The sequence below is a fragment of the Ranitomeya imitator genome, chromosome 3, assembly GCF_032444005.1.
Source record: "Ranitomeya imitator isolate aRanImi1 chromosome 3, aRanImi1.pri, whole genome shotgun sequence".
Classification (NCBI taxonomy): Eukaryota; Metazoa; Chordata; class Amphibia; order Anura; family Dendrobatidae; genus Ranitomeya; species Ranitomeya imitator.
Genome location: NC_091284.1, coordinates 424,566,351 through 424,710,529, shown reverse-complemented (window position 1 = coordinate 424,710,529; position 144,179 = coordinate 424,566,351). Strand labels below are relative to the sequence as shown.

Sequence of the window (144,179 nt, the reverse complement as noted above, 5' to 3'; positions counted from 1 at the left end):
TTGAGGGTGTCAATGATGGCCTTCTTGACATCTGTCAGGTCGCTAGTCTTACCCATGATGGGGGTTTTGAGTAATGAACCAGGCAGGGAGTTTATAAAAGCCTCAGGTATCTTTTGCATGTGTTTAGAGTTAATTAGTTGATTCAGAAGATTAGGGTAATAGGTCGTTTAGAGAACCTTTTCTTGATATGCTAATTTATTGAGACAGGTTTTTTGGGTTATCAGGAGTTGTATGCCAAAATCATCAGTATTAAAACAATAAAAGACCTGACAAATTTCAGTTGGTGGATAATGAATCTATAATATATGAAAGTTTAATTGTAATCATTACATTATGGTAAATAATGAAATTTAACACTATATGCTAATTTTTTGAGAAGGACCTGTAGACGTATATCAAAATATGGTCAGCTGGGGGGCACAGTATACACTGCTCAAAAAAATAAAGGGAATATGAAAATCCCAAATCCTAGATATCCCTGAATTAAATATTCCAGTTGTAAATCTTTATTCATTGCATAATGGAATGTGTTGAGAACAATAAAACCTAAAAATGATCAACGTAAATCACAACTAATATCCCACACAGGTCTGGAGTTGGAATGATGCTCAAAATCAAAGTGGAAAATGAAGTTACAGGCTGACCCACTTCAGTGGAAATGCCTCAAGACAAGGAAATGATGCTCAGTAGTGTGTGTGACCTCCACGTGCCTGTATGACCTCCCTACAATGCCTGGGCATGCTCCTGATGAGGCAGTGGATGATCTCCTGAGGGATCTCCTCCCAGACCTGGACTAAAGCATCCGCCAACTGATGGACAGTCTGGGGTGCAATGTGACATTAGTGGATGGTGTGAGACATGATGTCCCAGATGTGTTCAATCAAATTCAGGTCTGGGGAACGGGTGGGCTAGTCCATAGCTTCAATGCCTTAGGCTGGCGTCACACTAGGCGTGAGACCATACGGTTCGTTTTTTTACGGCCGTAATACGCAGAAATGTTCCCAAAGTAGTGATCCGTATGTCATCCGTAGACAGGGTGTGGCAGCGTATTTTGCGCATGGCATCCTGGGAACTTTTCTGAATATTTTCCCAGGCTCGAGGTCATATGAGGACAACCAGCAGAGGGCGCATCACCGCGAATGAAGGTAACTACAGGTCATTGACCTACTTTCCATTCATTTTGCTTGGGTTTTACAGGCAGGAGCACAGATGCATTATAGCAGAGCTCCTGTCTGTAAAATAATTTAACCCCTTCAGATGGATTTACATCGTGGGACATATCGACGGAAGGTATGAGATATTGTTGGTTTATTATTTTTAATTTGTTACAGGTCGAGGGTCTTCAGGTGGATTGAGAGTCTAATAAAATATTACAACAACCTGTGTGTTTATTTCATTAAAATACTTTGCAATATTGTGTGTGTTTTTTTAACCATTTCATGCTATTGGATTAATAATGGATAGGTGTCATAATTGACGTCTCTCCATTATTAATCTGGCTTAATATCACCTTACAATAGCAAAGTGACATTAACCCTTCATTACCCCATATCCCACCGCTACACGGGAGTGGGAAGAGAGTGGCCAAGTGCCAGAATAGGCGCATCTTCCAGATGTGCCTTTTCTGGGGTGGCTGGGGGCAAATGTTTTTAGCCAGGGGGGGCCAATAACCATGGACCCTCTCCAGGCTATTAATATCTGCCCTCAGTCACTGGCTTTACTACTCTGACAGAGAAAATTGCGCGGGAGCCCACGCCAATTTTTTCCGCCATTTAACCCTTTAATTTAATAGCTGGAGCGCCCAAATTTTGCACATACACACTACTAACATTAGTAGTGTGGAATATGCAAAAAAAATGGGGATATGAGATGGTTTACTGTATGTAAACCATGTCTCATATCATGTCGGGTTTAGGAAAGAGATAGCAAAAGCTGGCAATTGAATTACCGGCTTTTAAGCTATCTAGCACTGTATGAAATATTAATATATATACATATATGTGTCTCAATGACATATATATATACCTATTCTATGTGTACACATTTATTCTACCTATTCTATTGTAAGCTGTCAGTGTGATTTTACTGTACACTGCACTGAATTGCCGGCTTTTCTCTCTAACACCGCTGCGTATTTCTCGCAAGTCACACTGCTGATCCGTGTGTAATCCGTATTTTTCTCGCCCCCATAGACTTTCATTGGCGTATTTTTTGCGCAATACGGTGACAAACGCAGCATGCTGCGATTTTCTATGGCCGTAGAAAGCCGTATAATACGGATGCGTAATATACGGCTGATAGGACATGACCCATTGAGAATCATTGGGCCGTGTGTAATGCGTGTTTTACGGATGTATTTTATGCGCTCATACGTCCGTAAAACTCGCTAGCGTGACGCCGGCCTTAATCTTGCAGTAGCTGCTGACACACTTCAGCCACATGAAGTCTGGCATTGTCCTGCATTAGGAGGAACCCAGGGCCAGCTGCATCAGCATATGGTCTCACAAGGGGTTTGAGGATCTCATCTCTGTACCAAATGGCAGTCTGGTTACCTCTGGTGAGCACATGGAAGGCTGTGCGGCCCTCCAAAGAAATGCCACCCCACAACACCATTACTGAGCCCAGGTACGGACTGGGACTGAAATTCAGCCATGGCATTTGAAATCACACAGGCCCATCTTATCCCTGTAAGTGACGGATTCTACGACTTTAACAACTTAGCAGATAAGATAGCCCATGACCAGAGAGGCCCTTCTGGCATTTGCCAGAATTGCAAGATGGCCAGTCCGGCTCTGCCCACTGCCAAACCAATCCTGCTGAAGGATGTTGCCGGCAGCAGATCGCTCTCCACGGCGTCTCCAGACTCTGTCACATCTGTCACATGTGCTCAGTGTGAACCTGCTTTCATCTGTGAAGAGCACAGGGCACCAGTGGCAAATTTGCCAATCCTGGTGTTCTGTGGCAAATGCCAAGCATCCTGCACGGTGTTGGGCTGTGAGCACAACCCCATCTGTGGACGTTGGGCAGTCAGACCATCCTCATGGAGTCGGTTTCTAACCGTTTGTGCAGACACATGCACATTTGTGGCCTGCTGGAGGTCATTTTGCAGAGCTCTGGCAGTGCTCCTCTGTTTCTCTTTGCACAAAGGCTGAAGTAGCGGTCCTGCTGCTGGGTTGTTGCCCACCTACGGCCCCCTCCACGTCTCCTGGTGTACTGGCCTGTCTCCTGGTAGCGCCTCCAGCCTCTGAACACTACGGTGAGAGACAGAAAATTATATTGCCGATCTTTTTTTACCACACAATGTATACTGTAAAAACAATTCCCAAAAAACATTGTCAGGATTGTTTTTTTTTTCACTATCACTGCATTTGGATTTTTTTTTCCAACTATGTATACAGTCATTAAAAAGTATAACTTGTCCAAAAAAACAAGCCTTCATATTTCTATCTGGACAGAAAAAGAAATAAGTTTTGGCTTTTGGAAAAAAAGGGGAGGAAAAAAAAACCAAAAACACAAAAATAGAAATTGGACAAGCCACGAAGGAGCTAAATATTGTATCAAGTCTATTATCTGCTCTGTACTACATGCTGTATTCTATATCACTGCACACCATACATTGTGCACTTATCTTCTTGCTACTTGAGCATGCTATTATTGCAATATTGGTTTCCCTTTTGCACATTGTTGTATAGACCAGATGCGTTCATTGTATTTTATTCCTGCCTTCCGGCTATATTTATACACCATCCATAATCTGACAGACCCTTATGTTTCCCTCTTTTAAATAATTGAATTTCATTATGATTCAATAAAATATATTATTAATGTGTGTTGATCGTTCATCTGTGGATAGGTATATTATAATACTCTGATATAATGGCTGTTTAGTGTCCATTTATTATCTTCTTATTATGGATGATGGTCGAGTAATTTGCTAGTTATTGCTCGGCTGAACACTAAGGCTATGTGCACAAATTCAGGAATGTCTGCAGTATTTTCCTGTGCAAAACCGGACTCCCTGCGCAGGAAATCCGCTCGCTTTTTTTGTGGATTTTTTGCGTTTTTTCCGGAGCTTCCCAATGCAATAATATAGCGGCAAAACCGCGAAAAATCCACAAAATGAATTAACATGCTGCGTTTTTTTCCGCGATGCATTTTTTTTTTTTCAAGGGAAAAAACGCAGCATGTGCACAAAAATTGTGGAATGCATTAACCCCTTCATGACCCAGCCTATTTTGACTTTAGTGACCTGACCATTTTTTGCAATTCTGACGAGTGTCCCTTTTTGGCGTTAGAACTCAGGAACGCTTCAACGGATCCTAATGATTCCGAGACTGTTTTTTCATTACATATTGGGCTTCATGTTAGTGGTAAATTTAGGTCGATAATTTTTGCGTTTATTTGTGAAAAAATTGGAAATTTGGCGAAAATTTAGAAAATTTCACAATTTTTAATTATTCTGTTAAGCCAGAGTTATGTGACACAAAATAGTTAACAAATAACATTACCCACATGTCTACTTTACATCAGCACAATTTTGGAAACAAAATGTTTTTTTGCTAGGAAGTTATAAGGGTTAAAATTTGACCAGGGATTTCTCATTTCTACTACAAAATATAAAAAACCATTTTTTTTAGGGACCACCTCACATTTGATGTCCATTTGAGGGGTCTATTTTGCTGAAAATACCCAAAAGTGACACCATTCTAAAAATTGCACCCCTTAAGGTGCTCAAAACCACATTCAAGAAGTTTATTAACCCTTCAGGTGCTTCACGAGAAAGCAATGTGGAAGGAAAAAAATGAACGTTTAACTTTTTAGTCACAAAATTTATCTTTTAGCAACACTTTTTTTTCCAACAGTAAAAGGAGAAAGTGGACCCCAAAAGTTGTTTCCAATGTGTCATAAGTATGCTGAAACCTCATATGTTGGGGTAAACCACTGTTTGGGCGCATGGCAGGGCTCAGAAAGGAAGGAGCGCCATTTGACTTTTTGAATGGAAAATTAGCTCCAATAGTTAGCAGACACCATGTCGTGTTTGGAGAGCCCCTGTGTGCCTAAACATTGGAGCTCCAAACTAAAAATAGAGGGCACCATCAACAACAATACTTTGTGTGCGCAACCTGCAGCATGTCAAAAATAGGCAATACAGAAAGAAGCAGAAGAGACATGCACAAACGCAGGGATCAACAAGAAAAGATTTTATTTATTCAATGTCTTTTGACCACACAACTCAAGTTTAAAAACACTTAAAACCACAAATGACAGAATATACCCAAGAAAACAATAGAGGGAATAGAACGCATGGGACCGGTCCCTTATCATAATTCCTCATAAGCAATATGATACCCAATATCACATTGGTTAAATCCAACTTAAACTGTAAAAAGAATATAACAATCCTATTATTATAGATTGGTACCCAATATAGACACAGAAAGTGCAAAGTGCAATCTCTGTAGCAGCCTAAGAAGAAGAAATAAATATCCTAAATACACAGATAATAGTTTAATGCCATAACAATAAAGGCATCTTAGCAAAAATAATCGCAATTGAGCCAAAGATTTTACAAGAAAAAATTCCAAAATAAGCTCCTAATGGACATGCTCACACTGTGTATTTAGCTGGAGAAAATGAGATGCAAAATTAGGAACCGGCTCCCATGTAGCCCACCCATGGGCTACACTTCACTTCACTACACTACACTTCACAGAAGTTTATAACGCATAGCTCTGAAAATAAAAAATCATTTTTTTTCCTCAAAAATTATTTTTTAGCCCGCAATTTTTTATTTTCACAAGAGTAACTGGAGAATTTGGATCCCAAAAGTTGTTTCCCAGTTTGTCCTGAGTACGATGGTACCCCATATGTGGGGCGGAACCACAGTTTGGGCACACGTCGGGGCTCGGAAGGGAAGTAGTGACATTTTGAAATGCAGACTTTCATGAAATGGTCTGCAAGTGTCATGTTACGTTTGCAGAGCCCCTGATGTGCCTAAACAGTTGAAACCCCCACATGTGAACTCATTTTGGAAACTAGACCCCCAAGGAACTTATCTAGATGTGTGGTGAGCACTTTGTACCCCCAAGTGCTCAACAGAAATTTATAACGCAGAGCAGTGAAAATAAAAAATATTTTTTTCCCCAAAAATTATTTTTTAGCCCGCTATTTTTTATTTTCACAAGGGTAACAGAAGAAATTAGACCACAAAAGATGTCCAGTTTGTCCTGAGTACGCCGATACCCCATATGTGGGGGTAAACCACTGTTTTGGCACACATTTTGGAATGCAGAATTTGAAGGAACGGTCTGCGGGTGTCACGTCATGTTTGGAGAGCCCCTGATGTGCCTAAACAGTGGAAACCCCACAATTCTGACTCCAACCCTAACCCCAACACACCCCTAACCCTAATCCCACCCCTAATCCTAACCCTACCCCTAATCCTAATCCCAACCCTAACCCTACTCCTAACTCCAGGGGCTGACTGGCCCAGGTGGCAAAGAGGCAAATGCCCCCCGGGCCACTCCCCCCCAGCAGCTGTTCAGGGCCGGCTGCATGGTGGTGGCTACAGCCACACAGCAAATTGTGCGCAACCATGTCCGCTGTACTGTAACGTGGCCGGCAGCAGACACAGCCGCATCACAGTTAGCGCACACGTCTGCGCTGGGGCGGGAGCTATGCTTGGCTGTCACCTTGACAGCTGCACAGCTTCTGCTCCCTTCATGTTCTCTATACTTCCAGGTTAGGTGTCGGGCATGCGCGATGGCATCCTCACGCACGCGCCGACATGTCCCGAATGCTAGAAGCAAAGAGGTGCTGCAGAGAAGTGACTGGTGAGGTAAGCATGAAAAACTTTTTTGTTTTCTTTATAAAATAAATTTAATGGTGGGTAACTGCAAATGATTAAGTGGGGAGGTCTAAGGAGACTGCACATGATGGAATTTGGGGGTTAAAGGAGACTGCACATGATGGAGTGAGGGGGTAAGTGGGGCTGCACATGATGAAGGGGGAGTGGGGCTGAACATTGTGGAATGGGGCCGCACATGATGATGTGGGGGTAAGGGGGATTGCGCATGATGAAGGGAGAGTGGGGCTGCACATGAAGTGGGGAGTAAGGGGGACTGCATATGATGAATTGGGGGTTAAAGGGGACTACACATGATGAAATGGGGGAGTGGTGCTGCACATGATGAAGTGGGGGGTAAAGGGGACTGCATATGATGAATTGGGGGTTAAGGGGGACTGCACATGATGAAGTGGGTTGAGTGGGGCTGTACATTGTGGAATTGGGCTGCACATGATGTGGGGGTAAGGAAAATTGCGCATGATGAAGGGAGAGTGGGGCTGCACATGAAGTGGGGGGTAAGGGGGACTGCACATGATGAAGTGGGGGGTAAGGTGAACTACACATGAAGTGGGGGGTAATGGGGACATGTAACTATAATGAATCGGGGTTAGGGTTAGAGTGGTAGGTACATAGTGGGGGGCGTTGAGGATGAAGTGACTGGTAATGAATTGGGGGAAAGAGTACAGGTGCTAATTAATTTATATATTAAACTAGCTATTGAACTCGTTCTATGCCCGGCATTTATATTGGTATATGGTCTCCATCCTGTCATGTGCTGCACCCATCCTGCGCCTCCATTCTGTCATTTGCTGCTTCCATCCTGCACCCCCATCCTGTCATGTGCTGCTCCCATCCTGCGCCCCCGTTCTGTCATGTGCTGCTTCCATTCTGCACCCCCGTTCTGTCATGTGCTGCTGCCATCCTGCAACCCCGTTCTGTCATGTGCTGCCCTATTCTGTCATGTGCTGCTCCCATCCTGCGCCACCTTTCTGTAATTTGCTGCTCCCATCCATATGCCCCATACGCTGCTCCATAAAGGTTGATGGCCCCCATAAGATGCTCCATAGTATATGCCCCGTATGCTGCTGCATTATGGTTGATGGCCCCCATAAGATGCTCCATAGTATATGCCTCATATGCTGCTCCATTATGGTTGATGGCCCCCATAAGATGCTCCATAGTATATGCCTCATAAGCTGCTCCATTATGGTTGATGGCCCCCATAAGATGCTCCATAGTATGTGCCCCGTACACTGCTCCATTATGGTTGATGGCCCCCATAAGATGCTCCATAGTATATGCCTCATACGCTTCTCCATTATTGTTGATGGCCCCCATAAGATGCTCCATAGTATATGCCTCATATGCTGCTCCATTATTGTTGATGGCCCCCATAAGATGCCCCATAGTTTATGCCTCATATGCTGCTCCATTATTGTTGATGGCCCCCATAAGATGCTCCATAGTATATGCCTCATATGCTGCTCCATAAAGGTTTATGGCCCCATAAGATGCTCCATAGTATATGCCCCGTACACTGCTCCATAAAGGTGTATGGCCCCCACCAGATGCTCCATAGTATATGCCTCATATGCTGCTCCATAAAGGTTTATGACCCCCATAAGATGCTCCATAGTATATGCCCCGTACACAGCTCCATAAAGGTTTATGGCCCCCATAAGATGCTCCATAGTATTATATGCCCCGTATGCTGCTGCGATATATATAAAAAAAAAAAAATAACATACTCGCCTATCGTCGCTAGGCGCCGAGTGCTGGGGGGCCTGAGCAGGCAGGGACAATGGCGCGCTGTGGGGGTCAGGTGCCGGAGTCGCCGCTAACTCAGGCCCCCGACACTTAGTCAATAGGCAATAGTCACCTGGCCCTGATCCAGCGCTGCGTGCCGCTCCGTGTTCTGGGTCCTCTGGCTGTGACTGTTCAGACTGTTCAGACTGTTCAGTCAGAGGGCGGCGCACATTAAGCGCATCATCGCGCCCTCTGAACTGTGAACGTCACAGGCAGAGGACCCGGAAGATGGAGCGGTGCACAGTGCTGGAACGGGACAGGTGAATATAGCTTATACTCACCCTCCTGGCACGTCCCTGCTTCTCCGTTGGAGATCGCGGTGTGCTTTCAGTGCTTACGCATACCGCGATCTCCTGGGCTGCATCGCTCTGTGGGGTCCAGACTGCGCCGGCGCTTGCGCAGTCTATAAAGGCTTCGGACAGAGTAATGCTCCCAGCCTTATGTTATAGATGGGGAAAGTGGCTATTTATGGTTAGTGGGTGCACAGTGGTGGATTATAATTTATATTTGGAATGGTGGGTTAACAATAATAATAATAATTAATTTCTACAGTGCCAACATTTTCTGCAACACTTTACATTTTAGAGGGGACTTGTACAGACAATGGACATTAAGCATAACAATAAAGACATAGATCAACAGATACCAAAAGGAATGAGGGCCCTTCTCGCAAGCTTACAATCTATGAGGTTGCATAATAACCAATTATATATTGATTGTGGGTGCACCTCTGTATTCAGATGTGTAGTGTAGAAGAAAGGGAAAAAGTGGGGAATGTGCTCTGGAAGCCGTGCTCTAGGTAACTGTGTTATTTTGTGCAGAGACGAGTCCTGGCTGGAAGAAGTGACGGCGGTCTGTGCTGGATGAAAATGAAAAGTAAAGATGAAGGACTTCAGCTAGAGACATCACTAGTGAGTCAGTGTATTACCTATACACTGACACTATGCACTGTATATTATATACAAAGCTCCTGTGTATAATGTCACTGGCAGTGGTGATCACTGTATTACCTGTACACCGACACCTTATACAGATCTCCTGTGTATAATGTCACCAGTGATCACTGTATTAACCCTGCTGTTCTGTTGGTCAAAAATGACCGACTTTGAACTTCAATATTCTTTAAACTATTCAAGATGCGGCTCTGAAACCCGTGGCCGACCGACCCATCCTCATTTAAGTCAATCAACCACAAGTTTCAGAACCGCATCTTGAACACCCCAAAAAATACCAAAGTTCAAAATAGGTCTCCCCAGACCGAACAGAACAGCAGGGTTAACTTTACACTGACAGTAAATACAGAGTTCCTGTATACAATGGCATTCTGTGTCCATTAACTGATCAATATTTCTGCATTGATGACAATTTATTTTCTTAACCTACACCACATTTTGGACAGTTTCAGCTTTCAAAAGAATAATTTATGCAACCAATGGATGAACTTAACGTCAGGTTATAAGCTTTTATTTACATAGCATGGATAAGCCCCTAACCCTACCTTTAACTCTAATCCCAACCCTAATCCTAACCCTACCCCCAACCCTACTCCTAACCCTAACTTTAGCCCCAACCCTTATCCTAATTTTAGACCCAACCCTAACTTTAGCCCAACTCACCTTGGCCCAACTCTTACCCTAATGGGATAAGTGGGGCAGGGGGTGATCACCAGGGCAGGGGGGAGATCCATGGGGCAGGGGGGAGATCAGCGGGGCAGGGGGGAGATCAGCAGGGCAGAGGGGAGATCAGCAGGGCAGAGGGGAGATCAGTGGGGCGGGGGTAAAATCAGCACAGCAGGGGGGATATTAGCAGGGCAGGGGGCAATCAGGGGGGCAGGGGGCATTCAGGGGGTGATCACTGGGGGGCAGGAGGGGGCTGACAGGCGCAGGGGGGCTGAGATGCAGCAGCAGATGGAGGAGATGAGCCGGCAGCAGCGGAGGTGATCACTGGAGCAGTGGGACGGAGCGGAGGTCGGGGGCATGGAATCGGACTGGGGGGAGCGGAGGCCAGCAGAGGGGAGTAACTGGCGGCAGTATGTGGGCAAGCAGGCACCTCGCTGTTCAGCTTCCACGCACGGCATGAAGCTGGACAGCGAGGCAGACATGGTTTTCTCTGCCCGTCCACATCTGAACGGAGAGATAGCGTCACATGGATGCTAACTCCAATCAGATCTGGGGGGTGGTGACAAAGTGGTCACCAGAGCGATCGTAGCCAAGGGGGGGCAAAGTCACCCCCCTGGGCTAAAGTACAAGTCCGCCTGTTCCTGCAGGTCAGGTGAAATTTCAGTTAACCCTTTCACCCGACCTGCAGGAACTCAATCCTGCCATGATGCATATGCTGTGTAACAGGTTGGATTGGCACAGACTTTCATGACATGGCGTTGCATCATAGGTCGGGAAGGGGTTAAAAATGATGTGATGCTAAATGTAAGTGTTTTTTAAGCGTTTTTGCAGTGGAAAACCGCCCCAAAAATGGGAAAAACGCAAAAAATCCTGAACGTGTGCACATAGCCTAATCCTTATCTGTCTATTTTTCTCTTTATGTGCTTCATCAGTATGGTACCGAGTGCTACTCTACACTCCATTGCGGTCCATTTTGGGATGAAGTTTCATTCTACACTGTGTGCAGAATTATTAGGCAAGTTGTATTTTGATCACATGATAATTTTTATACATGTCCTACTCCAAGCTGTTCAGGCTTGAGAGCCAACTACCAATTAAGTAAATCAGGTGATGTGCTTCTCTGTAATGAGGAGGGGTGTTGTCTAATTACATCAAAACCCTATATAAGGTGTGCTTAATTATTAGGCAACTTATTTTCCTTTGGCAAAATGGGTCAGAAGAGAGATTTGATGGGCTCTGAAAAGTCCAAAATTGTGAGAGGTCTTGCAGAGGGATGCAGCAGTCTTGAAATTGCCAAACTTTTGAAGCGTGATCACCGAACAATCAAGCGTTTCATGGCAAATAGCCAACAGGGTCGCAAGAAGCGTGTTGGGCAAAAAGGTGCAAAATAACTGCCCATGAATTGAGGAAAATCAAGTGTGAAGCTGCCAAGATGCCATTTGCCACCAGTTTTGCCATATTTCAGAGCTGCAACGTTACTGGAGTAACAAAAAGCACAAGGTGTACAATACTCAGGGACATGGCCAAGGCAAGGAAGGCTGAAAAATGACCACCTTTGAACAAGAAATATAAGATAAAACGTCAAGACTGGGCCAAGAAATATCTTATGACTGACTTTTCAAAGGTTTTATGGACTGATGAAATGAGAGTGACTCTTGATGGGCTAGATGGATGGGCCAGAGGCTGGATCAGTAAAGGGCAGAGAGCTCCACTCCAACTCAGTCACCAGCAAGGTGGAGGTGGGGTACTGGTATGGGCTGGTATCATCAAATATGAACTTGTGGGACCTTTTCGGGTTGAGGATGGAGTGAAGCTCAACTCCCAGACCTACTGCCAGTTTCTGGCTGGCCAGTAAAGGTCTCAAAGAAGAAAAAGTAATGACATGGCCCCGTTGTTCACCTGATCTGAACCCCATAGAGAACCTGTGGTCCCTCATAAAATGTGAGATCTACAGGGAGGGAAAACAGTCCACCTCTCGGAACAGTGTCTGGGAGGCTGTGGTGGCTGCTGCACGCAATGTTGATCGTAAACAGATCAAGCAACTGACAGAATCTATGGATGGAAGGCTGTTGAGTGTCATCATAAGAAAGGTGGCTATATTGGTCACTAATTTTGGGGGGTTTTGTTTTTGCATGTCAGAAATGTTTATTTCTAAATTTTGTGCAGTTATATTGGTTTACCTGGTGAAAATAAACAAGTGAGATGGGAATATATTTGGCTTTTCTTAAGTTGGCTAATAATTCTGCACAGTAATAGTTACCTGCACAAACAGATATCCTCCTAAGGTAGCCAAATCTAGAAAAAAAACACTCCAACTTCCAAAAATATTAAGCTTTGATATTTATGAGTCTTTTGGGTTGATTGAGAACATAGTTGTTGATCAATAATACAAATAATCCTCTAAAATTCCAGTTCAAATTGCTAATACTGACCTACAAAGCCATCCACAACCTGTCTCCTCCATATATCTCTGAACTAATCTCTCGATATCTTCCCTCACGCGATCTCCGGTCCTCCCAAGACCTCCTTCTCTCCTCCACACTTATTCGCTCCTCATCCAATCGCCTCCAAGACTTCTCCCAAATATCCCCCATCCTCTGGAACTCTCTGCCCCAACACGTCCGACTATCAACCACAGTCGGATCCTTCAGACGGAACCTGAAAACTCATCTCTTCAGGAAAGCCTACAGCCTGCACTGACACCGGAGCTACCGCCTCACCAACACCGGAGCTACCGCCTCACCAACACCGGAGCTACCGCCTCACCAACACCGGAGCTACCGCCTCACCAACACCGGAGCTCCTGCAACCCTCAACCTACTGTCTCCTTCCCCATAATCCTGTAGAATGTAAGCCCGCAAGGGCAGGGTCCTCGCCCCTCTGTATCAGTCCGTCACTGTTAGTTTGTTTACTGTATGTGATATTTGTAACTTGTATGTAACACCTTCTCATGTACAGCACCATGGAATCAATGGTGCTATATAAATAAATAATAATAATAATAATAAAAAAATACAACTTGCCTAATAATTCTGCACACAGTGTACAGGCTGGTGGTGGTGGAACACAAGGTAGTGGTGATGTATTGCCCATTTGTGGCCATTTGCATCACATAAACCAGACACAAGTTGGTATGACACGTCCTAAACATACAGTATATTTAACCCCTTAGCGACCGCCGATACGCCTTTTAACGGCGGCCGCTAAGGGTACTTAAACCACAGCGCCGTTAATTAACGGCGCTGTGGAAAAAGTGAATAGCGCCCCCCAGAGGCCGATTTTCTCTGGGGTCTCGGTTGCCGGGGTAGCCGAGACCCCAGAGAACATGATTCGGGGGGTTTTTAACCCACCCCGCATTTGCGATCGCCGGTAATTAACCGTTTACCGGCGATCGCAAAAAAAAAAAGCGATCTCTTTTTAATTTCTCTGTCCTCCGATGTGATCGCACATCGGAGGACAGAGAAAAGGGGTCCCAGGTAGCCCCCCAATACTCACCTATCTCCCCCGATGCTCCACGTGTCTCCCGGTGGGCGCCGCCATCTTCAAAATGGCGGGCGCATGCGCTGTGCGCCCGCCGGCCGGCCCCGCGAGAATCTTTGGGGTCTCGGCTGCCGGGGGTAGCCGAGACCCCAAAGTGCATGATCGGGGTCGGTTTTACCGACCCCTGTTTTGCGATCGCCGGTAATTAACTGTTTACCGGCGACCGCAAAAAAAAAAAAAAAAAGTAAAGTGTAATTCTCTGTCCTCTGATGTGATCGCACATCAGAGGACAGAGAAATAGGGAGATTCGGGGACCCTACAATACTCACCTGTGTCCCTGGATCCTCTTGCTGCTCCTCCTGGCTGCCGGCAGAAGAAAATGGCGGGCGCATGCGCAGTGCGCCCGCCATCTGTCTCCATCTGCCGGCTGGCAGGAGAACAGCAGTTGGGGCTAAAATTAGGGGTAGGGTTAGGGGTAGGGTTAGGGGTAGGGGTAGGGTTAGGGGTAGGGGTAGGGTTAGGGGTAGGGTTAGGGGTAGGGTTAGGGCTAGGGTTAGGGCTAGGGTTGGGGCTAAATTTAGGATTAGGGTTGGGGCTAAATTTAGGGTTAGGGTTGGGGCTAAATTTAGGGTTAGGCTTCTTTCACACTTTCGACGGCCCCGTACCGACGTAATGCGTCGGCCCGACATACCGACGCACGTTGTGAAAATTGTGCACAACGTGGGCAGCAGCTGTAGTTTTTCAACGCATCCGCTGCCCAATCTATGTCCTGGGGAGGAGGGGGCGGAGTTACGGCCACGCATGCGCGGTCAGAAATGGCGGATGCGACGTACAAAAAAACGTTTCATTGAACGTTTTTTTGTGCCGACGGTCCGCCAAAACACAACTGATCCAGTGCCCGACAGACGCGACGTGTGGCCATCCGTCACGATCCGTCGGCAATACAAGTCTATGGGCAAAAAACGCATCCTGCGGGCACATTTGCAGGATCCGTTTCTTGTCCAAAACGACGGATTGCGACGGAATGCCAAACGACGCAAGTGTGAAAGTAGCCTTAGGGCTAGGGTTAGGGTTGGGGCTAAAGTTAGGGCTAGGGTTGGGGCTAAAGTTAGGGTTAGAGATGGGATTAGGGTTAGGGTTTGGATTAGGGTTGGTATTAGGGTTAGGGTTGGCATTAGGGTTACGCTAGGGATTAGGATTAGGTTTGGGATTAGGGTTAAGGTTAGGGTTGTGATTAGGGGTCTATTGGGATTAGGGTTAGGTTTAAGGTTAGGGTTGAGATTAGGATTAGGGGTGTGTTGGATTTAGGGTTTTGATTAGGGTTATGGTTAGGGTTGACATTAGGGTTGTTTTGGGGTAAGGGTTGTGATTATGGTTAGGGTTAGTGATTAGGATTATGGATCAGGTTGGGATTAGGGTTAGGGGTGTGTTGGGGTTAGGGTTGGAGCTAGAATTGGGGGGTTTCCACTGTTTAGGTACATCAGGGGGTCTCCAAACACGACAGCCAATTTTGCGCTCAAAAAGTCAAATGGTGCTCCCTCCCTTCTGAGCTCTGCCGTGCGCCCAAACAGTGGGTTACCCCCACATATGGGGCATCAGCGTACTCGGGATAAATTGGACAACAACTTCTGGGGTCCAATTTCTCTGGTTACCCTTGTGAAAATAAAAACTTGGGGGCTACAATATCTTTTTTGTGGAAAAAAAAAATATTTTTTATTTTCACGACTCTGCATTCTAAACTTCTGTGAAGCACTTGGGCATTCAAAGTTCTCACCACACATCTAGATAAGTTCCTTGGGGGGTCTAGTTTCCAAAATGGGGTCACTTGTGGGGGATTTCTACTGTTAAGGCACATCAGGGGCTCTCCAAACGCGACATGGCGTCCGATCTCAATTCCAGCCAATTCTACATTGAAAAAGTAAAACGGCACTCTTTCTCTTCCAAGCTCTGCGATGCGCCCAAACAGTGGTTTATCCCCACATATTGGGTATCGACGTACTCAGGAGAAATTGCACAACAACTTTCGTGGTCTAATTTCTCCTGTTACCCTTGTGAAAATAAAAATTTGTGGGCAAAAAGATAATTTTTGTAGAAAAACTGCAATTTTTTTTTTCACGGCTCTATGTTATAAACTTCTGTGAAGCACATGGGGGTTCAAAGTGCTCACCACACCTCTAGATAAGTTCCTTAATGGGTCTAGTTTCCAAAATGGTGTCACTTGTGGGGAGTTTCCACTGTTTAGGCACATCAGGGGCTCTCTAAACGTGACATGGCGTCCGATCTCAATTCCAGCCAATTCTGCATTGAAAAAGTCAAACGGCGCTCCTTCACTTCTAAGTTCTGCGGTGCGCCCAAAAAGTGGTTTACCCCCACATATGGGCATTGGCGTATTCAGGAGAAATTGCATAACAAAATTTATGGTTACATTTCTGTTTTTACACTTGTGAAAATAAAAAAATGGTTCTGAATTAAGATGTTTGCAAAAAAAAGTTAAATGTTCATTTTTTCCTTCCACATTTTTTCAGTTCCTGTGAAGCACGTAAAGGGTTAATAAACTTCTTGAATGTGGTTTTGAGAACCTTGAGGGGTGTAGTTTTTAGAATGGTGTCACACTTCATTATTTTCTATCATATAGACCCCTCAAAATGACTTCAAATGTGATGTGGTCCCTAAAAAAAAATGGTGTTGTAAAAATGAGAAATTGCTGGTCAACTTTTAACCCTTATAACTCCCTAACAAAAAAAAAATGTTGTTTCCAAAATTGTGCTGATGTAAAGTAGACATGTGGGAAATGTTATTTATTAACTATTTTTCGTGACATATCTCTCTGATTTAAGGGCATAAAAACACAAAGTTTGAAAATTGCAAAATTTTAAAAATTTTCGCCATATTTCCGTTTTTTTCATAAATAATCGCAAGTAATATCGAAGAAATGTTACCACTAACATGAAGTACAATATGTCACGGAAAAACAATCTCAGAATCAGCGGGATCCGTTGAAGCGTTCCAGAGTTATAACCTCATAAAGTGACAGTGGTCAGAATTGCAAAAATTGGCCTGGTCATTAAGTACCAAATTGGCTCTGTCACTAAGGGGTTAAAAGCATCCATTCTAGGGGATGCACATGCATTTGACAAAGCATTCCTCCATATTTTACTACGTTAGGTCATTCACAACATCAGAGCTTCCTAATTATCCTTATATTACATGGGAAAAATGATTTGAAGCTGTAACATGGACCCAAAGCAGATATTATTATTATTATTTAGCACCATTAATTCCATGGTGCTGTACATGAGAAAGGGGTTACATACAGAGTTACAGATATCGTTAACAGTAAACAAGTTTACAGTGACAGACTGGCACAGAGGGGAGAGGACCCTGTCCTTGCGGACTTACTTTCTTTATGTATTTCTTTTTATGAGGATGTACTATGCATTAGTAACTATCAACTATATTTTGGTTGCTTTGTTTTTCCTTATGATATTATGGCTTGTTACTCATTCTTTACTATCAGTCTGTAGCAAATGTGGTGCCAATATTCAAAAAGGGGACAAAAACTGAACTCGGAAATTATAGGCCAGTAAGCTTAACCTCTACTGTGGGTAAAATCCTGGAGGGCATTCTAAGGGATGCTATGCTGGAGTATCTGAAGAGGAATAACCTCATGACCCAGTATCAGCACGGGTTTACTAGGGACCGTTCGTGTCAGACTACTACGAAGAGGTAAGTTCCGGACTGGACAAAGGGAACCCAGTGGATGTAGTGTATATGGACTTTTCAAAAGCTTTTGATCCGGTGCCACACAAAAGGTTGATACATAAAATGAGAATAATGGGGATAGGGGAAAATATGTGTAAGTGGGTTGAGAGCTGGCTCAGGGATAGGAAACAAAGGGTGGTTATTAACACTCGGACTGGGTAGCAGTTAGCAGTGGGGTACCACAGGGGTCAGTATTGGGCCCTCTTCTTTATAACATATTTATTAATGACCTTGTAGGGGGGCATTGAGTAGAATTTCAATATTTGCAGATGACACTAAACTCTGCAGGGTAATCAATACAGAGGAGGACAATTTTATATTACAGGATGATTTATGTAAACTAGAAGCTTGGGCTGATAAATGGCAAATGAGCTTTAATGGGGATAAATGTAAGGTCATGCACTTGGGTAGAAGTAATAAGATGTATAATTATGTGCTTAATTCTAAAACTCTGGGCAAAACCATCAATGAAAAAGACCTGGGTGTATGGGTGGATGACAAACACATATTCAGTGGCCAGTGTCAGGCAGCTGCTACAAAGGCAAATAAAATAATGGGATGCTTACTCTTTGCCACATGGGTTTTTTTGCCTTCCTCTGGATCAACATGTTAGGGCATGTTAGGTTAGGCTATGGGTTGAACTAGATGGACTTAAAGTCTTCCTTCAACCTTAATAACTATGTAACTATGTAACTATCTAGTAGTCTTTATAAAGTGATAGGATTGGTTACAGATTATTAGTAGGGACACTTTATACAAATTTAAAGGTGCCAATCTCTGCTGCTTAGGCACGGTCTTTTTTTTTAAGATTTAAGGCCCAATAGGGATTTTATGAGTGTCCAGGCCCTTACTACTTTTCTGTGTGGAGTGGATAGTATTTTTGTCCCCAACCTTAATATGTTTAGTATGTTGCTATTCCTTTTAGCGTGTATTTTTATAATATAATAAGTTTCTTGTCTTTTATCTGTATAATTTAATAAGCGGGGATCACTTCCATTTAACTTTAGTTAATTTTTTGTGGTACCCTTGTATCATGCATCCATTTGTTGCTGTGATATATTGCATTTTACAGAAAAAGCCATGGTCGATAAACAACTTAAAATTCAGCAAGTGGATCTCATTTTGTAAGCTGACAGTAAAAAGGAGAAAATTATTTTTCCAAGGCATTAGATCAGGGGTGGAGAATCTTTTTTCTGCCAAGAGCCATTTGAATATTTATACAATCTTTCAGGGGCCGTCCAAACTCTGCCCCCAAGTACATCCTGACTCTGGCACTGGTGTCAGGATGTAATCTTTCATTGCATGCCCTTCAGGGTTCAGTAATGGAATTAATGAGCTGGTTGTAATCAAAATACACCTCCCTGCCCAAGAATGAGGTCCCTGAGAATCTGCTTGGTGGCCTTATAAAAGGTCATCGAGGGCCATAATTAGCCATGGAGCCTGAGGTTCCCCACCCCTGCATCAGATATACCATGGAACACAGTGAAGATGGTTAGCAAGAAGTGGACTAAATTTGCTACAACAGAGACATTACCTAGAACTGGACATATCCTAAAAATTATTGAAAAGACAAGAAGAAAATTAGTCAGGGACACTTCCTAGAGGCTGACAGCAACATTTATAGAGCTGCAGATATTTCTGGCATGTACTGGTTGTGTACTGCAATCTCCTGTATTCTTTATAAGTCTGGCTTGTGGTGTAGGGTGACAAGATGGAAGAATTTTCATACAAAAAAAATCCAAATCCAACTATATTTTGGCAGAAACCTGAATCAAGTCTACCAAAAGCATGTGGGAAAACGTTATATGACAGAAAAATTAAGCCTCACGCATCCCAAAATGTTTTTACAGCTCTTTACCGCATGCTGCATGTACAAGAAAAAAATGAAAATGTGCCTGGTCAAGAACAGGGTAAATTTCCCGGCCTTTAACTGGTTAAACTATGTACAATGGGTACCGAAAGTAATCATAACCCTTAAAATTTTTCACTCTTTGTTTCATTGCAGCCATTTGGTAAATTCAAAAAAGTTCATTTTTTTCTCATTAATGTTCATTCTGCACCCCATCTTGACTGAAAAAAAACAGAACTGTAGTAATTTTTTCAGATTTATTAAAAAAGAAAAACTGATCACATGGTCATAAGTATTCAGACCCTTTGCTCAGTATTGAGTAGAAGCACCCTTTTGAGCTAGTACAGCCATGACTCTTCTTGGGAATGATTCATCAAGTTTTTCACACCTGGATTTGGGGATCCTCTGCCATTCTTCCTTGCAGATCATCTCCAGTTCCATCAGGTTGGATGGTGAACTTTTGTGGACAGCCATTTTCAGGTCTCTCCAGAGATGCTCAATTGGGTTTAGGCCAGGGCTCTGGCTTGGCCAGTCAAGAATGGTCACAGAGTTGTTCTGAAGCCACTCCTTTTTTTTTAGCTGTGCCTGTGTGCTTAGGGTCTTTGTCTTGTTGGAAGGTGAACCTTTGGCCAAGTCTGAGGTCCAGAGCACTCTGGAGGAGGTTTCCACCCAGGATATCTCTGTATTTTGCCGCATTCATGTTTTCTTCAATGGCATTGCTCAGTTTGACTGGACGGCCAGATCCTCTCCAGCAGGGGTGTCAAACTGTATTCCTCAAGGGCTGCAAACAGGTCATGTTTTCAGGATTTCCTTGTACTGCACAGGTGATAATTTAATCACCTACACACATCATGATTACAGCACCTTGTGCAATGCTAAGGAAATCTGGAAAACACGCATGGTTTGCGGCCCTTGCGGAATGCAGTTTGACACCCCTGCTCTCCAGTTCCGTCAGGTTGGATGCTGAACGTTGGTGGACAGCCATTTTCAGGTCTCTCCCGAGATGCTCAATTGGGCTCTGGCTGGGCCAGTCAAGAATGGTCACAGAGTTCTTCTGAAGCCAATCCTTTGCTATTTTAGCTGTGTGCTTAGGGTCATTGTCTTGTTGGAAGGTGAACCTTCGGTCAAGTCTGAGGTCCAGAACACTCTGGAAAAGATTTTCATCCAACCTCTGTACTTGGCCGCATTCATGTTTCCTTCAATGACAACTAGTTGTCCTGTCCCTGCAGCTGAAAAACACCCCCATAGCATGATGCTGCCACCACCATGTTTCACTGTTGGGATGGTATTGGGCAGGTGATGAGCAGTGCCTAGTTTTCTCCACACATAGCACTTAGAATTATCACCCAAAAGGTCTATCTTTATCGCATCAGACCAGAGAAACTTATTTCTCATATTCTGGGAGTCCTTCATATGTTTTTTTAGCAAACTCTATGCGGGCTTTCATATGTCTTGCACTGAGGAGAGGCTTCCGTATGGCTACTCTGCCATAAAAGCCCGACTGGTGGAGAGCTGCAGTGATAATTGACTTTGTGGAACTTTCTCCCATCTACCTACTGCATCTCTGGAGCTCAGCCACAGTGATCTTGGGGTTCTTCTTTACCTCTCTCACCAAGGCTCTTCTCCCACGATTGCTCAGTTTGGCTGGGCAGTCAGGTCTAGGAAGACTTCTGGTGGTCCCAAACTTCTTCCATTTAAGGATTATGGAGGCCACTGTACTCTTGAGTACAGCAGAAATTCTGTTGTAACCTTGGACAGATCTGTGTCTTGCTGCAATTTTGTCTCTGAGCTCCCTGACCAGTTCCTTTGACCTCATGATTCTCATTTGATCTGACATGCACTGTGAACTGTGAGGTCTTATATAGACAGGTGCGTCCCTTTCCAAATCAAGTCCTATTGGTTTAATTACCGTATTTTTCGGACTATAAGATGCACCGGACTATAAGGCGCACCCAGGTTTTAGAGGTGGAAAATAGGGAAAAAAATATTTGAAGCAAAAAAAGTGGTAAAATATTTAATAACCTACTATTATATGTGGTGTTATTATATATAATAGTATGTTATTATGTTGGAAGCTGCGGGACCAGTGTGGTGTCTGTGAAGTACTATATGAAGACGCTGGAGGGTGAGTATAAGAATGGGGGCGCAGGGCTGATATTGAAAGCACCACTCCAGCACTGCAAAATAACACTGGAGTGCTGCTTTAAAATCCAATGGGAGAACTATAACTCCCAGCATGTCCTGCAGATCCTATGACATGCTGGGAGTTATAGTTCACTAAAGGAGTGGCAGAGTGCTTTATTGTGTTTTGGAAAGACTAACCTCTTAATTGTGGCAGCCAGCCACACTGTGGTGAGGTAAAAGCATCCCATGACTACACACAGAGCCCTCCCTCTTGTTGCCTTTCCACAGCACAGGTAATGGAAGCCAGCAGATTCTAGTGTTGGAGTCTGAAGGACCTGTGATGATGTCAAGAAGGAGGGCTCTGTGCTGCCATGTGATGCTCCAACCCGCCCACTTCTGACATCATCACAGGTCCTCCTTGTGCACACTGCACAGCACTCAGCTCCAGCTCAGGAAGGTACAGCGATCTCCTCTCCCCCGGATCCTGCTGATGCTGCCTCCTCTCCCCCGGACACACGGATCTCCCCAGCTGCTGCAGGAATCAGCGCTGAGGAATCCATGTGTGTCCCTGCTTAAGTGTAGTATTCATTTGCCTCTCCAGGCTCACTGCTCAGCTGATAGGTGGGCGGGGAGTAGCTAATGAATATTCACTGTACTTAACCCCTTCAAGACCCAGCCTATTTTGACCTTAAAGACCTTGCCGTTTTTTGCAATTCTGACCAGTGTCCCTTTATGAGGTAATAACTCAGGAACGCTTCAACGGATCCTAGCGGTTCTGAGATTGTTTTTTCGTGACATATTGGGCTTCATGTTAGTGGTAAATTTAGGTCAATAAATTCTGCATTTATTTGTGATAAACACGGAAATTTGGCGAAAATTTTGAAAATTTCGCAATTTTCACATTTTGAATTTTTATTCTGTTAAACCAGAGAGATATGTGACACAAAATAGTTAATAAATAACATTTCCCACGTTTACTTTACATCAGCACAATTTTGGAAACAAAATTTTTTTTTGTTAGGAAGTTATAAGGGTTAAAATTCGACCAGCGATTTGTCATTTTTACAACGAAATTTACAAAACCATTTTTTTTAGGGACCACCTCACATTTGAAGTCAGTTTGAGGGGTCTATATGGCTGAAAATACCCAAAAGTGACACCATTCTAAAAACTGCACCCCTCAAGGTACTTAAAACCACATTCAAGAAGTTTATTAACCCTTCAGGTGCTTCACAGCAGCAGAAGCAACATGGAAGGAAAAAATGAACATTTAACTTTTTAGTCACAAAAATTATCTTTTAGCAACAATTTTTTTATGTTCCCAATGGTAAAAGGAGAAACTGAACCACGAAAGTTGTTGTCCAATTTGTCCTGAGTACGCTGATACCTCATATGTGGGGGTAAACCACTGTTTTGGCGCCCGGCAGGGCTTGGAAGGGAAGGAGCGCCATTTGACTTTTTGAATCAAAAATTGGCTCCACTCTTTAGCGGACACCATGTCACGTTTGGAGAGCCCCCGTGTGCCTAAAAATTGGAGCTCCCCCACAAATGACCCCATTTTGGAAACTAGACGCCCCAAGGAACTTATCTAGATGCATAGTGAGCACTTTGAACCCCCAGGTGCTTCACAAATTGATCCGTAAAAATGAAAAAGTACTTTTTTTTCACAAAAAAATTCTTTTAGCCTCAATTTTTTCATTTTCACATGGGCAACAGGATAAAATGGATCCTAAAATGTGTTGGGCAATTTCTCCTGAGTACACCAATACCTCACATGTGGAGGTAAACCACTGTTTGGGCACATGGTAAGGCTCGGAAGGGAAGGAGCGCCATTTGACTTTTTGAATGAAAAATTATTTCCATCGTTAGCGGACACCATGTCGCGTTTGGATAGCTCCTGTGTGCCTAAACATTGGCGCTCCCCCACAAGTGACCCCATTTTGGAAACTAGACCCCCAAAGGAACTAATTTAGATGCCTAGTGAGCACTTTAAACCCTCAGGTGCTTCACAAATTGATCTGTAAAAATGAAAAAGTAATTTTTTTTCACAAAAAAATTCTTTTCGCCTCAATTTTTTCATTTTCACATGGGCAGTAGGATAAAATGGATCATAAAATTTGTTGGGAAATTTCTCCCGAGTACGCCGATACCTCATATGTGGGGGTAAACCACTGTTTGGGCACTCGGCAGGGCTCGGAAGAGAAGGCGCGCCATTTGACTTTTTGAATGGAAAATTAGCTCCAATTGTTAGCGGACACCATGTCGCGTTTGGAGAGCCCCTGTGTGCCTAAACATTGGAGCTCCCCCACAAGTGACCCCATTTTGGAAACTAGACCCCCCAAGGAACTTATCTAGATGCATATTGAGCACTTTAAACCCCCAGGTGCTTCACAGAAGTTTATAACGCAGAGCCATGAAAATAAAAAATAATTTTTCTTTCCTCAAAAATGATTTTTTAGCCTGGAATTTCCTATTTTGCCAAGGATAATAGGAGAAATTGGACCCCAAATATTGTTGTCCAGTTTGTCCTGAGTACGCCGATACCCCATATGTGGGGGTAAACCACTGTTTGGGCGCACGGCAGGGCTCGGAAGGGATGGCACGCCATTTGGCTTTTTAAATGGAAAATTAGCTCCAATCATTAGCGGACACCATGTCACGTTTGGAGAGCCCCTGTGTGCCTAAACATTGGAGATCCCCCAGAAATGACACCATTTTAGAAACTAGACCCCCAAAGGAACTAATCTAGATGTGTGGTGAGGACTTTGAACCCCCAAGTGCTTCACAGAAGTTTATAACGCAGAGCCATGAAAATAAAAAAAAAAATTATTTTCTCAAAAATGATCTTTTAGCCTGCAATTTTTTATTTTCCCAAGGGTAACAGGAGAAATTTGACCCCAAAAGTTGTTGTCCAGTTTCTCCTGAGTACGCTGATACCCCATATGTGGGGGTAAATCACTGTTTGGGCACATGCCGGGGCTCGGAAGTGAAGTAGTGACGTTTTGAAATGCAGACTTTGATGGAATGCTCTGTGGGCGTCACGTTGCGTTTGCAGAGCCCCTGATGTGGCTTAACAGTAGAAACCCCCCACAAGTGACCCCATTTTGGAAACTAGACCCCCAAAGGAACTTATCTAGATGTGTGGTGAGCACTTTGAACCCCCAAGTGCTTCATAGAAGTTTATAATGCAGAGCCGTGAAAATAATAAATACGTTTTCTTTCCTGAAAAATAATTATTTAGCCCAGAATTTTTTATTTTCCCAAGGGTTACAGGAGAAATTGGACCCCAAAATTTGTTGTCCAGTTTCTCCTGAGTACGCTGATACCCCATATGTGGGGGTAAACCACTGTTTGGGCACACGTCGGGGCTCAGAAGGGAAGTAGTGACTTTTGAAATGCAGACTTTGATGGAATGGTCTGCGGGTGTCACGTTGCGTTTGCAGAGCCCCTGGTGTGCCTAAACAGTAGAAACCCCCCACAAGTGACCCCATTTTAGAAACTAGACCCCCCAAGGAACTTATCTAGATATGTGGTGAGCACTTTGAACCCCCAAGTGCTTCACAGACGTTTACAACGCAGAGCCGTGAAAATAAAAAATCATTTTTCTTTCCTCAAAAATTATGTTTTAGCAAGCATTTTTTTAGATTCACAAGGGTAACAGGAGAAATTGGACCCCAGTAATTGTTGCGCAGTTTGTCCTGAGTATGCTGGTACCCTATATGTGGGGGTAAACCACTGTTTGGGCACACGTCAGGGCTCGGAAGTGAGGGAGCACCATTTGACTTTTTGAATACGAGATTGGCTGGAATCAATGGTGGCGCCATGTTGCGTTTGGAGACCCCTGATGTGCCTAAACAGTGGTAACCCCTCAATTCTAACTCCAACACTAACCCCAACACACCCCTAACCCTAATCCCAACTGTAGCCATAATCCTAATCACAACCCTAACCCCAACACACCCCTAACCACAACACTAACCCCAACACACCCCTAACCCTAACCACAACCCTAATTCCAACCCTAACCCTAAGGCTATGTGCCCACGTTGCGGATTCGTGTGAGATATTTCCGCACCATTTTTGAAAAATCTGCGGGTAAAAGGCACTGTGTTTTACCTGCGGATTTTCCGCGGATTTCCAGTGTTTTTTGTGCGGATTTCACCTGCGGATTCCTATTGAGGAACAGGTGTAAAACGCTGCGGAATCCGCACAAAGAATTGACATGCTGCGGAAAATACAACGCAGCGTTCCCGCGCGGTATTTTCCGCACCATGGGCACAGCGGATTTGGTTTTTCATATGTTTACATGGTACTGTAAACCTGATGGAACACTGCTGCGAATCCGCAGCCAAATCCGCACCGTGTGCACATAGCCTAATTCTAAAGGTATGTGCACACGCTGCGGAAAACGCTGCGGATCCGCAGCAGTTTCCCATGAGTGTACAGTTCAATGTAAACCTATGGGAAACAAAAATCGCTGTACACATGCTGCGGAAAAACTGCACGGAAACGCAGCGGTTTACATTCCGCAGCATGTCACTTCTTTGTGCGGATTCCGCAGCGGTTTTACAACTGCTCCAATAGAAAATCGCAATTGTAAAACCGCAGTGAAATGCGCAGAAAAAAACGCGGTAAATCCGCCATAAATCCGCAGCGGTTTAGCACTGCGGATTTATCAAATCCGCAGCGGAAAAATCCGCAGAGGACCAGAATACGTGTGCACATTCCTAACCCTAACCCTAGCCCTAACCCTAGCCCTAACCCTACCCCTACCCCTAACCCTACCCCTAGCCCTAGCCCTAACCCTATTCTAACATTAGTGGAAAAAAAAAAATTTCTTTATTTTTTTATTGTCCCTACCTATGGGGGTGACAAAGGGGGGGGGGTCATTTATTATTTTTTTTATTTTGATCACTGAGATAGATTATATCTCAGTGATCAAAATGCACTTTGGAACGAATCTGCGCATGCGCCCGCCATTTTGGAAGATGGTGGCGCCCGGGAGAAGACGGACGGGACCACGGCTGGATCGGTAAGTATGATAGGGTGGGGGGGAACCACGGGGGGGGGGATCGGAGCACGGGGGGGGAATCGGAGCGCGGGAGGGGTGGAACGGAGCGCGGGGGGCGTGGAACGGAGCACGGGGGGGCTGGAATGGAGCACGGGGGGTGGAACGGAGCACGGGGGGGTGGATCGGAGTGCAGGGGGGGTGATTGGAGCACGGGGGGGTGATTGGAGCACGGGGGGAGCGGACACGAGCACGGGGGGGAGCGGAGCACAGGGCGGAGGGGAGCCGGAGGAGTGTACCGGCCAGATCGGGGGGGGTGGGGGGGCGATCGGAGGGGTGGGGTGGGGGCACACTAGTATTTCCAGCCATGGCCGATGATATTTCAGCATCGGCCATGGCTGGATTGTAATATTTCACCCGTTATAATGGGTGAAATATTACAAATCACTCTGATTGGCAGTTTCACTTTCAACAGCCAATCAGAGCGATCGTAGCCACGAGGGGGTGAAGCCACCCCCCCTGGGCTAAACTACCACTCCCCCTGTCCCTGCAGATCGGGTGAAATGGGAGTTAACCCTTTCACCCGATCTGCAGGGACGCGATCTTTCCATGACGCCGCATAGGTGTCATGGGTCGGAATGGCACCGACTTTCATGACGCCTACGTGGCGTCATGGGTCGGGAAGGGGTTAATCATCAGGACCATATGGTTTCCCCAGCAGCTGATTCCCAGCAGTGGGGACATTTTTCTGCCTCCTGAAGTGGGATAACAGTGCGATGCCACTCGCTGCTGCCCCCCTCCCCACATGCTACATCCCTACCATAAGACGCACCCACACTTTCCTCCCAAATTTGGAGGAAAAAAAGTGTGTCTTATGGTCAGAAAAATACGGTAAACACAGCTGGACTCCAATGAAGTAGTAGAACCATCTCAAGGAGGATCACAAGGAAATAGACAGCATGTGACTTAAATATGAGTGTCTGAGCAAAGGATCTGAATACTCATGACCATGTGATATTTCAGTTTTTCCTTTTTAATACATTTTCAAAACATTTTACATTTTTGTTCAGCCAAGATGGGGTGCAGAGTGTACATTAATGTGGAAAAAAATAACTTTTTTTTAATTTACCTAATGGCTGCAATGAAACAAAGAGTGAAACATTTTAAGGGGTCTGAATACTTTCCGTACCCACTGTATATACACAGAAAAGTTGGTAACAGAAGCATTGATGAATGTGTCCACTCAGTGGCATAACGAGAGTATGATGAGCCCCACCTGCATGTTTGTCAGATGCATGGGCCCTAGCAGAGTTCTAGAACCTGTAGAACATGCGTATTTGCCACCCATGTAATAATTTACCTGTCCTAATGAATTCCCCCATCATGTCACCTTCCTGTAATAATGTCCCCCTCCTGGCTCCTTTCTGAATTAATGTCCCCCATCCTAGGTCCCTTAATGTAATAATGCCCTCCCCATCCTACAACAATGTAGCCCATCCTGGGCCCCTTTTCTGGCATAATGTCTCCCATCCGAGGCCCCTTCCTGCTGTAATTTCCTCCATCCTGTGCCCCTTCCTGGTATAATGTCCCCTATCCTGCGACATTTACTGGTCTAATGTCCCCCATCCTGAGCCACTGAGTAATAATGTCCATCCACTGGCCCTTCCTGTAATAATACCCCCTCCATCCTGAGCACCATCCTATAACAATGTCCCCAATCCTAAGCCTCTTCCTAGTATAATATTCCTTTTTCAGCAACAATGTCCCTCATTCTTCTCCAGCACATTTTAAAAAGAAATAATATTTTACCTCCCTCTCCCACGATGCGCGGCATCCTCTTCTATAGCTGGTGCAGAAGTTGGCAACTGAGTTCAGCCTGCCAGCACAAGCAGGTCGTGATGTTACTGCCATACACCGGCCATGACATACAAGCCGACATTAGCTGCCGACCTCTGCTTGGCCCATGGCGTGTATTGCGGTGCAGAGGACTCGCGTGTCTCTGCAACGCAATATGTTTCAGCTGAATGCATGACCAATGATGCACATCTAAATGAAGTAGGTGCTAGCATCGGCGGGCCCCCTTCCAGTATCCATGATCGTTACCCTCCCTGTGTCCACAGTGCAATACCAGCTATATCCATTGTACAGGTGTTGACACTGAAAAGATAATGAGTCTAACAAAACATAAAATAGAAATTCATGATTTCAGCCCATGTGGGTCAGTGATTGAGGGTCATGCATCTAATAGAATTCATTTTTCTTGAGAATGGTGACAATTTACAGCTCTATGGGGAATTTCAACTGGTTCTCAAACCTGGAAACTCAACTGACTAATATAGTGCTGATTATTGATGAAACGATGGAGTATAGGAAGTTCCATCACTTTGCATTATATTGTCTATTTATATTTGGATATGTAGTCCTGTATATGCTGGGTGGTCTGAGCCAAATATTCAAGACCGCGCAGACATTTTATTGCATAGATAACACAGGAAGAATTGCTTGTATGAAGACCTTTCACATGGTAGACCTCACCTGTATACAGGGGTGCACAATACGTTTACTTTTAAACACGAGAGCATTGGTCACAACTTACACTTAGCTATATGCCAGCTTTGGGTGGGGTAAGATATCTGGGAGTTCTTGTAAATGGGTCTATATCAGCTCTGACTAGGATATTCCTCAGGTTTCTGGGACAATTGTGTCATGTGAGAATAAGCGTTTTGAATTCCCTAATTTGTGGATATGTTCCATTCAACAAGGGCCAATGTTTCTGTTAATCAGATTGAATTTTAGTCCAAAGTGAATGACATGCGTTAAAAAATGGAACATGTCTTGAATTATTAGTCTGGTAGACAAGGATATGTGTTATGATCTGGTGGTTTAGGAACAACATGAGACAAGCTCTGAAGGAGGTGGTATCTGTACTGACCGCAAACCCTGAACCTAGCAGCGCAACTAAAAATAGCCGTGGGGGGTACCTGACGCTCCCTAGACCCCTCGGCACAGCCTAAGATCTAACTTCCCCTAAAGATGGAAACAGGAAACCTATCTTGCCTCAGAGAAAATCCCCAAAGGAAAGATAGCCCCCCACAAATATTGACGGTGAGAGGAGGGGAAAATAACATACGCAGAAATGAAATCAGATTTTAGCATAGGAGGCCAGTCTAGCTTGATAGATAGGACAGGAAAGGATACTGCGCGGTCAGTATAAAAACTAAAAAACAATCCACACAGAGTTTACAAAATCTCCACACCTGACTAAAGGTGTGGAGGGTAAATCTGTTTCCCAGAGCTTCCAGCTAACAGAAATAATCCATACTGACAAGCTGGACAAATATAGAATGCACAGAACAATAAGTCCACAACATGTGGACTGAAATGAGCAAAGCCAGAACTTATCTTTGCAGAACTGGTCAGGAAACCAGGAGAATCCAAGCAGAGATGTGAATCCAGCCAGGAAACATTGACAAGTGGCACAGGCTGAAGAAATAGCCAGACTTAAATAGCTGAGCAGAAGAGACGATAAGTGGAGGCAGCTGATGACAGCTAACTCCAAGGAGCAGCCATACCACTAGAAACCACAAGAGGGAGCCCAAGAGCAGAACTCACAAAAGTGCCACTTACAACCACCGGAGGGAGCCCAAGAGCGGAATTCACAACAGTACCCCCCCCTTGAGGAGGGGTCACCGAACCCTCACCAGAGCCCCCAGGCCGATCAGGACGAGCCAAGTGAAAAGCACGAACCAAATCGGTAGCATGGACATCGGAGGCAACAACCCAAGAATTATCCTCCTGGCCATAACCCTTCCACTTGACAAGATACTGAAGCCTCCGCCTCGAAAAATGAGAATCCAAAATCTTCTCAACCTCATATTCCAACTCTCCCTCAACCAACACCGGGGCAGGAGGGTCAACCGAGGGAACAACGGGCACCACATATCTCCGCAACAAAGATCTATGGAAAACATCATGAATGGCAAAAGAGGCAGGAAGAGCCAAACGAAAAGAAACCGGATTAATAATTTCAGAAATTTTATAAGGACCAATAAACCGAGGCTTAAACTTAGGAGAAGAAACCTTCATAGGAACATGACGAGAAGACAACCAAACCAAATCCCCCACACGAAGCCGGGGACCAACACGCCGACGGTGGTTAGCAAAACGTTGAGCCCTTTCCTGAGACAACGTCAAATTGTCCACCACATGAGTCCAAATCTGCTGCAGCCTGTCCACCACAGAATTAACACCAGGACAATCAGAAGGCTCAACCTGCCCAGAAGAAAAACGAGGATGAAAACCAAAATTACAAAAGAAAGGTGAAACCAAAGTAGCCGAACTAGCCCGATTATTAAGGGCAAACTCGGCCAACGGCAAGAAAGACACCCAATCATCCTGATCAGCAGACACAAAGTATCTCAAATAGGTCTCCAAGGTCTGATTAGTTCACTCAGTTTGGCCATTAGTCTGAGGATGAAACGCCGAAGAAAAAGATAAATCAATGCCCATCCTAGCACAAAAGGCCCGCCAAAATCTAGAGACAAACTGAGAACCTCTGTCAGACACAATATTCTCCGGAATGCAATGCAAATGAACCACATGCTGAAAAAACAATGGAAGCAGATCTGAGGAGGAAGGCAACTTAGGCAAAGGTACCAGATGGACCATTTTAGAGAACCGGTCACAAACAACCCAAATAACAGACATCTTCTGGGAAACAGGAAGATCCAAAATAAAATCCATGGAAATATGCGTCCAGGGCCTCTCAGGGACCGGCAAAGGCAAAAGCAACCCAGTAGCGCGGGAACAGCAAGGTTTGGCCCGGGCGCAAGTCCCACAGGACTGCACAAAAGCACGCACATCGCGAGACAAGGAAGGCCACCAAAAGGACCTTGCAACCAAATCTCTGGTACCAAAAATCCCAGGATGACCAGCCAACACTGAACAATGAACCTCAGAAATTACCTTACTTGTCCATCTATCAGGAACAAACAGCGGTCAGGCCTATCAGCCTGAAATTCCTGAAGCACCCGCCGCAAATCAGGGGAGATAGCAGAAAGAATCACCCCCTCCTTAAGAATGCCAACCGACTCCAGGAGAATCAGGCGAAAAACTCCTAGAGAGGGCATCAGCCTTAACATTCTTAGATTCCGGAAGATACGAGACCACAAAATCAAAACGGGAGAAAAACAGGGACCATCGAGCCTGTCTAGGATTCAGCCGCTTGGCCGACTCGAGGTAAATCAGATTCTTATGATCGGTCAGGACCACAACACGGTGTTTAGCTCCCTCAAGCCAATGTCGCCACTCCTCAAACGCCCACTTCATAGCCAATAACTCCCGATTGCCGACATCATAATTGCATTCCGCAGGCGAAAACTTTCTGGAAAAAACACACGGTTTCATCAAAGAACCATCAGACTCCCTCTGAGACAAAACGGCCCCTGCCCCAATCTCAGAAGCGTCGACCTCAACCTGAAAAGGAAGAGAAACATCCGGTTGACGCAACACAGGGGCAGAAGTAAATCGGCGTTTAAGCTCCTGAAAGGCCTCAACAGCCTCAGAGGACCAATTCGTCACATCAGCGCCTTTCTTCGTCAAATCAGTAAGGGGCTTAACCACACTGGAAAAGTTGGCAATGAAACGGCGATAGAAATTAGCAAAGCCCAAAAATTTTTGAAGACCCTTCACAGATGTGGGTTGGATCCAGTCATGAATAGCTTGGACCTTAACAGGATCCATTTCTATAGACGAGGGAGAAAAAATAAAACCCATAAAAGAGACCTTCTGAACTCCGAATAGGCACTTAGACCCCTTCACAAATATAGCATTATCACGAAGGATCTGGAACACCATCCTGACCTGCTTCACATGAGACTCTCAATCATTGGAAAAAATCAAAATATCATCCAAATATACGACCATGAATTTATCAAGATAATTGCGGAAAATATCATGCATGAAAGACTGGAATACAGATGGAGCATTAGAGAGCCCAAATGGCATCACAAGGTATTCAAAATGGCCCTCGGGCGTATTAAATGCAGTTTTCCATTCGTCACCCTGTTTAATACGAACAAGATTATATGCCCCTCGGAGGTCAATCTTAGTAAGCCAACTAGCCCCCTTAATCTGAGCAAACAAATCAGTAAGCAAAGGCAAGGGGTATTGGAATCTGACCGTGATCTTATTAAGAAGACGATAATCAATACAGGGTCTCAAGGAGCCATCCTTCTTAGCAACAAAAAAGAAACCCACTCCCAATGGTGACGAAGAGGGCCGAAAATGCCCTTTCTCCAAAGATTCCTTAACATAGCTCTGCATGGCGGCATGCTCTGGCACAGACAGATTGAAAAGTCGGCCCTTAGGGAACTTACAACCAGGAATCAAGTTAATAGCACAATCACAGTCCCTATGTGGAGGAAGGGAACTGGACTTGGGCTCATCAAATACATCCTGGAAATCCGACAAAAACTCAGGGACCTCAGAAGAGGGGGAAGAGGAAATTGACATCAAAGGAACATCACTATGTACTCCTCAACAACCCCAACTAGTCACCGACATAGTTTTCCAATCCAGCACCGGATTATGTTCCTGTAACCATGGAAAACCCAGTACAACAACATCATGCAGGTTATGCAACACCAGAAAACGGCAATCTTCCTGATGTGCAGGAGCCATGTACATAGTCATCTGTGTCCAGTACTGAGGTTTATCCTTGGCCAAGGGTGTAGCATCAATGCCCCTCAAAGGAATAGGGCTCTGCAAAGGCTGCAAGGAAAAACCACAGCGCCTGGCGAATTCTAAGTCCATTAAGTTCAGGGCAGCGCCTGAATCCACAAATGCCATGACAGAAAAGGATGACAATGAGCAAATCAGGGTCACAGATAAGAGAAATTTAGGCTGTATAGTACTAATGGTAACAGACCTAGCGACTCTCTTAGTACGCTTAGGGCAATCAGAGATAACATGAGCCGAATCACCACAGTAAAAACACAGCCTATTCTGACGTCTGAAATCCTGCCGTTCTATTCTAGTCAAAATCCTATCACATTGCATAGGTTCAGGACTATGCTCAGAGGATACTGCCATATGGTGCACAGCTTTTCGCTCGCGCAGACGCCGATCAATCTGAGTGGCTAGAGACATAGATTCGCTCAAACTGGCAGGCGTAGGAAAGCCCACCATAACATCTTTAAGGGTTTCAGAAAGACCTTTTCTGAAAATAGCAGCCAGAGCCTCTTCATTCCATTTAGTGAGCACAGACCATTTTCTAAATTTCTGGCAGTATAACTCTGCCGCTTCCTGACCTTGACACAAGGCCAACAGGGTTTTTTCTGCATGATCCACAGAATTAGGTTCGTCATACAATAATCCGAGCGCTTGAAAAAATGCATCTACATTCAATAATGCCGGATCCCCTGTTTCAAGAGAAAAAGCCCAGTCTTGAGGGTCACCATGCAGCAAGGATATGATGATTTTCACCTGCTGAATTGGATCACCAGAAGAACAGGGTTTCAAAGCAAAAAACAATTTGCATTTATTTTTAAAGTTCAAAAACTTGGATCTGTCCCCAAAAAACTAATCAGGAGTAGGAATTCTGGGGTCCAAAGCCGGAGACTGGACAACATAGTCCTGGATACTCTGTACTCTTGCAGCAAGTTGATCCACACGAGAAAACAAACCCTGAACATCCATCCCAAAACATATATCCTGAACCACCCAGATATCAAGAGGAAAAAAAAAAAGACAAACCAAAGCACAGAAAAAAAATGGTTCAGAACTTTCTTTTCCTTCTTTTGAGATACATTGAATTCATTTTGGGCCACTTGTACTGTTATGATCTCGTGGTTTAGGAACAACATGAGACAAGCTCTGAATGAGGTGGTATCTGTACTGACCGCAAACCCTGAACCTAGCAGCGCAACTAAAAATAGCCGTGGGGGGTACCTGACGCTCCCTAGACCCCTCGGCACAGCCTAAGATCTAACTTCCCCTAAAGATGGAAACCTATCTTGCCTCAGAGAAAATCCCCAAAGGAAAGATAGTCCCCCACAAATATTGACGGTGAGAGGAGGGGAAAATAACATACGCAGAAATGAAATCAGATTTTAGCATAGGTGGCCAGTCTAGCTTGATAGATAGGACAGGAAAGGATACTGTGCGGTCAGTATAAAAACTACAAAACAATCCACACAGAGTTTACAAAATCTCCACACCTGACTAAAGGTGTGGAGGGTAAATCTGTTTCCCAGAGCTTCCAGCTAACAGAAATAATCCATACTGACATGCTGGACAAATATAGAATGCACAGAACAATAAGTCCACAACATGTGGACTGAAATGAGCAAAGCCAGAACTTATCTTTGCAGAACTGGTCAGGAAACCAGGAGAATCCAAGCAGAGATGTGAATCCAGCCAGGAAACATTGACAAGTGGCACAGGCTGAAGAAATAGCCAGACTTAAATAGCTGAGCAGAAGAGACGATAAGTGGAGGCAGCTGATGACAGCTAACTCCAAGGAGCAGCCATACCACTAGAAACCACAAGAGGGAGCCCAAGAGCAGAACTCACAAAAATGCCACTTACAACCACCGGAGGGAGCCCAAGAGCGGAATTCACAACAGATATGGGTTCCAAAGACTGTTCTTTTCCTAGAAGTTGTAATGACTAGCCCCCAGCCAGGAAACTATTTGACCTGTCATCCAGTCTGTGCTAGCTCATGTCAGCATTGACACTGTCTTGCAGTGGACCTGAGTAGTGTGATGCAGTGACGCCATCTTGCCGCCCTTCAACAGGCCACCGGACGGAAGTAATCTACAGCCTGCCAGAGTAAGTGGCAGAGCTGAAATCTGATGGATTTCTGCTATTAACAGTATTGGCATAATAAAGGGTTACAGGCTGATGCAGCCCATGGCCAGATTGGCCCTGCTCTTAGGGGGCCTCAAAATACTGCTGCCCCCCTCCTTCCTAGAGTCATCCTATACTGCCAATTGTGGCAAGAAGCTCATCTCATAGCAGAAGCACTCCACCCTAATTGAGCCATTCACTTAAAGCCAACTGAGTCATTAAGGCTATGGTCAGACGGCTGTAGATTATCTCAATTGAGATAATCAGGCTGATTATGCAAATGACACTGATCAGAGTTTGATCCGAGTGTCGGCATAGTGGCATCCAATTGTCTCAGATGAGAGAATAAGAACAAACTAAAGGTACCGTCACACTAAGCGACGCTGCAGCGATACCGACAACGATCCGGATCGCTGCAGCGTCTCTGTTTGGTCGCTGGAGAGCTGTCACACAGACAGCTCTCCAGCGACCAACTATGCCGGTAACCAGGGTAAACATCGGGTTACTAAGCGCAGGGCCACGCTTAGTAACCCGATGTTTACCCTGGTTACCAGCGTAAAAGTAAAAAAAAAAAAAAACACTACATACTTACCTTCCGCTGTCTGTCCCTCGGCGCTCTGCTTCTCTGCCCTGTGTAAGCACAGCGGCCGGAAAGCACAGCGGTGACGTCACCGATTTTATTTATGGCGCTCCAACTGCTGTACAAAGCCATTTTTAAGGGGCATGAACTCTTCAGCTGTAGCTCAGTAGTGCATCTAAAAGTGTAACCAAAGACTGACACTTCTTAATAGCATGCTTTCCTATCCAGTCTGACACTGACAGGAATGTTTGAGCACTATAGATTGGTAATAGGAGAAAATAGAGCCCACACATTATGCAAATTCTCCTTAACGCAGCAACTTCCCCTTAGGCCGGTTTCACACGTCAGTGGCTCCGGTACGTGAGGTGACAGTTTCTTCACGTACCGGAGACACTGACTCACGTAGACACATTTTCTCCAGCAGCGTTCACTGGAGAGAAGATATGAAAAACCTTTTTTTTTTTTGGTGTTTACAAAAAAGATCCCTGTCCCAAACCCCCTCCCACCCCCTGTGCGCCCCACCCCCCCCGGCTCCCTCGCTGCTTCCTCTCCTCGCCGCAGCTTCTCCTGGAGGAAGCAGCGAGGGAGCCGGGTAAGTATTTTACTAACAGTGGGGGGGGGGGGGGGGGGCGCACAGGGGGTGGGAGAGAGTTGGGAACAGGGATCTTTTTTTTTTAAACACCAAAAAAAAAAAAAAGATTTTTCATATCTTCTCTCCAGCGAACGCTGCTGGAGAGAAGAGATGAATGGCAGCTTCAGCACCAGATGCAGGGGACAGCGCTTAACTGTAGCGCTGTCTCCTGTACGGTGCGTGTGGTACCCAGTCGGCACACGGGCGCCACCCGGATGCCGCACGTGTGCCACACTGATGTGCCACGTGAGCACACGGACACGGATAATTCCGGTACCGATTTTTCCGGTACCGGAATTATCTGGACATGTGGGACAGGCCTTACGTGGTGAGATACTACTGTCTAGGCACACGCTAAGGCTCGGAATGGAAAGATCACAGTTTAACTTTTGAAGAGCAATTTTGGTTGGAATTAGTCATGAATGTGCTAAGTTATCAGAACACGCTTGGGTGCTAATGAAGTGACTTCGCCATGGTCAAATAAGAAGATTGAATCCCTGAGGCTGCTTGTTAGCCAATCCCTGCATGTGTTGTGGCAGTTGAACAGCAGTGGCGACCCGAACATAGTACTCAAGCACACTGAAGTCACTTGGTTCGCATCGGAGCATGCTCGGATAACACATTTTCACACCTTATGTTCGCTCATAACCAGTTGGAACAGATTTTGACTGTGTCAAATTTGCAGAGCCCCTGAGATGCCTACACCAAAACACCAACAAGAAGGAAGCCCCATTTTGGAAACTAAATCCCTAATTTCATTTAGGGGTGTGGTAAATATGTTTTTTTTTCATAAAAGTGGAGGGAAAAAAAAAACAAAACACATTTCTCCACCATCTACTAGTTCTCCTAGATCACAGTATGTGAAATTCAGACGGCACTCAGATGTCATCCGGGTGCTTTGTGTTTTTTAACGGACCCATAGACTTGCATTGCCAATTTTGATCTGACCTTTGGACCAAAATTTCACGTCTCTGCAATTTTCCGAGACCATTCTGCCTGCAAAAAACAAAAAACAAAACAGACATGAATATCCCCATAGACCATCACATGTACAAGTGCTATATGCGAAAGTCGGAAGTTTGAATGAGGCCTTAGGCTATGTGCACACGTATTCTGGTCCACTGCGGATTTTTCCACAGCGGATTTGATATCTGCAGGGCAAAAACGCTGCGTTTTTGCTGCAGATTTATCGCGGATTTACCGCGGTTTTTCAACTGCAGTTTTCCATAGGAGCAGCTGTAAAACCGCTGTGGAATCAGCAGAAAGAAGTGACATGCTGCAGAATGTAAACCGCTGCGTTTCCGCGCGTTTTTTATATGCAGCATGTGCACAGCGTTTTTTGTTTCCCATAGGTTTACATTGTACTGTAAACTCACGGGAAACTGCTGCAGATCCGCAGTGTTTTCCGCATCGTGTGCACATACCCTTAAGACGTTTTACTCCAGAATTCCACCATAAGCACCTTAAGGAATTGGCCCCATAGTATTCGCTCTAGGACTATGATCGGCCCTGCACCCTCTCTCTTGCATATTACTTTGCAGACTACCAATATATGGTCACTGTGGTGCAGCTCACATATTTAAAGGGAACCTGTCACCAGTTTTGTGGCATAGCAACTAAAAATACCAACTTATTCAGCGTCTAAGCTGCATTCCCTAATAGATTTTTTGGAAGTATACAAGGGCAGTCAGGGTGGTTATATAACAATATACCCCCCCTGACTCCCCTGGTATACCCCCCAAAAACCCTTTTAATTTCTCCAGCACTGTATGGTAATCTTCTCAGTCCGGTCCAGTGGGTGTGGTTTCAGGCCTCTTAATCCCGCCCATCCGCTGTTGCTCACTGTTCTACTTCGTGGATGACGCTGTACGACATCTCACGCCTGCTCAGAAATATTGCATTTTGCACATGCACAGTATTCTTTGCCCAACTGCAGGCAAAGCCGAAAAACAGAAGTGTCATGCGCCAACACACGTACACCCAGCTCATGCACCAGAACTACATTTGTATGCGCATACACACTTCTGTTTTACAAAAGGGATTCATAGTTAGAATGACTCCGCGCTGCAGCAAGGATAAATTTCTTGCGGCAGCGCGGAGTCTTTCTAACTACGAATCCCCTTTGATTACACTATTCCTTTTGGTCATTGAAGCCCTGTGGATCTGCAGCAGCCGCCAGCATATATGCTCTTAACACACCTTAACAAGGTGAGCGAAGCCCTGTGGATCTGCAGCAGCCGCTAGCATATATGCTCTTAACACACCTTAACCAGGTTAACAATTTTCAAGGTATATTCTCTCCTTTGTAACGTGGATAAGACCCTATTGTGCTTTTTTATCTCCCTACTCTTTTTGCAACGTTTCTGTTTTTCGGCTTTGCCCGCAGTTGGGCAAACAATACTGCGTAGGCGCAAAACGTGATATTTATGAGCAGGCACGATATGTCGCATGGAGATGTGAATCGTAATACATGTCAGGAGGACGGCGAGCAGAAGCCAGGAGGAGGGATGCAGAAGCTCGAAACCACACCCATCGGATCGTACTGAGATTACCATACAGCGCGGGAAAAATTAAAAAAAGGTTTTAGGGAGTATAGCAGGGGAGTCAGGAGGTTCTATAAGGATTTAGGGAATGCAGCGCAGATGCTGAATAAGGTGATGTGTTTAGCTGCTATTTCACAAAACTGGTGACAGGTTCCCTTCAAAGTGATCGCATGCCTCTTGCAAGTGATATCAATGGAGCCATTGTTTTTCTACAATTCAAGAGGGTTGTAGGGCGTGGGGTTCGTGTGCCAAGGCTGGTTTTTAGCCACAGACTACAAAAGCATTGCTGTGCAAACCGATAGGAAGCTCATGCACCCTAAGCATGTTAACCATTTATATTCCCCATGACTAGTGATGAGCGAGCGTACTCGTTGCTCGGGTTTTCCGGAGCATGCTTGGGTGATCTCCGAGTATTTGTGACTGCTCAGAGATTTAGTTTTCCTTGCCGCAGCTGCATGATTTACGGCTACTAGACAGCTTGATTACATGTGGGGTTTCCCTAGCAACCAGGCAACCCTCATATGTACTCAGGCTGGCTAATAGCTGTAAGTCATGCAGCTGTGTCAACAAAAACTAAATCTCCGAGCAGTGACAAATACTCGGAGATCACCCAAGCGTGCTCGGGAAAACCCAAGCAACGAGTATACTCGCTCATCACTACCCATGACATGACTATCCTAGGGACCTGTTTCCATGCAAAAGTGCCAGGTGTAAATTGTATATTTTTTGTATTTTGGGAGCAGTATTATGAAGATTTGTAGGGATATTACGTACAGCTGCATCTCCGTTGGTGTCTCCAATGATGATGTAGCTTTTAATAAAATTCTTTGTAAACTGCTGGCAGAAAGGACGTTATAGTCACACATCCAGTAGACTCCTCACATCAAGTCTGCACTGTGATGTACATACAGCTGTGCTCAAAAGTTTACATACCCCAGGCAGAATTTTTGCTTTCTTGGCATTTTTTCAGAGAATACAAATGATAACACCAAAACTTTTTCTCTACTCATGGTTAGTGATTGGGTGAAGCTATTTATTGTCAAACTACTGTGTTTTCTCTTTTTAAATCATAATGACAACCCAAAACATCCAAATGACCCTGATAAAAAGTTCACATACCCTGGTGATTTTGGCCTGATAACATGCAGAGAAGTTGACACAAATGGGGTTGAATGGCTACTAAAGGTAACATCCTCACCTGTGACCAGTTTGCTTGTAATCAGTGTGTGTGCATAAAAGCTCAGTGAGTTTCTAGGATCCAGACAGAGTCTTGCATCTTTCATCCAGCCACTGACGTTTCTGGTTTGCGAGTCATGGGGAAAGCAAAAGAATTGTCAATGGATCTACGGGAAAAGGTAAATGAACTATATAAAACAAACAGGAAAGGATACAAAAAGATATCCAAGGAATTGATAATGCCAGTCAGCAGCATTCAAACTGTGATCAACAAATGAAAAATCAGGGCCTCTAAAAACAAAACTACGGTCAGGTAGACCATCAAAAATGTCGTCCACAACTGCCAGGAAAATTGTTCGGGATGCAAAGAAAAACCCACAAATAACATCAGCTGAAATACAGGACTCTGAAAACTAGCGGTGTGGCTGTTTCAAGATGCAAAATAAGGAGGCAGTTGAATAAAAATGGGCTGCATGATCGAGTCACCAGAAGAAAGCCATTACTGCGTAAATGTCACAAAGTATCTGGTCTGGTATAGAAAAATAGGAGACAAAAAAAGCGCAAATAGGGTCTTATCCCCAGGATTGTTTCTAATCAATAGTGAGAGAACTGCTCACCTGGTGGTACACAGTACAAGCGTGTAGTTTGTCAGCTGCTGCGGATCCACAGGTCGGCGCTGCGACCTCTCAGAACCGTTATAATAGATGAAATGTGGATTACATCCGCGCTGCTGCGACAAATAATAGATCCAGATATACTTGTAAGATGTTCGGGTGGTTTATTCCTGCCCAGATCTTAGAACAAATGCCTGGGCATTTGTTCTAAGATCTGGGCAGGAATAAACCACCCGAACATCTTACAAGTATATCTGGATCTATTATTTGTCGCAGCAGCGTGGATGTAATCCACATTTCATCTACAGGTCCTTCTCAAAAAATTAGCATATAGTGTTAAATTTCATTATTTACCATAATGTAATGATTACAATTAAACTTTCATATATTATAGATTCATTATCCACCAACTGAAATTTGTCAGGTCTTTTATTGTTTTAATACTGATGATTTTGGCATACAACTCCTGATAACCCAAAAAACCTGTCTCAATAAATTAGCATATCAAGAAAAGGTTCTCTAAACGACCTATTACCCTAATCTTCTGAATCAACTAATTAACTCTAAACACATGCAAAAGATACCTGAGGCTTTTATAAACTCCCTGCCTGGTTCATTACTCAAAACCCCCATCATGGGTAAGACTAGCGACCTGACAGATGTCAAGAAGGCCATCATTGACACCCTCAAGCAAGAGGGTAAGACCCAGAAAGAAATTTCTCAACAAATAGGCTGTTCCCAGAGTGCTGTATCAAGGCACCTCAATGGTAAGTCTGTTGGAAGGAAACAATGTGGCAGAAAACGCTGTACAACGAGAAGAGGAGACCGGACCCTGAGGAAGATTGTGGAGAAGGACCGATTCCAGACCTTGGGGAACCTGAGGAAGCAGTGGACTGAGTCTGGTGTGGAAACATCCAGAGCCACCGTGCACAGGCGTGTGCAGGAAATGGGCTACAGGTGCCGCATTCCCCAGGTAAAGCCACTTTTGAACAATAAACAGCGGCAGAGGCGCCTGACCTGGGCTACAGAGAAGCAGCACTGGACTGTTGCTAAGTGGTCCCAAGTACTTTTTTCTGATGAAAGCAAATTTTGCATGTCATTCGGAAATCAAGGTGCCAGAGTCTGGAGGAAGACTGGGGAGAAGGAAATGCCAAAATGCCTGAAGTCCAGTGTCAAGTACCCACAGTCAGTGATGGTGTGGGGTGCCATGTCAGCTGCTGGTGTTGGTCCACTGTGTTTCATCAAGGGCAGGGTCAATGCAGCTAGCTATCAGGAGATTTTGGAGCACTTCATGCTTCCATCGGCTGAAATGATTTATGGAGATGAAGATTTCATTTTTCAGCACGACCTGGCACCTGCTCACAGTGCCAAAACCACTGGTAAATGGTTTACTGACCATGGTATTACTGTGCTCAATTGGCCTGCCAACTCTCCTGACCTGAACCCCATAGAGAATCTGTGGGATATTGTGAAGAGAAAGTTGAGAGACGCAAGATCCAATACTCTGGATGAGCTTAAGGCCGCTATTGAAGCATCCTGGGCCTCCATAACATCTCAGCAGTGTCACAGGCTGATTGCCTCCATGCCACGCCGCATTGAAGCAGTCATTTCTGCCAAAGGATTCCCGACCAAGTATTGAGTGCATAACTGAACATTTTTATTTGTTGGTTTTTTTGTTTGTTATTAAAAAACACTTTTATTTGATTGGATGGGTGAAATATGCTAATTTATTGAGACAGGTTTTTTGGGTTATCAGGAGTTGTATGCCAAAATCATCAGTATTAAAACAATAAAAGACCTGACAAATTTCAGTTGGTGGATAATGAATCTATAATATATGAAAGTTTAATTGTAATCATTACATTATGGTAAATAATGAAATTTAACACTATATGCTAATTTTTTGAGAAGGACCTGTATTATAAAAGTATCTGGTCTACAATACGCAAAACAGCACAAAGATAAGCCTCAAAACTTCTGGAACAAGTTAATTTGGAGTGATGAGACCAAAATTGAACTTTTTGGCCACAACTATAAACGTTACATTTCAAGAGAGGTCAACAAGGCCTACGATGAAAGGGACACCATTCCTACTGTAAAGCACAGAGGTGGGTCGCTGATATTTTGGGGATGTGTGAGCTACAAGGGCACAGGAAACTTGGTCAAAGTTGAAGGAAAGATGAATGCAGCACGTTATCAGCAAATACAGGAAGCAAACTTGCACTCCTCAGCCCGGAATATGCGCATGGGAAGTACTTGGACGTTCCAACATGACAACTATCCAAAACACAAGGCCAAGTCAACCAGTCATTGGCTACAGCAGAACAAAGTGAAGGTTCTAGAGTGGCCATCTCAGCCTCCTGACCTCAATATTATTAAGCCACTCTGGGGAGATCTCAAGCGCGCAGTTCATGCTAGACAGCCCAGGAATTTACAGGAACTGGAGGCTTTTTGCCAAGAAGAGTGGGCAGCTTTATGATCTGAGGAAATAAAGAACCTCATCCACAACTACCACAAAATACTTCAAACTGTCATTGATGTTAGAGAGGGGGCAATACACGGTATTAAGAAATGGGGCATGTGAACTTTGGATCAGGGTCATTTGGATGTTTTGGGTTGTCATGATTTAAAAAGAAAAAACAGTAGTTTGACAATAAATGGCTTCACCCAACCACTAACCATGAGTGGAGAAAAAGTTTTAGTGTTATCATTCATATTCTCTGAAAAAAAAAAAAAGGCCAAGAAATAGGGATTTTTGTGTACTCACCGTAAAATCCTTTTCTCCGAGCCACTCATTGGGGGACACAGAACCATGGGTGTTATGCTGCTGTCGCTAGGAGGCTGACACCAAGTTGAGACAAAAAAGTTAGCTCCTCCCCTGCAGTATACACCCTCATGCTGGCTTCCAGAGACCCAGTTCAGTGTAAAAGCAGGAGAACATTAACAACATATTACAAAATATTAGAGTATAACATGTCAGAGTAAGTCAAGAACCAAAAAAGGAACGAAACATAAGGCTAACAGGGTGAGTGCTGTGTCCCCCAATGAGTGGTTCGGAGAAAAGTATTTCACAGTGAGTACCCACAAATCCCTATTTCTCCTTCGCCACATTGGGGGACACAGAACCATGGGACGTCTCAAAGCAGTCCCTGGGTGGGGAACAATACCACTAAATAACTCTGTGTACCAACTGACTAAACGCGCAACGGCCGTCTGCAGAATAGGTCTTTTCAATTAGAAATGGACCTTCTCAGACTGAAGGCACACTTCTCTACGACACCACATCCTTTCCCCTGCATAGACGTATCCCCTAACCCATTGTCTATCACTCAATTAGGGTTACGGAATAGAAGCCGTTTCCGCCCACCCCAGGGGTCACACGCAGTGGAGACCTTCATTGATTTTATAAACAAATCCTTTCACGATCTACGTGACGATATTAAGAAGGGGAGACTCTTCTTCCCTCCAAATTTATCCACGGTCGAAAGTCAGGCCCTTAGAACCCTCCGGGAGGACGGGAATCTTATAATAAAACCAGCCGATAAAGGGGGAGCCCTGGTAGTCATGGATAAATCCATCTATTTATCAGAAATCACCCAACAACTACAAAACGAATCTACTTACACCAAACTCACTAGGGACCCCATCAGTGACATTCGGGTAAAAATAGGGTCCATATTACAGAAATACTCTATAATGGGGATCCTTGATTCTAAAACCATGGAGTTCCTAACCAAAAGGAGCCCGGTCACACCGGTTTTTTACACCCTACCAAAGATTCATAAGAATCTACAGAATCCCCGAGGAAGACCCATAGTGGCCTCCACATAGTCCATCTTGTCACCGATTTCTATTTTTCTTGAAAAAATTCTCACGCCCTTGATCCGAACCACACAATCCTTTTTATTAGATACAGGGGCATTCCTGAATAAAATCCGATCCATTGGTACTACACCACCCCACACCATCCTGGTCACAATGGATGTAAAGGACCTCTACACCTCAATTCCCCATATAGAGGGCATTAACGCAGTCCATCACCTTTTAACAACAGCTGGTATGCATACCAATCAAATCAATCTGTGTGTGGACCTTCTCTCTCTAATCCTGTTTAATAATTATTTTCTCTTTCAGGATCAATTCTTCCTCCAGACCACTGGGTCCGCCGTGGGTTCCAACGTTGCGCCCCCCTATGCCAACGCCTACATGGCTCATTTCAAAGAGACTGCCATTTATACACATCCCGTATTCAAAGCCAACGTCCTATATTGGACCCATTACATAGATGCCGTTTTTTGCCTATGGGGGGGCACGTTGGAATCCCTGGAAACATTCCCTTCTTTCCTAAATGGGGCATGGCTGGGTATACATTTCACCATGACCCACGACACTCAGTCAGTCAGCTTCCTGGACACAGTAATTTTGAAAGACAAGGATGGTCATTTAACCACGGACCTCCACACAAAACCTACTGATCGCAATAGTATTTTACATTATCAGAGTTTCCACCCACCGGCGGTAAGACGCTCCATACCCAGATCTCAATATCAACGCGTACATCGCATCGTCACCGATAACAGTCTACGGGACCAACGCTTCTGGGACATGACGACTAAATTTCGCCGTCGCGGGTACCCCGCTGGTGTTCTAAAAGAACAATTAAATCCCCCTACTCGCACACAAGTTGGGGATCAGAGTAGACGCATTCCATTTGTACATGTCTACCACCCATTTACTTCCATCCTCCATAAACACATCAGAAAACATTGGCCCTTACTTTCCACAGCATACCTCAATGTCCTGGAGTTTAAACTCCCGTTCCTTCCATGTTACAAGAGACCACAAAATCTCAGGGATAGTTTGGTAAGGGCTGGCTTTGGCCCTGTACAAACCAAAAAAAACAAAATTTCTATCACAACCTAGAATGGGCACGTTCCCTTGCCTACATACATTGTGCGCAATGTGGTAATGTACAAAAGGGTAGCACTTTCCAACACACTTATAGTAGTCTTTGAAACTTTTGCCTGTATACGTGCGAATCGTCCTTCGTCATTTACCTGATTAAATGTCCGTGTGGGTTATTATACATTGGGGAGACCACGCAACCCATACGAGATAGGATATCTAAGCACATATCCACCATTCATTGTAATAATTTGCTCCTACCAATTCCCCATCATTTTTCCACACATGGACACACCATCTCACAGTTAAAATATCAGGTAATTGACTCGGTTTCCCTACAAAGATGGGGGGGGGGTGATAGGATCTCACTCCTAAAAAAACGGGAAGCCTTCTGGATACATATCCTGGAGACCTTAACCCCAAAGGGGTTAAACAGGGAATATGATCTGTTTGCCTTCATTTCAATAATGTGGTGCTTTTGTGTTTTTCTATACCTGGTGTCCAATTACCTGTTTTCTATTTTTTTAGAGCCGCCTATATTGATCCCTGGATCCAAACTTCCTATCGGCACTCACTATTCTTGACGGCTCACCTTTAATCCACCTGCACGCACTCAGTAAAGCAATGTTATTACTGCCTTTCTTTTTCCCTTGTTTTCTACATAGGCCAAACCACTCTTCACACCCTACCACTGCATTAGTGCAGTACTTTATACATGGGCACATGCTTAGCAATAGAATCCAGTGCTTATAGAGCTGTACGGCCCTTTACAAGGAGTGACACGCAAGCACCGTGCCCTGGAACGCACCGCCATTGCGGTGACGTCATCCCCTCCTCCTGACAGCACCGCCCCATGCCGCACACGCCCACCGAGGTGCAACGCAAACACCGCTCCTTGAGACGCACCATAGGGGAGACGTCATCCCCTTCCCAGGTATCACCGCCGCATACTGGACACGTCCCCTTCCGGCCTGTGGTACTCTCCCGCCGCTGCTGCAGCGTATATAAGACGTGCAGCCTGCACAAAGGAACAGCGCTCCACCGGGTGTATAAATCAAAATGAATCCTTTATTCAGCCATTAAGCACAAGCGACGTTTCGACCATATGCTGGTCTTTTTCAAGCATGAAAAAGACCAGCATATGGTCGAAACGTCGCTTGTGCTTAATGGCTGAATAAAGGATTCATTTTGATTTATACACCCGGTGGAGCGCTGTTCCTTTGTGCAGACTGTGACGTGTTACCTGTTGTGATAGACAATTCAGTAACACAATGTACATAGCGATCAGAGCACATAAAGTGATCTGACAATAACCCAAAAATAATAGAACGAGCTCTGAGACGTGGAAACTCTGTAGACCGCAATTCCTGATCCTCTCCAAACACAACTAGAGGCAGCTGTGGATTGCGCCTAACCCTCCCTATGCAACTCGGCACAGCCTGAGAAACTAACTAGCCTGAAGATAGAAAAATAAGCCTACCTTGCCTCAGAGAAATACCCCAAAGGAAAAGGCAGCCCCCCACATATAATGACTGTGAGTAAGATGAAAAGACAAACGTAGGGATGAAATAGATTCAGCAAAGTGAGGCCCGATATTCTAGACAGAACGAGGATAGGAAAGATAACTTTGCGGTCTACACAAAACCCTAAAGAAAACCACGCAAAGGGGGCAAAAAGACCCTCCGTACCGAACTAACGGCACGGAGGTACACCCTTTGCGTCCCAGAGCTTCCAGCAAAACAAATAGACAAGCTGGACAGAAAAAATAGCAACAAATAGCAAAGAAGCACTTAGCTATGCAGAGCAGCAGGCCACAGGAATGATCCAGAGAAACACAAGTCCAACACTGGAACATTGACAGGAAGCATGGATCAAAGCATCAGGTGGAGTTAAGTAGAGAAGCAGCTAACGACCTCACCAGATCACCTGAGGGAGGAAACTCAGAAGCTGCAGTACCACTTTCCTCCACAAACGGAAGCTCCCAGAGAGAATCAGCCGAAGTACCACTTGTGACCACAGGAGTGAACTCTGCCACAGAATTCACAACAGTACTCCCCCCTTGAGGAGGGGTCACCGAACCCTCACCAGAGCCCCCAGGCCGACCAGGATGAGCCACATGAAAGGCACGAACAAGATCGGGAGCATGGACATCAGAGGCAAAAACCCAGGAATTATCTTCCTGAGCATAACCCTTCCATTTAACCAGATACTGGAGTTTCCGTCTTGAAACACGAGAATCCAAAATCTTCTCCACAATATACTCCAATTCCCCCTCCACCAAAACCGGGGCAGGAGGCTCAACAGATGGGACCATAGGTGCCACATATCTCTGCAACAATGACCTATGGAATACGTTATGTATGGAAAAAGAATCTGGAAGGGTCAGACGAAAAGACACAGGATTAAGAACCTCAGAAATCCTATACGGACCAATAAAACGAGGTTTAAACTTAGGAGAGGAAACCTTCATAGGAATATGACGAGAAGATAACCAAACCAGATCCCCAACACAAACTCGGGGACCCACACGGCGTCTGCGATTAGCGAAAAGTTGAGCCTTCTCCTGGGACAAGGTCAAATTGTCCACTACCTGAGTCCAAATCTGCTGCAACCTGTCCACCAGAGTATCCACACCAGGACAGTCCGAAGACTCAACCTGTCCTGAAGAGAAACGATGATGGAACCCAGAATTGCAGAAAAACGGCGAAACCAAGGTAGCCGAGCTGGCCCGATTATTAAGGGCGAACTCAGCCAAAGGCAAAAAGGACACCCAGTCATCCTGATCAGCAGAAACAAAGCATCTCAGATATGTTTCCAAGGTCTGATTGGTTCGTTCGGTCTGGCCATTAGTCTGAGGATGGAAAGCCGAGGAAAAAGACAAATCAATGCCCATCCTACCACAAAAGGCTCGCCAAAACCTCGAAACAAACTGGGAACCTCTGTCAGAAACAATATTCTCTGGAATGCCATGCAAACGAACCACATGCTGGAAGAACAAAGGCACCAAATCAGAGGAGGAAGGCAATTTAGACAAGGGTACCAGATGGACCATCTTAGAAAAGCGATCACAGACCACCCAAATGACTGACATCTTTTGAGAAACGGGAAGGTCAGAAATAAAATCCATAGAGATATGTGTCCAAGGCCTCTTCGGGACCGGCAAGGGCAAAAGCAACCCACTGGCACGAGAACAGCAGGGCTTAGCCCGAGCACAAATCCCACAGGACTGCACAAAAGTACGCACATCCCGCGACAGAGAGGGCCACCAAAAGGATCTAGCCACCAACTCTCTGGTACCAAAGATTCCAGGATGACCAGCCAACACCGAACAATGAAGTTCAGAGATAACTCTATTTGTCCACCTATCAGGGACAAACAGTTTCTCCGCTGGGCAACGATCAGGTTTATTAGCCTGAAATTTTTGCAGCACCCGCCGCAAATCAGGGGAGATGGCAGACACAATTACTCCTTCCTTGAGGATACCCGCCGGCTCAGATAAACCCGGAGAGTCGGGCACAAAACTCCTAGACAGAGCATCCGCCTTCACATTTTTAGAGCCCGGAAGGTACGAAATCACAAAGTCAAAACGGGCAAAAAACAACGACCAACGAGCTTGTCTAGGATTCAAGCGCTTGGCAGACTCGAGATAAGTCAAGTTCTTATGATCAGTCAATACCACCACGCGATGCTTAGCTCCTTCAAGCCAATGACGCCACTCCTCGAATGCCCACTTCATGGCCAGCAACTCTCGGTTGCCCACATCATAATTTCGCTCAGCAGGCGAAAACTTCCTGGAAAAGAAAGCGCATGGTTTCATCACTGAGCAACCAGAACCTCTCTGTGACAAAACAGCACCTGCTCCAATCTCAGAGGCATCAACCTCGACCTGGAACGGAAGAGAAACATCTGGTTGACACAACACAGGGGCAGAAGAAAAACGACGCTTCAACTCTTGAAAAGCTTCCACAGCAGCAGAAGACCAATTGACCAAATCAGCACCCTTCTTGGTCAAATCGGTCAATGGTTTGGCAACACTAGAAAAATTGCAGATGAAGCGACGATAAAAATTAGCAAAGCCCAGGAACTTTTGCAGACTTTTCAGAGATGTCGGCTGAGTCCAATCATGGATGGCTTGGACCTTAACCGGATCCATCTTGATAGTAGAAGGGGAAAAGATGAACCCCAAAAATGAAACCTTCTGCACACTAAAGAGACACTTTGATCCCTTCACAAAGAATTAGCACGCAGGACCTGAAAAACCGTTCTGACCTGCTTCACATGAGACTCCCAATCATCCGAGAAGATCAAAATGTCATCCAAGTACACAATCAGGAATTTATCCAGGTACTCACGGAAGATGTCATGCATAAAGGATTGAAACACTGATGGAGCATTGGCAAGTCCGAACGGCATCACTAGATACTCAAAATGACCCTCGGGCGTATTAAATGCAGTTTTCCATTCATCGCCTTGCCTGATTCTCACCAGATTATACGCACCACGAAGATCTATCTTAGTGAACCAACTAGCCCCCTTAATCCGAGCAAACAGATCAGATAACAATGGCAAGGGGTACTGAAATGTAACAGTGATCTTATTAAGAAGGCGGTAATCTATACACAGTCTCAGCGAACCATCCTTCTTGGCTACAAAAAAGAACCCTGCTCCTAATGGCGACGATGACGGGCGAATATGCCCCTTCTCCAGGGATTCCTTCACATAACTGCGCATAGCGGTGTGCTCAGGCACGGATAAATTAAACAGTCGACCTTTTGGGAATTTACTACCAGGAATCAAATTGATAGCCCAATCACAATCCCTATGCGGAGGCAGGGCATCGGACTTGGGCTCATCAAATACATCCCGGTAATCAGACAAGAACTCTGGAACCTCAGAAGGGGTGGATGACGAAATTGACAGAAATGGAACATCACCATGTACCCCCTGACAACCCCAGCTGGACACCAACATGGAATTCCAATCCAATACTGGATTATGGGCTTGTAGCCATGGCAACCCCAACACGACCACATCATGCAGATTATGCAACACCAGAAAGCGAATAACCTCCTGATGTGCAGGAGCCATGCACATGGTCAGCTGGGTCCAGTATTGAGGCTTATTCTTGGCCAAAGGTGTAGCATCAATTCCTCTCAATGGAATAGGACACTGCAAGGGCTCCAATAAAAACCCACAATGTTTAGCATAATCCAAGTCCATCAAATTCAGGGCAGCGCCTGAATCCACAAACGCCATGACAGAATACGACGACAAGGAGCATATCAAGGTAACGGACAGAAGAAATTTTGACTGTACAGTACCAATGGTGGCAGACCTAGCGAACCGCTTAGTGCGCTTAGGACAATCAGAGATAGCATGAGTGGAATCACCACAGTAGAAACACAGCCCATTCAGACGTCTGTGTTCTTGCCATTCAACTCTGGTCATAGTCCTATCGCACTGCATAGGCTCAGGTTTAATCTCAGGTAATACCGCCAAATGGTGCACAGATTTACGCTCACGCAAGCGTCGACCGATCTGAATGGCCAAAGACATAGACTCATTCAAACCAGCGGGCATAGGAAATCCCACCATGACATCCTTAATGGCTTCAGAGAGACCCTTTCTGAAAATGGCTGCAAGCGCAGATTCATTCCATTGAGTGAGCACGGACCATTTTCTAAATTTCTGGCAATATAGCTCTATCTCATCCTGAGCCTGACAAAGAGCCAGCAAATTTTTTTCTGCCTGATCTACTGAATTAGGCTCATCGTACAGCAATCCAAGCGCCAGGAAAAACGCATCGATATCACTCGATGCAGGATCTCCTGACGCAAGAGAAAATGCCCAGTCCTGAGGGTCGCCACGCAAAAAAGAAATGACGATCCTAACCTGTTGCGCTGGGTCACCAGAGGAGCGAGGTTTCAAAGCCAGAAACAGTTTACAATTATTCTTGAAACTCAGAAATTTAGTTCTATCTCCAAAAAACAAATCTGGAATAGGAATTCTAGGTTCTAACAAAGAATTCTGAACCACAAAATTTTGAATATCTTGAACTCTTGCCGTGAGCTGATCTACACATGAAGACAGACCTTTAATGTCCATTGTAACACCTGTGTCCTGAACCACCCAAATGTCTAGGGGAAAAAAAAAGACAAATCACACTGCAAAGGAAAAAAAATGGTCTCAGAACTTCTTTTTTCCCTCTATTGAGAATCATTAGTACTTTGGCTTTCTGTACTGTTGTGATAGACAATTCAGTAACACAATGTACATAGCGATCAGAGCACATACAGTGATCTGACAATAACCCAAAAATAATAGAACGAGCTCTGAGACGTGGAAACTCTGTAGACCGCAATTCCTGATCCTCTCCAAACACAACTAGAGGCAGCTGTGGATTGCGCCTAACGCTCCCTATGCAACTCGGCACAGCCTGAGAAACTAACTAGCCTGAAGATAGAAAAATAAGCCTACCTTGCCTCAGAGAAATACCCCAAAGGAAAAGGCAGCCCCCCACATATAATGACTGTGAGTAAGATGAAAAGACAAACGTAGGGATGAAATAGATTCAGCAAAGTGAGGCCCGATATTCTAGACAGAACGAGGATAGGAAAGATAACTTTGCGGTCTACACAAAACCCTAAAGAAAACCACGCAAAGGGGGCAAAAAGACCCTCCGTACCGAACTAACGGCACGGAGGTACACCCTTTGCGTCCCAGAGCTTCCAGCAAAACAAATAGACAAGCTGGACAGAAAAAATAGCAACAAATAGCAAAGAAGCACTTAGCTATGCAGAGCAGCAGGCCACAGGAATGATCCAGAGAAACACAAGTCCAACACTGGAACATTGACAGGAAGCATGGATCAAAGCATCAGGTGGAGTTAAGTAGAGAAGCAGCTAACGACCTCACCAGATCACCTGAGGGAGGAAACTCAGAAGCTGCAGTACCACTTTCCTCCACAAACGGAAGCTCCCAGAGAGAATCAGCCGAAGTACCACTTGTGACCACAGGAGTGAACTCTGCCACAGAATTCACAACAGTTACCCAGGTGGGTTCCCTGGATATGGAACGAGCGCCCGAATAGGGGAGTCCTGTCGGTCATCTACATTTGGTTTATATAAGACGTGCAGCGGCGCACTTGGCATCAGACTAGCGTTGGACACCGCGTCCTCTACGCCACACACCTGCGGTAAGATATACTCCTGCCTTCACTTCCTGTTCTCCAGCACAGGCCGTATTCTGACACTTGACCATTTTTACGCTTATTCATTCCCTAGGCTGCCCAATGCGCACCTATTCTCCATATAGACCAGGGGTACGTTTTTGATCTCATTGGGATCACAATCTACCATTTGACCCCTCACTTAACTTGGTTAACCCTCTCATTGCAGAAGCTAATTTCCTTTTGCCTACATAGGCTTGCTCCTATCATAAACACCATTTACTATACGGTATGTACAGTCATGGCCAAAAGTATTAACACCCCTGCAATTCTGTCAGATAATACTCAGTTTCTTCATGAAAATGATTGCAATCACAAATTCTTTGGTATTATTATCTTCATTTAAATTGTCTTAAATGAAAAAAACACAAAAAGAATTGTCCTAAAGCCAAATTGGATATATTTCCACACCAAACATAAAAAAGGGGGTGAACAAAAGTATTGGCACCGTTCGAAAAATCATGTGATGCTTCCCTAATTTGTGTAATTAACAGCACCTGTAACTTACCTGTGGCACCTAACAGGTGTTGGCAATAACTAAATCACACTTGCAGCCAGTTGACATGGATTAACGTTGACTCAACCTCTGTCCTTGTGTGTACCACATTGAGCATGGAGAAAAGAAAGAAGACCAAAGAACTGTCTGAGGACTTGAGAAACGAAATTGTGAGGAAGCATGAGTAATGTCAAGGCTACAAGTCCATCTCCAAAGACCTGAATGTTCCTGTGTCTACCGTGCGCAGTGTCATCAAGAAGTTTAAAGCCCATGGCACTATGGCTAACCTCCCTAGATGTAGATGGAAAAGAAAAATTGACAAGAGATTTCAACGCAAGATTGTGCAGATGTTGGATAAAGAACCTAGACTAACATCCAAACAAGTTCAAGCTGCCCTGCAGTCCGAGGGTACAACAGTGTCAACCCATACTATCCGTCGGCATCTGAATAAAAAGGGACTGTATGGTAGGAGACCCAGGAAGACCACACTTCTTACCCCGAGACATAAAAAAGCCAGGCAGGAGTTTGCCAAAACTTACCTGAAAAAGCCTAAAATGTTTTGGAAGAATGTTCTCTAGTCAGATGAGACAAAAGTAGAGCTTTTTGGGCAAAGGCATCAACATAGAGTTTACAAGAGAAAAAAGAGGCATTCAAAGAAAAGAACATGGTCCCTACAGTCAAACATGGCAGTGGTTCCCTGATGTTTTGGGGTTGCTTTGCTGCCTCTGGCACTGGACTTCTTGACCGTGTGCATGGCCCTATGAAGTCTGAAGACTACCAACAAATTTTGCAGCATAATGTATGGCCCAGTGTGAGAAAGCTGGGTCTCCCTCAGAGGTCATGGGTCTTCCAGCAGGGCAATGACCCAAAACACACTTCAAAAAACACTAGAAAATGGTTTGAGAGAAAGTACCGGAGACTTCTAAGGGAGCCAGCAATGAGTTCAGACCCGAATCCCATAGAACACCTGTTGAGAGATCTAAAAATGCAGTTTGGAGAAGGCACCCTTCAAATATCAGGGACCTGAAGCAGTTTGCCAAAGAAGAATGGTCTAAAATTCCAGCAGAGCATTGTAAGAAACTCATTGATGGTAACCAGAAGCGGTTGGTCGCAGTTATTTTGGCTAAAGGTTGTGCAACCAAGTATTAGGCTGAGGGTGCCAATACTTTTGTCTGGCCCATTTTTGGAGTTTTGTGTGAAATGATCAATGTTTTGCTTTTTGCTTCATTTTGCTTCATTCTCTTTTGTGTTTTTTTCATTTAAGACAAATTAAATGAAGATAATTATACCAAAGAATTTGTGATTGCAATCATTTTCAGGAAGAAACTGAGTATTATCTGACAGAATTGCAGGGGTGTTAATACTTTTGGCCATGACTGTAATCTATCCTCTGCTATCTAGCCACTCACGTCTCATCTCCATTCTATATTGTGCCAAGATTGGTTGTTTCTATAAGTTTTTTTGTACGTTTTTTGTACTACTTCTGTACTAATTGTGTACTAATTCTAACATATTGCCATGCCATCTCAATACTGGTAGTCCAGTCCTGTATATAATTTACTTATTTGTTTTTTTCCTTTGTATATTTTGTTCCTTGTTTGTACTTACAGTAACTGATGAAGGTCAAATTGGTGACCGAAATGTTTTATTGCTGACAAAAAATTTGCTTCGAAAAATTAAGTTGAGTGCCAGGTTTTATTACATATTGTTAAGGTGTTGGACCCTACCTGGGCACCACATGTTATAAGCTGTGCACACGTTTATCTACTAAACTATAGAACCATGGGACGTCTCAAAGCAGTCCCTGGGTGGGGAACAATACAACCAAATAACTCCGTGTACCAACTGACTATAAATGCGCAACGGCCGTCTGCAGAATATGTCTGCCAAGGGCTGCATCCGCAGAAGATTGAGTGTGGACATTGTAGTGCTTCGTGAAAGTATGCAGGCTGGACCATGTTGCGGCCTTGCAAATCTGCTCTTCCGACGCCTGGTGCCGAATGGCCCAGGAAGCACCCACCGACCGTTTTGAGTGTGCCCTAATCCCAGCTGGGATAGGTCTGTCCCAGACCCGATAAGATTCTTGAATAGCTGATCGGATCCATCTGGCTATCGTGGCTTTAGAAGCGGCTAAACCCTTTCTGTGACCCTCAGGGAGCACAAAGAGGGAGTCTGATTTGCAGAAGGGGGCAGTCCTAGAAATGTACCTCCTGAGGGCCCGTACCACGTCCAAGGTGTGAAGGGCCTTTTCAACCCTATGTCTTGGCTGTGGGCAGAAGGAGGGAAGAACGATATCTTCATTAAGGTGGAAGGATGAAACCACCTTGGGAAGAAAAGATGGAGATGGACGTAGGACTACTTTGTCCTGGTGGAAGGAAAGGAAGGGCGCCTGGCAGGACAGTGCGGCCAACTCTGAGACTCGCCTGATAGAGGTTACTGCCACAAGGAAGGCAACCTTCCAGGAGAGAACAATCAGCGAGACATCCTGCAGAGGTTCAAATGGGGACTCCGGAAGAACACAAGACCAAATTAAGATCCCAAGTCTCTAATGGCATTCTATAGGGGGTACTATGTGGGAGACCCCCTGAACAAAAGTCCTGACTTACAAGTCAGCATCAATCTTACGTTGTAACAACACAGATAATGCCGAGATCTGACCCTTGAGGGAACGGAGCGCCAGACCGGAATCCAAGCCGGACTGGAGAAATTCCAGAATGGAGGGAATTGAAAAAATGAGAGGACGTCCACGGAGCCTGCACCATGAGAAGGCTTTCCAGCTGTGGTGATAGATGCGAGCAGAAGACATCTTGCCAGCGCTTATCATGGTGGCAATGACTTGCTGGGAGAAACCAGCTTGAGTTAGGATCCAGGTTTCAACAGCCAAGCCGTTAAACGTAGGGCCCCTGAGCTCTGGTGGAAGATCGGCCCTTGGCGAAGCAGATCTGGGTGGTCTGGTAACCGCCAGGGAACGTCAGATACGAGTTGAACGAGCTCTGCGTACCACGCGAGACGTGGCCAATCCGGGGCGACTAGGATCAAAGGAACCCCTCCATCTTGATTTTCCGGATTACCTTCGGTAGTAAAGGAAGCGGGGAAACACGTACGGGAAGTGGAACCGATGCCATGGGGATATCAGTGCGTCCACCCCGATGGCCTGGGGATCCCGAGAACGTGCTATGAAGTTGGGAACTTTTGCATTCAGTCTGGACACCATCAGATCCACGTCTGGAGTGCCCCAGCGAAGGCAATTTTGCTGGAAGACCTCCTGATGGAGTTCCCACTCCCCCGAGGTGAGACCCTGATGGCTGAGAAAGTCCGCCACCCAGTTCTCGACGCCTGGAATGTGCAATGCAGAAATGGTGGAGAGCGGTTGGTCTCAGCTTAACGGAGAATGTGGGAGACCTCCCGCATCGCCGCCCTGCTGTGGCTACCCCCTGATGGTTTATGTACGCCACCGCTGTGACGTTGTCTGATTGAATTCGAATTGGGTGACCCTCGAGGTACAAATGGAAATGTCTCAGGGCAAATCTGATCGCTCGAATCTCCAAGATGTTTATCGGGAGTCTTAACTCCTGAATCGTCCAACACCCCTGGGCAGTGTGGTGGCAAAATACCGCTCCCCAACCGAGGAGACTGGCGTCGGTAGTTAGCACCAGCCAGTGAATTGGGAGAAAAGACCTCCCCTGGAAGAGAGATGATGCCAGAGTCCACCATTTGAGCGCTTGGCTGATTTGCGGGGACAGAGGACATGGCTGATCGAGGGATAAGCAACTCCTGTCCCAATTGTCCAGCAGAGCCTGTTGTAAGGGGCGGAGATGCAGTTGGGTGAAGGGAACCGCTTCCATTGCGGCCACCATTTTCCCCAGGATCCTTATGGCAAACCGAAAGGAAAGGGACGACAGGACTGATTCGGCCTGTATGAGAGCTTCGGTTCTGTCTTTACGTGGAGATCGTTCTGATCTGGACGAGGCTGTGGAGGAGGACCAGAATGTGCTACTGTGAAAGGGCCGAAAGCAAAAATGTTGCTGACGCTGAAAAGCAGTTTTAGGCCTGTGCTGCGGGAGGAATTTGCTTTTCCCTCCTATAGCATCGGAAATAAGCTGGTCTAATTTTTCTCCAAACAGACGTCAAGAAAAGGCAGAGAAATCAGAGACTTTTTAGAAGAGGAATCCACGCGCCACTCTCTAAGCCATAGTGCTCTCCTAACGGTGACGGCGTCTGAGGCAACAATTGCTGCGTCTAAAGACGCGTACATCACATAGTCTCCAGCCATAGCGATTTGTTTGGCGAGATCCGCCACCTCAGATGGAAGAGCCTGGTCCTGAATGGATTTTGCAAGGGCATCTGCCCAGAAAACCATTGCTTTTGCGACCCATGCTGCAGCGAAGGAAGGAGATAGAGAGGAACCTGAGGCTTCATACACTGAGCAAGCCAGGGAATCTATCTGGCGATCTGTGGGATTTTTAATTGAAGCCCCATCAGGTACGGATAAAAGCATTTTGGTAGCCAAACGCGATACCGGAGGATCTACTAGTGGAGGTTCCGTCCAATCTTTGACAAGATCTGCGGAAAAGGAATACTTCGTTTTCATGGCCTTTTTTATTCGTAAAGCGCTTGCTTGGTTCTTGTAAAAGATACCGCATGATCCGGAGCCGAATAAGGGTTATCATCAACCTTTAGCGCATGATTGACAGCTTCAATGAGGGAATCCACAGTCGATTGAAACTCCGGAGAATCCGGGTCCAAGGATGCCTCAGACTCATACTCAGTCATGATTGCTTCGAACCCCTGGAGAGGGTGAGCGAGAAGTGGAGCTACCAGAGGCTGAATGGCGTGGTGAATGCTCAGGAGAGGTAGTGCGGATCCGTTTTTTGGATGTCCATGCCTCCTTCAGGTGACAGCTGCCCCTGCTGGCCGATCATTCCCCTGTAAGGGAGGGGTCTCTTAACCCAGGTAAATGAGTGCCCCGCTCCCCAGAGGGGTCATGAAGGGATTCAATCGCTTTGGCCAACGAAGCCATGGATTGTGACAGTGACGCGGCCCACTCAGGGGGGCTAGATACACTGGGGTCGGTAGCAGCACATTGGGCATCACAGGCTGAACAGAGAGGAGCTTTGAGGCCAAGGGAGAGGAGCCTGGCAGGTGGTACACGCAGTGAAAAAGGTGGTATGTACCTTTGTAGCCTTTGACTGCGACATGATGTAAAAGTTAAAAAAAAAAAAACTGCTAGTGGAAGCGATGTGGGGTTAAGCTGCAGGGAAGCACCTAGTGCAGTCTCCTTACCCAGGTCCTGTGTCCCGCAATCAGATGAGGCGGCGGGCTGAGTAGGGAAGACCGGCATACAGGGCTGTTGACACGTGCAGAAAAGGCCACTGGAGCAGAGTGGTGCTGTGCAGGGAAGATGGCTGCCGAGATTTGGGAGACACTCTCGCATAGAGCGAGAAGCGCCAGGTCTGTGGGCGGAGCCGCTGGAATGATGTGAGCGGTGGGCGGGGCCTATCGGGATGCAGCCTACACTAGGCCGAAGCCGAGGACTAAATTTATGGCTTCGGCCGGCGCGCACCTGCGGACCGCTGGGTAAGATGCCGCGGAGCCCTGTGGCGACCCTGCCGCTATGGAGCCCTCCTATGACCGCCGAGAAATGACCCCCCCGGGTGGCACTTACCCCGATATGAAGGGGATGGCAGATGCTGCAGGTCAGAGCTGTGCCCGGGGTAGTTTGGACGGTGCAGGGTTGGAGGAGCCTCCATCCACCATCCCCTTAAAAGGGGGGTGGAGAGGAACTGTCCGCCTCCTTCCATCATCCGCTTTTTTCAGTGGTGACGCAGTGGGGGCTGCACGATGGAGAGTGAAAATACCCAAAAGTGACACCATTCTAAAAACTGCACCCCTCAAGGTACTTAAAACCACATTCAAGAAGTTTATTAACCCTTCAGGTGCTTCACAGCAGCAGAAGCAACATGGAAGGAAAAAATGAACATTTAACTTTTTAGTCACAAAAATTATCTTTTAGCAACAATTTTTTTATGTTCCCAATGGTAAAAGGAGAAACTGAACCACGAAAGTTGTTGTCCAATTTGTCCTGAGTACGCTGATACCTCATATGTGGGGGTAAACCACTGTTTGGGCGTACGGCAGGGCTTGGAAGGGAAGGAGCGCCATTTGACTTTTTGAATCAAAAATTGGCTGCACTCTTTAGCGGACACTATGTCACGTTTGGAGAGACCCTGTGTGCCTAAACATTGGAGCTCCCCCACAAGTGACCCCATTTTGGAAACTGGACCCCCCAAGGAACTTATCTAGATGCCTAGTGAGCACTTTAAACCCTCAGGTGCTTCACAAATTGATCCGTAAAAATGAAAAAGTACTTTTTTTCACAAAGAAATTCTTTTCGCCTCAATTTTTTCATTTTCACATGTGCAATAGGATAAAATGGATCCTAAAATTTGTTGGGAAATTTCTCCAGAGTACGCCGATACCTCATATGTGGGGGTAAACCACTGTTTGGGCACACGGCAGGGCTCGGAAGGGAAGGCGCGCCATTTGACTTTTTGAATGGAAAATTAGCTCCAATTGTTAGCGAACACCATGTCGCGTTTGGAGAGCCCCTGTGTGCCTAAGCATTGGAGCTCCCCCACAAGTGACCCCATTTTGGAAACTAGACCCCCCAAGGAACTTCTCTAGATGCATACTGAGCACGTTAAACCCCCAGGTGCTTCACAGAAGTTTATAACGCAGAGCCATGAAAATAAAAAATAATTTTTCTTTCCTCAAAAATGATTTCTTCGCCTGGAATTTCCTATTTTGCCAAGGGTAATAGGAGAAATTGGACCACAAATGTTGTTGTCCGGTTTGTCCTGAGTACGCAGATACCCCATATGTGGGGGTAAACCACTGTTTGGACACACGGCAGATTAAATGGAAAATTAGCTCCAATCATTAGCGGATACCATGTTGCGTTTGGAGAGCCCCTGTGTGCATAAACATTGGAGATCCCGCACAAATGACCCCATTTTGGAAACTAGACCCCCAAAGGAACTAATCTAGATGTGTGGTGAGCACTTTGAACCCCCAAGTGCTTCACAGAAGTTTATAACGCAGAGCCGTGAAAATAATAAATACGTTTTCTTTCCTCAAAAATAATTTTTTAGCCCAGAATTTTTTATTTTCCCAAAGTTTACAGGAGAAATTGGACCCCAAAAGTTGTTGTCCAGTTTCTCCTGAGTACACTGATACCACATGTGTGGGGGTAAACCACTGTTTGGGCACACGTCGGGGCTCAGAAGGGAAGTAGTGACTTTTGAAATGCAGACTTTGATGGAATGGTCTGCGGACGTCACGTTGCGTTTGCAGAGCCCCTGGTGTGCCTAAACAGTAGAAACCCCCCACAAGTGACCCTATTTTGTAAACTAGACCCCCCAAGGAACTTATCTAGATATGTGGTGAGCACTTTGAACCCCCAAGTGCTTCACAGACGTTTACAACGCAGAGCCATGAAAATAAAAAATCATTTTTCTTTCCTCAAAAATGTTTTAGCAAGCAATTTTTTATTTTCTCAAGGGTAACAGGAGAAATTGGACCCCAATAATTGTTGCGCAGTTTGTCCCGAGTATGCTGGTACCCCATATGTGGGAGTAAACCACTGTTTGGGCACACGTCGGGGCTCGGAAGTGAGGGAGCACCATTTGACTTTTTGAATACAAGATTGGCTGGAATCAATGGTGGCGCCATGTTGCGTTTGGAGACCCCCTGATGTGCCTAAACAGTGGAAACCCCTCAATTCTACCTCCAACTAACCCCAACACACCCCTAACCCTAATCCCAACTGTAGCCATAACCCTAACCACAACCCTAATTCCAACCCAACCCTAAGGCTATGTGCCCACGTTGCGGATTCGTGTGAGATTTTTCAGCACAATTTTTGAAAATTCCGCGGGTAAAAGGCACTGCGTTTTACCTGCGGATTTACCGCAGATTGCCAGTGTTTTTGTGCGGATTTCACCTGCGGATTCCTATTGAGGAACAGGTGTAAAACGCTACGGAATCCGCACAAAGAATTGACATGCTGCTGAAAATACAACACAGCGTTTCCGCGCTGTATTTTCCGCACCATGGGCACAGCGGATTTGGTTTTCCATATGTTTACATGGTACTGTAAACCTGATGGAACACTGCTGCGAATCCGCAGCCAAATCCGCACCGTGTGCACATAGCCTAATTCTAAAGGTATGTGCACACGCTGCGGAAAACGCTGCGGATCCGCAGCAGTTTCCCATGAGTTTACAGTTCAATGTAAACCTATGGGAAACAAAAATCGCTGTACACATGCTGCAGAAAAACTGCACAGAAACGCAGCGGTTTACATTCCGCAGCATGTCACTTCTTTCTGCGGATTCCAGAGCGGTTTTACAACTGCTCCAATAGAAAATCGCAGTTGTAAAACCGCAGTGAAATGCGCAGAAAAACCGCGGTAAATCCGCGATAAATCTACAGCGGTTTAGCACTGCGGATTTATCAAATCCGCTGCGGAAAAATCCGCAGAGGAGCAGAATACGTGTGCACATACCGTACCCTAACCCTAGTTCTAACTCCAACCTTAGTGGAAAAAAAAAATTCTTTATTTTATTATTGTCCCTACCTATGGGGGTGACAAAGGGGGGGGGGGGGTTGGGGAGTCATTTACTATTTTTTTTTATTTTGATCACTGTGAGGTTTTATCACAGTGATCAAAATTCACATTGGAAGATGGCGGCGCCCTGGAAAGAAGACGGACGGACCCCGGGAGGCTCGGTAAGTATGATGGCGTGGGGGGCAGAGCACAGGGGGTTGGATCGGAGTGCAGGGGGGTGGATCGGAGTGCGAGGGGTTGGATCGGAGTGCAGGGGGGTTGGATTGGAGCACGGGGGGTGGGATTGGAGCATGGGGGGAGTGGACTGGAGGATGGGGGAGCGGAGCACAGGACGGAGGGGAGCGGACCACAGATCGGAGGGCTGGGGGGCGATCGGTAGGGTGGGGTGGGTGCACATCAGTGTTTCCAGCCATGGCCGATGATATTGCAGCATCGGCCATGGCTGGATTGTAATATTTCACCAGTTTTTTTAGGTGAAATATCACAAATCGCTCTGATTGGCTGTTAAAAGTGAAACTGCCAATCAGAGCGATCGTAGCCACGGGGGGGGGGGGGGGGTGAAGCCCCCCTGGGCTAAAGTACAACTCCTCCTGTCCCTGCAGGCCGGGTGAAATTACAGTTAACCCTTTCACCCGGCCTGCAGGAGCCCAATCCGGCCATGACGCATATGCTGCGTCACAGGTCGGAATGGCACAGGTTTTCATGACGCATACGGTGCGTCAAAGGTCGGGAAGGGGTTAAAAACCCATGTTAATGCAACCTAAAAAATGTGCTGAGATCAGGATTTTGCTTTTAGTGATGGCATTCAAGAAAAAAAAAAAACAGTTCACATACTACAAAATAGTAGAAGAAACATATTTATTCATTTAATATCTTTTTTTTTTTATTTTTAGCAATGCTAGTACATGTTATCACAATGCCAAATACAAACATTTTCAGTATGGCTGGATGAACACAAGTTACGTGGCACAGATAAATGCCAAGAATGGTCTGAAAGTTATTCTTCACACAAACAGAACATCACGATATGTTATATTTGGGTAAACTGGGGAGGGGGGCTAGAAGATATTTTTTTAAAGTTTTATTTTTTCTCAACATTAACAAATATCTTACTGAGGACATGAAAAACTGTTCTGGTTTATAAAGAATATGAAAAACATTAGTGATGTGCGCAGATTCTACATATTCTCCACACATTTGCACAGACATACCCACCATACTCCCAACTTACCATTTGTCATCATATAGAAAATCTCAAATGACAAAACTGACTTATAAATGACTGTACTACTCACGAGTCAAATACAATGTTTTTTTTTTGTTTTTTTAAATCGATAAGACTTGTGCACCAATGATTATTCCCCCCTCTAGATAGCCATGTATATATTTTTGTGTTCTTGAAATTGTACATAAAAAATTCAGTTTAATTTACTTTAGATTTTTTTTCCCCACAAACTCACTAAGGCCATTCATGCATTAAATGTGGGTAGCAGCTTCATCACTCTCAGCTGCAGGGACCTTAGAAAAAAAAAGGCCTGATTAGTGAAATCTGGCACACAAAGTGGTATTTTTCTGGGCATTAAATAACCTGATTAACTCTTTTTACCCTCTATCAGAACAAGTGCCAGTCTAAATATAAAGCTGAATTTTAAAAGAAAAAAAACCTGCACCTGCATGAGATACAGAAACGGACTCAATACATAGCATGTGACCATCAAAAGTACACCCTGTAAAACTCATTATGCATGGTACACAGACTACATTACTAGAAGACTGGCACAAACTGGCAGAGTATTCATTGAATACAAATTCAACAAAGCCAAACCATTAGAACGTCAGTGTAAAATGTAACAACTATTTCAAACACATTGCTTTAAAAACTGAAGTTGATGGAAACAAGTCTGCAATTACATCCAATAACGCATCTCATTAGGTTAGTATTTGCACATATCCATCAGGATATATAAAAGCACACATACAACTGAAAGAAATATAGAGAAAAACTGAAACGCATGGCATCTGTACAACTTCCATGTAAACAGTTGATATGCAAATCTTAAAAATTAATGATTAAAATGGCACTAATGAGTGAGAAATGTATACCCCAAATCCACACTGTTAGAGGGGTATTTTAAAGTCCCCCTCAATAATATAGATAATCAGAAATACACGCTACAGGAAGGCAGCCTTATATATGTAAAAGGGAACGAGTAGTCAGAAGAGGACCTATCATTTTCAACAATCCTTTTAGGGTTTTTTCATTCACCATTGGATTCATATAATTGAAATTTGAAAAAAAAAAATTCTAGATATTTATATAGCTCCATCCATTTCCTAAAATGCAATTAAGCCAATAATTAAAATATATATATTTATATTCTCAGTCAACAACTTGTAAGCACAGTCAGGAATACACTGAAAGGGTAATATCTACAACAGTGAAGGTCAAAGGTTTTGAGGTGGAAACAATATTTGTTCTTCACATTTTGCTGCTTCAGCGTTAGATCTTTTTGTCAGATGTTTCTAGGGATACTTAAGCACAATTATCAGCATTTCATAAGTTTTTAATACTTTTAATGACAAATACATCAAGTTTCTGCAGTCTTAATATTTATATTGAGGACTCTTATTTTTTTTAAGTATCAAAAGACTGTCACTTCCAAACTGAAAAACAAATGTGAACAGGTACAATAACAGAGCCACATCGTTTCTTATTTCTCAAGGCTTCTATAATGTGCCCTGGCATGCTGGAAATCCGCTTCTGGGCCATACCCAGACTGATGGCAACCCATTCTTGCCTAATCGGTGCTTGGAGTTTATCGCAAAATTGTGAGTGAACCCACTCCTTTGGATGAAAAGCAACCACACACATGAATGGTCTCAAGACGCTCTATACTGTTGGCGTCACAGAGGTCATTCCTTCAGTCTAATCTCTGTACTTCCTGCAGAATTTAAGTTTGCATGAACTATAGGAATTAGACATCTGGGCTAAACTTATTTTTTTTCTGATGAAGCCCCTTCAGATTGTTTAGGCCACCTGAAAGAATGATGGTCCAGAGAAGAATAGATGAGCGCTACCATGAGTCCTGTGTCATCATGCCATCAGTAAAGCATCCTGAGACCAGTAATATGAGGGGTTGCTTTTCATCTACAAAAGTGGGCTCGATCACAATTTTACCCAAGAACACTGGTATAAATAATGGTATCTAGCAACTTCTCCCAACGACCCAGGAGCAATCTGGTGATAATTAATGCATGACGAAGCATTATGTTACAAGGCAAAAGTGATAACCAAATGGCTCTGTTAACAAAACAGACATTTTGGCCAGGAAACGCACATCTCAATTCCATTGACAACCTATGGTTAATCCTCAGAAAGCGGGTTAGACGCACACAGAAATTGTGATAAACTGCAAGCACTGATTAGACAAGAATGGGTTGTCAGTCAGGATTTGGCCCAGAAGTGGATATCCAGCATGCAGAAGTCTTGAAAAAAAAAAAAAGCGCCAATTCTGTAAATATTGTGTTTTTGCATAAACTTGACATATTTGTCAATAAGTGTAAAAACTTATGAAATGATTAATACTGTACTTCAGTGTGTCATGCTCAAAACATTTAGCCACAACTGTACATAAATACAGGAGCCAACAATCACCATTTCCGGTACTGCCAGCAAGAGAAGACAGCCATATGACAGCAAGTATGAAATTTGCATACTTTCCATCACATTCAAACTGGACGTCCATTCCAACAAGCACGTCTAGTCGGAATGTGACAGGAACTATGGCAATCACATACTTGAAGTCAAGTGACCGCCTACTCTTGTGAATCCTGACAGCATGCGATGTGCACGCTTTAAAGATTCAGAAGGCTGTAGTCCTTGAAGACTGGAAACTTATCAGGAGACTGAATAATCCCTTTAAGTCCAATAGCAGACAAGCTTATTAGAAAGGCATTCGCAAATTACAAATGGAAGTACCAGTCTGGCCCTGGGTCTAAGAACCCAAAATGATAGTTCCATAGGGATCTGTGAGGCCATGAGGGTTGTCCACTGCTAGTGAACCTTCGCTATTGGAGTTTCAGGGTTGTTGTTACACAAGTATATTAACACTGCTGCAGAGTGGGTTGTCAGGACATTTTTGATTTTCTTTTAAAACATTTCATACAAAGCGGTAGTATTTTAAAATTTTGTAGAATCCATATTGATTTTTTTGGAGCACTATTTAAAAGGGGTATTCCCATCTCCAAGAGCCTATCCCAATTAGATGTAATAATATTAGCAAACACCTTCAATTAGAAATGTTGTACAGTTTTCTTGATTCATTGTGTCACTTCCCTCATGTGCAGGCATTGCAGGACCTTAGATGTCCGTCGTTACGACCACTAGCAACGTTAACCAACTGTCACTTCATCAGTGGATGTAACCATGGATATCCAAGGTCCTGCAATGCATGCCCATGAGGAAAGAGACATAGCAAATTAGAAAAACTATACTACATTTCTAATTACACCTACTACATATTGGGGTGGGATCTTGGAGATGGGAATAGCCCTTTAAAGTAGATCTTTAGACAAAGTTAAAGAGGTGCCACAAAGTCCTCCAAAGTATTACAATACCCCAGGTAATTTCTATTTAGTGATTCTTTCACATGACCATTTCTTGGATGATAGGTGCTATTCTACACTTAGATGAACCAGAACATATTTAAATCATTCATAAAAAGCAAATGTTTAATTACAAACCAAGTACTAACCAAAAGTAAACGATTGCAGAATATCTAAATTATTTGCTAAGAAAACCATATAATTGTGTAGAATAAAAAGTGTTAAAAGACAGTTTAAACTAAACATTAACTAAAAAGACAATATGAAGATCAAGTGCTTACCATATTTAAAAAACAAACTACAAAACAAACAAGTGCATAGCAAACAAACGTGAATGACATTGTGTGTGACGTTTCACATAGTATAGAAAATAGTCTTTATTTCAAATGCCAGTGGATGAGAAAATGGAATGTATGCATGATGGAAGAAAAACTGACAAAATGCATCGGAAAAAGATTTCAATATCTCAAACATGAAATTACAAGAGGCACTTAAAATACATTATCCTATGGGGAAAGGGGTCTTTACTCTTTATATATGGAAGTTATCAGCAGTAATATGGTATCAAATAACTTTCACTCCCTGTGTTGACTCCATGTCTATTAGGTAAGCAGGGTTCCGATTACAGTCACTAGTAGTAATGAGTGAACGTGCTTGGGACATGGTGTTATCTGCCATGCTCGGGTGCTGGCCGAGTATCTTCGGCATGTCCGAAAAGTATGTTAGAGTCCCTGCGGCTGCATGTCTCGTGGCTGTTAATATGGTCGCAACACATGTAGGGAATCCCTGTTTGTTAAGTAATCCCTGCATATGACAAAGGCAAACGCCGAAACGCGCATCGGGGTGGGCGCATCCAAGGGACCTTCACTCTGTGCTCCAGATAATTTACCAGAGGCTCCATACTTATATTTTTACAGCGGTATATTTTATGCCCCACTATGTCACTTGACTTGAAAATAGCTGTCTGTATCCTGCCTTGGCACATGCATTTTAATTTATGGTTTTCATATCTGCATACAATTATTTTTTTGTTGATTGCATTTTACTATTTATATACAGCAGCATATACATTCCATTTGATCATGCATTGTAATCAAGCACATTTGCACTTTATTTTCACATGAGCTCAACATCTTTGCATCTATTTTTTGTAATCTTCCTTTGTCCCTTGTGGTGTGCCCTTTTCTTTCTAGTACTTTTTCCCCCCGCCTACCCTTTGTTAAATATTACAATAAATAGTTCTTACATTATTATTATTATAATCATTGGACTAGTATTAATCAGAATACTAAGAGGCAGAAATACAAATGGAAATTACTCCGTATGATTTCTTTCTCAATAGAGGGAAGCGCTCAACTCTATAGTTGTTCGCATAAATGAATAGAATTTATGTGCTTCCACTACACCAATGGGCTCTAACCTTTGGTTATCTAGATGTTGCAGAGCTAATCCATTTGTATGCCCTTACAACCACAAGATTTGTGGTTCTCAACAGCCCTAGATATACACTTTTTAAAAAATGTAAAAAATCCTTTACCGATGCTGGAGAACCCCTTTAGTTTTTTATTTTTTTAAAGCAAGAGAGCTATATGGGGAGTTTGATCATGAAGTTGAAAAAAAAAGCCTTGCCTTTAAAGGGACTCTGTCACCTGAATTTGGAGGGAACAATCTTCAGCCATAGGGGCGGGGTTTTTGGGTGTTTGATTCACCCTTTAATTACCCGCTGGCTGCATGCTGGCTGCAATATTGGATTGAAGTTAATTCTCGGTCCTCCATAGTACATGCCTGCACAAGGCAATCTTGCCTTGCGCAGGCGTGTACTATGGAGGACAGAGAACGAACTTCAATCCAATATTGCAGCCAGCGGGTAAGGAAAGGGGGTGAATCAAACACCCGGAAACCCCGCCCCTATGGCTGAAGATTGTTCCCTCCAAATTCAGGTGACGGAGTCCCTTTAAGTGAACTGGTCACCAGATATTCTATACATTAACTGTATCCACCACCAACTTTCAGTCATCATTAATAAGTATGCGGAGGAGCTGTGATCTTATGAAGAGGTTGCAGGAGACCTAAGAAAATGCATTTTAGAATTGTTCCTCTCTAGAGCCTAATCGGCACCGATAGAATAGGCGTCTCTTCTGTCCCCTCAATCGCCCACTCACTTGCCTTGATTGATGTGGCTGATGTAACCCATATAGTCAGTTCAACTCTCACGCCTGCGTGGTAGGGAACAAGAGCTGTGCAAGCACAACAGGCTGTGGGGGGGTGACATCAGCAACGTCAATCAAGGCTGGCGACACAGATTGTGAGGACAGAGGAGGTGCCGAATAAACCAAACCTCATCGCTCAGTGCCAAATAGCTTCTAGAAAGGAGTGTGCAGTGGAGGAGCTGTGATGTTATAAAAAGGTACCAGGAGTGCCATTACAGACAGCACAAGGGTGGTGGATGCAGTTTATATAGAGAAAAAACCTGGTGACATGTTCCCTATAAAAAAAAAAAAGAGACTTAAAATGATTCAGGAGCAGGAAGTGCAATCATAGGGAATAGTAGAGTAGCACTTTTCACAAAAGGTTCGGAACCCCAATGTGATGAGAACAGACAGCTGAAACGGCTTCCGGGAGCTTCCTTTTAAAATATTTAAGACACTAATCAAGTATGCTTCGCTACCATACAAGTTACATTTATCACTGACTTTGAAGACACATTGCGTGACCGTAAACTTCACTTTTCACTTGTGAAATTATACATTACTTACCACATACTTATTATAATTTGCACTGCTGAAATGCCTACAATCTATTACCACGGTCTAGTTTATAAAGTACCATCAGTAAGGAGTGAATAAAAAAAAAAACTATTAAAAAGAAAAACAAGTTTTGTGGAAATACATGGGGTATAGTGATCAAATTTATTACTAAAATTCACTTTCATAGGAGAACAGGTACACATTAGAAATAGGAAAAATTAGTGTAAGTTGATAATTCCAACACCAAGAAATGTATGCCAAACTTGTTTGTGGACCACTTTAAAGCTGCAAAGACATTACAATAATAACACTGTAGCTTTTTATACTGTAATAAGCTATAAACGGTCTAAGCAAAAAGTGCAGATTCAATTTAGAAAAACAGCTATGAAGATGAAATGCATGTCACTACACAATTGATAGAAAAGAGGAGTATCCATAAATAGTCATTATTTTAGTACGTACTTGGTTAAGTTGCAAGTACCTTATATTTACAACAACAAAAAATCAATAGGGTTTAATAAATTTGAATGCTACTTTTGCATAAAGAATGCCACTATTCTGAGACCAAAAGAAGTGTAGTGTAGATCCCCTGCTGCTTCAAAGGCTTAAAAGCACTGGTGTCTTCACACAAAAAACACTGTAAAAATCAAGATGTGCTTAAAGGGTTACACTAATGAGCACTGACCGTTCCCAGGAGCAGAATTTGTAAGAATGATAGAGAAGGTGGTAGAAAGGGCTACTGTACATGGCATCCGGCTGGAGCAGACAGTGAAGAACACACAAGAAAGCGATTGGCTAGCCAACAAGGACCTTAAGTCCAATGTTCCTCCCAAATGTCCTTTTCAGCTGGATGTGAAGAACAGTATTCAAAACTCAAATTTTGGTTTTGTAAACTGTATCTGGTTTGTGTAAAGTGTATATACTTTACCAAGAGAGGTCCTTTGAGCTTGACCAAGCATGGCGAGAAACACTTTGCTTTTGCAAACATTAGAATTTATAATACCAGAGGCCAATATACAGGCTAGATATTAACATATATACACTAGTTAGGGATATTATATGCACAGGTAAGGTTTCACCGTTTCTCACAATATAGACAATAGTTACACAACTTAAGTAAATGCCAACGCATGGACACCGTGATCATGAAATCCTTGTTTTTATGCTCTGTGTTTTTAATGTGAAATGCAGCATGTAAGACTAAACAAAAAAAAAAGTGAAGATATGGTATTTCTTTTGCATTTAAAATTTACAGCTACAATATAGTAGCAAGAGAAAACACTAATGTACATGCAAACTAAGTTCTGCATTTTAGGAGAATTCCTGAAGGAAAATGAGGTCAATGTTGGCTGAAATGCACAAAGATATGAGCTCCATTCAGGTTTTACTCTGTTCTATCATATTTTTCATTAAAGCCAGGCAAAGTTTATAGAATATATTTTTATATGCTGTTTTTATAAATTTTTTATATATATATTTCCCAGCCAGGCTTTTTTTTTTTTTTTTTTTTTTTTAAATTAGTGGGTATATGCATCTGCTTAGTCCCATCTATAACTATTTCTCTGTCTGCTAGCTTCATAAATGTGAGAAGCAGAAAGAGGCACTTACTGGTTACACCAGTGAAAAATGGAAAAGGCACAAAGCTTTAACCCAGCACGCCTAAACTTAAGCAGCAAATACAGATCATTGGGCATAAACATTTCATAGTCACAGATCCCTAAACTCGTGTCTGTTACACATAGTGTACTCATTCTCATTATGCTGGGAATAGGAACGGGACATACAGGAATCATGTTACACACATACAAGAGGATATCCCCCACTTTTGGAGGGAAATAAACAAATAAAAGTGCAATGGGAGGTTAGCGATGATAATTGCCGAAAACTAGAATCGTTTTCATCATTGCTGCACATCAATGCAAGAACGTACCCCCTAAAAGGCCAGTTCAAGCCCACTGGGGTAAGGAGAGGGGCTTTTACAGACAAAATTCAGCTGGATTTCACTTTCAAGGATATGCTTATATAGTTTAAGACAAAAAAGTGCATTTTCACTTGTTTTCCTAAATGTCTTATATTGAAATCATCATTTTTACAAATTGGATTTTTGTTTTACATGAATGCAAAAGTTTCTCTTTATCTTGTTAATGTATTGTATGGATCTCCTTAAACAATCATGCCCAATGGTTCCATGCTGACGGCAATTATAAATCTAGATGATAAACTGTCAGAAGAATCTCAAGTTCAATTTGCATTGATTGTGCTTGATGGCCTAAATTGTGTTTTTTGGCATATACCCAACACATGATGAATGTGGACCAAATAAACAGCTCACATACACACTACATAGTAAACCATACTAAAACAACAACTGATCTTCATTCAATTTCATGTAACAATAAAGAACAACAAAAAAAAGTGGCTAAGAACAATACAGGTTTCAGGGCTCCTTGGCACAGACAATTTGATTATTCCTTATAGCACTTCATAATAGCAGTGTATAAAAGTTCTCGTAAACTGTACAGTTAGTGATGAAAAAAAATAGAACTAAGGCGCTGCAAGAAAAAAAAATTAAAATATATTTCGAGTGAGATTTATTGCTGTATGGAGAGGGGTACCACATCATTATCTACGTGGTTTCTTGGTAGAGAAGGTGAAGGAGCTGAACCTACAGCATGCCAAGCTGATAAAATCCACAGGAGTTGGATTATGTAAAAGCAGTAATCGATTACAGATCATGCGCAGTGAGCAAAGGAAGCAGCCAAAGGGATATTGGACGATTACCTTACAGGTTCGCAAAGACCACCATTTACCTTCAATAAAGACATAGAAAAACAATGACATGAATGAGCCATTTCTTTGAAAACGGAGTTCCTGTGAATTAACTGGTGGAGTGCACTATTCGTATATTATATCCATGTAACACCTTGCCCCAATGAAACAGGGAAAACATCTCTTAGAAACTCTTAAACAGTTTTATCTGCATCTTCCTATCGGAAGAAAAAAAAAAAAAGAAAAAAGGAAACACTAGTTTTGTATCCTGTGGATTGCGATGTGAGCATTCCATATGGGCATAGCCTTGAGCAGATGTGCCACTCTTATCTTGGCCATTTTTCATAGGACAAAACCAGATGGGTATCGGTAATTGTTTGCAATTTCACAGTATGAACTTTCCCGGTACGTTGAGAAAACCAGCCGGCAGAGCTGAAGAGTTTATTTTTCTGTAATTAACAACTCGATCCCTCCGTGGTGGTCTGTGACATGAGAAAGGATTGCACAACTTCTTCTGTGGATAAGGGGCTGGCGTTTACATCCTCGAGGGCGTCAGTGACTGAAAATTGACGATCTCGCAATCGGTTCCAGTTTGCCAATATGTTATGGTACTCAAACACCTTCTCAAAATTACCCACAGAATTATATAGTTTAATTAGGCCCCTGTAGTCATATTCCAGTCCACTGTAACCCTCGCCAAACAATTTCTTACCTGTAATAAAAACCCATAAAAGACAGTCACAAATCAGAAAATAACGTCCAAGTGGAGCGATAGCTGATCAGATTAAAAATTGCCCAGCAATAGCAGATTTGTCAGTATACGGTCCATATTTATTTATTTTTTAAATACAGAAACCACAACGCACTGATGGACGCCCAAAAAATACTCAGGCCGGCGTCACACTGGGGTTTTAAACGGCCGAGTGCAATGCAAAAAAAAAATATATATATATATATATATATATATATATATATATATATATATATATATATATATATATATATATATATATCGCATTGCACTCGGATCAATGTTAGGCTATGGGGCAGCTCCCAGCAGCCGACTTTTTGTCGGCCGTTTTCCTCGGTCCGAGACAATCGCAGCATGCTGCGATTGTCTCGGACCGAGGAAAACTCTTGGCTCAGTCGCACCCATATAAGCCTATGGGTGTGAGAGAGACAGCGCACACCACTCGGATAACAACCGAGTGATGTGCGCTATAACCGGACCCCAGCAATGGAGGAGATGGAGAAATTCATTTCTCCACCTCCTCCGCAGCTGTGCTCCGATCCTTCGGCTTCAAGTTTGGGAAGTGTTTTGGTACAAGAGCCAAATTTTGTACAAAAGTTCAGTTGAACCCGAACATCCACGGGTAAGCTCATACCTAAATATAAGGCCTCAAATACACATCAGTCATTTTTCCCTCACTTAAAAAAATAATCTGACTTTCAATGTTTTGGGGCAGATTTTCATCAGTATGATAGTTTTCTGAAATTCCCAAAAAATAAATAAATAAAATAAAGAGCTTCCCTTACTTAATGCAATGTTAAAAGCCAAACAGCATATGGATGGCACACGGATGGCATCTGTGCACTGTCCGCAATTTTTCACGGACCCATAGACTGGGGTGGGTGCACTCGGCAGATACGCTCCTTTCCAGCTTTACTCAGGTATAGTGTCTGTTGCATTCTACTCTGCCATTATTTATTATTAGTTTGATATAGTGACTATGATATTCATTTTATGGCGGATTAAGTGGGATGGGTACACGTTATATATATGTGTCTATGATTGTATTTGCTGGTAATGGGTATTTTCCCAATACTTTATGGACATTGCCTTTGTATATCGTATCCTCAGTAGTGCCACCTTGCGTTTCCTACGTGCACATTGTTACTTACAATCCTCCACTCCTCATTGGCCTCTTGGCCAAATATCCTGGTATTATTGTATTTAATTAATAAAATTATATTTATATATTTTTGAATATAAGTATTCTGGGTGCTTTTTGATCGTGTTGTTTCTCAGTGTTTATGGACCCATAGACTTGTATGGGCAATTGTGATCCGCAACTCGGATCAGAAACAGACATATCTCTGTGATTTTTTTGCAGACACACAGTCTGTAACAAAGCATAACAATGTGTGTATAGCTACACAGATTATGATAGGTGTTGTATCTGTGACAACTACAGACGTGAAAAACAGCTGTCTGAATGAGGGCTAAAAGACATTACATATAGTCTACATACCAATAGCTATAGAACGAAGGTAGAGCTTCTCGGCATTGTCATACTGATTCATGTCATAATTATAGAGAGAGGCCAAATGTCCTACTGACAGCGCTACTTCATAGTCTTCTTGGCCAAGTAGTTGCTCCTTAATTTGAATGGCCTTGATGTGCATCTCCTCAGCCTCCTAAGCAGCAAGTCACAAAGTGGACAATTATGTAAGAGATTATAGGCATCATTTTAAATTGTCATATTTATAACGTCAATTTAATCAAAAAGACATTGTTGAAGAATGCATAGTCACCACGCCTAATAACGCTAAAAGGGCTAAAAAGAAACATTTTGTATTATCTGCAAAAGGAATCTGCAGACAGAAAATTAATGCATTTTCTGTCTTTATTGGTAAGCAATTATTAGAAAATGACCCAATGTTTAGATCACATTTTTGTCTAATGTATTTTTACAAATTTTGGACTTTCATATCACAATCTTAATAAAAATAATAATTTGGAAATTCTCACTGGCCACTGTTATCACGTATTATTAAACCCCATAACCTCCCTATCCAACATCACTGAAGTGGGGCTTAATTGTCTCCTCTCCAAATCTCACCTCACCACCTGTGCGCTCGACCCCATCCCATCCCACCTCCTCCCCAACCTCACCACCACACTTATCTCATCCCTAACCCACCTCTTGAACCTATCACTAACTTCTGACACCTTCCCTTCTGCTTTCAAACATGCCACAATCACGCCTATCCTTAAAAAGCCAACCCTCGATCCAACTGCTATGTCCAGCTATCGCCCAATATCGCTGCTCCCATTTGCTTCCAAACTCCTGGAGCAGTACGTCCACGCTGAACTTTCCTCCCACCTCTCATCTAACTTGCTCTTTGACAATCTACAATCTGGTTTCCGCCCCATCACTCAACTGAGACAGCCATGACCAAAATCACTAATGACCTACTTACCGCCAAAGCTAACGGACAATACTCTGTACTCCTCCTTCTAGACCTGTCCTCTGCTTTTGACACAGTTGACCACTGCCTCCTACTACAGATCCTCTCCTCCTTTGGCAAAGACCTCACCCTATCCTGGATCTCCTCGTACCTTTCCAACCACACATTCAGCGTCTCCACACTACCTCCTCATCCCACCGTCTCTCTGTTGGAGTCCCCCAAGGCTCTGTTCTAGGACCCCTACACTTCGCAATCTATACACTTGGCTTGGGGCAACTCAAAGTCCCATGGATTCCAGTACCACCTCTGTGCTGATGACACTCAGATCTACCTCTCTGGCCAGACATCACCGCTCTGTTGTCCAGAAACCCAGAGTGTCTATCAGCCATATCCTCCTTCTCCTCTCGCTTCCTCAAACTCAATGTGGACAAATCTGAACTCATCATCTTTCCTCCATCCCATAGATCTTCCCTACCTGACCTATCTCTCGCAATCAATGACATCATGCTTTCCCCCGTACCAAAAGTCCACTGCCTCAGAGTAACCTTTGACCCTGTCCTTCAAACCGCACATCCAAGCTCTGTCCACCTCCTGTCGCCTCCAGCTCAAAAATAAATCCAGAATCCGTCCTTTCCTCAACCGTCAATCTACTAAAATGCTTGTGCATGCCCTCATCTCCTGCCTTGACTACTGCAACATCCTTTTCTGCAGCCTCCCTGCTAACACCCTTGCACCTCTCCAGTCCGTCCTTAACTCTACAGCCCGACTAATTCATCTGTCTCCTCGCTACTCCTCCGCTTCCCCTCCCCCCCCCCCCCCCCCCCCTCTGCAAATCTCTTCACTGGCTCCCATTCCCTCAGCGTATCCAGTTCAAATTACTAATACTGACCTACAAAGCCATCCATAACCTGTCTCCTCCATATATCTCTGAACTAATTTCCCTATATCTTCCCTCACGTAATCTCCGGTCCTCCCAAGACCTCTTTTTCTCCTCCACACTTATTTGCTCCTCATCAATCGCCTCCATAACTTCTCCCGAATATCCCCCATCCTCTGGAATTCTCTGCCTCAACACGTCCGACTATCAACCACATTCGGATCCTTCAGACGGAACCTGAAAACTCATCTCTTCAGGAAAGCCTACAGCCTGCACTGACCCCGCTACCTCCTCATCACTACCGAAGGTACCGCCTCACCAACACCGGAGCTCCTGCAACCCTCAACCTACTGTCTCCTTCCCCATAGTCCTGTAGAATATAAGCCCGCAAGGGCAGGGTCCTTGCCCCTCTGTATCAGTCTGTCGTTGTTAGTTTGTTTACTGTAAGTGAGATCTGTAACTTGTATGTAACCACTTCTCATGTAAAGCACCATGGAATCAATGGTGCTATATAAATAAATAATAATTTACAGGAGACATCACAGGCAGAATCAAAGTGTCAGGTAACAACTATATATAGTTGCTAACAGAGGATCCATCAATCACAATAGGCAATGGCATGGTCCCCCTCTCTTCACAATAAAAAGGTCTGAGTTAGTCTATTCCTGCTAATGTATTTGTGGATTTACAAAATAGTCCCAAAGAACAGTGTGATGACTGTAAGGTTTCAGCTTTATTTTCCCTTTGTAATTACAGATCGTGATGTGGAACAAAAAAAAACAAAAAACACACATTTAGCACAAAAAAAACATTTAACCAGTGAATCATTAACTGATGACATTCTCTTTATAGGACATATAGTAGGTCTAACATTGAGCAGGCACTATACTTGAGTCTGAACCATAACTACAGGATGTCAACTCTACTACACAGCTGGCATCTGCCTGTAACAGCAGCGACCAGATTTTGCGCAGATCGTTGCTGTTAAAAAAAAAAAAAAGTAAAAAAAAATGTTACTGTCAATCACTGACAGTAGTGCGATTTTTAAGACCGCACCTGCTCCCTCTGGCACCACATGACGTGATCGTGGGGTGTCACAGATTGCTATAGCAGTTAAGGGCCTGCAGAAGGCTGTCATTTTACTGTGAAGCCCAAAGCTACGACTGGACTGCATAGAAGAACATAGTTTTGTCTATATACTGCAATATGCTAGTATTGCAGTATATAGAAAGATTGATCAAACCATTGCTAGTTCAAGTCCTTAGGAAGACTAAAAATAAAAGTTTTTAAAAACATGAGAAAATAAAAAAAATACAAATTGAAATTACTCATTTTCTTCCCCATTTGAGAAAAAAAGGATTTGTGTTTTTGTTTGCCATATCTCCCTAAAAATAATGCAATAAAGAGTGATCAAAATGTATGTACTACAAATTGGGAATAAATCAGCACTGGTGACACTCTCTCCACCTTTGGACAAATAGAACATCACGAGGAAGTCATATGTCAGAGGCTGGAGATATTTCAAAAACCTGACCTGCACATCCAAACATAGACTAAGTGTGAACAGGTGCTGAACCTAGAGTCGCCAACTCGCTAGAACATGCAAACTTGAAAACACGAAATTTGAACTGCATTACTGAACTAGAAATATGAAAAATGAGAGCGTTTAGCGCATAAAAATGGCCAATTTTATGTGTACCTGGTAGCCCGTTTACGGCATCTCTCTTATACCAGGTCCTAAACTTGCCTTACCTCGCTGCAGTAATGCAGTTCAAATTTCGTGTTTTCAAGTTTGCATGTTCTAGCGCTGCAGTGTGCTGCCTTGTTTACTTAACTAGAGGCTGGAGATAGTGACGCCGACCTCACGTGTCACAACAACCAAACAAAGAACACTGAAAACCAAACTAGAATAGAATTGCGTATTATTTTTACAATTTTGTTTCTACGACCTTCATAACCTTACATGGTAAAGTGAATGGTGTCATTCAAACCTACAACGCAATACCTTATAAACCTATGTTGATGGAAAAAACTAAAAAAAGTTAGGTGAAAGCACAAAAACTGGCCACAAACACACACACACAAATAAAGACACACACACACTTACAAATTAAAAACTAAAATACAAAGGAAAATCGGCAGAATGGACAATATAAAGAGTCTGAAAGCGTATGCTCACCTTAAACTTTCTCATGGACTGATACAGCCTGCCAAGATTTCCGTAGTGTTTTGCGGTCTGTACATTGAACTCACCAAAGGCCTTTTTAGCAAGTTGTAGTGAAGAAAGGTGAAGATCATGAGCTTCTTGAAGAAGTTTTTGCTCAGTCTCCTTGTTATGACAATCTATAGCTATCTCCTCTAAGATTAGTGCTATAGGGTGCAGAATAGGAGAGAAAGGCGCACAAATTAAAACAGCAACGTTAACATTGCCATGCCAAAAAACACAAATACCTATAGTATGGTAGAACTATTATCTAAAACATCTACATAAACGTTGTATAGACATGTACAGTATATGTCAATTGATCACACTAAATGTGCTTATGTATGTTTAAAGGGAACCCATCAGCTGATACATGCTGCCGAAACTGCAGGCACTAGCAATCACAGCCCGGTTGCAGCACAGGAATATATATTATATATATATATATATATATATATATTTGTTTAAAGAGAAGCTAGGGAACAAAGGCAGAGATGAGAGTAGTCCATTGTGGCCCCCAGATGTCTTTGCCCTGAACCGCCATGGTGACATCAGAGGTCTGTGTGTACATAGTAAGAGACCTGTCAATCATTTTCAGTCACATTAAGGGAAAGCCAGGCTGGCTCTTCAACTATACTCTGAAACACCGGAGCGTTTCAGAAAAAAAAAAAAAAAAATACCTGGCTGATATCCTGCAGCCAGCCTCAGATTCATGTTGGCGGTGATTTGGGCAGTATGAATCAGCTAATAGGTTCCCTTTAAGAGTAATACCTTAAGCCAACTAGGAGTATATAATTTGCAGTACTTTTAATAGTACAAAGCCTATTTTTACACTAATAGAATAAATCGCGTGTAAGGTTCTCTTGAAGAAAGAGTGCTGTGATTTATGTCACCTCCGTTTTATATAAAGGTTCCACAACAATACAGTACTGCCCCAAAAATGGCTGTAAAAATGTGTGGCTAGGGAAATTTAAATGTTTCCTTATGCAACCCTCTAAAAATGATTCAAGGAAACATGGAAGCCATTCCGAAATGTAGTGTAAAGCCGCAGAATACCAAGGACTCCATGTTACTCTGTGGACCCCTAGCTTTACACAGAGCCTTTATTTTTGCCAAGTTCTGTAAAAGTATGGCAAAAAAGCAGTTTCTTTTTTGTATCCAGAAACATAAAATGTTATTACAGTTACTAACACACTATCTTTCCAGCAAAACGAGCTAGACAAGAGAACAAAGCTACAAATATGGACACGATGCATACCTTTAACTCTTTTCGAAGAAGCTAATAAAAGATGGTCTTCTGGGAGTATATGAGTGATGATATCTATGGCACGTTCAGCATGAAATCTTTAAGAAAATGTAAACTGTATTAGTGTAAAATGTACATTAATAAGATGATGGATAATGAAACCCAAATTACACGGTCTTGTATCAGCACTAAGCACTACTTAAAGGGGTTGTCCACTACTAGGACAACCCCTTCTCAATCTGAATGTTTGGCCCCGTTAGAATGAAACACATCCCGGCACCCTTCCAGCACTCACGTCCCTGGGTCTCACATGAGGTTGTTACGTCACACGAGCCCAATCAGCGTTGGCATCACTGTCCTCGCATTCAGACAAATTAGTAATCAAGAGTAAGTCAGAACTGCGGCTGAAGGTGGGGACAGCGACACTAGTGCCGATTGGGCACAGGGCTCATGTGATAACCTCACGGGAGCCCCTGGAACAGTAGCGGCACATGTGGTGAGTACAGGTGTTTTTATTTTAATGGGGGTGAACATTCAGATTGAGAAGAGGTTGTCCTCGTACTGGGCAACCTGTTTAAAGAGTAATTGCACTTTCAGGTGACTTTTCAGAATAAGGTCTTGTGTGTGTACATGAGGAATAACATGGTTTTGGGCAATTATAGGATTTTTTTTACTTTTCCCTTCTGCCGGTTCTCTCTCATAATTTGCAACTGACTGAGCTGGTAGGAGGGGACTAGCTGCTGTGATGTGACAGCATGGAGGCAATTTACATAGTGGTACTGAGCAGTGTAAATGTGAATCCAGCTTGAACAGTGTGGTAATGATATAATGATATAAATCAGAATCCACTACGGGGCAGGATCTTGAACCTGGGATACACGCAGGCAAGAGATGAATACATGAGGTGATGCGAGTTGAAGGGCACGCAAACGGCGCATGCCCGAAAAAAGAAAGCAGCCTTAGTGCTGCACAAGGTGGCTCTTTTACTTAAAAACGCCAGGGGGGGATGTGACAGGTTCCCTTTTGGTAAGTAAAGGGATTTTCTAATTTCTGCTCATGACTAGTACATAATCGAAATACGATTACATAAAGAAGCCCCTGCTAATGACTGATATGAAGAATGAAACAAAATGATGGAAAATACTCACAATGCATTATCAAATTTCCCTGAACTGTACTGATGAACATAAGAGGAGTAAGCCAAGTCTTCATGAGCTGTTGCCACGTGGATATTTTTACCTCCAAATACTGACTGTCTGATGTCAAGGGCAGTCTAAAATCGTTTAGAGAAAATAGATATTTTTTTTAGTATCAAAAAGGTAACATTTTATTCACACTATACCATATCAAATGTACTACTCAAAAGCATAATAGCGTGCTACATTGATATTTCACATTTACATTGAGCTCTCGAACAGAGTTTTGTGCAGATGCTTGGACTATACCATAAGAGTGGCATATACAATTCGCAACTTTCTGACCAATTGTCAGCAGTAAGTGGGAAAATTAGCACCGTGTACCTGATATATTGCAACGGACTGGCATATGTTGTCAACATTGAGCAGGTAAAATCCATAATCTAGTAAAGTATCAGAATATTTAGGATGCTTGGGTCCAAAGTTTTCCCTGAACAAAAAAGATAAATACAAAACCAAACAGTATTAAATATGAAAAAACTTCATAAGCAGTAAAAGCTTCAGAACACAACTCCACTCTTACCTGGCAAGGTACACTGCATGCTTTATTAACTGCTCGGCTTTCTTAAATTCTCGCTTCACTACACAAGCCTAAAACGAGCATTGAGAGACATGAAATACAAACAATGAATCAAATAAATTACTGGTTTTATTCAAACATCCAAAAAGTGTTAATGTCATTATGCAAAAGCTTTAAAAAGTATTAAGACATTTTATCCTCTAAGCTCTGGTTCCAGAAATGGCCACACAGTGCAACATTAGTAACATAGTAACATAGTTAGTAAAGCCAAAAAAACATTTGTCCATCCAGTTCAGCCTATATTCCATCATAATAAATCCCCAGATGGTCTCAATGGTGCTATCGCCACTCCTCTTCTCCTTGACATCCAAAATCTATGTAAGCAGCTGCCAGGCAAGGTGAAGGCTGTGACCAGAGGGGTGAGGGCCACACAAACAGGTAATATGTAGCTCACAGGCTGCAGGTTGTGCACTCCTGTGTTAATCAGAACTTTGGGAAACAGCTACTTTAAAAATGATAAAAACAGGCTAGTTACAGTTTCCCCATTGAATTTATTCAGATGGGAGTCATTTTTAAAGGCCTAAGAACTAAAAGGCAGGTAGGTGCTAGCAACCTGCCTGTTGTGCCCGCCACTGATCTCTACTGTCACAGACCACCCCTGCCAATGCTTTTGAGGCTTCAGCTGACATCACATGACAGCGGCTGCTCTTCCACTCTGCTGACGGAACTGCCGATGTCATGCTGATTGACGGCAGGCTTCCAGTTTCCCAACTACAGGAAGCTGGCTGTCAATCAGCATGATGCCGGCAGTCACTCCCCGTCAACAGAGCAGCCAGAAGAGGAAGAGCTGCTCTGTTGATGCTGAGCAACAAAATCGCCAGAAGGAATGGTCCATGACTGCTCTGAGCCGGCACTGGGTAGAAGAGGCAGGCAGTTAGCAAAAAAAAAAAAAAAAGGTCTGGAAAACCCCTTTATTAAATAGCTACTGCACTTGCTGTTTTCTAAGCACGACAGGGAAAGGTTGGGTCTTTATACAGATCTGCATGCATCACCCACATTCAAACATAAAAACTTCTATATTCTGCAAACAATGGAAAGGTTTCGGGTTCTTTGTTTCCCTTCTCCCAGAATTGCTTTTATAGAAAAAGCCAGCGGTTATACATGACATGGTGTATCATGTCTCCTAAACAGAGTTCTCAGACATGCCTTAGAATATTACAGGCGCCTGTTACATTTCCACTGTACTATCTAAAACTTACACGTACCTTAGATGCCTGCCTCAAAACGTCTACTATCACCTTTACAGGAAGTCCACTGGTAATTTCTTTCATGGCTTCTATACACCATTTATAGGCCTAGTAAATAATACAAACAGGGATGTAACATTTAAGCCACAGTAGAAAAGAAGAAAAAAAAAATCAGATCACTATACACGCAGGTTCAGATGAAAAATTAAATATTTCTAGGACCGGCCAGGTCAGCGATATAACAGGAGTGGAAGTCAAGTTTGTGACACCATCACCAATCAGGTGATTGAAGCCTGTGTTCCATTTTTTGGACGAAGCCAGGAGATCAGCGGAGAGAAATCACATGACCACCAATTGCCTCAGCAGTAGAGTTGAGCGAATTTCTTCGGCAAGCTATAGTGCTTACCGAGTAGGCTGCAGAGGGATCCTGGATACACATGCAGGGACAGTGTGTGTTGGGCTCTCTATGTGTGTGCTGTGACAGTGACACAGCCGCAGTGCTGATCAGCCCATGCGCTCCAGGTATCCGGGTTCCCTCTGCAGCTTATTCGGTAAGCGCTATAACTTGCCTAATAAGCGAGGACCCGAAGAAATTCGCTCATCTCTACTCAGCAGCCACTGATCAGCTGCAGCCTTCAAATTGTGTCCGAACCAGATGAGATTTTATTCTTCTGGCTCGGATAGAATTTGATAAGCTGCAGCCCTCAGAGTCTGCTGATTGCCTGCAGCAGTCATGTGAGCTCCCTAGCAGGAAAGGAAAGCAGGCATCTGAAAGGGAAGTACAGTGAGCTGCAATGCTATGTACAGCCAGTACAAACTGTACAAAGCTATTTCTGAGAAACAGTGAAGGTGATCAAGACATCCTCAAGATCGAAGATCTGGAAACCCAATAACAGGGATCTGTAGCAATGACCTGAGTGGACCAGAGGTACGCATGCTCTGGCTCCACTCCATTCATCCTTAATGGGACTGCAGAGTACAATGCTTGGCTATTTCTGGCAGTCACATAGACAATGAATGAAGATGAGGAGGAGAAGGAGGAGCACCTCTGCTCCATTCAAGACGGGGCTGCAAAGCTTCGTTCAAAGGGCTCCTGAGCCCTGATCTTCAGATTATTGAGGGTCCCAGCTGTTGGGCTGCCAGCGAGCAGCATGTTATGCCCTATTCTATTTAGAAAAAGAAAACACTTTAAAGCAATTAATCACAAAGTCATTTCTTATTTCAGTCTTGCATTCAAAGTGCAATAATGCTGTGGACTGATGTATCAAAGGAGTTAAACAGTTGAAATATGAGGGAATTTCAATAAGTTGTCATGGGGGTCTAGTTGTGTATTACAGCTGAGCTCCAACACCTATGTGGAAGATAAACGGCCAGTAACCAGATGATCATTACGACAGATATATCAGTCATAGTGCAGAAACAAGCATCAGTTCATGAAGAAATAGGTTATAGGATGCTTGGATACTAAGGCTATGTGCACACGTAGAAAAATCCGCTGTGGTTTTTACTGCGGATTTATCGCGGTTTTTACTGCGGATTCTGCTGCGGTTTTCCATCTGCTCCAATAGAAAACTGCACAAAGAATTGACATGCTGCGGAAAATAATCCGCTGCGTTTCCGTGCGGCTTTTTCCGCAGCATGGGCACAACGTTTTTGGTTTCCCATAAGTTTACATTGTACTGTAAACTCATGAGAAACTGCTGCGGATCCGCAGCAAAATCAGCAACGTGTGCACATAGCCTAAGGGGCTAATACTTGTGACAAGGAAACAATTCATCAGACTATGGGAAGAGCACCTTTGTTTCCTCCAGTAAGTATGTGTAAATGGACTGAAGAGCAGGGGGCAGCGTTACTGAGGGACCAGCACTCTACAGTTTAACGCTTAGAGATATCACTGGGCAGTTTTGATTTAGATACACGGCACTGACCCATAATTATATCATGTCTTGTCATTTGGCACAAGAAATTTTAGACCTTCGAGTGTTCCAGTACTTTAATATTGCTATCCTTAGGAAAAGTCATCAATACAAGATTGGTGGGGTGCAACAGCCGGCACTACCGCTAATTAGCTGTTCCCGGCCAGATGTGATCAGTTGCGGAGCTGTACAGCTCTGAAATGCACAGTATCCATGGACAGGTACTGCACATCCACCCATATTTGAATAAATAAGTGTGGATCTGCGGTACTCTACTACAGCCATTATGCAGTTGTTGCAGCAGTACTATTCCACACCAAAACTGAGCATAACTGACCACCACTGGTCCAAGAAGCAAATGATCGGCTGGGGTGCTGCACACCCACTGATCTGGTATTCTATCCTAAGGGCAGTCCATCAATATTAAAAGTACTAACTACCCTATAAATTGACAATTAAACAAAAAAACTAAAATTCATTACAATGAGTTATTAGAGTTGAGTGCAAGTGCTCGTTACTAGTGATGAGCGAGTACTCGTTGCTCGGGTGACCTCCGAGTATTTGTTAGTGCTCGGAGATTAAGTTTTCATTGCCGCAGCTGAATGATTTACAGCTACTAGACTGCTTGAACACATGTGGGGATTCCCTAGCAACCAGGCAACCCCCACATGTACTCAGCCTGGCTAATAGCTGTAAATCATTCAGCTGAGGCAATGAAAACTTAATTCTTCATTATACCTCCCCTGACGAAGCTACTTGGCATAGCGATACGCGTAGGGACGTGACCTATATAACCTTCACTGGCCTTGGTATGTATGATTAGTTAGTTGGCAGCATGTTCTACTAGACCACCATTTGGTGAATGGGACGATAATGGTTCACTATACATAGTGCTGGCATTATTTTGGTATTGTGCCCTGGTGTGTGTTTGAGCACACAGTGATCTTCTGATGATTTTTGTAATCGCTATTTATTAAGGCAGGGCTATGCTTATTCTACAGCCATTTCCTCTTAAATTTTAGGGCAGTCACGGGCTCTTATTATATAAGCTCATAGGTTTATTCAACAATGCCTCTAATGTGTATTGGGGTTTTTTTTACCATCACAATAAAGTTGTAAAGGTACCAAGAGGATTTATTCTTGGATGATAAATATTATTGTATGTTTATATTAGCAAAATGTTGCCAGTTAAATTGTATCAGTCTCAATACATGGTTGCACTAGCATTGTACATATACCAGTGACGGTAATACATATTGCCACTGGTAAATCACTGATATTATCACACTGGTGCAACAGTGCCTTCTATCTTTGTTTTTTTTCCTATCCATTTTTTTGCATATACAGGCCAGCACATTTACCACGTATTGCATTATATTTATAATATACTCTTATCTTTGCATTTGCCTTATTGTTAGTCAAGAGTCTGAGTGTCCAATTCTTTTAAATGTTTTTAGGTATGCATAGTTTGTTGTCCAATAAAGCTACTTTTTATACTCTATTCTGTGGTGTGCACCGTCATCTGCGTCCTCTTTTCTCAGTTTGAATGAAAACAATCTCCAAACTCTTAGGGTATGTGCACACGCTGCGGATTTTGCTGCGGCTCCGAAGCGGTTTCCCATGAGTTTACAGTGCCATGTTAACCTATGGGAAACGAAATCCGCAGTGCACATGCTGCGGAAAAAAACGCGCGGAAACGCAGCGGTTTATATTCCGAAGCATGTCAATTCTTTGTGTGGATTCCGCTGCGGTTTTACACCTGCTCCAATAGAAAACTGCAGGTGTAAAGCCGCAGCGGAATCCGCAGTAGAAACCGCGATAAATTCGCAGGAAAAACCGCAGCGGTTTTGCACTGCGGTTTTTCCAAATCCGCTGCGGAAAAATCCGCAGTCCTCCAGAATACGTGTGCACATTAGCCTAACAAATACTCGGAGGTCACCCGAGCAACGAGTACACTCGTTCATCACTACTCGTTACTCTAGTTTGCCTAGTGTGCTCTGGTATGCACAGAGTATTGCGGGTGCTTGAGTGATAGGTTCGACTTCCTGCGGCTGCATGATTCAAAGCTGTGAGACAGCCACAAAACATGCAGAGATTGCCTGACAAAAGTGTGCAATCCCCCATGATTTATGGCTGTCTAGCAGCTGTGAACCATGCGGTCGCAAGGACTTGAACAAGTCACTCAAGTACCCACAATACTCGGTGCATACCCAGGCACACTAGAGTAACGAGCACTTGCGCTCATCGCTAGTTATTATAGATTGTATTCAAGATGAAACCTCTACCTCGTCATAATGGCTCTTAGCAAAGAGCAGGGCACAGAGCTCTCCATACAAAGCAGCTTTGTTCGCATGTTGCCCATGCTTGGCTAGCTTGTCCATGTAACTCTGAGCAAGTTTGAAGGTTTCTTCTCCCAGGTGGTATTTGCAGTTTCCGTTTCTAACATGCAACAACCTATCAAGAAATTAAAAGACAATATACAATATATTTATAAGCAATGCCAGAATGTAAGAAATGCACTATAGAGAGCTTATGTACACACATCTACTAGATCTATACATACACACAAACTGTATGTAGGGCTAATAAAGGTCTTATCAGAGAGGCTGTAATGGGAAGAGATGGTGAAGCATGCCCGTTACCTGGGAAGCTTGCGGAGATGCTGCCTAGTGAGCAGGGCTACTAGGAATTATTTATTAAGGAGTCTGAAAGACCCGCTAATGAACGCTTCAGCTTACTTTTCTCTTTCACAGGACTTTTCATACTCTAAATTAGTAACTTTGGTTACTAATGATGAATAGAAAATTAATTGAATATACCTGACGCAGCACTCCACTGCACGGAACCAATGGAGCATTTCATTATGAAGAGTACAGAGCTGTAGGCAGGACAGAAACACCTTTTCAGCATCACCATACCAACCGGCGTCTGAAAGAAAACCTCCTACAAGGCAAAAAAAGAATAAAAAACAAACATTGGCATTTACAGTTTTGGCATGTAAAGTTTTTTTTGTTTGTTTGTTTTTTTTTTGTTTTTTTTAAAGTCAGTTAAAAAAAAAAGGAATAACCTTTGGAAAAAGTAAATGACTATAAAAATGGATATTATGAAGTATACTACACAAGTTGTATCCTGAAACTAACATTTTGCATTGTAAAATCTGCATGAAACATTTAAAACCAAATGACAAAACTTCTACTAAATAGAATATTTATATACTAGATGGTGGCCCGATTCTACCGCATCGGGTATTCTAGAATATGTATGTATGTATGTATGTATGTATGTATGTATGTATGTATGTATGTATGTATGTATGTATGTAGCAGCCACATAGTATATAGCACAGCCCACGCAGTGCATAACACAGCCCACATAGCATCTAACACTGGCCAGGTAGTATATAGCAGCCAGGCGGTATCCAACAGAGCCCACGTAGTATATAGCAGTGTGGGCACCAAATCCCTGTTAAAAAAAAAAAAAAATTAAAATAAAAAATAGTTATATACTCACCTGCCGGGATCCAATCCAGCGAAGCTCTGGCGCAGGTGATGAGCGCGCGGCTGGCGCCATCTTCCGTTCCCAGGAAGCATTGTGAAATTACCCAGATAACTTCGTGGTCTTGCGACACCGCTAAGTCTTCTGGGTAATTTCGCAATGCATCTCTGGTAACGGAAGATGGCGGAGGCCGCGCGCGGCTCGGCGGACTACGGAGGGCGAGTATAGCAGGTTTTTTGTTTTTTTTATTATTTTTAACATTACATCTTTTTACTCTTGATGCTGCATAGGCAGCAGCAATAGTAAAAAGTTGGGAACACACAGGATTAATAGCAGCGGTTACAGAGTGCATTACCCACGGCATAACTGTCCGTTACAGCTCGCATTAACCCTGTGTGAGCGGTGACTGGAGGGGAGTATGCAGGCGCCAGGCACTGACTGCGGTGACTGGAGGGGAGCATGCGGGCGCCGGGCACTGACTGCAGGGGAGTAGGGAGGGACTAATTGGACTGTGCCCGTCGCTGATTGGTCGCGGCAGCCATGACAGGCAGCTGGCGAGACCAATCAGCGACGCGGGATTTCCATTACGGAAATTGCAGACAGAAAGACGGAAGTACCCCTTAGACAAATATATTATATATAATACATACATACATACATACATACATACATACATACATACACACACACACACAGTATATTTATTTTTCTCTCAGGTCAGCTTGTGTCTGAATGAGAAAAACCGTAATAGCACCAGATCTACTATACCACGTGTTGGATTAGACAATAATTATATATTTGCTAGCTATAAAATAAAAATATTGCCAGTCACTATAAGCTACAAGAATGCTGCACAGGGATCATATAAGACTTCAAATAATAGAAGATTCTAGCCATCCTTGTCATCGAAATTGGGAACTTCAGAACGGCAACAGTAAATTGAAAGCTCCAGTACGACATAAGTGCACATCCAATAAATAAATCCTTCCAGGCAATGTAGCATCATTACTGAAGGGGTTCTCATCTTTTTAAATGTGTTAAAATTGTAAAATATTTGTAAAAGCAAGTTATTTTGCAATCAATTATTAAGAATCTTCTCCATTCTCGAAAAATTGAATTATTTGTAATCTTATTCTTTACTGCTTGGTGCCTAGGTTACCGGCCTCCCTTGCAGTCTATCAGCAGCGGATGGTTTCTGAGGCAAAAAGCGCATAGTGTTATAGAGCCTGTTAATACTTCAGGCGAGATCGCTGGGATAGCTTCAGTGCATCTGTGATCTTCGGATTCTGCAGAGGTAAAGCGGCCACAGCTTGCAGCCTGGAGAGGGCTCAGCTCGGGCAAGCGGCTCCATCATGCTGCTGGTTCAAACTGTCAAACCATCAGGAGCAAGCCTGGAGGCAGGGGGAGACTGTGCTCCTGAACAAAAAGTGGAGACAAACCCTTTACTATGTGATTAAAGTAGAAGAATGCAAGACTGCTTACCAAGTACAAAGCCGATCTGGATTGCCTTTTCTTTAACATGAGCATCAGACTCTGCTATATATGAGCAACGTCGGCTAAAAGAATACGCCAACACAGAGGCTACTTTAACACCATGGTCCATTAACGCCTGAAAGCAGTGATGGAGTAAATGTCTGGAGAGAGCAAAACAATACAATAGAGACTTTAAAAAAGAAAGTTATTTTCAATAAAACATACACAGAACTGAAAAACTGGTTACATTTTCAATCCTTAAGGAACAAATTTGAATATTTCCTATTTACAGGGGTTGTCTCATAGGCGATCACCCTTTTTATAATCCAGCAGATGTTTTGCCTTGGAAGCTGGAGCAGATCAGGCATATTCCCTGCAGTTATATTAATAGTCAGCCATTCAGATGAATGTCAGTCCTTCCAATACATGAATGGCTCCAATTCGCTAGAACTTTCTTACAGCCATAATAAGAAGGTTGGAAGATCGCTTCATTACTATTGGTGCAATAATATACGTATGGTCCTCAGTATTGACGGGGAGGCACATAAAAAAATTAAAGAACAAAGCAATTTCCCAACAAAGGCTAGCTTACCTTTTATCTAATGCACGTAATACTTTTGCAAAAACTTCCAATTCACAGAATTCGCTTCCAAGCTGGCAAAGTCTTCCTTGCTGATATAACTAAAAGAAAACAAGAAATGGAAGCCTTAGAGAGAATTATATTTAAGAAGTGCAAAGTATTTCTGTATAGTATACTACAATGAGGTGTTATTAAACATATGGTACAAAATTTGGAAGCTCTAAGTACAGACAAGAATATCATATGTACCTGTGATGTCCGTGTTAATGTCAGATAGCAAGTCAATGCAACTGAATATGGCTCTTAAGTGGAAATAAAAAAAACAAAAAAAAACAAAAATGCAGCATCTACCTAGATATTATATATATTTTACACACATACATATATACATATATACATATACATATACACACACACACACACACACACAAACACGCTGCTCAAAAAAATAAAGGGAACACTAAAATCCCACATCCTAGATATCACTGAATGAAATATTCCAGTTATAAATCTTTATTCATTACATAGTGGAATGTGTTGAGAACAATAAAACCTAAAAATGATCAATGTAAATCACAACTAATATCCCAAGAAGGTCTGGAGTTGGAATAATGCTCAAAAGTGGAAAATGAAGTTACAGGCTGATCCAACTTCAGTGGAAATGCCTCAAGACAAGGAAATGATGCTCAGTAGTGTGTGTGGCCTCCACGTGCCTGTATGACCTCCCTACAACACCTGGGCATGCTCCTGATGAGGCGGCGGATGGTCTCTTGAGGGATCTCCTCCCAGACCTGGACTAAAGCATCTGCCAACTCCTGGACAGTCTGTGGTGCAATGTGACATTGGTGGTTGGTGCGAGACATGATGCCCCAGATGTGTTCAATGGGATTCAGGTCTGTGGAACGGGCGGGTCAGCCCATCGCTTCAATGCCTTCATCTTGCAGGAACTGCTGACACACTCCAGCCACATGAGGTCTGGCATTGTCCTGCATTAGGAGGAACCCTGGGCCAACCGCACCAGCATATGGTCTCACAAGGGGTCTGAGGATCTCATCTCGGTACCTAATGGCAGTCAGGCTACCTCTGGCAAGCGCATGGAGGACTGTGCGGCCCTCCAAAGAAATGCCACCCCACACCATTACTGACCCACTGCCAAACCGGTCATGCTGAAGGATGTTGCAGGCAGCAGATGGCTCTCCATGGCATCTCCAGACTGTCACATGTGCTCAGTGTGGACCTGCTTTCATCTGTGAAGAGCACAGGGCGCCAGTGGCGAATTTGCCAATCCTGGTGGCGCCAGTGGCGAATTTGCCAATCCTGGTGTTCAGTGGCAAGTGCCAAGCGTCCTGCACGGTGTTGGGCTGAGCACAACCCCCATCTGTGGACGTCGGGCACTCAGACCACCCTCATGGAGTCGGTTTCTAACAGTTTGTGCAGACACATGCACATTTGTGGCCTGCTGGAGGTCATTTTGCAGGGCTCTGGCAGTGCTCCTCCTGTTTCTCCCTGCATAAAGGCTGAGGTAGCGGTCCTGCTGCTGGGTTGTTGTCCTCCAATGGCCCCCTCCCCCTCCATGTCTCCTGGTAGCGCCTCCAGCCTCTGTACACTACGTTGACAGACACAGCAAACCTTCTTGCCACAGCTGGCATTGATGTGCCATCCTGGATGAGCTGCACTACCTGAGCCACTTGTGTGGGTTGTAGAGTCTGTCTCATGCTACTACGAGTGTGGAAGCACAACCAACATTCAAAAGTGACCAAAACCTCAGCCAGAAAGCATTGGTACTGAGATGTTATCTGTGGTCCCCACCTGCAAACCACTCCTTTATTGAGTGTGTCTTGATAATTGCCAATAATTTCCATTTGTTGTCTATTCCATTTGCACAACAGCATGTGAAATAGATTGTCAAACAGTGTTGCTTCCTAAGAGGACAGTTTGATTTCACAGCAGTTTGATTTACTTGGGAGTTATATTCTGTTTAAGTGTTCCCTTTATTTTTTGAGCAGTGTATACAGTATTTTAGAGATCAGAGCCATGATGGCCCTTTCTCCTGTCATTAGGACACTTTGCACAATGATTAGTCAGTGATCTTGTGACTGACCAATCACAGTGATCAATGTGGTGATCTGCTGTTTGAAACTGCCATTGGCAATGTTCTCTCACCACACGTCTATATGCGATGACAGTTTGAAGCCACAATGAAAATGCATGTCATGGTGCAGGATCTCACACCTGACCATGATGTTCGTTTTTGTCATAGGTTTTTAAAGGGATATTCCCATCTCAAAGATCTTATCCCAATATGTAGTAAGATTAATAGTAAACAACATTTATTTACTTTTAAAGGTTGCTCCTTATTATCTCCAAGGACACCAAGGAGAGCAGACATGTCTGTCTGCTCTCTGCTGGATGAGGACAATAAGGCGCCGTGCTAGTGGCAGCCCATTGCAGCAGCAATAGTTTTGTTTTGTTTTATTTTGTTTTGTTTTATTTTACTTTATTTTATTTTGGAATTATTTTTGTTATGTGTGAACCTTTCTCTTTCTGAACCTCAGTTTTTGGTACTCCTAAGGAATTTCTTTTCCCCAGTACCTTCTCCTTCTGAACTTGGATCCGCTGGAATGCTTCCCTTGGATTTATGCTGAACCCTTGGATTTATGCTGAACCCTTGGATTTCCCCTTGGCTGGTTGCTTCTGGGATCCTCTGATTTGTTTCCCCTGGATGCATACTGCTACCCACAGCTTTCTGGATGTATGCTTCTGATCCTTGGCTCCCCTGGAAGGTTTCCCTTGGATGTTTGCTGCTACCCGCAGCTATCTGGATTTACAGTGCATTTGTGATCACCTTGCAACCTAGGACTGGTATTATACGCACCTACTGCCAGGCGGCCACTACCTGTCTGGGAATTGGTACAGTTATGTCTGGAGGCGTGCACTGTATGCCTCCTTTCACGGACAGGCTTAGTGCGACTAACATGGGCAAGGTTTTGATTGATGTCCCCAAGTCTGTTCATAAACGTGTTGCTTACTCAAGGGGCCGACTTCTGGAGCTGCGCAGGCTAATGTCTTCTCCTGCAGTGGGCAGACCACATGTCCCGTGTGAGGTAAGGCGACCCTACAGAGGCTGCAGAGCGGGCAAAAAACTTAAGGCAAGGCGAAGACGGTTTAAACCTGTAGTTCCGTCCATCATCATGGGGAATGTTCAATCACTGGGTAATAAGTCGGATGAACTGCTGGCATTAATACGGACCCAGAGGGAATACAAGGAATGCAGTTTGATGTGTTTTACTGAAACATGGTTACGTGGCGAGATCCCAGACTCAAGTGTCTCAGTACCAGGATTTCACATGGTCCGGGCGGATAGAGACACTATGAAGAGCGGCAAAAAAAAGGGCGGTGGAGTTATACTCTACATAAACAATGGTTGGTGCAATCAGGGGCATGTGACAGTAAGGGAGCGCCATTGTTGTCCGAACATTGAATTGCTAGCTGTTGGCCTCAGACCTTACTATATTCCTAGAGAATTCTCGCTTGTTACTGCAATAGTGTTGTACATACCACCAACTGCAAACCATGAGGTTGCAGGTGAAGTGCTGTCAGGAGTCATTGCTCGGCTCCAGCTGAAACACCCCAACTCGCTTACTGTAATCTCTGGGGATTTTAACCGGGCTAAAATTTCTACTGCCTTACCTAAATTCTATCAATTTGTGAAATGTACAACACGTGACAATATTACTTTAGACTTACTCTATGCGAATGTCAAGAATGCTTATTCATCGTCTACCCTGCCGCCCTTGGGGAAGTCTGATCACAATCTTGTACTATTGTCACCAGTCTACCAACCTGTTGTTAGAAAACAGCCGGCTACCTTTAAATCAGTTAGAATGTGGAATCCAACAAATGAACAGGCTTTGCAGGATTGCTTTCATCTTACAGACTGGGATGTGCTGTTTGGGACAATGGACGAGTATACAAATGTTAATGAAGTGGTTGGTAGAGTGACTGACTACATTAACTTCTGCACTGATATGCTGGTGCCCACTAAAAAGATTAGGTGTTTTGCAAACAACAAGCCATGGATAACAAAGGAATTGAAGCATTTGCTCAACAGGAAAAAAAAGGCATTTAAAGTAGGTGACAAAGAGAAAATTAAAATGATACAGCATGAATTGAAGCATAAAATAAAGGAGGCCCAGGAAGCCTTCAGAATTAAACTTGAAAAGAAACTGTCCCACAATAATACCAGAGAGGTTTGGTCAGGAATGAAATTACTGACTGGGCTTAAGCTGAGGCCTGAAAATCATGGTGGAAATCTAGACAAGGCTAATGAGATGAACGAGTATTTCAACAGGTTCAGCAGTACATGTGTACATGTGCCAACGGATAGTGGAGGGGACCTGGGTGCAAATTCTGCAACATCGATATTGGAGGATGAGCAGACTAATTTTAGAGTATCCGAAAATGATGTGAGGAGGCAGTTTAAGTCACTTAACATTGGTAAAGCTGCAGGACCAGATGGACTCAGCTCACGTGTCCTTAAAGTTTGTGCAGACCAGCTGTGTACTGTCTTTACACGCCTATTTAATGGAAGTATACAAACACAGAGGGTACCAGTGTTATGGAAAACTTCCTGTCTGGTGCCGGTACCCAAGACTTCTTCTCCTGCAACCCTAAATGACTATCGTCCTGTAGCCTTAACATCTCACGCTATGAAGGCCTTGGAAAGATTAGTGCTTGCTCACTTAAGACCAAGGGTCAATGCTTTTATCGATCCCCTTCAGTTTGCCTACCGACATAGATTGGGGGTGGATGATGCTATTCTTTCTCTGTTACATGGGGTACATTCATTTCTGGAGACTGACGGAACCACGGTGCGAGCGATGTTCTTCGATTTCTCGAGTGCATTTAACTCCCTGCAGCCACTTTTACTACACAAAAAGATGACTGATATGAAGGTTGAGGAGGGGATGAGAAATTGGATAACTGACTACCTATCAGATCGGCCACAGTTTGTACAGATGGGAGCAGTGGTGTCAAGCAGATTATTGAGCAGTGTAGGTGCCCCCCAGGGAACGGTGCTTGCGCCCTTTCTATTCACACTGTATACTTCAGACTTTCAGTATAAATCTGAACTTTACCACCTTCAAAAATTTTCGGATGACTCCGTGGTTGTGGGATGCATTAGGGGAGATCAGGGGGATGAGGAATATAGAAGGGTGGTGTCGAATTTCGTGGATTGGTGCAATGGTAACTATCTACAACTAAATGTTAAGAAAACTAAGGAGTTGGTGGCCAACTATAGCAGGATAAAGATGGAATGCTTACCGATCACTATTGCTGGTCAGGAGGTCGAGCAGGTGGAGAGTTACAAATATTTGGGGGTCCATTTGGATAGCAAACTGGACTGGAGACAAACTCTGAGTGGCGTCTACAAGAAGGGGATGAGCAGATTGTATTTCCTAAGGAAACTGAGGTCTTTTAATGTGTGCTGCAAAATGTTAGAAATGTTCTACCAGTCTGTAGTGGCAAGTTTTTGCAATCACGTGCTGGGGTAGTAGTGTGCGGGCCTCTGATGCTAATAAGCTGAATAAGATTATCAAGAAGGCAAGTTCTGCTGTGGGCTGCAATCTGGACTCTTTTGGGGAGGTAGTGGAGAGAAGAACTCTGAAAAAGTGTATGGCAATTATGAACAATAATGCACATCCATTATATGAGCTATTCATGAGACAGAAGAGCACCTTCAGTAACCGGCTAATACTTCTGAGGTGTAAGAAGGAAAAATATAGGAAATCATTTGTGCCAACTGCCATGGGAATGTACAATAATAACATTAGGGTTAAACCACCAAGGTGAAAGTCTACTTATTTCTCTACATTTCAGTTCACTCGTTGTGTATGTCCTATTCTAATGTATAATGTATAATGTTCTTCTGTCAACAAACTGTTATGTCAACTATGTAATTCCTTTATGATTTTTATGATTTAAGTTGTGCTGCTGTGATACCATAATTTCCCACAGGATCAATAAAGTGTATCGTATCGTATCCTCCCCGTAGAATACAGCTAACTGTGGTCAACCCTGTAATTGGGCACACAGTTTCAACAAATCTAGAATAAGGACCAGTTGAAGAACCACATTTTCCGCCCAAAACCAAACTTAGATTTTCTTTGCATAAAAAGTGTGACAAACGGTGTAGAAACTCAGCAGATATTATGCAGACATCTGAAATGACCTCTTTTGCCTAGCACCACAGCCTGGAGAAGCCTGTCCCCGTGTGCCCTCGTCACCCTCTACACGTGACACAGACTGGCACATTGTACAACTGCACTTTGTTTCTGGTCTCTAGCACCTATTAGAGCATGACGGAATGGACAACTGTGTGGAACGGTCTCTCAAAAGGAATAGTTTTATGTCTTACAGGCTGACGCCAAAGAAATCCGGGTCATGCTAGACAAGGCTATATAATGGATTAGTCACAGGCTGTAGCAGGTAGCGCCCAAAACACCTCGGGGAGAAAATACAACATACAAAATGTAGAACCGCGTACTGAGCATCCTGACAGCTCTAATGCTATACAACGGTGGCATTTTTTATTGGAGTTCCTAAATGAAAGCCGAAAATCCCACACAGAATTTTGTCTTATTTCTGTAGTTTTTAACCACCCTTAGGCTTTGATTCATCAAGGACAATTGTGACTTCGCATTTTTTAGGTCAGTCCTGGTCAGCTCTACCTGCTTTTAGGAAACTGGGCCATAACCGAGCATGACAAAGTCAACTGAAACATTTGTTATCATTTGCCACAAAAAAGGCGTTCATTATGCAACAAATGCACACCAATTCAGAGGCGTACGCCGCTCAACCCTTTCCCACTTAAGCCAGTCTTCACCAGGTGTCATTTTATGCAGAATTAACACTGTAATGCTTCTTCCTATCCCAGAAATTCGGAAAAAGGTTTCCCCCGACACACTGTACTTTAGGTTCATGGTAAAGTCATGTTGTAATGTTATGCGCTAGTGAAAAGATCTGAAACAAAGGAGTGGTCTGGTCTAAAAAGATCAGCCTGCAGTCACTCTGTGCAACTGCAGACTTGCGAATCCCCCTGTGCACACACTGTGCGCAGCGAGGAGTCGCCAGGGACTGGCAGGTACGCATGCGTTATACATACTCCCAGCCAGAACCCGAGTAGTGGGCATGGCCTCACTCACACTTGTATAGAGAGGCCACGCCCCGACTAGTGCCGCGGCCGTCCAGTGGGCTGCAGACTTGTGAACCTCCCTGAGCACACACTGTGCGCTGTGAGGAGTCGCCAGGGACTGGCAGGTACGCATGCGTTATACATACTCCCGGCCAGAACCCAAGTAGTGGGCATAGCCTCACTCCATACACTTGTATAGAGAGAGGCCACGTCCTGACTAGTGCCGTGGCCGTCCAGTGGGCTGCAGACTTACCAATTTGGTCCGGACAACTCCTTTCTTTTGGCCGTCGAACAGCTCCGAGACATAGAGCCATTGCGACTCAAACATAAAATCAGAGTACACTAAAGGTACTTTCGCTCGGATAACACCTTATCTGAACACACTCACTCATCACTATCCTCATTTCCCACGTGTCAACTTTACATCAGCATCATTTTTTGTAGCATGCTAGAAGGGCACAAACTTCTACAAAACTTTTTTTTAATTTTTTTTTTTTATAAAGGAAAAACTAAACGTTTGAAGTGACTTCAAGGGGCTTAGAGTAAAAAACAAAAAAAAACAACAATCCCCCAAACAAGACCCCATTTTAACCCCTTAATCCCATATGACGTACTATCCCGTCAAGGTGACCTGGGACTTAATTCCCAGTGACGGGATAGTGCGTCATAGCGATCGGCTGCGCTCACGGAGGGGGAGTGCGGCCAATCACAGCCGGGTGTCAGCCGACTATCGCAGCTGACATCCGGCACTATGTCACGTACCGCTCCCGCCACATTAACCCCTGGCACACCGCGATCAAACATGATTGCAATGTTCCGGGGGCATAGGGAAGCATCGCGCAGGGAGGGGGCTCCCTGCGTGCTTCCCTGAGACGATCGGAACAAGGCGATGTGCTCACCTTGTACCGAGCGTCTCCTCCCTGCAGGCCCCGAATCCAAAATGGCCACGGGGCTACTTCCATGTGTTGCGGGTCCAGAGCAGGCGCTGGTAAGCAAGGAGCAGGGCACGCCAGATCGCTGATCTGACACAGTCCTCTGCAAAGTGTCAGATCAGCGATCTGTCACTATACAGTGATGTCCCCCCTGGGACAAAGTAAAAAAATTTTTTTTAGATGTGTAAAAATTAAAAAAAAATATATTTCCTAAACAAATAAGATAGATAGATAGATATATATGTAGATATATATGTATATATATATATATATATATATATATATATATATATATATATATATATATATATATATATATATATATATATATATATATATATATATGTATGTATGTATGTATGTATGTATGTATGTATATATATATATATATATATATATATATATATATATATATATATATATATATATATATATATATATTATATTGTTCCCATAAATACATTTCTTTATCTAAATAGAAAAATAAATAAAAGTACACATATTTAGTATCGCCGCGTCCGTAACGACCCATAAAACTGTCCCACTAGGGAACCCCTTCAGTGAACACCATAAAAAAAAAAAAAAAACACGAGGCAAAAAAACAACGCTTTATTATCATACCGCCAACAAAAAGTGGAATAACACGCAATCAAAAAGACAGGTATAAATAACCATGGTACATCTGAAAATGTCGTCTTGTCCCGCAAAAAACGAGACGCCATACAGCATCATCAGCAAAAAAATAAATAAAAAAAAAAAGTTACAGTCCTCAGAATAAAGCGATGCAAAAATATTTATTCTATAAAATAGTTTTTATCGTATAAACACGCCAAAACATTTTTAAAAAATGATATAAATGAAGTGTCGCTGTAATCGTACTGACCCGAAGAATAAAACTGCCTTATCCAGTTTACTAAACGCGGAACGGTATAAACGCCTCCCCCAAAAGAAATTCATGAATAGCTGGTTTTTGGTCATTCTGCCTCACAAAAATTGGAATAAGAAGCGATCAAAAAAGGTCACGTGCCCGAAAAGGTCACCAATAAAAACGTCAACTCGTCCCGCAAAAAACAAGACCTCATATGACTGTGGACCAAAAAATATTTTTTGCAATAAAAAAATGTCTTTTAGTGTGTGACGGCTGCCGATCATAAAAATCCGCTAGATGGGGCTAAAGTTAGGGTTGGGGTTTGGATTACATTCACGGTTGGGATTAGGGTTAGGGGTGTGTCAGGGTTAGTGTTATGATTGGGATTAGGGTTAGGGGTGTGTTTGGGTTAGGGTTTCAGTTAGAATTGGGGATTTCCACTGTTTAGGCACATCAGGGCTCTCCAAACGCGACATGGCGTCCGATCTCAATTCCAGCTAATTCTGCGTTGAAAAAGTAAAACAGTGCTCCTTCCCTTCCAAGCTCTCCCGTGCGCCCAAACAGGGGTTTACCCCAACATATGGGGTATCAGCATAATCAGGACAAATTGGACAACAACTATTGGGGTCCAATTTCTCTTATTACCCTTGGGAAAATAAAAATTTGGGGGTCTAAAAAAACATTTTTTGTGGGAATTTTTTTTTTATTTTCACGGCTCTGCATTATAAACTGTAGTGAAACACTTGGGGGTTCAAAGCTGTCAAAACACAGCTAGATAAGTTCCTTAGGGGGTCTAATTTCCAAAATGGTGTCACTCGTGGGGGGTTTCAATGTTTAGGCACAAAAGGGGCTCTCCAAACGCAACATGGCGTCCCATCTCAATTCCAGTCAATTTTGCATTGAAAAGTCAAATGGCGCTCCTTCCCTTCCGAGCTCTGCCATGCGCCCAAACAGTGGTTTACCCCCACGTGGGGTGTCGGCGTACTCAGAACAAATGGCACAACAACTTTTGGGGTCCAATTTCTTCTCTTACCCTTGGAAAAATAAAACAAAATTGGAGCTGAAGTAAATTTTTTGTGAAAAAAAGTTAAATGTTCATTTTTTTTTTTTTTTTAAAACATTCCAAAAATTCCTGTAAAACACCTGAAGGGTTAAACTTCTTGAATGTGGTTTTGAGCACCTTGAGTGGTGCAGTTTTTAGAATGGTGTCACACTTGGGTATTTTCTATCATATAGACCCCTCAAAATGACTTCAAATGTGATGTGGTCCCTAAAAAATATTGGTGTTGTAAAAATGAGAAATTGCTGGTCAACTTTTAACCCTTATCACTCCCTAACAAAAAAAAATTTGGATTCCAAAATTGTGCAGATGTAGAGTAGACATGTGGGAAATGTTACTTATTACCGTATATACTCGAGTATAAGCCGAGATTTTCAGCCCAAATTTTTGGGCTGAAAGTGCCCCTCTCGGCTTATACTCGAGTCACGGTAGCGGTGGGGTCGGCGGGTGAGGGGGTGAGGGCGCTGAGGCATACTTACCTAGTCCCAGCGATCCTCGCGCTGTCCCACGGTCTTCTGTGCTGCAGCTTCTTCCCCTCTTCAGCGGCCACGTGGGAACGCTCATTAGAGAAATGAATAGGCGGCTCCACCTCCCATAGGGGTGGAGCCGCCTATTCATTTTTCTAATCAGCGGTAACGGTGACCGCTGATAGAGAAAGAAGCTGCGGCACCGAAGACCAGCTGTGACAGGCAGGGAGCGCCAGGATCGCTGGGACTAGGTAAGTATGTCATATTCACCTGTCCGCGTTCCAGCCGCCGGGCGCCGCTCCATCTTCCCAGCGTCTCCGCTCTGACTGTTCAGGTCAGAGGGTGCGATGACGCATATAATGTGCGCGGCGCCCTCTGCCTGATCAGTCAGTGCAGAGACGCCGGGACCGGACGCTGGGGAGCTGCAAGCAAGAGAGGTGAGTATGGCTTTTTTTTTTTTTTTTTCATTGCAGCAGCAGCGGCCATGGCACAGATTTATGTGGAGCATCTATGGGGATATATGAACGCTGCAGAGCACTATATGGGGCACAGCTATGGGGAGATATGAACGCTGCAGAGCACTATATGGCACAGCCAAGGGGGAATATGAACAGTGCAGAGCACTATATGGGGCACAGCTATGGGGAAATAATGATCTATTTTTATTTTTGAAATTCACCGGTAGCTGCTGCATTTCCACCCTAGGCTTATACTCGAGTCAATAGGTTTTCCCAGTTTTTTGTGGCAAAATTAGGGGGGGGGGGTCGGCTTATACTCGGGTCGGCTTATACTCGAGTATATACGGTAATTATTTTACATGACATATCTCTGTGATTTAAGGGCATAAAAATTCAAAAATTTTCAAATTTTTCGTCAAATTTCCGTTTTTTCCCCACAAATAAACGCAAGTTATATCGAAGAAATTTTACCACTATCATGAAGTACAATATGTCACGAGAAAACAATGTCAGAATGGCCAAGATCTGTTGAAGCGTTCCAGAGTTATAACCTCATAAAGGGACAGTGGTCAAAATTGTAAAAATTGGCCCTGTCATTAACATGCAAACCACCCTTGGGGCTTAAGGGGTTAACAGTTGCACCCGTTTAAGTATTCAAAACTGCATTCAGAAAGTTTGTTGACCTATCAGGTATTTCATAGAAATTAATACAATGTGGAATGAAAAATTATGGGGGGGGGGGGGTTTCCATGAAAATGTTACTTTTGCCTCAAATACTTTGTTTCCACAAGGGTAGCAGGAGAACAGGTAACCCACAATTTGTTGTGTACCGAGTACGCCGATACCCCATATGTGACCGGAAAATACTGTTTGTGCATGTGGCAGGGGTCGGAAGGCAAGGAGCGCTATATGACTTTGGAGCGATGCATTGGCAACTGAAAAGCCCCCCCATCCCCGCTTCCAGCTTTGCCAAAAGAGCAGAATTCCCCTTAACACACACGCAACTCCATTTTGGAAACTAAACCCCTTAAGTAATCTAGGTTTTCAGTGGCCATTTTGGACCCACGGGTGCTTAAAAAGAAGGTTACAAAATTTTAACAATAAGATGGAAATAAAAAATTCCATCATGATGTTTCTTAGCTCCAAATTAGTCATTTTTACAAGGGTAACAGGAGAAAATGAACCCCATACTTTGCTATACAATGTCTCCTGAATACGCAGAAATCCCCGTGCTCAGAATTTAAAAAGGGCAGTGCACGAAGGAGCGCAATTTAACTTTTGGCCATATTGCATTGTCTTCACAAAAATGCTTTGTGAAGACAAAAAAATAAAATAAAAAAAAATCAAGAAACCTGCACGATTTTGAAGAATTTGGTACAAAACCCATAAACATACTTGAGGACAAAAGAAGAATAAAACTTTAGAAAAGAAAACTGCAAATGAGGATTCGGACCCAGAGTCTTTTTGATTCAAATTGACACAATGCAGATTTGTTGCTGGAAATCTGTCCCATACAAGTGACTGGGCTGTTAAAAGCACATTATCCAGACAAATGGATCAGCTGTAGAAATCTACAGCATGTGAATACTTTGACGTACGCTAATATTATCAATTAAGTCCTCCCCATGAAAAAAACAAAAAAACAAAAAGCATTTATGAAAAAGTATTTAATCCTACAAGAGTTGGTTATAAGCACAATGTAAGCCATATTCAATGTAAGCCATAAAGAAAATGTATAATAATAATAATAATAATAATAATAATAATAATAATAAGGCGATGTAACCTTCCTTCAGGCCTCATTCAGATGCCATATGGAAAAACATGGACCGTATGTCTCCATCAGCATTTGTCAGTGGTTCAGTTTTTACCATTAGTGATTCTCTCATAGAAAAATTAAATATATTGCAAAACTTCTCCTACCAACTGCAATGTTACAAACAAACAGCGCATGGATGACAAGGATTTGTCACTGACCTATAGACTTATATTGATCATTTTGTTCTGAAACTGACCAAAAATGGATGTCAGATTTTGTTGTTTTTTTTTGGTGATCACGCGGTGCACAAACAAGACAGGTGAATAGCACCACAGACTAAGGTGTACGTCTTCTATTCGTGAAAAACACAGAACACGTGATTCGCGGATGACGCCTCGTCATTATGTTACTTTTTATAGACCCGTCTTTTGCGCTTTAGAATACAGAAGGCATGGGAAAGGCGCACTGTGTGGGCAGCTGTGTAATCAGAGGAAGAGTTTTCACAATCAGCAATGCATACTAGGGGAGTGTAAGCTTTATAAGACATTGTCCTGCCTTGTTTATTCATTTTATTTAATAATTAATTGATTATATAAAGCCAACATATAGTGCAGCGCTTTATAGACATCATAGTCCCCACTGGACCTTACAATCTACGGTAATTTCCCTAACAGCCTTTGGTGTATGGTAGGAAGCCAGCCTTGGAAAACTCTTTATGGCCATGTTATGGGAGATCGGAATCAGGACATGTAGATGAAGCTTAATGCTGCTGTCCTTATTCCATAGTAACATTACTCATGTTTCCTTAATAGTTAACTACGGTTAATAATTTACAAAAAGTATTTTTTTTTTTTTTTTTTTTTTAAAGTTACGATTCGTATTTTAGGCATTGCTAACATCAGGACTGTGGGGTCGGTAAGCAAAACCTCTGACTCCTCAATTTCCCTGACTCCCGACCCCACAGCACTGTCTGGTTTTGTTTTCTTTTTCCATGGTGAGCTCTCGGACCAAAAATATGGTCGCATTAACGAGCCCTTAGAATGGAGTGACAGTGCGCTTGCTAGACCTGTGCTTTTCCCCTATAAGGCTACCTATATGCTCGACCTTTTCCAGCAGCCCCATAGAGGAATGAGTGGAGCGGTAGTCAAGCCACTGACCTGCAACTACATTTTGTAATGGGGATAAAAAAAAAAAAAAATGTTTGATCTGCCGACTGGTGTGGGTCTTCTAGCAATGGGACACCCACCGATCAGCAAGTTATGGCCTATCCTCTGGATAGATGGGAACTTGTCTTCACTGCACTAGCCAACCACAGTAGACAGCAGACAGTCATATGGTTGTACGGCTGACCGCCATCTCCCCGACTCCCACATACAGCAACGCTTGGCCAAGCATTCTTGTGTTCTCTATTACAGAGTAGATAACAGACTTCTCTGGTGCCCACTTATTTTCACGGAGAATAAAATGATGAAACTCAAACTTATCAGGCAAGATACTTTCCTCCCCGACATCATCCATTGAGGGAGAGTCGGACAGCCCCATACACATTAGCCTGTTCTTACATTAGACTTCAGTGTAACATCTAGATTGGGCTGCACAGCAATAACAAACCAAGAGGTTTCCGGTTCTTATCGTAAAGGCGTTGGCCACTACCTGATGGACAAGCTACACTTCGCCTCCGGCAATTTCTCTGCAGGTACACTGAAAAACAACGACACATGGCCGCTGATTTGCTGCCGCCATATCTGTTCAGTCAGAGTGGCGGTCACTTTTTAGCAGGGAACAAGAGCTGAGATTGTTGGAAGTTACTGTAAGGGTCCTGAGGTAAGCATACCTGCACTGTGGGGCTGTTTAACAAATTTGTCCTTTAGTGGATGACCATTTTTAAAAGTGGAATTGTGGTGCCGTCATTTCTGCCATTGAGGTGAGGGGTGCAGATGACCGACTCCCATACCTGCATCTTGGTATCGTGCATGCATCTTGGCAGGTATGTGGGCTCAACGTTATTGGCACCATTTCATGAGGGCGTTCACGATACCCCTTTAAAGATGTTGTCCACTACTCAGACAACAACTTCTAAAGCCTCATGCTTCTCCCTTGTAAAATAACACTTGTACTCTCCTTCTGTTCTGGCGCCATTCCAGCAGGTTTCGCAACTAGCTGTCCTAGGGATTGCATGACATTATTATGTGTGGGGGCAGCACGGTGGCGCAGTGGTTAGCACAGCAGCCTTGCAGCGCTGGAGTCCTGGGTTCTAATCCCACCCTGGACAACATCTGCAAAGAGTTTGTATGTTCTCTCTGTGTTTGCGTGGGTTTCCTCCATGTTCTCCGGTTTCCTCCCACATTCCAAAGACATACTGATAGGGAATTTAGATTGGGAGCCCCATCGGGGACAGCGATGATAATGTGTGCAACCTCTGTAAAGCGCTGCAGAATATGTTAGCGCTATATAAAAATAAAGATTATTATTATTATTTATTATGTGATCACGGCGGCCAAGCGGTGCTGGCTTCACTCTCCCCGACTGCGGACAACTCACATACATCCGAAGGAATGGAGAGCTGCAACGTCATAAGACCTCCAGAAGATTCAGTACCAACGCAGCTAGAAAGGCACCGGTATCGGAGGGGAGTATGTTTTATTTTACAAGGAGGAAACATGAAGATTGAGACGGCGTTGTCCGAGTCTTGGAGAAACCGCTTTAAGGGAAGAAAAAAAAATAAAATAAATATATGATGGGGAGAGGTCATAAATTGCATTAATACAACTTACACCACCAAGCACCTGAGGATCTGAGATCTCCTGGATGTTTAAGAACATCGTTTTATGTTTTCACAACCCCCATGCTATATTAGTGATTGATGACTTTGGTTGAATATCTGGTTAAACGGAAAGAGAATAATAAAATTAAAGCAATGTAATATGCTTCCAGAAATCCATAATGACACATCTAAATGAGCTGATAATCTGATTGGGCATTTGCAGGAGCGCCCTTTCCAGATTACTGGCTCTATAACCCTGCCTGTGATCACCCGATGAATGAGCAAAAAGCTCATCAGTGGGTGAATGGATTATTTGTGCTGGTATAAAAATGATCATTGTCAACAATACATCGCGCCATGTAAATGGGAATGTGCTGTTGACAGCAGGTAAGGGGCCAGAGCCATCATATTAACAATTGTGCTGGTCCCTTAATTTCTTGCTGTCTTATGTGAAAAGGCCGATAAAGGAGCGCTGACCCACTGGTTTACTGTCAGTCACTGCTCATAACTAGGAAAAGGAGATAAAGCGGTAATCCTCATTCAGAAGGTAAAAATACGGACCTGTTGTAAGTCTGCGTTTGGCAAGTATCAGGTTTTAGCATCAGTGATTTTATTTACCCTGTGGATAAATTACAAGGCTTACCCTATGTTTTACAATGTTTATTACAGACAGTGCACGGACTGCACACGGACCCATAGGCTTGTACAGGTGGTGCTGGATTCTCCGGACCCGGTAGACTCCTGGGCACATAGGAGGCTGCTGAGTCCAAGTGCCGAGACCCCTGTACAGTCCGTGCTGCATGGTCTGTGCTTGGACTGTGACATGTGAATGCAGCGTCATTTATCTGTGACTCTGATCAAAAAGGGACTGCTCTCAGATATGCAAATTGCATGCTTGCGGACACGTGACTGCCCAGTGCCAGCCCCGAAAATGGAGAATCCGGAGGTAGGTGATAAAGGGTTGTCTGGTGAGAACAAGTTCATGGTCAGGGAATCGGTATAAGATAGTTATGTCTCCCTGCGTAAATCCGGAGGTCTTAGAATTATGTAGATCTGTGTACCAGAAATTTAAGTTACTGCAAATTATGTACTCGTCGACCAAAAATACTACGATTTTTTTTTTCTACATCAAAGTACCGTACTCTTAGATGACATCACAAAAATGTGCTTATGATGATGAAAGACGTGGAAATCTTGGTTGCTCATATTTGACTAGCTTAGAAAAGTATGGCAAGTGTTTGTTGAAGTGTGTACTAATCAGCATGATTCCAGCCATATTTCCACCATTACCATTCCTACAAGAGCGGTCACCCAGCATCACAGACCTCTGATCGGCAAGCGCTGCCTGTTACACCACAGCATGACAGTACACAAGGCATCACTAAGCCCTAAAACTGAGGAGCAGTCCCAGACTGTGCTCGGCAGGAGAGAACTACTCCTATATGCACATCATTATTGGGACTGGGCAGCTATTGGGGGGCATTCCCCCCAAATTACAGGTGCTGAAACATTAAGCCCTGTGTGGATAAGATTTGTCCAATTGTCATCCGTATGACTGGGGCTGTTTATCTACAGCGAATACAATTGTATATGCACCCCTAAATCCTGTAGGCCCAGCATGCTAACATCTGCGGCAGTTTAATGCTTCCTACAACTTTATTCTAAGGTACAGGAAAGCATTTCCTATACAATGGACCACCACAAAAAAAAAGTATACATATATCAATAACTAGAAATGTGCTAAAAAAAAACAATCAGTTGTGCTCACTGGCTATAAAGCACAAAGAATAGACTTTGCTTGACCAGGACATTAGCAATGCTCTGCCTGGACTGCCAGCTGACCGGTCTGTGACCCACAGACATTTACGGGCTGGATGACACCACATCATTACACTACAGAAGAGAAAGATCCAGCACAAGCCACAAGCACAGGACAGGCTACACAGCAGTGGTGTGCTCACTGTGCAGCCGTTACACTACACCCCCCACTGTCTGAAAAAGCATTACTACGCATGGTGGGAGTTGTAGTCTCAGGGCAACTGGAGAGCATGGATCATTTCTGGTATGCATAATACCCACAATGTCTAATATCTAATGACATAAGGTTGTCAAGACACGGAGGCCATGAAGAAAATGATATAAGTTCCAGACCCCTCAAGGGTCGTGTTTAGCCATAGCCGAGATGGCAACAGATAGTCAAGCACATCCGTAGACCATACACACACACACAGTGCGCACATCCGTAGACCATACACACACACACAGTGCGCACATCCGTAGACCATACACACACACACACACACACACACACACACACACAGTGCGCACATCCGTAGACCATACACACACACACACACACACACACACAGTGCGCACATCCGTAGACCATACACGCCGCATCATATACATACTGTGCGCACATCCGTAGATCACACACACATACACACTACACATCCATAGCTCACTCACACACACTACACATCCATAGCTCACTCACACACACACACTACACATCCATAGCTCACACACACACACTACACATCCATAGCTCACACACACACACACACTACACATCCATAGCTCACACACACACACTACACATCCATAGCTCACACACACACACACACACACACTACACATCCATAGCTCACACACACACACTACACATCCATAGCTCACACACACACACACACATCCATAGCTCACACACACACACACACTACACATCCATAGCTCACACACACACACTACACATCCATAGCTCACACACACACACTACACATCCATAGCTCACACACACACACTACACATCCATAGCTCACACACACACACTACACATCCATAGCTCACACACACACACACTACACATCCATAGCTCACACACACACACTACACATCCATAGCTCACACACACACACTACACATCCATAGATCACACACACACACTACACATCCATAGATCACACACACACACTACACATCCATAGATCACACACACACACTACACATCCATAGATCACACACACACACACTACACATCCATAGATCACACACACACACTACACATCCATAGAACACACACACTACACACCCATAGATCACACACTGTCCACACTGCACTGTTACCTTGTAGTAGACGTCGAACTGGATGTTCTCGGGCAGGCTGCGGATGTCCCTCCGGGCTCTGCTGTAGTTATCCACCACTGCGGAAATAGCCGTGTTGTACAACGTCTCCGGGATCCACTCCAGCTCCACCGCCGCCATGTTCCCGGTGCCCCCGGGCAGAGCTCACCGCTCCCCCTTCTCTCCGGTTACAGCAGCGGCCCGGGAGCTCGGAGCTTCTTCCTTTCCAACTAGGGATGTAATTCCGTCAGCTGTCACCCCGTTGTGGGCACACTATGCCTCCCCGGTACCCAGCCGCTCCTCCCCGGCACTGTCATACAGCAGCGCCGCTCTTATTTATTGTTGTAGTAGAACGTTTAGCTTTCTATATCGCCTTCATCGCAGAACGTGAGCAGGCACGGCAATGATGTCATCACGCACAGGGGAAGTGGCGTGAGGGCGGGACTAAGATGAGGTGGATGACAGGCCGGTCACGTGGGGTGTGACGCCGCTGTGACCTGCTGCTGCTGGTGGGCGGGGGGAGGCAGTTGTATCCAGAACCGGATCTCCGGGGTCCGGCCGCTATGGAGCGGGATTTCCCACCGCACTGACAGCGTTTGGGCGAATGATCCAGCTACTTTATTAAAGAAGAAAAGAAACATACAAAGGATCAGGGATCACCCCAAAAATATTTACACTAATACATTTTATTACAGTCAAAAAAGACACATCAAACAATTAAAAAGATTTAAAAACCAAAGTGATACATACCCCAAATGGGGTATGCCCCCCAAGACCGAGATAGCTTATCACAAGGAATGTATGCAATATAGTACATCATGTAACATTCAGATAACAAAAATATATGCACAAATATGGAACTAAATATGCAGCTGCTCTATTGATGGAAATATGATGACTGCTCTATGGGCATGGTATCACTATGGCCATTGTAATAAAGGGAGAGCTCCCACTGTTACCCATTACTTATGTGCACCAGATACTAGCTCAAATATAGGGCACATGTGAGACAAACAATATTAAACACAACATGCTGTGCCTGTATAAATGCCAGTAAAGCGGCCTGATGTAATAGCTGTATATGTATACTCTATACCACATAGACCTGATTCCATACAAAAGATGGCTGAAAGTATGTAGATCAGGACCAATTGAATCATACAAAAATAGGACAAATACCTAAGAGCTCTGGATGAATAGTGCACTAGATGCAAAGACAAAAAAATGGAACAAAGGAAATGACTCAGCCCAAGCCATGGCAAAGAAGAGGGCATAAAAATGCATGCACTAGGGAGCAAATGGCGCCATACAAGACCTGCCCAAAAAGAGAAGCGCAGATGTGATGTGAAGCCGGTCACGGGGGGCACTGAGCCCAACACGTATCGCCACAACATGGCTTCGTCAGGGGCAAGACTCCTGCCCATAGAGCAGTCATCATATTTCCATCAATAGAGCAGCTGCATATTTAGTTCCATATTTGTGCATATATTTTTGTTATCTGAATGTTACATGATGTACTATATTGCATACATTCCTTGTGATAAGCTATCTCGGTCTTGGGGGGCATACCCCATTTGGGGTATGTATCACTTTGGTTTTTAAATGTTTTTAATTGTTTGGAGTGTCTTTTTTGACTGTAATAAAATTTATTAGTGTAAATATTTTTTGGGGTGATCCCTGATCCTTTGTATCTTTCTTTTCTTCTTTAATACGGTTCTTCCTTGACATACTCCAGGTTGATCCCAGTTTTGTAATATAACGATGGTGCCCTCCACCCCTCTTGTCTCTTGTTCATGATTAGGCTACTTTCACACTAGCGTCGTTTGCTGTACGTCGCAATGCGTCGTTTTGGAGAAAAAACACATCCGGCAAATATGCTTGCAAGATGCGTTTTATTCTCCATAGACTTGCATTAGCGACGTATGGCCACACGTCACATCCGTTGTATGATGGATGCGTCGTGTTGTGGTGCATCGTCAGCACAAAAAAAGTTAGGCTACTTTCACACTAGCGTCGGTATGGGCCCGTCGCAGTGTGTCGGGTCGACGTAACGACGCATGCTGTGAAGTAAAATGACAACGGGGGCAGCGGATGCAGTTTTACAACGCATCTGCTGCCCCATTGTAAGGTCCGGGGAGGAGGGGGCGGAGTTGCGGCCGAGCATGCGCGGTTGGAAAAAGCGGACCCGACGGACAAAATAACGTTGCAAGCAACGTTTTTTTGTCCCGACAGACTGCAAAAACACGTTGCATCCGTCGCACGTCCCAATGCGTCGCTAATGAAAGTCTATGGAGAAAAAACGCATCCTGCAGGCAACTTTGCAGGATGCGTTTTTTCTTCAAAACGACGCATTGTGACGGAGGCCAAACGACGCTAGTGTGAAAGTAGCCTTACATGTAACTTTTTTTGTGCGTTGAGTCCACCATTTCCGACCGCACATGCGCGGCCAGAACTCCGCCCCCTCCTCCCCGGACCTTACAATGAGGCAGCGGATGTGTTATAAAACTGCATCCGCTGCCCCCATTGTTCATTTTTTTTGCAGTTTGCGTCGGGCCGACGCATAGCGACGGCCCCGTACCCACGCTGGTGTGAAAGTAGCCTTAGACCAGAGTCACACTACAGCGAGATACGGCCGAGTGTCGCAGGTTAAAACCAAGCTCTGGCACCGGCACTCCGGAGCGGAGCGTGCGGCTCCATGTATTGCTATGCGGCCGCACGCTCCGCTCTTTAGTGCCGGTGCCAGAGCTTGGTTTTAACCTGCGAGACTCAGCCGTATCTCGCTGTGTGTGATCCCGGCCTTACAAAGATGATGTATTGCGCATTAACCCCCAAGGGTGGTTTGCACTGCCAATTTTTATATTTCTGACCACTGTCCCTCTACTATATAATTGTCTAAGGGTCACTTCCGTCTTTCTGTCTGTCTTTCTGTCACAGATATTCATTGGTCGCGGCCTCTGCCATGGAATCCAAGTCGATGATTGGTCTCGCCAGCTGCCTGTCATTGCTGCCGCGACCAATCAGCGATGGCCACAGTCCGATTAGTCCCTCCCTACTCCCCTGCAGTCGGTGCCCGGCGCCCGCTCCATACTCCCCGCAGTCACCGCTCACACAGGGTTAATGCCAGCGGTAACGGACGTTATGCTGCGGGTAATGCACTCCATTACCGCTGCTATTAACCCTGTATGACCAAGTTTTTACTATTGATGCTGCCTAAGCAGCGTCAATAGTAAAAGGATCTAATGTTAAAAATAATAATAAAAAAAAAAATCAATATATACTCACCGTCCGCCGCCTTTCCCGCTCCTCGCGACGCTCTGGTAACCGCTCCATGCAAGCGGCAGTTTCCGGTGGCAAGGATGGTATGCGACAAGGACCTGCCATGATGTCACGGTCATGTGACCGCGACCTCATCACAGGTCCTGCGTGCCTGCGCGAGAAGGACCTGCCATGATGTCACGGTCATGTGACCGCGACGTCATTAAGGGTCCTGCGCCACCAACTCTGGGACCGGAAGCTGCCGAGTGCACCGCACACAGGCGACATGACTACAAGGGCTCCTTCGGAAGGTGAGTATATGTTTATTTTTTATTTTTTAACCTGTGACATACATGGCTGGGCAATATACTACGTGACTGGCCAATATACTACGTGACTGGCCAATATACTACGTGGCTGGGCAACATACTACGTGGCTCTGTGCTGTATACTACGTCGCTGTGCAATATACTACGTGGCTCTGTGCTGTATACTACGTCACTGGGCAATATACTACGTGGCTCTGTGCTGTATACTACATCACTGGGCAATATACTACGTAACTGGGCAATATACTACGTTGCTGGGCAATATACTACGTCGCTGGGCAATATACTACGCGACTGGGCAATATACTACGTGGCTCTGTGCTGTATACTACGTCGCTGTGCAATATACTACGTGGCTCTGCTGTATACTACGTCACTGGGCAATATACTACATAACTGGGCAATATACTATGTGGCTGGGCAATATACTACGTGACTGGGCAATATACTACGTGGCTGGGCAATATACTACGTGGCTGGGCAATATACTACGTGACTGGGCAATATACTACGTGGCTGGGCAATATACTACGTGGCTGGGCAATATACTACGTGACTGGGCAATATATTACGTGGCTGGGCAATATACTAAGTGACTGGGCAATATACTATGTGGCTGGGCAATATACTACGTGACTGGGCAATATACTACGTGGCTGGGCAATATACTATGTGGCTGGGCAATATACTATGTGGCTGGGCAATATACTACGTGGCTGGGCAATATACTACGTGACTGGGCAATATACTACGTGACTGGGCAATATACTACGTGGCTGGGCAATATACTACGTGGTTGGGCAATACACTACGTGGCTGGGCAATATACTACGTGGACTGTGCAATATACTACGTGGACATGCATATTATAGAATACCCGATGCGTTAGAATCGGGCCACCATCTAGTCTACTATATAATTGTTCGATTAGTCCCTCCCTACTCCCCTGCAGTCAGTGCCCGACACCCGCTCCATACTCCCCGCACTTGGTGCCTGCTCCATACTCCCCTCCAGTCACCGCTCATACAGGGTTAATGACAGCGGTAACAGACCGCGTTATGCCGCGGGTAACTCACTTCGTTATCGCCGCTATTAACCCTGTGTGACCAAGTTTTTACTATTGATGCTGCCTATGCACCATCAATAGGAAAAAGATCTAATGTTAAAAATAATAAAAAAACAAAAAACCTGCTATTCTCACCTTCCGTAGTCCGACGATGCGCTCGCGCATGCCGCCAGCTTCCGCGTTCCCAGAGATGCATTGCGAAATTACCCAGAAGACTTAGCGGTTTCGCGAGACCATTAAGTGATCTGGGTAATTTCGCAATGCATCCTGGGAATGAAAGATGGCGGCAGCCGCGCGCTTATCGCCAGAGGTTCGCTGGATCTATGCTGGATCCCGGCGGGTGAGTATATAACTATTTTTTATTTTAATTATTTTTTTTTTAACAGGGATATGGTACCCACACTGCTAAATACTACGTGGGCTCTGTTAGATACTGCGTGGCTGCTATATACTACCTAGCCAGTGTTAGATACTATGTGGGCAGTGTTATATACTATGTGGGCTGCGTTATATACTACATGGCTGCTATACACTACGTGGGCAGTGTTATATACTACGTAACTGTGTTCTATACTGCGTGCTATATACTACGTGGCCACTGTTAGATACTATGTCGGCTGTGCTATATATTACGTGGGCTGTGTTATGTATTACGTGGCCAGTGTTGCATTCTACGTGGGCTGTGTTATATACTACGTTGGCTGTGTTATATACTGCGTGGCTGCTATATACTGTGTGGGCTGTGTTATATACTACGTGGGTTGTGTTATTTACTGCGTGGCCTATATTAACGCATCGGGTATTCTACAATATGTATGTATGTATATAGCAGCCACATGGTATATACCACAGGCCACGTAGTACTCCTATATACTACGTGGCCTGTACTATATACTATATGGCTGCTATATACATACATACATATTCTAGAATACCTGATGCGTTAGAATCGGGCCACCATCTAGTGAGGTTATAACTCTGGAACGCTTCAACGGATGGACCACAGCTCATTTGAAGTCATTTTGAGGGGTCTATATGATAGAAAATAACCAAGTGTGACACTATTCTAAAAACGGCACCCCTCAAGGTGCTCAAAACCGCATTCAAGAAGTTTATTAACCCTTCAGGTGTTTCACAGGAATTTTTGGAATGTTTAAAAAAAAAATGAACATTTAACTTTTTCTCACAAAAAATTTACTTCAGCTCCAATTTGTTTTATTCTACTAAGGGTAACAGGAGAAAATGGACCCCAAAAGTTGTTGTGCAATTTGTCCTCAGTACGCCGATACCCCATATGTGGGGGTAAACCACTGTTTGGGCGCATGGCAGAGCTCAGAAGGGAAGGAGCGCCGTTTGACTTTTCAATGCAAAATTGACTGAAATTGAGATGGGACGCCATGTTGCATTTGGAGAGCCCGTGATGTGCCTAAACATTGAAACCCCCCAGAAGTGACACCATTTTGGAAAGTAGACCCCCTAAGGAACTTGTCTAGATGTGTGGTGAGCACTTTGATCCACCAAGTGCTTCCTAGACGTTTATAATGTAGAGCCGTAAGAATAAAAAATCATATTTTTTCTCAAAAATGATCTTTTCACCCCCAATTTTTTATTTTCCCAAGGGTAACGGAAGAAATTGGACCCCAAAAGTTGTTGTGCAATTCGTCCTGAGTAAGCTGATACCTAATATGTGGGGGTAAGCCGCTGTTTGGGCGCATGGCAGAGCTCGGAAGGGAAGGAGCGCCATTTGACTTTTCTCTGCAAAATTGACTGGAATTGAGATGGGACACCATGTCACGTTTGGAGAGCCCCTGATGTGCCTAAATATCGAAACCCCCACAAGTGACACCATTTTGGAAAGTAGGCCCCCTAAGGAACTTATCTAGATGTGTTGTGAGATCTTTGAACCCGCAAGTGTTTCACTAAAGTTTATAACGCAGAGCCGTGAAAATAAAAATTCTTTTTTTTGTCACAAAAATTATTTTTTAGCCCCCCGTTTTGTATTTTCCCAAGGGTAACAGGAGAAATTGGACCCCAAAAGTTGTTGTCCAATTTGTCCTGAGTACGCTGATACCCCATATGTGGGGGGGGAACCACCGTTTTGGTGCATGGCAGAGCTCGGAAGGGAACAAGCGCCGTTTGGAATGCAGACTTAGATGGAATGTCTGCAGGCATCACATTGCGTTTGCAGAGCCCCTAATGTACCTAAACAGTAGAAACCCCCCACGAGTGACCCCATATTGGAAACTAGACCCCCCAAGGAACTTATATAGATGTATTGTGAGAACTTTGAACCCCTAAGTGTTTCACTACCGTTTATAACGCAGAGCCGTGAAAATAAAAAATAATTTTTTTCCACAAAATGGGTTTTTTAGCCTGCTAAATTTTTATTTTCCCAAGGGTAACAAGAGAAATTGGACCCCAAAAGTTGTTGTCCAATTTGTCCAAAGTACGCTGATACCCCATATGTTGGGGTAAACCTGTTATGATCTGGTGGTTTAGGAACAACATGAGACAAGCTCTGAAGGAGGTGGTATCTGTACTGACCGCAGACCCTGAACCTAGCAGCGCAACTAGAAATAGCCGTGGGGGGTACCTGACGCTCCCTAGACCCCTCAGCATAACCTAAGATCTAACTTCCCCTAAAGATGGAAACAGGAAACCTATCTTGCCTCAGAGAAAATCCCCAAAGGAAAGATAGCCCCCCACAAATATTGACGGTGAGAGGAGGGGAAAATAACATACGCAGAGATGAAATCAGATTTTAGCATAGGAGGCGAGTCTAGCTTGATAGATAGGACAGGAAAGGATACTGTGCGGTCAGTATAAAAACTACAAAACAATCCACACAGAGTTTACAAAATCTCCACACCTGACTAAAGGTGTGGAGGGTAAATCTGCTTCCCGGAGCTTCCAGCTAATAGAAAAAATCCATAATGACAAGCTGGACAAAAATAGAATGCACAGAACAATAAGTTCACAACATGTGGACTGAAATGAGCAAAGCCAGAACTTATCTTAGCAGAACTGGTCAGGAAACCAGGAGAATCCAAGCAGAGATGGGAATCCAGCCAGAAAACATTGACAAGTGGCATAGGCTGAAGACTAGAGCCAGGTTAAATAGCAGAGCCAGGAGAGACGATTAGTGAAAGCAGCTGCTAAAGCTAAACCCAAGGAGCAGCAGTTCCACTCAAAACCACCAGAGGGGGCCCAAGGGCAGAATTCACAAAAGTGCCATTTACAACCACCGGAGGGAGCCCAAGAACGGAATTCACAACATAAACCCCTGTTTAGGCGCACGGGAGAGCTCGGAAGGGAAGGAGCACTGTTTTACTTTTTCAACGCAGAATTGGCTGGAATTGAGATCAAACGCCATGTCGCGTTTGGAGAGCCTTTGTTTGCCTAAACAGTGGAAACCCCCAATTCTAACTGAAACCATAACCCAAACACACCCCCTAACCCAAATACACCGCAAACCCCAATCCCAATTCTAACCATAACCGTAACCACACCCCTAACCCGAACATGCCCCTAACCCTAACCCCAACCACATCCCTAACTCCAACACACCCCTAACCCTAATCTCAAGCCTAACCAAACCCCTAAATCCAACACATTCCTAACACTAATCCCAACCATAACCCTAACCTCACCCCTAACCCTGACACACCCCTTACCCTAATCCCAACCTTTATTTAATCTAAACCCTAGCTTTAGCCCCAACCCTAACCCTAAATTAAGCTCCAACCCTAACTTTAGCCCCAACCCTAACTAGCCCTATCCCCAACCCTAGCCCCAACACTAACCCTAGCCCCAACCCTAACCCTAGCCCTAACCCGTGCCCTCGAGTTCCGTATTTGCCACTAGGCACTCGAGGGCACGTGCCTAGGGCGGCGACTATGCGGGGGGGCACCAGAGCAAAGGTTTGTTTTTTTTAAGGTCCGGCGGGGTCACCCTGTCCCTAATAATACAACCCCCCCCCTGGGTTCGCCCGCGACCGCCCGTGGTCGCCCGCCCTTGCCCCGACATCATACAGTGTGGACTGGTGAGTCATCATCATACATAGATACTCACCTAGCTAGCTCCAGTGATGCCTGGTCTGATCTGGTCTCTGCGTCGGCCGGCGGCAGCTCGTCCTGCGTGAGGTGCGGTCAGGTGGTACCGCTGCTCATTAAGTTCATGAATATGCGCATATTCATGAACTTAATGAGCGGTACCACCTGACCGCTCACGCAGGAGGACAAGGGTGCTGCGCCGCTGCCGCCGGGACAGAGGTGGATTCCGCGCGGTGTGGAAAGGAGTCGGACGGACTGACGGTGACTCGGTGAGTATGAATGATGTCATGATGTGACAGTCAGGGTGGGAGGACGGCGGGAGGAGGACCGTGAATTGGGAGCGGAGCAGCGAGCCGAGCCATGGTAGGATGGGACTGGAGCGCGGAGCGGCGGGGTCGGGGAGCCTCAGCCGATGAAGATGAGCCACCCATGAATGATGGTGACGCTGATGCGGCGCCCATGCATGGAGGATGGAGCCTGGGGGCGGCTGGCCAGGGGGAGAGGAGGGCGGCGATGAGCCACGCGTACAGGAGGGAGGGGGGGATGGGAGATGAGCCAGAGCCACCCCTGCATACAGGGAGGCCTGGGAGGGGGACAAAACATGAGCCACGCATGGGGGGGATGTGAGATGAGCCAGAGCCACCCCTGCATACAGGGAGGCCTGGGAGGGGGACAAAACATGAGCCACGCATGGGGGGGATGGGAGATGAGCCAGAGCCACCCCTGCATACAGGGAGGCCTGGGAGGGGGACAAAACATGAGACACGCATGGGGGGGATTGCAGATGAGCCAGAGAGCCACCCCTGCATACAGGGAGGCCTGGGAGGGGGACAAAACATGAGCCACGCATGGGGGGATGGGAGATGAGCCAGAGCCACCCCTGCATACAGGGAGGCCTGGGAGGGGGACAACACATGAGCCACGCATGGGGGGGATGGGAGATGAGCCAGAGCCACCCCTGCATACAGGGAGGCCTGGGAGGGGGACAAAACATGAGCTACGCATGGGGGGGGATGGGAGATGAGCCAGAGCCACCACTGCATACAGGGAGGCCTGGGAGGGTGACAACACATGAGCCACGCATGGGGGGGATGGGAGATGAGCCAGAGAGCCGCCCCTGCATACAGGGAGGGGGACAACATGAGCCACGCATACAGGGAGGGGAGATGAGCCATGCATACAGGAGGGGGGGAGAGATGAGCCATGCATGACGGGAGCGGGAAGCCGATGAGCCATGCATGGGGGGGGGGAGATGAGCCATGCATACAGGATGGGAAGGGGGTGGGCCATTAAACATTATGCGTGGAGCATCATATGTGGCCATTATACAGTATGGAGCATCATGTAGAGCCATTATACAGTATGTAGCATCATGTGTGGCCATTATACAGTATGGAGCATCATATGTGGCCATTATACAGGATTGAGCATCACGTGTGGCCATTATACAGGATTGAGCATCATGTGTGACCATTATACAGTATTGAGCATCATGTGTGGCCCTTATACAATATTGAGCATAATGTGTGGTTATTATACAGTATGGAGCATCATGTGTGGCCATTATACAGTATGGAGCATCATGTGTGGCCAATGGCCATTATACAGTATTGGGCATCATGTGTGGCCCTTATACAGTATTGAGCATCATGTGTGGCCATTATATCCGTTACGTGGCAGATGCATAAAAACTGCCCAATCTGCTGCAAAAGGCGACTTTCACAACAGCGATTCTTGCCAAAGTCTATGCGGATAGTGTCATACTCACCAATGGGGGAGGCAGCACTAAAAGTGCCTAGGGCAGCAGAAACTCTAAATACGGCCCTGCCTAACCCTAATGGAAAAATGGAAATATATAAATTTTTTAAATTTTATTATTTTTCCCTAACTAAGGGGGTGATAAAGGGGGGTTTGATTTACTTTTGTACTGGGTTTTTTAGCGGATTTTTATGATTGGCAGCTGTCACACGCTAAAAGACGCTTTTTATTGTAAAAAATAGTTTTTGTGTCTCCACATTTTGAGAGCTATAATTTTTCCATATTTTGGTCCACAGAGTCATGTGAGATCTTGTTTTTTGTGGGACGAGTTGACGTTTTTATTGGTACCATTTTTGGGCATGTGACATTTTTTTATCACTTTTTATTCCGATTTTTGTGAGGCAGAATGACCAAAAACCAGTTATTCAAGAATTTCTTTTTTTTTTGGGGGGGGGGAAGGGGGCGTTTATACCATTCCGCACTTCGTAAAATTGATAAAGCAGTTTTATTCTTCAAGTTAGTACGATTACAGCGATACCTCATTTATATCATTTTTTTATGTTTTGGCGCTTTTATACAATAAAAATTATTTTATATAAACAATAATTATTTTTGCACCGCTTTATTCTGAGGACTACAACTTTGGTGCTGTATGGCCGCTTGTTTTTTGCAGGACTAGATGACGTTTTCAGCGGTACCATGGTTATTCATATCCGTATTTTTGTTCTCGTGTTATTCCACTTTGTGTTTGGCGGCATGATAATAAAGCTTTGTTTTTTGTCTCTTTTTTTTTTTACGGTGTTCACTGAAGGGGTTAACTAGTGGGACAGTACCTCGTTACGGATGCGGCGATACTAAATATGTGTACTTTTATTGTTTTTTTTATTTAAAGAAATGTATTTATGGGAACAATATATATATATATATATATATATTTCTTTATTTAGGATTTTTTTTTATTTTTTATATACATCTGTATATATTTTTTTTTACACTATAACATTGCCCCGGGGGGGGAACATCATGTTATAGGGTCAGATCGTTGATCTGACACTTTGCACAGCACTGTGTCAGATGTTGTGAATTCTGTTGTCGGGCTCCCTCCTGTGGTCATGAATGGTACTTCGGCTGGTTCTGTCCATGGACTTTCTCTGGTGGCTGTGGGTGTTTCTGAGTTTCCTTCCACAGGTGACGAGGTTAATTAGTTAGCTCGCTGCTCTATTTAACTCCACTTAGATCTTTGCTCCATGCCACCTGTCAATGTTCCAGTATTGGTCTAGTTCACTCCTGGATCGTTCTTGTGACCTGTCTTCCCAGCAGAAGCTAAGTGACTGCTTGTTTTTCTCTGGTTTGCTATTTTTCTGTCCAGCTTGCTATTTTGATTGTTGTCTTGCTTGCTGGAAGCTCTGGGACGCAGAGGGAGCGCCTCCGCACCGGAGTTGGTGCGGAGGGTCTTTTTGCGCCCTCTGCGTGGTCTTTTTGTAGGTTTTTGTGCTGACCGCAAAGCTACCTTTCCTATCCTCAGTCTGTTCAGTAAGTCGGGCCTCACTTTGCTTAATCTATTTCATCTCTGTGTTTGTATTTTCATCTTTACTCACAGTCATTATATGTGGGGGGCTGCCTTTTCCTTTGGGGAATTTCTTTGAGGCAAGGTAGGCTTTATTTTTCTATCTTCAGGGCTAGCTAGTTCCTTAGGCTGTGCCGAGTTGCATAGGGAGCGTTAGGAGCAATCCACGGCTATTTCTAGTGTCACGCTCGCTACGCATACTCACCCGGCTTCTTCCATCCCTCGGCGCGCTCGCGATCCTGTCCCTCGCCGCTCTGCGTCCTCCTTTGCCGGCTCCCGGCGTCCGGTCTCTCTGCGCATGCGCGGTCGCGTCTCCTCCGTCGCTGGGCCTTCTGGGAGGTCGCGACCCGATGGCTCCGCCCCAACATGGCGGTGCCCATCGGCTATTTCTTCTCGGCGTCTTTCCAGGCAAGACGCCTTTGCCTTGTAGGTGCACTGTCTGCTGTCAGTGTCCCTATGCCCTAGGCTCCCCTATACCAGTATCTTTTCCTGCTTAGTGTTCGCTTTGTTTCAGTGTTGTGTCTTGCCTAGTCCCGTGTTCCTGCTGTGTCCTGCCAAGCTCCGTGTTCCTGTTGTGTCCTGCCAAGCTCCGTGTTCCTGTTGTGTCCTGCCAAGTTCCGTGTTCCTGCTGTGTCCTGCCAAGTTCCGTGTTCCTGCTGTGTCCTGCCAAGTTCTGTGTTCCTGCTGTGTCCTGCCAAGTTCCGTGTTCCTGCTGTGTCCTACCAAGTTCCGTATACCTGCTGTGTCCTGCCAAGATCCGTGTTCCTGCTGTCTCCTGCCTAGTTCCGTGTTCCTGCTGTGTCCTACCAAGTTCCGTGTACCTGCCGTCTCCTGCCAAGTCCTGTGGTCCTGCCGTGTCCTACATCGTCTGTGTTCCAGTCTTTATCAGTTAAGTCCTGTTTTCCTATTATTCCCCGCCATTCTAATAGCTCTGTGGTCTCCTTCTTTATCTTGGGTCGTCCCTTTGGCTCTAGCTGTTGTGTCTCCATTCCCCCGAGGTCCTGCTCCTAACACTCCCTGTATAGGGGGTGATTCCATCTGGTCCGCTCGACCCCGGGGGCTCTAGAGTCACGACCCAGAGGGTCCACTCTCGGATTTCTGTCCGAATCCCTACATCTAGTGTGGTTGATAGGATTAGGGATTGCGGTCAGCAGAGTTCCCACGTCCCAGAGCTCGTCCTATATTATCAGTAACTATCAGGTCATTCCGTGTGCTCTTAACCATCAGGTCCATTATTGTCCTGACCACCAGGTCATAACAGTACAGGTGGCCAAAAGTATTAATGCATCTCAATAGAGGGATAAGAGAAGTTCTGAGACCATTTTTTTTTCTTTGCAGTGTGTTTTGTCTCTCTTTTCCCCTTTACATCTGGGTGGTTCAGAACACAGGTGTAGACATGGACATTCAAGGTCTGTCCTCTTTGATGGATAATCTCACTATAAGTGTACAAAACATTCAAGATTTTGTGGTTCAGAATCCGATGTCAGAGCCTAGGATTCCAATTCCTGATTTGTTTTTTGGTGATAGATCTAAGTTCTTGAATTTCAAAAATAATTGTAAATTGTTTCTTGCCTTGAAACCTCGCTCCTCAGGTGACCCTGTTCAACAAGTAAAGATCATTATTTCTTTGTTACGTGGTGACCCTCAAGACTGAGCATTTTCCCTTGCTCCAGGAGATCCAGCATTGCGTGATGTTCATGCGTTCTTCCTGGCGCTTGGATTGCTTTATGACGAACCTAATTCAGTGGATCAGGCAGAGAAAATCTTGCTGGCTCTGTGTCAGGGTCAGGATGAAGCGAAGATATATTGTCAGAAGTTTAGAAAGTGGTCTGTGCTCACTCTGTGGAATGAATGTGCCCTGGCAGCAATCTTCAGAAAGGGTCTCTCTGAAGCCCTTAAGGATGTCATGGTGGGATTTCCCACGCCTGCTGGTCTGAATGAGTCTATGTCTTTGGCCATTCAGATTGATCGACGCTTGCGTGAGCGTAAAGCTGTGCACCATTTGGCGGTACTATCTGAGCATGGGCCTGAGCCTATGCAATGTGATAGGACTTTGACCAGAGCTGAACGGCAAGAACATAGACGTCGGAATGGGCTATGTTTTTACTGTGGTGATTCCACTCATGCTATCTCCGATTGTCCTAAGTGCACTAAGCGGTTCGACAGGTCTGCCACCATTGGTACGGTACAGTCTAAATTTCTATTGTCTGTTACTCTGATTTGCTCTTTGTCATCCTATTCTGTTATGGCATTTGTGGATTCAGGCGCTGCCCTGAATTTGATGGACTTGGAGTATGCTAGGCGCTGTGGTTTTTTCTTGGAGCCCTTGCAGTATCCTATTCCATTCAGAGGAATTGATGCTACGTCTTTGGCCAAGAATAAGCCTCAGTACTGGACCCAATTGACCATGTGCATGGCTCCTGCACATCAGGAGGATATCCGATTTCTGGTGTTGCATAATCTGCATGATGTGGTCGTTTTGGGGTTGCCATGGCTACAGGTTCATAATCCAGTATTGGACTGGAAATCTATGTCTGTGTCCAGCTGGGATTGCCAGGGGGTACATGGTGATGTTCCATTTTTGTCTATTTCGTCTTCCACTCCTTCTGAAGTTCCAGAGTTTTTGTCGGATTATCGGGATGTATTTGATGAGCCCAAAGCCAGTGCCCTACCTCCTCTTGGGGTTTGCGATTGTGCAATTAATTTGATTCCTGGTAGTAAGTTTCCTAAGGGCCGATTGTTCAATTTATCTGTGCCAGAACACGCCGCTATGCGGAGTTATATAAAGGAATCCTTGGAGAAAGGCCATATTCGCCCGTCGTCATCACCGTTAGGAGCAGGGTTCTTTTTTGTGGCCAAGAAGGATGGTTCTTTGAGACCTTGTATTGATTACCGCCTTCTCAATAAAATTACAGTCAAATTTCAGTATCCTTTGCCGTTCCTGTCTGATTTGTTTGCTCGTATTAAAGGGGCTAGTTGGTTCACCAAGATAGATCTTCGAGGGGCGTATAATCTTGTGCGTATTAAACAAGGCGATGAATGGAAAACAGCATTTAATACGCCCGAGGGCCATTTTGAGTACCTGGTTATGCCATTTGGCTCCATCCAATGCTCCATCAGTATTTCAGTCCTTTATGCATGACATCTTCCGAGAGTACCTGGATAAATTCCTGATTGTGTATTTGGATGATATTTTGGTCTTTTCGGATGATTGGGAGTCTCATGTGAAGCAGGTCAGAATGGTGTTCCAGGTCCTTCGTGCGAATTCCTTGTTTGTGAAGGGGTCAAAGAGTCTCTTTGGAGTTCAGAAGGTTTCATTTTTGGGGTTCATTTTTTCCCCTTCTACTATCGAGATGGACCCTGTTAAAGTCCAAGCCATTTACGATTGGACCCAGCCGACATCTGTGAAGAGCCTGCAAAAGTTCCTGGGCTTTGCTAATTTTTATCGGCGCTTCATCGCTAATTTTTCTAGTGTTGCAAACCGTTGACTGATTTGACCAAGAAGGGTGCTGATGTGGTCAATTGGTCTTCTGCAGCTGTAGAGGCTTTTCAGGAGTTGAAGCGTCGTTTTTCTTCTGCCCCTGTGTTGTGCCAGCCAGATGTTTCGCTCCCGTTTCAGGTCGAGGTTGATGCTTCTGAGATTGGAGCTGGGGCTGTTTTGTCGCAAAGAAGTTCTGATGGCTCGGTGATGAAGCTATGTGCTTTCTTTTCTAGAAAGTTTTCGCCTGCTGAGCGCAATTATGATGTTGGTAATCGAGAGTTGTTGGCCATGAAGTGGGCATTCGAGGAGTGGCGTCATTGGCTTGAAGGAGCCAAGCATCGCATGGTGGTGTTGACAGATCACAAGAATTTGACTTATCTTGAGTCTGCCAAACGGTTGAATCCGAGACAGGCTCGATGGTCGTTATTTTTCTCCCGTTTTGATTTTGTGGTTTCGTACCTTCCGGGCTCTAAGAATGTGAAGGCTGATGCCCTGTCAAGGAGTTTTGTGCCTGACTCTCCGGGTGTTCCTGAGCCGGCGGGTATTCTCAAAGAGGGGGTAATTTTGTCTGCCATCTCCCCTGATTTGCGGCGGGTGCTGCAAAAATTTCAGGCTGATAGACCTGACCGTTGCCCAGCGGAGAAACTGTTTGTCCCTGATAGATGGACTAGTAGAGTTATCTCTGAGATTCATTGTTCAGTGTTAGCTGGGCATCCAGGAATCTTTGGTACCAGAGATTTGGTGGCTAGATCCTTTTGGTGGCCGTCTTTGTCACGGGATGTGCGTTCTTTTGTGCAGTCCTGTGGGACTTGTGCTCGGGCTAAGCCCTGCTGTTCTCGTGCCAGTGGGTTGCTTTTGCCCTTGCCGGTCCTGAAGAGGCCCTGGACGCATATTTCTATGGATTTTATTTCGGATCTCCCCGTCTCTCAAAAGATGTCGGTCATTTGGGTGGTTTGTGATCGCTTTTCTAAGATGGTCCATTTGGTACCTTTGTCTAAATTGCCTTCCTCCTCTGATTTGGTGCCATTATTTTTCCAGCATGTGGTTCGTTTACATGGTATCCCGGAGAACATCGTTTCTGACAGAGGTTCCCAGTTTGTTTCGAGGTTTTGGCGATCTTTTTGTGCTAGGATGGGCATTGATTTGTCTTTTTCCTCGGCTTTCCATCCTCAGACAAATGGCCAAACCGAACGAACTAATCAGACTTTGGAAACATATCTGAGATGCTTTGTTTCTGCTGATCAGGATGATTGGGTGTCCTTTTTGCCATTGGCTGAGTTCGCCCTTAATAATCGTGCCAGCTCGGCTACTTTGGTTTCGCCGTTTTTCTGCAATTCTGGTTTCCATCCGCGTTTCTCTTCAGGGCAGGTTGAGTCTTCGGACTGTCCTGGTGTAGATACTGTGGTGGATAGGTTGCAGCAGATTTAGACTCATGTGGTGGACAATTTGACATTGTCCCAGGAGAACGCTCAACGTTTCGCTAACCGCCGGCGTTGTGTGGGTCCCCGACTTCGTGTTGGGGATTTGGTTTGGTTGTCGTCTCGTTATGTTCCTATGAAGGTTTCCTCTCCTAAGTTTAAGCCTCGTTTCATTGGTCCGTATAAGATTTCTGAGGTTATCAATCCTGTGTCTTTTCGTTTGGCCCTTCCTGCTTCTTTTGCCATCCATAATATGTTCCATAGGTTGTTATTGCGGAGATACGTGGCGCCTGTGGTTCCATCCGTTGATCCTCCTGCCCCGGTGTTGGTTGAGGGGGAGTTGGAGTATGTGGTGGAGAAGATTTTGGATTCTCGTATTTCGAGACGGAAACTCCAGTACCTGGTCAAGTGGAAGGGTTATGGTCAGGAAGATAATTCCTGGGTTTTTGCCTCTGATGTTCATGCTGCCGATCTGGTTCGTGCCTTTCATTTGGCTCATCCTGGTCGGCCTGGGGGCTCTGGTGAGGGTTCGGTGACCCCTCCTCAAGGGGGGGGGTACTGTTGTGAATTCTGTTGTCGGGCTCCCTCCTGTGGTCATGAATGGTAGTTCGGCTTGTTCTGTCCATGGACTTTCTCTGGTGGCTGTGGGTGTTTCTGAGTTTCCTTCCACAGGTGACGAGGTTAATTCGTTAGCTCGCTGCTCTATTTAACTCCACTTAGATCTTTGCTCCATGCCACCTGTCAATGTTCCAGTATTGGTCTAGTTCACTCCTGGATCGTTCTTGTGACCTGTCTTCCCAGCAGAAGCTAAGTGACTGCTTGTTTTTCTCTGGTTTGCTATTTTTCTGTCCAGCTTGCTATTTTGATTGTTGTCTTGCTTGCTGGAAGCTCTGGGACGCAGAGGGAGCGCCTCCGCACCGTGAGTCGGTGCGGAGGGTCTTTTTGCGCCCTCTGCGTGGTCTTTTTGTAGGTTTTTGTGCTGACCGCAAAGCTACCTTTCCTATCCTCAGTCTGTTCAGTAAGTCAGGCCTCACTTTGCTTAATCTATTTCATCTCTGTGTTTGTATTTTCATCTTTACTCACAGTCATTATATGTGGAGGGCTGTCTTTTCCTTTGGGGAATTTCTCTGAGGCAAGGTAGGCTTTATTTTTCTATCTTCAGGGCTAGCTAGTTCCTTAGGCTGTGCCGAGTTGCATAGGGAGCGTTAGGAGCAATCCACGGCTATTTCTAGTGTGGTTGATAGGATTAGGGATTGCGGTCAGCAGAGTTCCCACGTCCCAGAGCTCGTCCTATATTATCAGTAACTATCAGGTCATTCCGGGTGCTCTTAACCATCAGGTCCATTATTGTCCTGACCACCAGGTAATAACAGTCAGATCAGCGATCTGGCAGGCAGGGCTGCAGGACCTGATTAGGCTGCAGGACCCAGAAGCAGCTCCGCGGCCATATTGGATCCGGCGCCTGCAGGGAGAAGGAGGTAATGTCTTACAATTAACAAAGATCTAGGTCTTACCATGCTGGGGCGTTCTAGTAGAAAGCTCCAAAATTCCAACAATGTAGTGCATGGCAAACAGCATTACCTATATAGGGTGTACACATTATACAGCCAGAGGAGTCACCGTGCCTGACAAGCCGTAAGCCAGTGCTGGAACCTAGCCCACTCAGAAAGATTCTCCTAGTGCAGCCCAATAATGGTCACACACACTATGATATACAAAAAAGCTGCACTCTCTCGTGCTAAGGCATGTCAATGTGAAATATGACTAGCAATACGGCTTTTGAATATTAGACAAAAAAATTGAGACGCTTAGTATAAAATTTGGCCAAATTATATCTGCCCAGCAACCATCGTCAAGGTGATCTCAAAAACTGATGGGTACCTACGTGTGTGAACACCTCTCTTAGGCCGGGGTCACACTTGTGTGTGCAATGCAATAAACTCGTGCAAGTCTCTCACATCAATACCCGGCACTGCCGCCGGCACTCGGGACTGGAGCATTCAGCTGCATAGAAATACATGCACCCACACACTGCGATCCGAGTGCCAGCGGCAGTGCCGGGTATTGATGCCTGAATTTCTCGCATTGCACACGCAAGTGCGATCCGGCCTTAGGCTGATGTCTGAATTCCTGTGTGAATGTGGACACCTCTGTCAGCAATGCCTGCATTTATGGGTAGGTAGGAACCTACTATAATTAAAATCACCACATGTTGAAGGGCAGAGAGCTCGGTCAGTAAGCTAACATACAAATGACAGAAAAATGACTGGCTCATCAGTATGATGTCCCCCTCACATTATGATTCCTCCATAGTACTTTCGCCATATACAGCATGATGCCCCCATAGTGCCCACCACACACAGAACATCCCCCCCTAACACTCAGTATGATGAGCCCTTCACAGTATGATAACATTCCCCCCACAATCAGCATGATGACCCACTCACAATGATTCCTCCATAGTACTCTCCCCATATACAGTATGATGTCCCCATAGTGCCCACCACACACAGACCATCCCCCCAGACTGAGTATGATAACCCCCTCACAGTATGATTCCTCCATAGTATTTTCCCCTCAAGCAGTATGAGCCCATCAGACACAGTACATTCCCCACACATACCCCATATGATGACACCACTCCCAGTAGGATTCCTCCATAGTACCTTCCCCACATATAGTATGGTTCCCCTCAGTGCCCACAATATATTCCCCCTACACTGAATACGATGACCCCCTCACAGTATGATTCCTCCATAGCACTTTCCCCAAAAGACAGTATGATGCCCACCACACACAGAACATTACCCACACACTCAGTATGATGAACCCCTCACAGTATAGTGTTCCCACACATCATGATTCCTCCATATTACATTCCAAATTCATAGGCCCATTCCAGCATGATGCCTCCACAGCTTCCCACACACAGTATATTGCCTCACACACAGTATGGTGTACTCATCCATTATGATTCTTCCACAGTACATTTCCCCACAAACACCAAGAAGCTCCCACAGCTACCCTCACACAGTATAATGCCCCAGAGAAGATTCCATACCACACTATGATTTCCCACAGCCCCCAACCCACACATGCTGTATGATGTCCCCCACAGTATGCTCCATAATGTATTATGCTGCCACAGTAGATTCCTTCCCAAACACTGATACCCCCACAGTCCATTTACACATTTTACTGTCCACACAGTACCACCATAATGTTGCCACATAACATTACTCCACACACAGTATTATTACCCCAAAGTTCCCCACATACATGCCCCTCACACAGTATAATTCCCCTATGATTAGAGAGAGATAACCTTTTAAGATTCGGTTCAGTTCGACTTGCTGAACATACCCGAACCCCATTAAACTCAATGAGAGGCAAACTAATCATAACCACAACACCTTAAGGAGTGACAAAAAGCTTCCCAAACAGCTAAAATTAGGGGCAGACACCATAAAAAATGGCATCAATTGACCCACAGTAGAACCTTCTATAATGGCACAGAAGCAGTCAGCCATGGGCAATGCATGAGGTGTCAGCGTCTGGGCCAGCGCTTATAGCTTTGAATTGAAGTGTCAATTAATACGTGGTGGCTAAGGGAGCGGTGTAAGTCTTCTTTGCTGAGAGCAGTGATACCTCATGCAACAGCTCCATTTTTGTAAGTTCCCAGCCACACTCAGATGGCACAAACATCAGTTTCATAGACTTCTATTGGTAGAAAAATGTAAGGATAATAACACAGGTAGGTGACTGATCAATTGACCCACAGTAGAACATTATATAATGGGACAGCAGCAGTCAGAAATAGGTCATGCATGAGGTATCAAAATCTGGGCCACCTTTTAGATCTTTGAATTGAAGTTTCAATTAAGATGTGGTGGGTAAGTGAGTTGTGTAAGCCTTCTCATCTGGGAGCCCTCATACCTCATTCAACACCTACAATTTTGTTTTCCAGCCACACTCATATGACATAATCATACGTTTCATACCGTACTATTGGTAGAAAATTGTAAGGAAAGTAACAGGCAAATGACTGAAAGGGAGTGCAGGCCTGCCTGTATGGGAGCCCTACTTACACAGGTTACCCACCAGATGGAGACCAAACTTGGAGCTTCTGGAGCGCCCCCAAGGGCTGTAGGGTACTCAGAGCCGAGCCCTTCGGTTCTCAGCGGGGATGTCACGGTGGCTGACCCGGTCCGTGGCCCTCGGGAGGTCCGTTGATGAAATTGGGGGAAATGTCTTTAAAGGGATAATGTTCGTGATGCCACCTGTGGTATTCGCTCAGGGTGACCGACGCTGCTTAGGGGTCCGCTGGGGTGATGTTATGGCAGCTAGATGGTATACCTTCTGTAAGACTCATGCTGGTGTGGTAGTTGGAGGCAGGTATATCTCGCCCAGGTGTTTGTCCTATGTGAATTAGGCCACTCAGTATCTTCAGGGTGCTAATGGGTTAATGATTGCAGGAATAAAAGATGACCAGCTGGGGGTTTCCAGCGTCTGCCTGGGGCACACAGATTGCCTGTCTGTGTGAGACAAACGTGAGTGAGAGCTCTGCTCAAGAATTGTGTGATGTTAGCTGGGTGGGAGAAGCCCCCCCAGTTGTTAAGTTAGCAACGTGTTTGTTTAGTTAGTGCCGGACAGGCTAGGATTTATTTTTATGTTTTGTTTTTCTGTGTTGCTTTCACTTTAATAAATCTGACCTGAGGTCAGCCTACTTGGAAACCTGCTGTACGCCTCAGAAATTCAATGCACAAACCACGTGACCTTTGACCCCAGCAAAGGCGATCCCGGAGTGTTTTGTCACATTGTGGTGGAGAACGCGGGCATACCGTGGCACAGGCGACAGTATGGAAGACGTGGTGAAAGCCTTAGTACAGTCCACTGCCGTACAGCAGCAGGCCACTGCCGCACAGCACGAAGCTAATCGCTTGATGGCCGCACAGCTGAAGGAGTTAGTGGACATGACGGTTGCAGACCGCCAACTTCTCCAACAGGTGGCGCAGCGCCTGGTGAGCATGCCTGACGCTGACCCGGAAGCAGAGTCCAGAAGGATCCATGTGAGTCGATACTGGCAAAAGCTGACTGCAGAAGATGACGTCGAGGCATACCTGACAACGTTTGAGCGGACGGCATTGAGAGAGAAGTGGCCGAAGGCACGATGGGCCGATTTGATTGCCCCGTTTCTCTCCGGCGAGGCCCAAAAAGCTTACCATGATTTGGACCCGGAGGTCGCTCAGGACTTTGAGAAACTGAAAGCTGAGATCCTGGCCGGGCTGGATGTGACGACGGCTGTCCGGGCACAGAGGGTACATCAGTGGACATACCAGCAAGATAAACCGGCGCGGTCTCAGATGTTCGACCTGATCTACTTAACAAAGAAATGGCTGCAACCCGAGGTACTGACAATACCCGAAATAATCCAGCGGGTTGTCCTGGACAAGTACCTGAGAGTACTACCCCCAGCGCTGAAAAGGTGGGTAAGCCAAGGAAATCCCACGACAGCGGATCAACTTGTGGAGTTGGTCGAGCGTTATTCCGTGGCAGAAGGACTTCCCGACGACACCGCCAACCCCCGGTCTGTGCCTCCTCCTCGTGGAACCGGTAAGACTGTTCCAGGGACCACGGGTGAAGGAAAATCGCTTAAAACTGTGGGGGAGGAGTCCGGGACTGCTCGCACTCCGAGACCAAGAGTATTGGACGGTGGTCTCAGTAGGGGACCTGTTAGGTGTTTCCACTGCCATGAGAAGGGTCATGTTTCTGCGAACTGTCCTGTTACCGCTGAACCCATGCAGTGCGACGTTATAGACTCTAGAAAACGCATGTCTTTGGTTACACAGCTAGTGAGTGTGAATGCGGGTCAAAATGATACAGCGAAACACCTGTGTGAATTATCTGTTGATGGGAAAAATGTTGTGGCATTATTATTATTATTAGTAGTAGTATTTATTTATATAGCACCATTGATTCCATGGTGCTGTACATGAGAAGGGGTTACATACAAGTTACAAATATCACATACAGTAAACAAACTAACAATGACGGACTGATACAGAGGGGCGAGGACCCTGCCCTTGCGGGCTTACATTCTACAGACTCTGGAAGTGTGGTGACTCTGGTGAAAGCTAGTCTGGTGGCACTTCCGTCTGGTCCGTCTGACAAGTTTTCTGTGACGTGTGTGCATGGTGACACCCGCTCGTACTTAACAGCGGTCATATGGATTTCTACTCCCTATGGGTCAGTGCAGCACAAAGTGGGACTCGTTCCCGCATTGTTACAGGATGTAATCCTGGGCAGGGATTTTCCCTATTTCTGGCAGTTGTGGGAGAATCAGTTGCTCCTTCATGGTAGCTGTACCCGTGAATCTTCTCCCATGCCATCTGGAGGTCCCGAGTCCCTAGAGGAGACCCCACAGGAAGATGTTGCTGGGGAGGTTAGTGAATCTAACCTTCAGTACCCCTTCTCCGTCATGGCGGGGGAAATAGAGGAAACTGAGGAACCTCATCGAGAGGCGGAGGCAGACAGCCATCCGGCACCCTGCCTGCCAGATTTGGGAGTCCAGGTGGATGACTTCCACAGCGAGCAAATGAAAGATCCTACCCTGACTCCGGCTAGGAAAAATGTAAAAATGATAGATGGGGTACCCGTAGAACCTGACACTAGGCTAGCGTACCCATATATGGTTCTTGAAAATGATTTGCTCTACCAGGTAGAAAAAAAAGGGGAAGACACAGTGCAACGGTTAGTGGTACCCAAACCTTATCGGCGGAAGGTACTGGATTTGGCCCACGGACATATAATGGGGGGACATCTGGGGGTACAGAAAACCACAGAAAGGATATTGCATTGTTTTGTGTGGCCTGGAATACATTATGATGTGCGTAACTATTGTAAGTCCTGTCCAGAGTGCCAAATCGCGGCCCCTAAATCTCAGTTCCGTAGCCCTTTGGTACCCCTTCCTATCATCGGGGTCCCTTTTGAGAGAATTGGGATGGATTTGGTTGGGCCCCTTCCCCGATCCGCACGTGGGCACCAACATATCCTCGTCATCGTGGACTATGCCACTCGTTACCCGGAAGCCGTCCCTTTGCATAACACAGCTACCAAGACGATCGCCAAGGAATTGGTACAAGTGTTTAGTCGGGTGGGAATTCCAAAACAGATACTCACCGACCAGGGGACTCCCTTTATGTCGAGGGTAATGAAGGAGCTCTGCAGGCTCTTACAAATAGACCCGTTGCGTACGTCTGTCTATCACCCTCAAACAGATGGCCTGGTTGAGCGCTTCAACAAAACCTTAAAACAGATGCTCCGGAAGGCGATAGACAAAGATGGGAAGAACTGGGATTACTTGTTAGCCTATTTGCTGTTTGCCATTAGGGAAGTTCCCCAGTCTTCCACAGGGTTTTCGCCTTTCGAACTGTTGTACGCCCGTCGTCCCCGGGGACTGCTGGACGTCGCAAAAGAAACCTGGGAAGGTCAAGTCACTCCCTTTAAAACGGTGATCGACCATGTAACACAAATGCAGGATCGTATTGCCGCTGTCATGCCCATTGTTAGGGACCATATGTTACAGGCCCAGGGAGCCCAGAGGCAAAGTTCTGATAGAGGCGCTAAGGTCCGTACATTTGTACCCGGCGATAGGGTGTTGGTAATAATCCCTACGGTGGATAGTAAATTCCTGGCGAAATGGCAGGGCCCATTTGAGGTACGAGAAAGAGTTGGTGAAGTGAACTATAAAGTGTACCAGCCGGGTAAGAGAAAACCGGAACAGATTTATCATGTGAATCTGATAAAATCCTGGAAAGACCGCTCTGCCCTAACGGCGGATCTGCCCCGTCCGGTTTGTTCACCTACTGTACCGGAGGTGCAGGTTGCCGAGACTCTCTCAGAACGACAAAAATCTGAGGTTAAGCAATTTTTGTTACAGAACCGACAGTTTTTCTCCGAAAAACCTGGCCGGACTAAGTTGGTGAAACATGAGATTGTCGCAGAGCCTGGCGTCACTGTTCATGTGAAGCCCTACCGGATTCCGGAAGCCCGCCGTGAAGCCGTCTCCCGGGAAGTTATGGCAATGTTGGACTTAGGAGTCATTGAGGAGTTGCACAGCGCCTGGTCCAGTCCAATTGTGTTGATACCTAAACCGAATGGCTCCATCCGGTTTTGTAATGACTTTAGGAAACTGAATGCAGTTTCTAAATTTGATGCGTACCCTATGCCCCGGGTCGATGAGTTGATCGACCGGCTTGGTAAAGCCCGATACATTACGACCCTGGATTTAACAAAGGGGTACTGGCAGATTCCTCTGGCCGAGGCGGCCAGAGAGAAGACGGCATTTGCTACACCGGAAGGTCTGTTCCAGTATGTCTATATGCCGTTTGGACTTCACGGAGCTCCCGCAACGTTCCAGAGATTAATGGATCGAGTCTTGAGGCCTCACAGACGGTACGCTTCTGCCTACCTGGATGACATCGTAATTTACAGCATGGACTGGGAAACTCATCTCCAGAAGGTACAAGCGGTGATTGATGACCTGCGAAATGCAGGTTTAACGGCAAACCCCAAGAAATGCCACATCGGGCTTGAAGAAGCCCGATACTTGGGCTACCTGATTGGCCGAGGAGTGGTTAAACCCCAGATCGACAAAATACAGGTAATTCAGGGCTGGCCACAACCAGTGAACAAAAAACAAGTACAGGCTTTCCTGGGGATTGCCGGCTATTATCGCCGGTTCATACCCAATTTTGCAGCCATGGCTACTCCCTTGACGGATCTTACCAAGGGGAAGGGTTACGTCATGGTAAAATGGACATCAGCTGCTGAAGAGGCCTTCCACAGCCTGAAACGGGCTTTGTGCTCTCAGCCCGTACTAGTGACTCCTGATTTCAGCAGCGAGTTTGTGGTACAAACTGATGCCTCTGATACTGGTGTCGGAGCTGTACTTTCCCAGGTGAGGGACGGAGTCGAACACCCGGTCCTCTATCTCAGTCGGAAACTGAATGTACATGAGCAGAGGTATGCGGTGGTTGAAAAAGAGTGCCTAGCCATTAAATGGGCTCTCGACTCCCTCAAGTATTACCTGGCCGGTAGGAAGTTTAGGCTGGTCACAGACCATGCCCCTCTCAAGTGGATGCACCTCCACAAAGACCGTAATAGTCGGGTAACCCGGTGGTTCCTTGCCCTGCAGGCTTACTCTTTTACGGTGGAGCACCGACCTGGGGTGCAGATGGGGAACGCCGATGCCCTATCCCGCGTGCACTGTTTCAAGAGTGTTCTTGCTCGACCGGAGTGGTCTGAGCAAGGGGGGGGGGATATGTAAGACTCATACTGGTGTGGTAGTTGGAGGCAGGTATATCTCGCCCAGGTGTTTGTCCTATGTGAATTAGGCCACTCAGTATCTTCAGGGTGCTAATGGGTTAATGATTGCAGGAATAAAAGATGACCAGCTGGGGGTTTCCAGCGTCTGCCTGGGGCACACAGATTGCCTGTCTGTGTGAGACAAACGTGAGTGAGAGCTCTGCTCAAGAATTGTGTGATGTTAGCTGGGTGGGAGAAGCCCCCCCAGTTGTTAAGTTAGCAACGTGTTTGTTTAGTTAGTGCCGGACAAGCTAGGATTTATTTTTATGTTTTGTTTTTCTGTGTTGCTTTCACTTTAATAAATCTGACCTGAGGTCAGCCTACTTGGAAACCTGCTATACGCCTCAGAAATTCAATGCACAAACCAGGTGACCTTTGACCCCAGCAAAGGCGATCCCGGAGTGATTTGTCACACTTCCCACAGGTGAAGTGTGTCCCCAGGGCTTCCCAGAGTGTAGATAGTAGATGGTGGATGATGTAAGGCGCAGTGAATAACGAGGACACAAGGTTGCAGTCTCTTTACCTTTACTGAAGTCTTCAACATCCACAGTCCAGGGCACCAGACCACAGGGTAGGCAGAGTCTGGCCGGTCTGAAGGCAAATCCAGAGTCCCTTATCCAGGTGGAATTCAGTAGCCTTCCTATAGCGCCTGTGCATTGTAGTACCTCCCTGCTGAGCAACTCGGTAAGGTCCTCACAACTGTTGTAGATGTTCTAGATGTTATTTCTTCCTCTCTGTCCCCCAGATGGTATGGTGTTATGATCTGGTGATTCAGAAACACAATGGACCTGGTGGTTAAGAGCACACAAGTGACCTGATAGTTACTAATAACATAGGACAAGCTCTGAGACGTGGGAACTCTGCTGACCGCAATCCCTAATCCTATCATACCACACTAGAGGTAGCCGTGGAGCGCTCCTGACCAGACCTAGGCGCCTCGGGCACAGCCTGAGAAACTAGCTAGCCCTGAAGATAGAAAAATAAGCCTACCTTGCCTCAGAGAAATTCCCCAAAGGAAAAGGCAGCCCCCCACATATAATGACTGTGAGTAAAGATGAAAACACAAACACAGAGATGAAATAGGTTTTAGCAAAGTGAGGCCCGACTTACTGAATAGACCGAGAATAGGAAAGATAACTTTGCGGTCAGCACAAAAACCTACAAACAACCACGCAGAGGGCGCAAAAAGACCCTCCGTACCGACTAACGGCACGGAGGTGCTCCCTCTGCGTCCCAGAGCTTCCAGCAAGCAAGAAAAACCAATATAGCAAGCTGGACAGAAAAAATAGCAAAACAAAAGTAACACAAGCAGAACTTAGCTTATGCAGGGCAGACAGGCCACAAGAACGATCCAGGAGAGAGCAAGACCAATACTGGAACATTGACTGGAGGCCAGGAACAAAGAACTAGGTGGAGTTAAATAGAGCAGCACCTAACGACTTAACCTCGTCACTTGAGGAAGGAAACTCAGAAGCCGCAGCACCACTCATGACCACAGGAGGGAGCATGACCACAGAATTCACAACAGTACCCCCCCTTGAGGAGGGGTCACCGAACCCTCACCAGAGCCCCCAGGCCGACCAGGATGAGCCAAATGAAAGGCACGAACCAGATCGGCAGCATGAACATCAGAGGCAAAGACCCAGGAATTATCTTCCTGACCATAACCCTTCCACTTAACCAGGTACTGGAGTTTCCGTCTCGAAATACGAGAATCCAAAATCTTTTCCACAATATACTCCAACTCCCCCTCAACCAAAACCGGGGCAGGAGGATCAACGGATGGAACCACTGGTGCCACGTATCTCCGCAACAATGACCTATGGAATACATTATGGATGGAAAAAGAAGCTGGAAGGGTCAAACGAAAAGACACAGGATTAAGAACCTCAGAAATCCTATACGGACCAATGAAACGAGGCTTAAACTTAGGAGAGGAAACTTTCATAGGAATATAACGAGACGACAACCAAACCAAATCCCCAACACGAAGTCGGGGACCCACACAGCGTCTGCGGTTAGCGAAACGTTGAGCCTTCTCCTGGTACAATGTCAAATTGTCCACTACATGAGTCCAAATCTGCTGCAACCTATCCACCACAGTATCCACACCAGGACAGTCTGAAGACTCAACCTGCCCTGAAGAGAAACGAGGATGGAAACCAGAATTGCAGAAAAACGGCGAAACCAGAGTAGCCGAGCTGGCCCGATTATTAAGGGCGAACTCAGCCAAAGGCAAAAAGGACACCCAATCATCCTGATCAGCAGAAACAAAACATCTCAGATATGTTTCCAAGGTCTGATTGGTTCGTTCAGTTTGACCATTTGTCTGAGGATGGAAAGCCGAGGAAAAAGACAAATCAATGCCCATCCTAACACAAAAGGCTCGCCAAAACCTCGAAACAAACTGGGAACCTCTGTCAGAAACGATGTTCTCCGGAATGCCATGTAAACGAACCACATGCTGGAAAAACAATGGCACCAAATCAGAGGAGGAAGGCAATTTAGACAAGGGTACCAAATGGACCATCTTAGAGAAGCGATCACAAACCACCCAAATGACCGACATTTTTTGAGAGACGGGGAGATCCGAAATAAAATCCATAGAGATATGTGTCCAGGGCCTCTTCGGGACCGGCAAGGGCAAAAGCAACCCACTGGCACGAGAACAGCAGGGCTTAGCCCGAGCACAAATCCCACAGGACTGCACAAACGAACGCACATCCCGCGACAGAGACGGCCACCAAAAGGATCTAGCCACCAAATCTCTGGTACCAAAGATTCCAGGATGACCAGCCAACACTGAACAATGAACCTCAGAGATAACTCTACTCGTCCATTTATCAGGGACAAACAGTTTCTCCGCTGGGCAACGGTCAGGTCTATCAGCCTGAAACTTTTGCAGCACCCGCCGCAAATCAGGGGAGATGGCAGACAAAATTACCCCCTCTTTGAGAATACCTGCCGGCTCAGGCAAACCCGGAGAGTCGGGTACAAAACTCCTAGACAGGGCATCCGCCTTCACATTTTTAGAGCCCGGAAGGTACGAAACCACAAAGTCAAAACGGGAGAAAAACAGCGACCAACGAGCCTGTCTAGGATTCAACCGTTTGGCAGACTCGAGATAAGTCAAGTTCTTGTGATCAGTCAAGACCACCACGCGATGCTTAGCTCCTTCAAGCCAATGACGCCACTCCTCGAATGCCCACTTCATGGCCAGCAACTCTCGATTGCCAACATCATAATTACGCTCAGCAGGCGAAAACTTCCTGGAAAAGAAGGCACATGGTTTCATCACCGAGCCATCAGAACTTCTTTGCGACAAAACAGCCCCTGCTCCAATCTCAGAAGCATCAACCTCGACCTGGAACGGGAGCGAAACATCTGGTTGGCACAACACCGGGGCAGAAGAAAAACAATGCTTCAACTCCTGAAAAGCTTCCACAGCAGCAGAAGACCAATTGACCACATCAGCACCCTTCTTGGTCAGATCAGTCAACGGTTTGGCAATACTAGAAAAATTATTGATGAAGCGACGATAAAAATTAGCAAAGCCCAGGAACTTTTGCAGACTCTTCAGAGATGTCGGCTGAGTCCAATCATAAATGGCCTGGACTTTAACAGGGTCCATCTCGATAGTAGAAGGGGAAAAAATGAAACCCAAAAATGAAACCTTCTGAGCACCAAAGAGACACTTTGACCCCTTCACAAACAAAGAATTCGCACGCAGGACCTGGAACACCATTCTAACCTGCTTCATGTGAGACTCCCAATCATCCGAGAAGACCAAAATATCATCCAAGTATACAATCAGGAATTTATCCAGGTACTCTCGGAAGATGTCATGCATAAAGGACTGAAATACTGATGGAGCATTGGAAAGCCCGAATGGCATAACCAGGTATTCAAAATGGCCCTCGGGCGTATTAAATGCTGTTTTCCATTCATCGCCCTGTTTAATACGCACAAGATTATACGCACCACGAAGATCTATCTTGGTGAACCAACTAGCCCCCTTAATCCGAGCAAACAAATCAGACAGCAGCGGCAAGGGGTACTGAAATTTGATTGTGATTTTATTTAGAAGGCGGTAATCAATACAAGGTCTCAACGAACCATCCTTCTTGGCCACAAAAAAGAACTCTGCTCCCAATGACGACAACGACGGGCGAATATGACCCTTCTCCAAGGATTCCTTTACGTAACTCCGCATAGCAGCGTGCTCAGGCACAGACAAATTAAACAGTCGACCTTTAGGAAACTTACTACCAGGAATCAAATCGATAGCACAATCACAATCCCTATGCGGAGGTAGGGCACTGGACTTGGGCTCATCAAATACATCCCGGTAATCCGACAAGAACTCTGGGACCTCAGAAGGGGTGGATGATGAAATAGACAGAAATGGAACATCACCATGTACCCCCTGACAACCCCAGCTGGACACAGACATAGACTTCCAATCCAATACTGGGTTATGGACTTGTAGCCATGGCAACTCCAACACGACCACATCATGCAGATTCTGCAACACCAGAAAGCGAATATCCTCCTGATGCGCAGGAGCCATGCACATGGTCAGTTGGGTCCAATACTGAGGCTTATTCTTGGCCAAAGGCGTAGCATCAATTCCTCTCAATGGAATAGGATACTGCAAGGGCTCCAAGAAAAACCCACAGTGCCTAGCAAACTCCAAGTCCATCAAATTCAGGGCAGCGCCTGAATCCACAAATGCCATGACAGAATAGGATGACAAAGAGCAGATCAAAGTAACGGACAAAAGAAATTTCGACTGTACCGTACCAATGGTAGAAGACCTAGCGATCCGCTTAGTGCGCTTAGGACAATCGGAAATAGCATGAGTGGAATCACCACAGTAAAAACACAGCCCATTCCGACATCTGTGTTCTTGCCGTTCAGCTCTGGTCAAAGTCCTATCACATTGCATAGGTTCAGGTTTATACTCAGATAATACCGCCAAATGGTGCACAGTTTTACGCTCACGTAAGCGTCGATCGATCTGAATGGCCAAAGACATAGACTCATTCAGACCAGCAGGCATAGGAAATCCCACCATGACATCCTTAAGGGCTTCAGAGAGACCCTTTCTGAAAATTGCTGCCAGCGCACATTCATTCCATTGAGTGAGCACAGACCACTTCCTAAACTTCTGATAATATATCTCCACCTCATCCTGACCCTGACACAGAGCCAGCAAATTTTTCTCTGCCTGATCCACTGAATTAGGTTCATCATAAAGCAATCCGAGCGCAAGAAAAAACGCATCAATATTACATAATGCAGGATCTCCTGGCGCAAGGGAAAATGCCCAGTCTTGAGGGTCGCCACGCAATAAAGAAATAATGATCTTAACTTGTTGTACTGGGTCACCAGAGGAGCGGGGTTTCAAAGCCAGAAACAGTTTGCAATTATTTTTGAAATTCAGAAACTTAGCTCTATCTCCAGAAAATAACTCAGGAATAGGAATCCTAGGTTCTAACATAGATTTCTGAACCATAATGTCTTGAATTTTTTGTACTCTTGCAGTGAGATTATCCACACAAGAAGACAGACCTTTAATGTCCATCACTACACCTGTGTCCTGAACCACCCAAATGTCTAGGGGAAAAGAAAGACAAAAGACAGTGCAGAGAAAAAAAAATGGTCTCAGAACTTCTCTTTTCCCTCTATTGAGAAGCATTAGTACTTTTGGCCTCCAGTACTGTTATGATCTGGTGATTCAGAAACACAATGGACCTGGTGGTTAAGAGCACACAAGTGACCTGATAGTTACTAATAACATAGGACAAGCTCTGAGACGTGGGAACTCTGCTGACCGCAATCCCTAATCCTATCATACCACACTAGAGGTAGCCGTGGAGCGCTCCTGACCAGACCTAGGCGCCTCGGGCACAGCCTGAGAAACTAGCTAGCCCTGAAGATAGAAAAATAAGCCTACCTTGCCTCAGAGAAATTCCCCAAAGGAAAAGGCAGCCCCCCACATATAATGACTGTGAGTAAAGATGAAAACACAAACACAGAGATGAAATAGGTTTTAGCAAATTGAGGCCCGACTTACTGAATAGACCGAGAATAGGAAAGATAACTTTGCGGTCAGCACAAAAACCTACAAACAACCACGCAGAGGGCGCAAAAAGACCCTCTGTACCGACTAACGGCACGGAGGTGCTCCCTCTGCGTCCCAGAGCTTCCAGCAAGCAAGAAAAACCAATATAGCAAGCTGGACAGAAAAAATAGCAAAACAAAAGTAACACAAGCAGAACTTAGCTTATGCAGGGCAGACAGGCCACAAGAACGATCCAGGAGAGAGCAAGACCAATACTGGAACATTGACTGGAGGCCAGGAACAAAGAACTAGGTGGAGTTAAATAGAGCAGCACCTAACGACTTAACCTCGTCACCCGAGGAAGGAAACTCAGAAGCCGCAGCACCACTCATGACCACAGGAGGGAGCTTGACCACAGAATTCACAACAGTATGGATAGGACAACCCGTATGACTGATGGCCTGTGGCTTGTTTATAGGGACCCTAGAGACGCCCCGACCCCACAGTTGCCACTGTGCCTCCTGGGTATATGGTCGGGCAGCCAACTTGGAATTGACTGTCCTGCCAGTCCCTGAAGTAAAGCGTAGAGTCTATTACTCTCTCGGTGTTATGGCTACAGTCTCTGAGCTCCAGAAAGAGGCAGCCTTTTACAGGGCAGAACTCCTTCTGGTTTTCTTCTCCTTGTGCTATGACTTAGTTTCTCACTCTCTACAATACAATTCTCTTCGTATCCTTTCTTAGGATGCTGCCGCACGTGGGGCAGGCGCAGCTCCGTGTCTTTCTGTCTAGGCCTCTGTAACGCTCGCGCCGAGACTGGTTGACGCGGGCGTCTGGGGGTGTGGCCCCACTGGACCACAGACCAAACTTCCCTGGAAGGGGCGTAACTAAGTAGCTTCCTAGGTGTTCGCTGGAGCCTCTGATGGTGAGGTCAGACTTGTGCAATAGGAAGCCACCAGGTGCCTCTCCTGGGTGGAGTCTGACTGTGGATGCTGATCCCACCGGGGACGAGACACAGGCAGGCAGGCACGGCTGTGACACTGGCTGACGGATGGGTATGGCAGAGGCCCTGACGGGCAGACTGGCTTGACGGGGATACAGGCAGACAGACGGGCACGGCTGGCACTCAGGCAGACAGGCGGGCACGGCTGGCACTCAGGCAGACAGGGTTGATACTCTGGTAGGAACTGGTATACAGGCGGGTGTATGGAAACAGGTAAGAACCTGTTCAGACTGTAGAGTACATGGAAACAGGTAGGAACCTGTACGGCAAGTTGCTGAACAGAGGTAGAGCAAGAGCGGATGTGAAGCAGAACCACAGGAGGCGGAGTAAGAGCAGGAAGGAGAAGGCGGAGCTAAGAGCAGAGAAGGAGAAGGCAGAGCTAAGAGCAGAGAAGGAGAAGGCGGAGCCACATGCAGAAATGCAGGAGGTGGAGCCACATGCAGAAATGCAGGAGGCGGAGCCAAGAGCAATAGACGTAGAACCGCAAGGAGCAGAGCCAGGTAGAACCGCAAGGAGCGGAGCCGCAGAGCGAAGCCACAGAGTGCAGAGCAAGGTCAGAGTGCAAAGCAAAGTTACAGAGACCAGAGCTGGGAGCAAAGTCACAGAGTGTAGAGCAAGGTCAGAGTGCGGAGCAAAGTCACAGAGAGCAGAGCTGAGAGCACAGAACCACAGGTTGTGATAGAGCTGAGCAGAGAGAAGCAGAGCCACAGACAGTGGCGAACAGAGCAGAAAGATAAGGCGGAGGTATACACAGCAGAGTGGGAAATTACTAATGACAAAGAAGGAGCAGGTACGGACATAGACCAGAGTACAGACAGGAACGGATACAGACCAGAGTTCAGACAGGAACGGACACACAAACAGAACACAGATTAAGGTCTGCTAATTGCAGCCCTCTGAGACAGGAAACAGACACGACCTGGCAGCTCAGTAGCAAGTTCTAACTGAGGGAAATAGTTTGCTCAGGCATCCTCCAATGGGTGAGGATGCCTTAAGTATCAGAGGCCTCAAGGCTATTGGCCAGGAGCACTTTAGGGAGGTGCACACAGTCTCAATAAGAATCTGGAGTTCGTGGCGCCGCCCCCCTATGCACACAGCCAGGAAGTGTACACAGAGCAAGCGGCCATGGAGCACATGGCATGGAGCCGGCGGCAGACAGATCTCACAGCATGGCACAGGGTGAGTGAGTAGATGTAATAGGCAGGTCAGGAATGGAAGGCCATGCAGTGATGCCAGCAGGGTTGTTACAGTACCCCCTCCTTTACGCCCCCTCTTCTTCAAACCCGCCAGAATGATCTGTAGAAGAAGAAAGAGACCACTCACAGTCCAAGCCATCAGAACATCTTCAAAGTAGGATAAGGCAAACGGGTCACCAGGAATCTCAGAAAACAAAGTCTCTTTGTGCTCAATGGGGTTGGCCTCCTCAATGGACTGGACCATTTCCTCCGGTTAGACAAGAAGCAGGGACTGGGATGCTACTGACTTGATATCTTCACTAGCCGGCCACATGGAAGCCGAAGGAACACTCACAGGATACATCTTCCATCTGATATCCAGAGACAAACTTTCAGGTAGCAGAGATGTTCTAGAGTACTGAACACAGGAAAAATCATTGGAGCTGAGGGTGGAGAACAAAAACTCCACCGGATCAGGAAAAATCTGAGAGGAAAAAACTTCTGTTTTGTAATCTTCACCAACCGGCCATATGGACGATGAAGGTACCCACATAGGAACCAACTTCTGCCTGTTATCCAGAAGAAAACGTCCAAAAGGCAGGGATGCTTCCATGAACAGGTTACAGGTATAGTCATTAGAGACGTGTGGAGAGATAGTCACCGCTTCTCCATCTTTGGTGACGTCAGCACCCTTTGACTCGATGACAAACAGGTTACTGGTATAGTCACTGGAGACGTGTGAAAATATTGTCACCGCTTCCCCATCTTTGGTGACGTCAGCACACCTTGATTCGACGACTAGCAGA

At 44.9% G+C, this 144,179-nt stretch overlaps 1 protein-coding gene and 1 long non-coding RNA gene across 2 annotated transcripts; both read right to left on the bottom strand.

Moving 5' to 3' along the window:
• Positions 1-62,988: 62,988 nt before the first annotated feature.
• LOC138670151 (uncharacterized) lies at positions 62,989-68,430 on the bottom strand. Its single transcript, XR_011319306.1, has 2 exons — positions 66,002-68,430; positions 62,989-65,963 (listed from the first exon to the last, which is right to left on the bottom strand). It is a non-coding gene; the product is annotated as an uncharacterized lncRNA (long non-coding RNA).
• Positions 68,431-69,638: 1,208 nt separating this feature from the next.
• Positions 69,639-109,259, bottom strand: APPBP2 (amyloid beta precursor protein binding protein 2). The gene is made up of 13 exons (XM_069757226.1): positions 108,843-109,259; positions 90,226-90,314; positions 89,643-89,794; positions 87,485-87,608; positions 86,951-87,119; positions 82,768-82,857; positions 81,506-81,573; positions 81,307-81,412; positions 80,935-81,059; positions 79,799-79,884; positions 78,517-78,707; positions 74,521-74,686; positions 69,639-72,980 (listed from the first exon to the last, which is right to left on the bottom strand). Exons 1-13 carry the CDS (start codon positions 108,978-108,980, stop codon positions 72,724-72,726), a joined length of 1,761 nt encoding a protein of 586 aa, XP_069613327.1. The 5' UTR covers positions 108,981-109,259; the 3' UTR covers positions 69,639-72,723.
• Positions 109,260-144,179: the final 34,920 nt, after the last annotated feature.

Excerpts from the sequence above, each read along its gene's own strand:
- APPBP2 (XM_069757226.1), bottom strand. The coding sequence starts at position 108,980 with ATGGCGGCGGTGGAGCTGGAGTGGATCCCGGAGACGTTGTACAACACG. Across the intron at positions 89,795-90,225 it reads TTACGTGCATTAGATAAAAG|ACATTTACTCCATCACTGCT; the intron begins GTAAGCTAGCCT and ends TGCTCTCTCCAG. Across the intron at positions 87,120-87,484 it reads GCAGTGGAGTGCTGCGTCAG|GTTGTTGCATGTTAGAAACG; the intron begins GTATATTCAATT and ends ATTTCTTGATAG.